Here is a 144,179-nt window from a genome sequence, read left to right on the forward strand (position 1 = left end):
GTGACAGCTGGACTACTGTGTGCAGTTCTGTTAGTATGCTATAAGAAGAATGTGCTTACTCTAGCAACAGTGTGGAGGAGATTCACAATGTCTTTTAAATGTTATAATTGTACCAGCACTACCACTCATCTTGGCAATATGATCAAAAGTGTTCCAAAATATAGACTTTTTAAAATCTGTAAATATATTTTATTTCTATCTTGACCCAATCAGAGTAATTTATTATACTTCAAGAAAATTTAGATAAGTACCTGAATAGGAAAGGTTTAGAGGGATATGGGTACAACACAGGCAAATGGAAGTAGTTTAGTTTGGGAAACTTGGTTGGCATGGACAAACGGACTGAAGAGTCTGTTTTCATGCTAAATAACTCTATGATTATGACTATGACCAGGATGTTTCAGTGATGAAGGAAGACTAGAGAGCCTGTTTTCCTTGATGCAGAGGTAGCTGAGGTGCAAATTGATTGAGGTATACATGATTCTTAAGATAAGGTAAACAGGAAGAAGTTTTCCCCATAGTTAAAGGATCAAGAAGCTGGGAGGCAGAGATGAGGAAGCATTTTTTCTCTCAGACGTTTGTGAGATTTTGGAATTCCCTGCCTCAAAAAGCAGTGGATGCAGAACCTTTAACTATTTTTAAGGTAGAAGGAGCTAAGATTCTTTGTTTCCGAGGATTTGGAGGATCTGGAAGAATGCAATGGTGAGGCTAAAATCAGATCAGACATTTTCTAATGGAATGGCGGAGCAGGCTGGAAATTCCAAGTGTCTACAATTGTTCCTTGTTTGTACGTTTGCATGATCTTATGTTTGTTTGTATTCGAATTAAAGGGCAAGATATTTATAGGGATTTAAGGAAGACATTTTTCACTCAGAGGATGGTGGATATTTGGAGCTCACTGCCTGGAAGTGTGGTAGAGGCATAGAACCCTTACAACACTGAAGGAGCATTAAGATGAACACTTGAAAAGCCATAGCATACAAGGTTATGGGTCAAGAACTGGGAAATGGGACAAGAACAGATAACAGATAATGGGAACTGCAGATGCTGGAGAATCTGAGATAACAAAGTGTGGAGCTGGATGAACACAGCTGCCCATCAGCATTTTCAGAGCACAAAAGCTTCTGAGATAACAAAGTGTGGAGCTGGATGAATACAGCAGGCCAAGCAGCATCTTAGGAGCACAAAAGCTTTTGCGGTCCTGAGATGCTGCTTGGCCTGCTGCATTCATCCAGCTCCACACTTTGTTAACAAGAATAGACTGGCACAGACGCAATGGGCTGAAGGACCGCTTTCTGTGCTGTATGATGACTTGTAGCTGTGGGTGGAATGCAAGAAATAATCTTGAGCAGAAATATAGCAAAATCATGTATCTGGGGCTCAAGTAATTGTCATCCTGCGGACCAACACTGGAAAAGAAATGTCCTGGTAATCATTGCTCCTGTGACCAATTGGTTAAGCATGCTATTATTGTGAAAATTATATTATAGGTCTGGTAGAACAAATGATTAAGCTGCTTGACACTCATTATCGTGACACTCATATTACTGAGATTCATTAACTTTTGGTGGGATATTTATTGATACTGCAAGTGAGACAAACTTCTTAAATGTTTGGTAGATGTTGTCATTTCAGTCCCATGAATAACTCAGTGGTGCATTGGGAGAGGGATGACTGCGCTGGCGTGGCATACGAAAGTAAGTAAGTGCAATATTTCTTTGGGAGGCACTTTAAAGCAGCTCCCCAGAGGATTGTTTCTCATTGAGGTTTGCTGTTGACCATGATGAGGACTCACAAGATCCCAACTCAGCTTTGGTATTTAAAGATCAACCTAAAGATCAAGACATTTGGAGTTGGAATCAACAGAAGCCAAAATATGAGAGTGGATTCAGAGGCTCCAAGACTGCACCTGGTTTAGTTATGGATTCACTGATATACTGTTGGCATAGGGACGCTGTGGTGTAGTAGTGGTGTCCCTATCTCTGGTCTAGGAGGCCTGGGTTAAAACCACACCTGTACTAGAGGTGAGTAATTTCGTTGATCTGGAAATATGTGTAACATTGGGATCACGGTTTCAACCACGATTCCATTGATGTACCGTTGTGATCAGGGAGAAACCAGAGCATGACACTTTACATCCATGGGAAGTCAGACGCAAAACACAACCCCGAGCCCCTGCTCATTTGGATTGCTTCCATCGCAGACAAAGTTTGTATCCTTGCTTTTCCTGGTGAGCCACTCATTGCCTCCCCAAATATTTGTGGTTTCTTGACTGGGAAATCCTGGCTATGTCTCCAGCAAAGCCCTGCTAGAATCAACAAATAAACCTGTTGAATTTAACATGTAACCACCAGGTCCAGCAGATCACAAGTTTTCTTCTCGGTTCCTTTCAACACCTGAAGTGATAAACCGAACCTTCTGAAACACTACTGTTCAGACTTGACAACGAAACATCTCTTCTAAATATTCTGCTCCTTACCTTAAATCTATGCATCTCTCCAAAAAGGGGAAAAAGTCTCTTCCTGTCTACCCTATCTAACAATATTTTAATAATTCATAACTAGCTTGTGGAAATTATAATTTTCAAAAATTTTGAAATCCAGGACCTAAGTGACACTACTGTGACAACCTATGTCAAGCAAAATGGGCAAACCATTTTCCACAGTTAGATTTGATAAAATCAGAACTCTGGAAGTGTTTTTAGCATGCTGTTAAAAATTGTGTTTACTCCAAACACAGTGTCAAGGAGTAAGATTGAGGTGGGATGCTTATATTTTGTGTACAGCAACAAATGGGAACAAATTCACCCATAATATGGCTTCTGCTTACTGTGTAAACAGGAGAAAAATACTGAATCTTTGATGGAATCCTAATGTTGTAAGCCATTGCTAACTTTGCTTTCCCACCAGGCCATTGGAAATAACTGAGGCAAGTGCTGTATGTGAAGTTCAAGCAGCTACAATATGACAGCCCAGCACAGAATGGTGGCTTACTCCTGCTTTTCTTGCTGTCATGATGCACTGGGGAGAAAGTCTGATCAATACGTCTCCATACACAACCTTTGGCTTGGTTCTAATTGATTCCCCCAAACTATTGTGACTTCTCTGAACTTAGTTTCCAATGTTCTGTGACCTATAGCTGATGGTGCTGTTTTATTTAGTTTGGCCAATTTTCTGTCAGGCCCAATTTCTCCAGTTGTGAATCAATTTAGAATGTCCAATTTTGGGCCCGTTGTTACATGACCGCACTGCCTTACCTACAATGGATGTCATACTGGGACTGGTCTTTGGCGGATAACTCAGGAAGAAGTCTACTTGAAGCTAATGTGTCGGCTTCCAATATGGTAGCCCCAACATCCTTTCTATGATCACAACGACAATTGTACTGACCCAGGATCTTTAGCGGCTAGACACATCACATGGCCATAATAAAGAAAAATGTGACAGTAAGCCAAAGGAGGAAATACTTGAGCAAATGACAAAGTGTTTGCACAAAGAGTTGAGTGGCTTGTTAAGGGAGGAAAGTGAAGTAGAGAGGCAGTGGGGGATCAGGGAGATAATTCCAGGTTTAGGGCCCAGGCACAGTCATCAACTGTGGAATGATTCAAACTAGGAATGCTCAGAAATCAGAATTATAGGAACACAAATATCTTGGATGTTGTGTGGCTGAAGGAAGTTACGGATAAAAGGTGTAGAGGAATTCAAAAATGAGGATGGAAAATTTTAAAAGTGAAGAATCGCTTAGTTGGCAGCCAATGTAAGTCGGGAGGCAGAGAGGCAATTCATGAAAGGGATTTGTTGTATGTTGAGGTTCAGGAGCCAGAGTTTCGAATGCCTCACATTGACAGAAGGCAGACATGGGAGACCAGCCAGGATATATCACGAGAGTCTAGAGGTAATTGGGCCAGATGGCTGTTCCATAATTTTTGTAAGTAAATATAATTCACATTCAAAATCCCAAAATCAACTCCAAAAACTGTGCTTAATGAGCCTTGCTGGATGCTGTAGCTGGGGTGTTACGGCCATTCAGTTTCTGGGGCTTGGGAAAGGGACATATCTGCTAGATTCAATTTTGACTAATTTTTTTCAGTGGTACATCAGAGAGTCACAGAGCCGTTGGCAGCACAGGATGCACCCACTTAGTTCCCGTAAACCTCTGCTAGCTCTCTGTAGACTAATCCAGTCAGACTGTTCTCTGTATCATCCATGTAGCTGAGTTTCCATCTAATTTCCTTTTGAAATGATTGATCATTCACTATGGCAGTGAATTTCAGCACATTACCACTCGCTGTGTAAAAACAATTCCCATGCCACTGCTCCATCTCTTGTCCAAAACTTTACATTGATGTTCCCTTAACCTCGTGCCACTTTTTTGCATGAAGAGTTGTATTTAGTCCATCCATCATTGTCTTGTGCATCCCTCTCAAATCTTCCTTTAATCTTTTTTACTCCAAGCATTTGGCAATCCACTTGGCTTTATTCATGAAGAAAAAGCAATTATGTTGAGGTACTAAAAGACAATGGAAGCTTTGTGTGATTCAGATCTTTCTCACAGGAAGAGGGATATAATCAAAGTTGTATACTCTAAAACGTCAAAAATCAAATAACAGCAGGCAACACGTGGGTGTGTAAAAAATGGCCTTGGTGAATTTTCTGGCCTGGTTGATGATATTTCCCAAGACAGTAATCTAAATGAATGTTACATAGTCATGAAACTAAATTATTGAATTTCTACCTGCAGCTTAAAAAAAGCCCTTCTCAAAGTTTAAAAGGTGCAACTATGAAGATTGGAGGGGAGAGACTCCGTTTAATGCTGGCTGCCAAGCAAAAATATCTGAGCTTCTTCCAGTCTACAAAGAGAAATCAATTTACTTCAGTTTATCCTGAAAACCAGCCATGTGGATTGCACTGAAACTCATTTGATTTGGTCCATATAAAAAATGTGCAGGCCAATTTAGACACGTCAAGCACCACAGATGTGAACACTAGCCCTTTAAAATTGGAATTTGAACTCTTTCCAACTCACACTAGACAGTAATATAATCTGCAACAAATTACTGAAAATTGACTGAAAAACTATTATCATGTGGATAAGGATTCAGGCAGTTATTCTTTTTTCCACAGAAACCAGTGAAGGTTGGCTCATGATCTATTCAAGGTTGATTTTTAGACAAATTTTTAATCTCTAACTGAGTCAGGAATTGGGGTGGTCATGGCAAGAAGGTGTGGCAGAGGAGGTTGTGGGCAGGCAAGTAGCATTCAGGGCACAATCAGATCATTCATGATCTTATTGAATGGGACCATTTTTGATGGGTTGAATGGCTTATCCTTCTCCTTTTCGAAATGATCCTATCATTTCTATAGAGAGAAAGAGAGCAGTGAGTGTATATTACCATAATGTCACAATGTGGGATGTTAACTGTACCCGCATATCTTATAAATTAAATTGACAATTGTTCTTTGGGAAAATGAAGATTTTTTTTCCCTTCAGTGTCAGTTTTTTATTAATGTAGTAAGTTAACTGTTTCTTTACTTAGACATGCTTAGTTTTCCTCTGATAATTTGGTAATTTACTTGGCTTTATTCATGAAGAAAAAGCAATTATGTTGAGGCACCAAAAGACAATGTTAACAAGACTGATTTAATTTTGACTATCTTAATCTTACACTGATCTCTCTGATAATGGGAACTGCAGATGCTGGAGAATCCAAGATAACAAAGTGTGGAGCTGGATGAACACAGCAGGCCAAGCAGCATCTCAGCAGCACAAAAGCTGATGTTTCGGGCCTAGACCCTTATCACTGATACAATTTTAACTCCACTGCAAAGCCTCTTCCAGGGATGCCTAACCTGAAGAAGTTACCCTCCTCCATCTGGACCAACCTCAGGGAATCTCTCTCCCACTGCAACTCTCTTGTCCATCTTTGATCTGCCTCCCCCTCTCTCCCTATTTATTCCAGTTCCCTCTCCCCATCCCCCTCTCTGATGAAGGGTCTAGGCCCGAAACGTCAGCTTTTGTGCTCCCGAGATGCTGCTTGGCCTGCTGTGTTCATCCAGCTCCACAATTTGTTATCCTGATCTCTCTGATGTGGTCCTACTGCATTGAAGATCTTCATTAGCTCAAAGAACAGGTCTTCATCTTTCAATGGAGCACTTATGTCCGGGGTAAGGAGTTCAACAATTTTAAATCATGACCTCAACTCCACTTTATCATTTTTCTTTGTTTCATTATTTTGATACTCATCCAGGATTGTTGATCAAATAGGAAGACTGATTACTACCTGAATGGCAATAGATTGGTAAAGGAGAAAGGTACATCGAGACCTGGGCTTCCGTGAACACCAGTCCCTGAAGTTAAGCATGCAGGTGAAGCCGGTGGTAATGTAGGCAAATGGAGGGAGCAGGGATGTCATTCTGCAGCTATACAGGGCCTTGGTGAGACCACACCTGAAGTATTGTGTGCATCTTTGGTATCTTTATCTGAGGAAGGATCTTCTGGCTGTGAAGGGTGTGTAACAAGGATTTACCAGACTGATTCCTGGGATAGAAAGACTGGTGTCAGGGTGGCATGGCGGCTCAGTGGTTTGCACTGCTGCCTCACGCCAGCCAGGGTCATGGTTTCATTCCAGCCTTGAGCACCTGCCTATAAGAAGAAGCATCCTCTCCACATCTATAATGTCAAGATCCCTCAGAATCTTATATGTTTCTAAGAAATCACTTCCTATTCATGTAAAATTAAGCAGATACAAGTGGAGCCTGTTCAATCTTTCCTCATTAGACGACCTGCCTCCTCCAGGGACATTGGGAACTGCAGACGCTGGAGAATCCGAGATAACAAGGTGTAGAGCTGGATGAACCCAGCAGGCCAGGCAGCATCAGAAATTTCTGAAGAAGGGTCCAGACCTGAAATGTCAGTTTTCCTGCTCCACTGATGCTGCTTGGCCTGCTGTGTTCATCCAGCTCTACACCTTGTTATCTCTGTCTCCTCCAGGTACTGGTTAGGTAAATTTTCTCCAAACGTCTGCAGATATAACCTTCCTTAAACAAGATGACCTGTACCATGCACAGTACTTCAGATGTGGTCTCATCTGTGTCCTGTAAAACTGAAGCATACCCTTTCTACTTTTGCTTCCAATTTCCCTTCTAATAAATGATACCATTTGGTCAGCTTTCCTGATTACTTGCTCTACCTGCAATACAATGTTTTCTGATTCTTTCATTAGAACACCCAAATCTCTCCATCTCAGAGCTCTGCAATCTCACCCTTTAGATAAAACACTTCTAAAATTTTGCCAAATTGAACAATTTCACATTTTTCACATCATATTCCATTTGCCAGAACTTTCCCATGCATATAACATATCAATATCTTTTTATAGATTTCTTATGTCTTTTTAGCTACTTACTTTCCTATCAATTATTGTGTCATCGAGAAATTTGGCATCCAAATCTTTTGTCACTTCATCAGTCATTTATTGAAATTTCAAACAGTTGAAGTTCTAGCGTTAAATATTCCTGCTCTCTGCTTCCTATTAGAAAGCCAATTTTCTATCTAGGTGTTACTCTCTGCCACATGGGCTTTTATTTTATGCAATAACCCATGATGTAGCATTTTACCAAATGCTTTCTGGAAATAATGAGGATCTACAGCAGGCTAGAATTAGAAGAGACCAGAAAGCTATCTGTGTAGGCCTGAAAGAGATTCACAGATAGAGATGGGGATGATATGTCAGGGCTTCGGGTCTCTAGAACAAGCTTGTGATGATATCTCAAAACAGCAAATCCTCACATAACATTGCGCAGTATGAGTGGTGTTAGAACCTTTGAGGATAAGAATGTATTAAGAATATATGATCAAAGAAGATAGTTACATCAGTTAAAGACAAAGCTACAAGTCAGAACCTGGTTTATCTATAATTACAACAAATGGCAGTATTTAGTATTTAGTTAATAATTGTGTCTTTTTTAAGTCTAAGCCTGAAAGCAGTTCTTTGCTTTGACTTCCCTTCATCCTGTTTGTCTTGAACTCAAACTCATAATGTGGCATCAAACCATATCATAAGGAGAGGTGAGGCCACAAAGGCAGTGGAATTGAGGTGTTAAAAATGAGGTGTTGCCAGAGCAGTAGGTAATGTAAATCAGTGAGCACTGAGGCGACAAGTAAACAGGATTTGGTACACATTAGGATATGAACAACAGAGTTTTGAATAAGTTCAAGTTTCTCAAAGGTGAGAGATTGGAAACTTTCCAGGACAGCGTTGGAATGGTCAACTAAGGTGTGCTTCATATCAGATAGCTTGCTAATACTTACTGTGTAAGTTGAGTGTGAACGATGATTGTATAACACAGCTGGCATATGTAAACTGGCTTGAGTCAACAGATAAAACATGGAAGGCATCAGGAGATGGGAAGGGGAAGAGAACAGCAGCAAAGCACAACTTGAGAAACTTGTGAAGGATATAGAATAAGATTGAAGGGAAGTGATAAATGGAAAAAAAACTAACAAAAAAAGAACTTACCAGATGAAAAATGCCTACTTTGAGAAAAATTGCCAATATTAAACTCGAGGATACAGTGGCAGAGCAGATGTTCCTGGAGCAGTAATTAAGAGGCCTGGACAAATGATCCAGAGATATGTGTTTGCCAAATCTGGCCAAAACAGTGGGATGAGATAAATTTAGTGAAATAAATAACTCTGGGATCAAAATCTCCTTTCAGTAATAGCAACTGTGAAATAATTGGAAAATTGGTAAAACCTACTGAGCTCACAAATGTACTTCAGGGATGAAATCTGCCATTCTTACTGAGCTGAGAGGACTCCAGACCCACAGCAACCTGGTTGGCTCTTGGCTGATCTCTTGAGTGGTTTTTCTAGCAAACCAGTCAGTCCAATAGGAAGTCAATGAACACTGGTATAACCAGTGATGCCCCATATCCTGGGAATGAATATATGTAACACATACAAAATTGACATTTTTGTCTATAATTCAGTTATACCCATAAATATCGGAGGATATTTAGAGGTTCTTGATTGCAGAGGGAATGCCTTTCTGACTATTCCAATGATGATTCAAATTAGTTGTCATTATTTGAGCAGTTGGATATGCTCCCCCATATTATGGGGATTATTTTCTTCAAAGTAAGTTGTATTTTGCTTAGCTGTCTGTTTTGGAAGACCTTAATTACATGATGAAATGCTACGCATTTTAAATGAAGTTATTATCTCTGAATTGCTGTGAAATATTTGACACTTAATGAATATTAATCCCAAACTATCTGACTGCTAAACCAGAAATTGGATGCTTGAACAATGCCTTTAAAAAAGGCTAGTTAAACTGGTGATGATAGAGTGTATAATGGTTTCAATTTATTGATTAATGTTCATTTACAACTGAATTGCAACTACGACATTCGTAGCTAATTCAATATTCAACTATTTTATGCAAAAATCCTTGAAAAACAGATTACATTATTTACAAATGCATGATCACTTTATTTTGTCAAGCTACTCAATAAAAGAAATAACAATGGTACAGTGAATCTTAGGCTCATCCTATCATTAAATTACATCAATTGAAAGTTGATGTAAACAGACCTTGTAGATTAGTTGAGTCTGGATGGGGATAACAGCACTGGAGTACAGCCACTTTCCTGCCTGAACTTAAATGGCAGTTAAAAGCACTCTAGATGAAGGTACTACACAGAGAGATGTGGTTCCAAGCTCCTACTAGTTTCAACCTCGGAATGGTAACTCTCACTGCACTTCACTATATTAATTGTGCCCACTTCGGATAACATAATAGTTCCTGTGTGTAAAATTGCTAACTTGTGAGCTCTGCTGATTGACAGAAAAATTGAAGCTCATTTTGTACACAAGTGAACAGAGAGGCTTTGAGCCTATCCTGGAACGCACTTGGATCCTGGGTGCAAGTAAAAGTAGGGCTTAGATGTCAGAAACCAAAAGATAGCTCTCAGCCCCAGCACCAATCATTCTCTTGAAAAGTCATTTTTTATAGAAAAAAAAGCCTCACTTCCCATAACAAATGTACAAGCAGTGACAATTGAGATCAACATCTGCAATATGCACAGTGCTACATAATCACTGATTGCTGTGATAATTGAAGCCATTTTCCTTAAGTAGTGCCAGAAAATGATTCTTGCTCAACATAAACTAATGTTATTTTGCTGACCAAATTCTTCATCTCTTTTCCTGAAGGTATATTGATTTATTGCTGAGGCACTGTTCCACAGGTCCTTATTTGTGTGTGTGAGCTTTGACCAAGAGTCGCTGTAGATGGGAGACTTACATCCAATACTTGCACAGGCATAACCAGCAAGAGCCACTGGATAACAAGCAGAGGGAGAAAACTCTCTTCCCTTCACTCTCCCTGCTTCTTAATTCTATGAAGAAGAAGTTTGTGTACTTTGCTACACATGTTCTGGATGAGATTAGCTAATCCAACATAATTCAGGGGTTAAAAACCCAATGCAAGTGGCTCAGCTACTTGATCATGGACCCACTGAGCCATTGTGGGCATTTTCTGAAAAATGCATCAGCAATAAACGCAGCGAGGGTGGTATTGGAAAAGGGTGGGATTGGAGTAAAAGAAATTCATAGCTATTTATGGACTTCTCAGTTGTATGTGGCCGACTGTTCAGCTGCTTGTGAGTTTTACAATTGACAACTGTGTTCCCTGGACAAAATTTGATCCAAGCAGTGAGTTGAGTGTTCAGCCGCCAGATCCGGTAACTTTGGTTTTATATCGGAGTGCTGCCCACTTACTCCTCTCAAGTCCCTGTTGGATCTACTGTCAAATTCTATATAAAACATTCACTACATGTTGGATAAAGATGCTTTGAACAGTTAGTTATTGAAGAAGAAACCACATCATTCAGTGCATCTGCACACTCACTGTGGGTGCTACAGTTGGAGGTTACTGGTGGTTTGTTTTTCATTAATACTCTGTACCGTCATTTATCTGGCTGTCCAGAAAGCAGGAGATAGCTTTCCCAATGCTAGAGTTGGCAAAAACAGAACATAACTGAGCCGTGGCAACACAAGATGCTAGAAACTTTGAATTTCAGTTTGTAGAGTGTTTGCATTTTGGTCTCCCTGCCTAAGAAAGGATACACTTGCCTTAGGAGGAGTGGAGTGGAGTTTACTAGGCTGATACCAGGGATAGCAGGTTGTCCCATTAGGAATCAGAGATAATGGAAACTGCAGATGAACACAGCAGGCCAAGCAGCATCTCAGGAGCACAAAAGCTGACGTTTCGGGCCTAGACCCTTCATCAGAGAGGTGCTCCTGAGATGCTGCTTGGACTGCTGTGTTCATCCAGCCTCACATTTTATTATCTTGGCATTGTCCTATTAGGAATGATTGGTTCTACCAGGCCTGTGCTCACATGCATTTAGAAATATGAGGGAGCACCTGCCTGAAACACATAAAATTCCAACAGGGCTGGAGAGGCTAGATGTGGGGAGAATGTTTTCCTGGTTGACGAGTCTTGAACCAGTGGTCACAGCGTTAGGTAGACCATTTAGGACTGAGGTTGGGAAACATTTCTTCACTTAAAGGGTAGCTAACATGTAGAATTCTCTGCCACAGAATGTTGTGGAGGCCAAGCCACTAATATTCAAGAAAGATACAGATTCCTTTTTGATTTTATCAGAAGCAAAGGGTATGGGGAGAAATTGGGAATAAGGCATTGAGTTAGAGGATCAACTAAGATCACATTGAACAGTAGAGCATGCTGTATGGGCTGAATAGCCTACGCTGGTTCTATTTTCTACATTTACAACAGTATCCTCGAGTAGTAACCCAAACCAGCAGGGAGCTGTATATGGACATGGCTATTCTGGACAGTAAGGCACCCTCAATATCAATTGAACTGCCCACACTCAGTGCCTAAATATATACATGAAGATATGCCAATCTGGGTCTAGTATCATTGAACTGTACCCAGGCAATCGATGCTTTCAGTGGGAGAGCAAAATCAAGGCTGGAAACCTGTGTGTTTTAAACTTGATCCTCGTTTTCCTGTTTTGTTCAAGAATTTCGTGATATACATCCACTCTTTGCTATCAACCTTCAGCCAGAACATCCAGGATAAACTACGAGAGAGCATCATCTAACAGACACATCTGTCAGTGAAACAGTAACTTATAAAAGCTTCAAGTAAAATAAAACACCCATTGCACAGAATACAATGATATTACATTTGTAATGGCAATGTGCAACCTACTTGCTGATCTTGCTGTTTACAGGATGACAGCAAAATAAATGATCACAATCTGGACCTCAAAGCAAATGAAAATTGGTTCAAACACTAATTTTATAAATGCATTTTTAAAGGAAATTTTGAAATTATTGGTTGTCCCAAATTTGCATATTTCAGGTGCAACATGCTTAGAACTTGCCCAAAATGGCAACTTCTGTTGGATAATATGATTCTTTTAACCATGCAATATAAATACCATGCTTCCTTGCAAAGTTCTTATTCCTACAAATATCAGCAGATATGGCTCATGACTACCCTTAAAAGCGTTTGACCACAGTAGATCATTTTTCCTTCAGACTAGCTGAGCGTCTTAAGAAAACAGGGCAAAAGCAACAATTAACCAGCTTAGTTTCAACTAATGTGGTCATTGTGGGACAGGCCAAAAGTGATTAGTACATTTCCACGCATTAAGTAGTGAACCTAAAATACATCATATTTTACCTATCGGTATAGAAATTGGTCAATATGAGAGGTAGCTTTAACTGTTCCTCTGCCACAGAGGCACCTAGTACTCCACATGCAATTTAATCATCACTTCACTGAGATCATGCCACCTCCGTATTAACATGACGAGACTTAAATACCTGTGAGTAAATAAAAGACTTAAACAAGTCCTACTACAGACTCTAAACTGGCTGGCAAGGCATTTATTCCTTATTTTCACTTAATAATACATGGCTGGTGGAGTTTTATTCCTCATAATTTTGTTCCTTACACTAATATCAACTAATTGCATCAGGGGTGCTGTAAATGATCCATTTGTACTCCTCAATTTCATGTTTAGTTTACGTCTACCATGGGGCACATGCTGGAAATACAAGGCTATGACACAGGGAGTGTGATATAAATAATCTGTGAGTAACTCTTCAATGAGTAATATCTCCCAAAACCTGCAGGCACAGGCAGGTGGACAAACTGATTTGGGTTTAAGCCAAAAAAATGCACAACCTGAGCTGGCATGATAGTAATTATCATATCCAAAAATGAATTGGATTGAATGCTGATCAAGGTAAAAGCGTTTAAGAGGAATGAAACATTGTCTGTTCCAACACCCGAGGCAGAATTTTTCCATCTACAGACAAAGCTCAAAAGTGGACAATTTTCCTGGAGAGAAGTCCATGGCAGATCTTGGATAGAATACATGCTTGATTGGGAAACTCATTGATAATCATTGAATTACAAACCCACAGCGAGAGATCTCGGCCCACCAGGCAGACAGGCAACTGCAGGATTACCACTCAAATTTAGGGGCTGCTTGAGAGAGCCTCCTGGAGGTCAAAATCCTACCCTAGGTCTTGCACAAATTAGCACAAACCATCCCCTCCCAAACAAACTGACAGACAGGGATTTACCTTTCTGATAGGCTGACACCTTCACATTCCAAATGCAGCTATGTAATGGCAGCCTATGCCAGATGAGACCCTCGAGTGTTTATTGATTAATTGCCTAAGTGCATGAAGGTTGATCAAAATGTAATTTCTCTGGTAGGAGGAAAGGGACAGGCATCTCTTCGATGCCGCTCAATTATCTGTTTCTCCCACCAGTTCCCTTGCATTCATTGGGAGGGGTATATTCCATACCCACTGCTGGGTCATTGCATGCTTGAGAAAAATTACCTTCAACAATCATTGGGTGCTAATTCTAATTACAGAGAAATGTCATTGTTGTCATTTCTAATCCAGTCAGCTCTCAGAGATTGTTCCCTGGTACAAAATTTTGTGTTGCGAGCATGTGCTCACTGGGAACTAGATATAGAATGCACATATTTCAGAAATGGTTCAGTCAGAATACAGATAGCAAAGTTTAGGTTTTTGTCTAGATTCCACTAATTCCTGGAATGAGAATTTATTTCCCCAACCGATTAATCTGAAGTGTAATTTTCAGTAAATTGACACTTGGATCATTTATTTCCATATCCCAACCTCATGCTTGAGTAATAATAAAATGTCTAAATGTACAGCTATGTGATAATCTCTAATAGAAGTGATAAAGTTACAATCCATGCCCTCTCCACAGATTTGATGTGGATTGTACACTGCTATTACAATTGCCTGATAGTTATACTGCACGCTGCTGGATTCTGAAGCAGGACTATCCCATTTCAAACAGAACTCTTCTCCCCCACTTTAAAAAGGTGTTTTCACGACAAAGATTCGATTCACCTTTTCTGTTTGCAGTGAAGCAAACTAACCACTAGTCAGCTGATTAGTCACAGCATGGACTCGATTCAAGATTAGGTTTGAATATGGAATTGTATCTGAAAGCAAGTGATTTAATGCATTTTATGTTTAGTGTGTTGTGGAACAAAATATTATGCTTGTTTTACAAGTAAATATTGGGTTTTGCAATTCCACTGCCATTTTTTCTGAACTTCTTTGCTACTACTCCTCTATTCAATTTTGCTTAATTCAGATTATTTAACTTTCATTTTACTCATGTGGTGATTTTCTAATTCACATCCAAATTACAACTTTTACCATTTTTTTGTTTACCGCAATAACTATCTTACTGTTATGAGGATCTTCAAAGCAGATCTTCCTTCCCCTTTGAACAATTCGAGAATAAAAATATTCCTCTTTAAAATCTAACTGTTCTAGTGTGAGTCCAAAATCTTAGATTTTTGGGGAACTGTGGTATCTGTTTCCAAGCGAAATCTCTGCTAAACAGAAACACAGTCTACAGTAGGAGACTCCAAATGGCGTTAACCAATGATGATTAAGCACAAAACTTAGAAGTTAAAGAGGCAAGAAAGCAAAGATGTCCCGACTGCAGAGGGAGTGAGAAACAGACTATTGTCAGAAAACAAGGAATATCTATTCATTTAGCAGACATGAGCCTTTGAATGTTGGGTATATTTCTGAAAATGTTCTGGCAGATTTTACAAGAAACTCTTGTAATGAAACTCAATTATAAAAGCACAAAATAGCAGTTTTCAAAAAAAAATTGAGAACAAATAAAATATATGTTTGGGCTTGATCAATTTGATACTTATTGGGGAATAATGAGATTTTTTTGTTTTATAAAGCCCTGCCTCAAACTACAAAAGAGCCTTGTACAATGTGTATATGTATTGGGTGAGACAAATGCAAGAAAAGAAATAGACAAACCAATCCTCTAAAAATCATATACACAATGACTTTATATCCCCAGTTATTTGATATACGTACGTTTAAAGCAACAGATTCTAACTTATAATTTCTACCAGTTTCTAATAGTTGTTGCAGTGCAATTAAGAGAGATTAAAAACCCAACATTCGCCTTGTTGTTGATCAATACATGTATCCTTTGTTATAGTGCTGTGAATTGATGCAGCCCGCATCTGGCATGTAGGCAGTGTTCTCGTCCAGGTGAGACAGGGGAACAGTGTCTTCTTCATTCACGTGCCGATCGAATTCAGACTTCAGCAGTGGCCGCTGATTGTCAGGGAATGCCAAAGAGAAGAGCGCTTCAGGTTCGCAGACAAACTTATACACGTATCGCTCGCCAGCCACCTGCAAACAGCAACAGTCATTGGAGTACACCAGAGGGCACCCAGCTGCTCTATATGCAGAGGATAACAATGGTTCACTTCAGAGCTTGCGTCAGACTTCTTTTCAAGTTCATTCCTCTCCTCCCTTGACAGTTCATGAAGAAATTGACTTTCCATGATTGCCAGAAAATTTTTTTTTCTCATATACAAGCTTTGACATGAATCTTGGCAGGCCATTTGACTATGGAGGGCATCACAGAAAACCCTCTCCTGTCTTCAGCCGACTCCCGCACATCCATGCACTTGCCGAGCATATCAGTGCTCTGTGAACAGAAGTGCAAGTCCGGCTAATTACTTTTCTCTAGCACAGAGAAGTAAAGGCCAATTACTGTGACTCAAATGGGATTAGAAAACCGCACAGAGCAAGGACCTAATGTAGCTCAATGCCACACCAGATTGCCTACTGGAAGGCAAGACTTCAAGCAAGCCTAAAAGTGCCAAGGTACCTTCGCAATAGATTGCAATTTTTTGGCACCTGATCAGTTCCTGGGCCAGAAAACTGTATGGAAAACATGTGGCCATGTTCTCTCCCCATCAAAAGAAATATTAAGGTAAGAAGTAGTTTCAGTCCAGTAGAATAGACTGCATAGTAAACAGAAAATAAAGACTTTCCAACATACTACCAATTTCCCACACTTTCTTCACCACTATTATTTCACCTACTGCTGCCACTTGCTTTTCTGCTCATCATTTTGTAAACTGTTTGGCAAAGAATTCCTAAATGATCAGAAATAAAACTGCAAGGGAGTCTACAGTTTAACCTTATATAGGTTGCGTATCATTCTGGCTCCATAATACAAAGATATCTTAACTCTGGACTTTAATGGGAATGGGGAGGAGACAGAAAGGGAGTGGAAACATATTTGCTCCTTTAAGGATTACGACTAAAGTTGTGGGTTATTTATGGAAAGGTTGATCAGGTCGGATTTATACTCATTGGAGTTTAGAAATTTGAAAGGCAATTTTATTGAAACACAAGATTTAAGAATAGGGTGATATAGTTTGGCAGTCTCCCACTTAAGACTCAGGAGCTATTTCCTCACTCTTCCAAGGGGCAGTTAGTCATCGAATTTCCTTCTTCAGAGAGCAGTGAAAGCTTAGTCATTAAATAATTTTAAGGTTGAGTTAGATAAGATTTTTGAACAATAGGTGACTTAAGGGTTGTGGGAGGCAATGAAGCACAGTTGAAGCCATCATCAAATCAGCCATGATGTTACTACACTATGGAGCAGGCTTGTGGGGCAGAATGGTCTATGCTTGCTCCTGAGTCTTGCATTCTCTCTCCTGGAGGAATTTAGTCTGACTGCTCCCTTGTCTGTTTTGCTCTCTCCCATCACATCCAATCTTGCCAAAGTGGATCAATTGGCAATACTACCCCTATCACAATCTCAGATGACCCATACTGAATTTTACTTCATATGATTTAGGGAGTTGGTTTCAGGCAGCACAGTGGCTCAGTGATTAGCACTGCTACCTCACCGTGCCAGGCACCAGGTTTCAATTCTAGCCTTGGGTGATTGTTTTCCATGGAGTTTGCGTGTTCTACCAGCATCTACATGCAATTTCACCGCGTGCTCTTGTTTCGTCTCACTGTCCAATGATGTGCAGACTAACTGAACTGGGCATGCTAAATTGCCCAGTAGTGTCCAGGATGTGTAGGTTATATGGTTTCGTCATGGGAAACGTAGGGTTACAGAGACAGGGTAGGGAGTTAGTGTAGGAATGGGATGCTCTTCAGAGGGTCAGTGTAGACTCAATGGGCCAAATGGCCTCTTTCCACACTGCAGGGATTCTGAGAGGTTCAACTGTAGAACTGAAACTGAAACTCATGACCCAATCCTCTCTGGATTGGATTGTATCTGTGACATGTCTTTTGGAAGTTGCAGTCTTATCCAATGATGTGCAAAAGGAAGTGTGTTAAAGTCGTAAATGAGGATTGACATCAGGAGATGGCAAAGGTAGAGGGATGGCTGACTGGCAGGGAGCAGAGAAGCTAGTCATGCAATTTATAGAAGGGTTTTGTGGATGGGGCAATTGTGGGGCTAAGTTTTAACCTATGCAATTGTCTGATTTGATGCAGGTGCTAACTACAAAATGCTCACTTTAATAATTACATTGAGCTTACCTTTTGCATGATCCCCTTCTCATAATAGTAGCGAAGTGAACGGCTAAGTTTATCATAGTTCATGGCTGGTCGGTTCTTTTGCATTCCCCACAGTCTTGCCACCTACAGAAGGAAAATCATTTGTTCAACATGTGCACAAAAATAAATGAATGATTCTGGTCTTTTCCATCTTCCAGGGAAGGATATCACCAGTTTTAACCAGTCTGGTCTACAGGTTCTGAGTCCACAGTAATGTTCTCTGAAATGATATAGGAATGTCAATTAACCTGCTATTAGAAAAATGTGCTGTAGTCATATCAACACTTCAGGGATTGCACCATCTCAAGAAGGTGGGTTGTAATTAGGGCCCAGATAGGGGTATATCAGGGCCCAATAACAGAACCACAGGGCCAGAACACCACAGATATCTGCGTTTTCTGTCCTCACTCACAGCTACCTTCTTGAGGGATCTTCGTAATGGGCAATTATCACAGTCTGTGTCAGCAATATTCACATCCCAAAAACAATTTAAAAAAATAAATTATGAACAGTAGCAGAGTTTTCCTAATGTGATGCAGAAAATGATTTAATATTTCATAATAGTCCCCTCATGGTACAACTTTGTGAGTTCAGAGGTCTACATGGATTTACTCAGCAACATTAAAGTGTTACATTAAAGACAATACAGCAGATCATCTGGGGCCCAGAAACAAGTCATCAGAATAAAAGTCTCAGAGTGCGCTCATTTGGTAAGTTAATAGTTCGGATGAATACCTTTTTGTATTTGTTCTGAGTACAAATTAAAATGTAAGTTTTTCTTACAGATGTTGACAAAGCTTCTGTGCTTTTCCAGTACTTCTTAATTCCTTTCAGGTTTCCCATATTTAAATTATTCTTAAAAGATTCACTTGATACTATTGACTTTTGTTTCTCTTTTGCTAAGATTGTAGCCCTCATTTTCACAATGTAAGCACAGTAATACACAGCTGTTACTTCGAAGATGTACTTGCTTGGTGTGTAGCTGATTTAACCTTTCCACATGGCCATAGGCTCATTTACTTTTGGAACATTTTCAACATGGCAGAGATGAATATTCTTGATGTAACATGCAAATGCAAGAATTAGAAGGAGCAGTAGATCATTTTGCCCCCGAACTTGCTCGGTCATTCAATAAGATCATAGCTCATTTAATTTTTTTTATTCATTTACAGGATATAGGCACTGGCCAGGCCAACATTTATTGTCCATTCTTAATTGCTCAGAGGACAGTTAAGAGTCATGATATTATTGTGGGTCTGGAATCACAAGTAGGTCATATGAGGCAGGTGGGGGGGAAGTTTCTTCCATGAAGGACATTGGTGAGCACGGATGGATCTTTCTGACAATTGACAATGGTTTTGTGGTCATTGTTAGATCCTAATGATGGGGCGTACAGGCCTTTAACATCTCATGTCAAGATGGCACCAACAGGCAGCACTCCTATCAGTGCCCAGAAGGTACCAACTGGAATGGGTCTGTGGATTCAGCTGAGTACGAAGTCTCACCAATGGAAGAAAGAGTAGGCACTTGGATAAGATACTGGCTAGTAATGAGTAGCTGTGGAAGCAGAAGCCCAAAGAGCCTTAGAAGCAAGAGAAAATGCTATCATAGAAAAGAATGTTACAACAGAAGAGACTGACCAATTGCTCAATAGTCACTGACAGAAACTAGAATCTAATGCTGCTTCTAAGAAATGGCTAGTCAGGGTAAGCAATTGTGTTTACTCTCATCAAAGAATTGGGTCTTTGTCTGCAAGCTTAAGCTTTCTTCCACATTTTTCCAAAGTTATCATCCCATTTTCAAGGCATCACTTGGAGAACATTGATGGATTCTCACAGTCATCAATAGCTCAGCCACAGGCTCGTTCTCCGGCTGGAACTTTGGACACTGGAAGTGATTGGACGACTATGGCCGCTTTGTACATATTGTAATGTGGTAGGTCACATTATTGGTGTACAGCCAGCGGGGGTTTTGTTTCAACCTCTCGTGAGTAATATTAGCGAAGCAGAGATCAGAATTTCCATTCACCTCAGTGTGCAGCATTATATACACAATAAACTAATTATTATTGTTCCCTCTAAGAGTATAGTCTAAAGGTAGACATCCTAAGGGTTAAATCATTGAACTTCATTAACCAACTGGTCTTTGTTTAACAATGTGCCCTCAAATGTACAATGCTTTCTGCAAGTTCTGCATACCAAGGGAGAGTAACTTTGTTAAATGGAGTCATCAATCACCACTGACACTAATGGGCATGTCACTGATCTCCTTGGTTTATTGCTTTGTCGTAAATGTTGATTTTTTTTAACTGTCAGCACCTAGCCCTGGGCAGAGAATGATGCCATTTCTATGTCAGCAAATCAAAATGATGCATGGCCCAGCAGAAAGCAATAGCTCATTGTGGATGATGCGCGAGTCCCAGGTTGTAGGTATCGAGGCAGACCTTGCAATGTTAACAGATTGTGGGTGCTACTGTATTAGCTTAGAGCATAGGAGTGGCATTGTGCCAAACCATTCCTCAGGGAACATGGTCCAATCACCAAAGATACTCCATCTCAATCGATTTGGGTTAATGAGAGAAGACCTTGAACCAGTGGGAAAAGAAACTCCATTTCTCACTGCTATCCATTGCATAGTGCCACAATGTACATAAACAGTCGAGGTGAGTTTATGATGTACACACAGATTAATAGCCAGTCAATGCCCATAGCCTATGTTCACACAATGGTCATCTTGGTGTGGTATTAGGTGAGCCAATACCTTCAGGAGGTGTAACATGTAAATCACGCAAGTGCTAACATGCCAAACAATATTAATGTCATCGTCACTGAGCAGCGCAGTACAGGTAAAATCTTCTGCTCTGCAGAGTTGCCGTATTGCAACTTGGGTGATCCGGCACAGTGGAGACTGAACGCAACCCCATTGATAAACAGGAGATGCTAATCAAAAAGGAACACGGGGGTGGCACAGTGGTTCAGTGGTTGCACTGCAGCCTCACAGCGCCAGGGACCAGGGTTTGATTCCAGCCTCAGGTGACTTTCTGTGTGCAGTTTGCACATTCTCCCTGTGTCTGTGTGGGTTTCCTCCAGGTGATCCGGTTTCGTCCCTCAGTCCAAAAATGTGCAGAATAGGTGGATTGGCCATGCTAAATTTCCCAGAATGTTCAGGGATGTGTGGGTTATAGGGTGATGGGTCTGGGTGGGATGCTCCAAGGATCAGTATGGACTTGTTGGGCCAAAGGGCCTGTTTCCACACTGTAGGGAATCTATGATCATGAAACCTCTCCTTTATGTTTTTCAGCAGTTACCTTAACAGCGACTTGAGTTGGGTCCTTGGGAGAAGTTGTCTGCTGTTGAATAGCTGTTCTTTCAGCAAACGTCATCTCCTTACTTTCAAAAACAAAACCCAAACCTCTAAAAAACCCAAACCTATGAGTGCCTCTCAAACATGATGTTGGCTAATGTCTACGTACCTGTGTTCGACTGCAAAGAGATCACTCAACAATAATTAGGGGAGAGAATTCTCAATCATTCCTGCCCCTAGTAAGTGCTATAAATTCTTGAGTTATAGATGATCAGAAAATTCTGTTTCCTTGAGTATAATTTACTGAGGAGCACCCAAATAAAAATGGACTAAGATTGTAACCAGAAAGAAACAGAAAATTATATTAATACTTGTGTTCTATGTTTTAAATGGCTACATATGAGTGATATATTGGAAAACTTTAAATATCTGTGGAACTACATACCAAATAAAGAGTGATTAGGGAGAAAGCTTAAAATGGCAGGTTTCGGTGAATTGTGACTAATTAACAGACTTCATATGCCCCTAGGATTTTAGGGGATACTAATGTGAGCAGAACATATCTGAATAAACTACTTAAGTGGAGCCATTTATCAGAATTGAACCATGGATTTTATTTCATGGTCTGAAAGTTCCTGCTCCATAACTCAAATTTATATCCGCAGATTCCATTTAGATATCACTCAAAAGTTGTCCCTTTGTTCTGAAGAAATTTGAAATATTACATTATAATGAGTGTTACAAATCAAGTAAAATGCTAGCTTAACAAATTGAATGCCTTGGCAAGTCTATCTTCCTTAAAGAAACTTTGTAAGAGCAGTGTTCAATTGCAGGGTTTTAACCAGTACACCCAGGTATTAAACAGCACTGCTGGGAAAATGGGCACGACTGCACACAAATTGCAAGATGGCAAAACCAGTTCCTAATGGAAACTGGCAGATTATTAAGTCTCCAAATTGCACTGCTGATTCCTGCCCTGGCTGAATTTTTCACATGTTCCTAAGCACCAGGTTCTGCGCTCCATAACTGGCATTCGGCTTCAGTCTAGCCAGCAAAAATCTGACAGTGCTGCAATAGTTAATTCATCAGCTGATATGACTTCTCCCAGTCCACCCACCAGAAACACTGGCAGATGGAATGTAACAAATGTTCTCCCCCGATATCCCTTCAGCCACGAGCGCTATATCTACAGAAGAAGGGTCATTGGACACAAAACGTTGACTTGTTTTTTCCTTAACAGATGCTGCCAGACCTGCTGAGCTTTTTCAGCAACTTTGTTTTTGTTCCTGATTTACAGCACCAATGGTGCTTTCAGTTTTTATAGAGCTATATCTACATCCATTGTGAAAACACAATGTTTTGTCTTCAATGTCTTTCTATGGTAGTGAATTCCATCAAAGAATCAATCCATAAAGTGCCCCCTGCATTCTAATCTGAGCATGTGAGCTCCCAGATGCACAGAAGTGAGCGTTAACTTAAACATGCATTCATCAAAGTGGCAGATAAAGGATCATCAAAGCAAAAAGATTTCCATTCCAAGTTTCCTGAAATCAAACAAAAGCTGATTGAAGGACAACAAAGAAAATATGAAGAATCAACAGTCTCTATATAAAGTTCTCTGTTTGCAACAGAAATAGTGATGGCTTTAGTGGTGCCTATCTCTGTTCTATCTAGTTCCTATCTCTGGGTCAGGGGGCCTAAGTTCAAGTCCCACTTGGTCCAGGGGTGTGTCGTAATATCCTTGAACAGATTGATTAGAAAATTCTTACAATGTAAATAGAAATATTCATGTTTAGAAAGCTGTAATTTCTTTTCCTTGATTACTGGAAATGCAAATTGGGAATTCAGACATAAATCACAGAAGGAGGCCATTCAGCCCATCATGCTAGCACCAGCTCGTTAAATGAGCATCATAACTGAGTGTTTTTCTGCATAACCTTACACACTATTTCTCTCCAAATAACTATCCAACGCCCTCTTGAATGCTTCAATTGAACCTGCTTCCACCATACCTTTATGCAGTGCGCTTCAGATCCTAACGTGCTGTTGACTGAAAATGTTTTCACTAACTTCACCCTTGCTTCTTTTGGAGATCACTAAATTTAAGCCCACTTTCCCTTGTTCCTTTTTCAAGCAGGAACAGTTTCTCCCAATCTACCCTAACCAGGCTGTTCATGATTTTGAAAACTTTATCAAATTGCCACTCAGCCTTCTTTTAAAGGAGAACAGTCCCAATTTCTTCAATCTTTCCTCATAACTGAAGTTTCCTATAACTGAAACCATTTTTTTAACTGCTTTCGTGCTCTCACCAATGCGCTCACATCTTTTATGTAGTGTGGCTGCCATACTGTACAGAATACACCAATGGAGGTCTAACAAGAGTCTTGTATGAGTTCAACATCACCTCCTTGTTCTTGTACACTATGCTCCTATTAATAACACCAAGGATACTGTATGCTTTATGTACTGCTCCAGCTATTCTGCCACTGTTAGTGATTGATGCACATATACACCCAAGTTGCTCGACTCCTGCACTTACCATAGAATTTTATATTGCCTGACAATGTTCCTTCTACCAAAATGCATCATTTCGCACTTGTCTGTTCTGAAACTCATCTGCCATCTATCTCCCCATTTCATCAACTTGTCTATGTCCTCTGGAGTTGTACGCTGTCCTCTCAGTTTACAATTATTCCATGCTTTTGTACACTGCAAACTTTGAAATTGTTCCCTGTACACCAAGATCTAGATCATTAGCATATTTCAGGGGTACAACAGTCCCAATATCACCTCTTGGGGAATTTCACTACAAACATTCCTCCAGCTCAAAAAATATCCATTGACCGTTAATTTCTCTGTTTCCTGTCACTCAGCTCATTTGGGGAATGCGTAGTGAGATTCCTAAGATCTGTTCTTCCTAAGTGCTATTTTGTAAAATTTCCCTTCAAGATTTTATACAAAGCATTTGGGGGTGGATTCCAATTGATTTTGGATCTGATCCTGTGAAGGGCAACAAGACCACCAACAATAGTTTACCAAGATGCTGCACAGGAACATTATAAACTAAAATTTGACACTGAGCCACCAGAAGATGTATTAAGGCAGATAATCAAAAACATTGGTCAAAGACGGAGGCTTGAAGGAGTGTTGTGAAGAAAGGAAGGAGATGAGAGGTAGAGAGATTTAGAAAGTTTGGATCTCACAAACGAAGGCACAACCATCAGTGGTACAGCAGTTGAAATTGTAGGTGTTGCAGACAAGTGCAAAATTACTTGGTGCTGGAGAAGATTACAGAGGTAGAGAGGGGTAAGGCCACGGTGAGTTTTGAGAACAAGGCTATGAATTTTAAGACATTGCGTAGCTGACAGCATAGAGTGATGGATGAATGGAGCTTGGTGCAAATTAGGATACAGGCAGCAGAGTTTTGGATGAGCTCAAGTTTACAGAGAGAGAAAAGAATTTGGGTGCTGGCCAAAAGTACATTAAAACAGTCACATTCAGATGTAACAACAGATGAATTTCTTCAGCTGATGGACTGAGACAGGGGTGAAATCAGGCAATGATTTGAGGAGGTGGGGAGAAGTACGAGGTCACTGTGGGCAAAAGGGTTGGCTACATATTCAAAGACAGCACCAGAGTAATCAATGATTTAGAATTTGAATCCCAACAAGTCTTTTCACAAAAAAGTTGAATTTCATACATTTTAAACCATATTTAGTTTTACGTCTTACCCCTAAGTAGTTAGGATTATGCTAAAGATTCAGTCCAGTGATAAATGTCAGATTTTGACATTGTCATATTAGCTCAATTGCTATTTCAGCAGATAGTGTAATTGGTCCATTTTTCCCCAAGTTAGAAATGACTGGTTAGAAATGTAATGGCTCCCCCCTCAAATTGGTTTTGGCTCCTACATGGGTGACATCATAACAGCAAAAAAAGCAGTTTGTTTTAAAACAAACTTGAAAATTAAAATCTCTGAAATTCCAACTTCCAAGAGGGTGATGAAAATATTTCCTTGCCCAAAGCAGATCGCCACTTGAAACAGATTCTAAGTGGGTTACAGGAGATTAAAAACTAGAGTAATTTAAGAAACAGCTGGCTGGGATGAGATAGGAAGGGAAATACAATTAGACCATTAATAGATTGATCAACAACAAAAAGCTGAAGAGTCTTCCTGAACTGATTTGCTCCTGTGATTGTACCCTTCTTCAACAACACCTTCCTGAACTAAACCGCATTGTAGCCTAACACTATTCACCACAGACTGTTTTTAAAATGATCTAGCTGTGCATCAAAATATTATCAATGTAATTGATGTATTATGGCTTCTTTAACTGCTCACGTATAGAAAAGCTGTGACAGGAACTGGGCAAGTGAGCTCAGTCAGGCCAATTATAATGGGTATTTTTACTATTTCTTCCAAATGTGTATTTTCTTTTCAATCTACTTTATTTAAAAGTTTTGCCAATGTACACATTTCCTGTCTCATAGGTACCTCCTGTAACTGTGCCTGATGCATCTACCGCTGTCAATTTTTTCCATCTTGTCTCTTCAACATTTTCAATCATATGTAAACCTCTCTAAAAGACTCTGCTCTTTCTTATCAATACAGTTTCTGTAAACATCAAACCCCGCCTCAAGGAATGAGGATTTCATCCAGATACTAAAAGGGGCATTATCAATGCTTGTTTAAAAGCATTGAAAATGCAAACAGTTTTAAACTTGTTCCTGGCAACAGCCAAGAACGTAGCTTCATCAGGTTTTTATGTGAATGGCTTATGCTTTTAAGCTTGAAGTTGAGGATCAACGTCCAGTCAAGGCTAAGAAGATTCTGATCAAAGCAAGAGAGGAATGTGGTGCTGGAAAAGCAGTATGGGTGGAGGAAGAAGGGGTTATTTCAAAGGTTCCCACCTTATCATGTGGTTCGATTCATAGCTTCACCCATGTTCTGGGTGTTTGCTAGCTCAGTTGGCTGGATAGCTATTTTGTGATGTAGTGATGCCAACAGTGTGGGTTCAATTCCTACACTGGTTGAGGTTGCCAAGAAGAACTCTCCTTTCTCTTGCCAGAGGAAAGACGACCCTTAGGTTAAACGGTCACCAGTTGCTTCTGTCTAATGAGAGAGTAGCCTATGGTCTGGTAGGACGATGGCAACTTTATCATTACCTCATCCAAGAGAAAAGAAATCCTGTCTACACCAATAATACATGCCCACATGCCCCAAAACAAACTCAAATCCTCAAATCTTTCAAATCCCAAATTCTTTTGAAATGACCCTCTATTTTCAAACTTTTCTGAATAATATTTCCTCCCAGATGTACTCCTGACAAGAATTCTAATGTTGATCTTCTGGCAGCAGAACCACTCCTCTGCTGTCTTGATACTAACATATTCTGTGCTTGTTTCTGCTTGCTTACATTGCCAATAGCTTTGCCAATTCATCATGGTCTCCTCCCACCTTCAAAGACTTGTGCTGCTGCTTTACCCAGACAGCCTTTCCATTCCTAATGTGGCTCAGTTAGTAGTATCTTTGTTTCTGAAGCACAAGCTTGTGGATTCAAGTCCCACTGGAGTAGACAATTCAAGGCTGACACTCCAGTGCAGCTTGGAAAGCGCTGCACTGTTAGAGGTGTCAACATTCAGATCAACTATTAAATAGCCCCAACATCATCTCTTTTAGCTCAACAGCCATTTTTAACATTAAACTTTAGAGAAGCACTTTTCGGACTTTAAAGACAAATTGCTGATTTTCTGTGCAGCAAACAAATGAAAAGAAAGAAGTAAGCCCTAACTTCTCTGAAGATCTCCTGGAAGCCTATTGCTAACTTCAGCACCAGCTACATTTATTGATCCTACTTCTTTAAGCATTCCACTACTACCCTCTGTTTTTCTAGAATTCCCAAAGTACCATTGCGTGAAGGGGTAGTAGGAAGTACAGATGCTGGAGAATCGGAGATAACAAGGTGTAGAGCTGGATGAACACAGCAGGCCAAGCAGCACGAGAGGAGCAGGAAGGCTGGTGTTTTGGGCCTAAACCCTTCTTCAGAAAATTTTCTGCTGTGTCCATCCAGCTCTACACCTTGTTATCGCTGGGTGAACACTTACTTGCTGCTCATTCCAGACCAACACTTGAAATACACGGGGGCAGTGGGCAACTCTATCCCTGGATGGCCCCGTATCACCTCAGAAAACCTAGTTATGGGTGAATAGTCAGAGAAAAGCTACTACCATAAATTAAATGAGAGGAAATGGCAATGAGCTACGGTTGATTATCAAAGATGTTAATGACTTCTTCTAATTCTGTTTCTGTGTGAGTCAAAATAACCCATGTGTCAAGCTAAATGTGAAAAGCATTGTTACCAACTGACTATCAGTTAATAACGAGCTCATGAGAATGAAAAAGTACCCCTCAAAATAAAAACTGATTCCCCTCATTCCAAACCATATCTCCTTAACCGTTCCCTGTTCTCATGTGACTGTGTAATTGCCAGTCCGTCTCAGATGCTCCCTCTCAACAGTTTTTAGCCATTCATTCTTAGCTTATTTGCAATAGTTATGTAAATATGAAAAGCTGCTTTAAAGAAAGAAGTGGCAAAACTATTTTCTCACCTCTTCTGGTTCAACCAGTTTGAATTCCATCCCTCGACCTGTCCAAGCAATAAAGTTAGAGTTGGATGGGTCATCCAGGAGTGCAACCAGGAACTGCCACAGCTGGAGGGATCCCCGACGCTGATATAAAGGGCCCTCACGATATGTACTGATCTCCTGCTTGATGTCACCTGCCAAATGAAAACAAAAAATTAATTGCACCTAGCTGAGAGAAATATGAAAGAAATTGATTTTGATTATAAGCAATGATATACAAGCAGTCATATTTTCCAAAATGTACTGAGCTTGGTTGTACATTTTCCCTAAGAAAAGACTAGTGAAAAGTTAAGGCCCACGGGGTAGGACAGATTGTGAAAAATACAAAATGAATTGAGTATTTTGATTAGGTAACATCAAGATTGTTTAAAAACACACCCTGCAGAATAAAGGGTGTCATAGGGCTCATTGGATAGCGTCACTGCTTTTGAGTTCCAAGTTTAATTCTCACTCCAGGATTTGATGGCCAGGTGAGATGCATTTATAAAGTGGCCAATAGTTCGATTAGCAAACTGCAAATGCTTCCAATGCTTTCACAGATAATAAAAGGGTTAGAATTTGTTGGTCAGCCACATTGCAGAGGGTAATGGCTAACCTCTGCAGATTCATGGAGAGGGCGAGGGATTCAGCTCAATTCAAGACTGAAAATGAGCCTTCAGGTCTGCCTGAGTCAGTAACCCAGGCAGGAGGGGGCATTAGCCGAAGGGGATGCGAACCAGTTTCGTTTTCCCAAAGTTCAGTTGAAAAAGTTGCAGACACGGAAACACACCTCTTGAAGCAGTTGTAGGCATGGAAAGAGACACCGTTGCTAGAGATATGGCTAGCTGCATTGAAAATGGCAGCAAGGAGCCTCAGAAGGGAGGTCCTAAGGAGTTAGGCAACAGCAGAGGCAGCACAGGCAAGAAGGACACATTACAATAATACTGCGGTCAGACAGGATATGTTTCATGAAAGATAAAAGGACATAGAACAATCAATCAAAATGTAGGGCTTAGGTGATCGTAACTTCGTTTTTAATTAAATGATTATCAGCTTTTGTAAAAATGTAGCGCTGAAGGTGTGGCTTTTCTTCATTTTGATGTTGAGAATATATAGTTTAGTCAGTGTTCAGAAATTTGAAGAATGTGCCAACTATTCAATGCCAAAGTAAACTAACGACCTGTTAATATTAGCAGATGGAGGCTAAAGTATAAATTAAAATATTTGGATTTTAAACATTTTGCTTTTAATATTAATGTCTCAGAGAGTATGAAAATCAGAAGACATATTGGTGGTCTAATCTAATAAACTGACCAATAGAAGCCTGGGGGGAACAGGCAGTTCCTTTATTCGTCACTTAGAGTGTGCTCTCAACAGACTAAATAGCCTTTTAATTTGCTGGGTTTGGGAAGGTTATTGCTTGACTTGAGGGAATTGCATTTGTTAAATGAAAGTTAGGATACAACGTAGTGTTACGGGATCCTAGCTGAAGATTACACGATACGATAACAATGTTCACACTTCATTGTGAGCTCCTGTGCTGGACTGCATTCACCAAGAGGTAATAAACTTCATCCCCACTGGAGTCAGACTGAGCCACTGTTTCCAATGGAAATGCACTTGGGCACATTGAAAGGAAATGTGCCCAGCCAGTAATAACTAGGCACAGCTTGGTTTGTGAAAGAGCTGTATTAACAAAATTACTTGGATCACTCACAAACTCTTGGCATGAACGCTTCAATGTGGAAGTCAATTCACAACTTTCATTCCTTTCTTTTACAAAAAAAGATCATATGTTGTAATTGAGCCAAGTTATTTAATGTTTATATTGTTGTGCATCTCTTGCCTACTCTCCCCGTTTCACAATGGCATGAACTAAAATATCATGGCAACTCACATTTGACATCAGGATGGACAGGATACTTACACCGAGCCAACTAAAGGGTTTGATTGCTTTGGCTGACTTTGCATTGTTTGAACTGGATGAAATCACTACTCTGGGCCATTCATTCATCCCCGCAAATTATATCTGATGTTTCAAAGTTCAGTGTATACGTGGAACACTTTATTGCAGAGCATTCTGGAAGAAGTGGAAAATCCTTGTAATCTCTGTTGCTTGTGGAAGTGATGCAAGTTTCTTACTATCGTCCTCAGGGTTCTATTACTCCAGTTTCCTGTGGGATGTTCCATCTCAGACAAGGGAGGAGGGAAAGTATTGACATCATTGATGTTAATGTTATTCCCTCTTCTTGGGTCATTGTTGAAAACTATTGCAAGTTACTCCTTTTTGGGGGGTTTAAAATAGGGAATGAACCTGCCTGAAAAGTCAGGGACAAATGGCAACTGATTCTGTAATCTATACTCATTTAGATAATAATTCACAAATGATGGTGCAAATTCAATTGGTCTAGCAGACACATGGGGAAGGTACTGTCAATTTTGGCTTCAGATGATGAAGTGGAAAATGGGTCACCTGCCCTTTATTAATGTGTGCTGGTGTCTCTGTATTTCCATCAGTCTGCTATCCATAAAGAACAGAATTACCCAAAAGAGCAAAATGAGAATTGTGTGTGAACTAAATGCACAAGGCAATCAAAGGAAAATCTCCCCATGGAAAAGCTGGTGGTGGTGAGCTGTCTCTGCCCTTAAAACCGTGCTGAAGGAACAGATTAAAACCAAAAGAGAGAGAGCCCCAGGAGCAGGTTTTTTCATTGAAAACCCTCAGGATTTGATTCTAGTTTAATGTCTGCTAATGTTGATGAAGTCAGCTTTGCAGCATATCTGCAAACAGGGTTGGTTCAATCCAGTATTTACGCCACATTGACTGTCGTAGTTTGTGTAAATGAGTTCTATGCTGCAAAGTTTTTGGAGTGGTCTCATAGATTGTGCACCCTTGCATGCAATCCCGGATCCTAAACCAGGGCCAACTCATCAGCTTCCTCTCAGGTAATTGTGCCAGGGTCTGTAAGCACTGGCTGGTGGAGCAACTGAATCAGATCTGCTATAGCTCAAATGGTAAACACTCTTACCCTGATCCACAAGGTCCCCAGTCCTAATCCTACTCCAGTGTCCAAATGTAGAGGGGTCACTGAACCAGCAGAGATGCTGACTTTTAGATGTGGGATTAAATAGAGGTCCCTTCTCCCTGTTCACGAGGATGCGAAAGATCCCAAGACATTACTTAAAGGAGTTAATCCCAGCCCAACAGCCATTTCTCAAATTCGAAAACACCATTTGCCCATTATCATATTTTTAATCACATTCACAGTTAAAAGAAATGCTAATGAATTACAGATGTTTGTTGTCACACCAACAACCAAAACAGCAATAATGCTAGCTCTTGGTCTTCCACCAAGCAGCACAATAGATGGTATAGCCAGGGTTTTTCTGAAGAGTATTCAGGCTAGATAAGCATTCACACCTCATAAATGTGAGCGATCTGCCATTTTAGATTCTTTGGGAAGCTCAGCCTTCATTAACAATGGCATTGACCAACAGGAGGCCATTGCAGCTTGCTTTGCAGATAATTGGGAGACAAGAAGTCTTCTCTTCCAAACTCATCAGTTGGGCGGATCCTAGATAACAAAGTGTGAAGCTGGATGAACACAGCAGGCCAAGCAGCATCTCAGGAGCACAAAAGCTGACGTTTCGGGCCTAGACCCTTCATCAGAGAGGGGGATGGGGAGAGGGTTCTGAAATAAATAGGGAGAGAGGGGGAGGTGGACCGAAGATGGATAGAGGAGGAGATAGGTGGAGAGGAGAGTATAGGTGGGGAGGTGGGGAGGGGAGTTGCTGTTCCTGCAACCTTCGGGTGGCGGGATCCTGACTGATAAATCGTCAGTGCCTACTAAGTCAGTGGGGCAAGACATAATTTGGCAAGTCAAAATATTTGTCCATAAATATATTTACAAAATTCTAAAAGTCAACTGATTGCATGAGGATGCTTCTCTCCACTCTCAGCTCTTTGAAAATCTCCACCTAATCCCCTTCAAAAGAGACCATGCCAGTAGGATCCGAGAAATAAAACAGCAGAATGCCCCAATACTGCTTTTGATTTGGCACTGAACTGAACAGATGAAAATGGATGTTTGACATCGCATGGTAAAGTATACACAAAAACAGAAACATTTCCTGTAATTGAACTGGAATCAACAAGTTTAAAAAAAACCTGTTGAATATTCAGCATTTAGACAAGTAGTTATTGGAGGCACTCATTTACCTTCACTGGAAAACAGTTTACTGCCCCTTATTAAAATCAAACTATTTACTGAATTATCTTACCTCAGATGTGCTTAAAGGCAGTATTTGTCACCCATTCCTAATTGCCTCTGAAACAGCTGGGCTAGTCACTCCATTCAGAGGGTAAATGGGAGTCAACCACTTGGTGTGGGATAGGAGTTACATGTAGGACAAACCCGTTAAATCCTTTTCTTAGTTAACCAGATGGGTTTTGATAATTATGTTACCATGGTTATCGCTACTGACAGTAGTTTTCAATTTCAAATTAATTGACTGAAGTTTTAAATTCCATCAGCTGTCATGGTAGGATCTGAACACAGAGCATCAGCCTGGGTCTCTGCCTATCAGCCCAATGATACTACCATGATACCAAGAAATGCCATTCCACTGAGTTATATGGTTCACTGGTTTCAATTACTCCTCAGTCTCAACCAGATCCAAATTTGTTCCCATTCTATAACTGTTATGGACTTCATATTCTTATCAGTAGAGGAAATTGCATCCAAATACTTTATAGTTAATGCCTGGTTTATGGGTTTGCGAGGAATGCACAAAAATGCTGTGATTTCCAAAAAGCCATCCCAGAAAGCACAGTAATGAAAAAGGAAACTTGGTGCTGCTCATCTTTCCCTTGTCATGTAGCGTTGCCAATCCAAGCTTAATACCATGACATCATTATGGGGCTCAGCAAGAGGCAGCCAAGAACTACCTCACCTGTCTGGGGGATAGATCCCAGTGTTCGCTCTAATCAACGGAGCTAGCAGGCTGCCTGACCCTGCTTATAGTGCACTACTCTGCACATTTTGCATTCTCACAAGAGAACATTGGTTTCAATCAGGCTAGCATGAGTTCTGAATTAGGTGCAAGACCACTTCCAAAAAGAAATGGATACTTGCATTACATCAGTGTCACAGTATAACTGCACAGGGTGTCAAATACTTTCTTCAAATGAAGATCAAAATTAAACAGAATCCAGGAAGTAGTTTAAAATCATCTTCAAAGGGAATTTTCTGTGACCCAAGGCCAGTGACTTGAGCTCTGCACACATCTACATTCTATGTGCTTTACACTGAGTGGAAAATGGTGACTGTGGGAAGGTTAAAATTATGTTGCGATGGCCTAGTGATATTATCGCTGGCCTGTTAACCCAGTGATCCAGATAACATTCTGGTTGACCCAGGTTCGACTCTCACTGTGGCAGATGGTGGAATCTGAATTGAATAAATAACTGGAATTATGAATCTACTGATGACCATGAATCCATTGTTGATTGTCGGAAAAACCCATCTGGTTCACTCATGCCCTTTAGGGAAGGAAACTGCCATCCTCAGCTGGTTGGCCTACATGTGACTCCAGACCCACAGCAATGTGGTTGACTCTTAACTGCCCCCTGGGCAAATAGCAACGGGAAATAAATGCTGCCTAGCCAGAGATGCCCTCGTCCAGTGAATGAATAAAAAAACTGAAAATAACTTGTATTAATTTAGTACATTTTTGTAAGCTGCTTCCTGGGTGTGATTAACAAACAAAATTTAGCATCCAGCTACTTAATAGGTTGGGCAAGACATAATTAGGCAAGTCAAAATATTTGTCCAAAAAAATGGATGAGCCAATGTTTGGCAAGAGGTGGATTTTAAGGAATGCCTCAAAAAGTAGCAGATGGAAGTAGAGAGGTTTAGTAAGGAAATTCTGGAGCCTTATGGCTGTAGAGCTGAAGGGATGAAAACTAACGGAGCAGTGAAAATGGAACCATGTTAAAATCAGACAATGGTGTCCAATCCGACACTTGGAGGATTAGAAGTCAACAGTCAAAAATATGGATGAGGAAGGATTCAGTGTCCATTGACCATGAAAACAGTTAACCTCATGCAAAGTTATGCATTCAACATTGCAGCCCCCAGTTGAATTTTAGCAATCAAGCATGTTACTTTGCTTCTTCACATTCTGCATATATAAAACAAATATTGCATTTAGAAAATTAAAGAAATGCAATTGCAAATGGAATTTGTAAAAACTTATGCATTTCACACCATAAACCAGAGTTTTTTATTTTCAGTTTATTGAAAAATTGATGCACCATTCACCCACTGTGATACAGTTGAAAGTCCTAACCTTCAAGTTTGTCAGGAACCACAGACGCATCGTCACTGTAAGGTCTCAGCTGTTTCTCATAGGAAAAGCCTGGAACGTACAGAAGCAACATTAGCAATTTTATTGTTGCCTGCCTCAATCCAATGCCTTGTCAATCATTTTAATATTAAAAGGTGATAGGAGATAATCAACCCCAGGGGCGGACTGATGTTGGAAGCAATGTGGTGAGGATAGATTCAAAGTATTACAATCGAGGAGTTATTATGTTTGATGTCTCAGGGGTTGAATGGAGCAAGAAGTGCCTTAGCACCATCCACTATGATGTTATGTGGCACAACAGCTTAGAATCTCAAAGGAGCAAGACCTTACAATTGGCAGTCCTCAAAGTATCTGCAACAGTGTCTTTCACTGATGTAACCTGTGACTACCTGCTACTTTACAACAGACTATATCTTATTTGTAAGGAACTCTTCTACCTGAACCCGGAAGTAGTTTCCTCCACCATGTTAGGTCAAACAAGCCTTAGTTTCCTACACTTAAAGAGGATGATAACAACTATCTTCATCATGAATAGCAAATGACGAGGAGTCAATATTAACATTTGAGTTCATGAGTTACATTACCATACAGCAGGATTCAATTGTCGCATAATTATTTTGTAAGAAAATGCAACTCTTAACTTTGATAACTAACCACTTGCTGTGTTCAAAACATTCCCAGGCATGGAAATAGATGGATGTTATGAAGTAGTTCTCAGAATGTTAGTGATGCTCCTCTTGGTATGTTTACATTTTCAAGGGAGAGCAACTTGACTAAAGGGCAAACAGTTCTCTAAAACAAGAGCCTGGATTGCTGAATGGAAGTTGTAAATCGTCTTTATCTTGGTTCAGATCTGATTTGTACTCTCTCTCTCCCTCTTGTTGTCTATTGTTAATGCCATAACTATTTAGTGTGTACTTCAAAATATATTATACATACGTCAAGTATAGATGTTGACTTTGGAAACTATATCCTTTACATTTATTTAATAAGTAGAGGACCTTACACTTCTGATTTGTTTCCTCATTTTCTGATTTCTTTTGAACTTACCATACAGTCACTGCCAGATTATTGGTGATACGCACCTCAACTCTGTTTATCCTTGTTCCATATTTCTTGATACAAGAAACACATTGATCTCAACCTTGAAAATTTCAGTTAACACCAACATCACTTTTTCTAAAGTCATCTAGATTGACACTACACTTTTTGTGTGAAGAAATGCTTTCTGACTTCCCTCCCGAAAAAGGTCTAATTCTAATTTGAGTACATTCTTTGCTCCAAAATCCCCAGTCACCTGTGTTATCAAGATCAATTTAGCAGTTTAGCTATGTAAAGGTCTCTTAAAGAGCAAGGACTGAATATTCTGTTTCCACTGATTGAGAGAACTTCTCTTGTATTAGTGTCAGACGTTTTGTTTAAAACATAGAGTTGAACAGATAGGTTTAGCTTCTCTTTCAGAAGACAGTGCTGCTTGCCATATAAAATAAACAGTCAGTCAAGATTAATAGGTATGGAAAATACGCCAAAGAAACATTTTCCACTGCAATTATAAACTGCTATTAATAAACAAGGCGGTTACCTCAGGAGCTCAGTCATTATAACAAAATTAGCAACTTGCAGTTTTGTAAAATTAATCGTTTAAGTGTAATCAATTACCAAACAAAACCCCAATAATATGATGAGAACAACAGCGCTGAATATTAGAAGTCCACTATATTGGGACGTGATCACGAAACTGGCTGTACTAGTTCTCAGTAAAATTGTAGTCAAGACAGTTAATTGACACAGGATCTTGAATGTCAATAGGTTCTACAAAAGCGCCAAACTTATCTTCCACTTTGCATTTGCAATTATCTTCTGATGAATAGCAACCCACCACTGATGCAAGTAAGAAGTCATTGCATTTAGATAGCAGAAAGACATTTCAGGTAACAAGATAAAAATTTCAGGAGCTGATTAAGGGGCAAGAAACTGAATGAGGTTGCTTGGGAGCAGGTGAGAAATGACTGCAGGTTAAGGAATGTTAGTGTCAGCTTTGGAAGGGATGCAGAAATCCTCTTGGGAGGTTAACTGGCTGGCTGCCATAGAGGTGGAAGTTCAGGGAGAGCAGCATGAGGGGAAAAATGGTAGCTACGGACTAAGGCAGGAAACTGGCTGCTCCCTTGGTATATTAGCAGCATCCTCAGTGAGGCCATTCAGGGTCACACAGACAAAGCTATTTGGAAACCACTTGGAAGAAACTACCCACTGCCTCTCTACCATCAGCCATTTCTTCAATTGTCCAAAAGGTGGTGCAGTACCTTTGTTCAAAGCAACTGCATAGAATGTTGTTCTTTGTTTCTGGCACATTGTATAACATTTTGTGAAGTTATTTAAACTGTAATGATGGCAGGAGGTTCAGGAAGCTGTCAATGCACTGAGACAATTAACAGGTAAATGATGAAATGGTCAAACTTGTAAAACATTTTCTTTTGTGCTGTTAGGCTCAGCAATTTTTCCAATTTGTCCAAATGTGATCATTATATACATGTGCTAGAAATATACAATAAAACCTAAAGAGGAGTAATTCAATAATTCCCCAGTGGAGTTACAACTAGTTTTAAACATTTGGTTTATCCTGTAGTTGATCGAACAAGATTTGCAGAGGTTAAGAGGAGAGAAGAACTTAACACAAGCCCAGAATCATAGCACTGCCAAATGCTGAGTTCACAAGCACCTTGACATTTTCTGTAGCCAATCCTGGTGTCTTAAAAAAGTAATCCTCCCTAATTTCCTAAAATATATGAAAATAAAGAAGTTCTGACAAAAAACTGTCTACTGCTTCAAAACAAAACAACAAAGAATGCCCAGGTATCAATCAAATGTACAGATCATTATTAATCAAATCTGGAAACAAAAACATGTTTGGGTAAATCATTGCAAACCTTGAAGCAACAATGTTTAAATAACTTTGTACACAGTGAGATCTTGATTTGTTAGCTTTTAGTTTTACAATTCACATCTTTTCCAGTCTGAGCCATCTGAGCAATAAAAATGATGACAAATGAATCTCAAATTAAAAGTTAACTCTATTTTGTTTGTAGTCCAGGTGACTTCATTCATAAACCTAGATTTCCCCTTTGCAGTTCGCAGAACTACAGAATTGACATGACACTGAAGGAGGCTATTCAGCCCATCATGCTTGTGCCAGTTCTATTACCTAAGACTTTTACCCCATCCTTTTCCCCATAGCCCCGAACACTACTTCTACCCAAATAATCATCCAATGATCAACTGGGAGCAAAGCTTGTGGATTTTTGATTATTCAACGATGATATTATTAGAGGCATACACTTCGAGGCAGGAGGCTCTGCTCTAATAGTCTCCTTCAAATCCCTGCTGCATTTACTCAGGTGCTGATAGAAAAATTGCAGCATTAGTGCTTAAAATGGTCATGCATTGTTGCTTGTGCATAATTATTCACCTTAAAGCTTTGTCCTTGCCAGGAAATTGACTTTTGACAAAAATGCATGAATAACTTCACACGTACGGGGTGTGAAGAGGGCAGGCTAACTTATAGGCATGCAGACCCAATCAGGTCTGGAGGTGCCTGGTGCTGCTGATAACTCAGCTTCCTGAACGGACACAGGCTCCTGGCATGCTCAATCCTCAGGGGAGTTCAGCGCGATTAAGTTCTCCCTTTTCTTCAAATATTTTGTTATTCAGTGCTAGCAAAAGCCAGCTGCACTGCAGCAGTAAGAGTTTACACACCCCATACTCACATTCTGCAAGCTTGATGATATGGCACCACTTGATACCACACTGGGGTAGCTTTCTGCTGTGGGTGAACTAGCAGGAACAACACTGTGCCCACTCAAGAAGAACCTAAATTTTATTCCAACAGTGACAGCCTGATTTAACTCTGAACTCCAGTGGCAAAAGGCCACTAATTATGCTGGTGATTGTTGTAGGCTGATACTTGTTAAAAAGTGGATTGGCTTGGACTATATAACTTGGTATTCATGTAAACTAAGGACAGCCTTGACATGTGGCATCTTCATAAACCCGTCACAAGCTATGCTGCACCATGTTTTTTGGCAGACTCATTGACATAGTAATGCATAATGCAATAACTGTGAACTCACCCCGGCTAGAAAACACCAGCATCTCAACATGGCAGTTCTGCAAGGACACTTAGATATTCTGCCTACAGAGTCTATCCTCTGCCTTAACATGGTCAAGCGTTAGCTGAGTGTAGAGTGAAGAGTTCAATTGCAAGTTGAGGAAAACTGAGATATGAAAGGTGTACTGAACCTACGATTCAATATTTTAAGACAGGTGATGAGGATTCTCTTCCCTCAAAAGGGTGATCAATCGGTGGAATTCTTTACCGCGACAAGCTGCCAAGGCTATATTGTTAAGTTCATACAGACAGACTTTTTTAATCATTAAGTGAGCCAAGGGTTATGGGCATAAGGCAGGAAACGTGGAGTTGAGGATTATGAGATCAGCCATGAGGGCAGACACGATGGGCAAAATGGCCTTAGGGTCTCCTTTATATGCCTCCCTGAGGTTCAGTTAGTAAATATAGCATTCACAATTGGTTAATTGATCTCTGCTTATGAGGTACTACTGCTCCCATTGACTCTGGGACACAGGGGGGATCTCATAAAGAAACAGTTTCTGTTCCAAATTTCTGATGATTGTGATTTTGCCAGACAAGGAGGAGTCAAGTTTGCCTTTTTAATCACCACTCATCATATAGTGGGCCGATAATCTCTGGAGGTGATGGCCCAGTTGTATTATTGCTGGACTGTTAATCCAGAGACCCAGATAATGTTCTAGGGACCAGTTCAAATCCTGCCATGGCAGATGGTGGAATTTGAATTCAATATGTATCTGGAATTAAGAGTTTAATGATGACCATGAATCCATTGTCAATTACTGGGAAAAATCCATCTGGTTTACTAATGTCCTTTAGGGAAGGAAACTGCCATTCTTACCTGATGAAGGGTCTAGGCCCGAAACGTCAGCTTTTGTGCTCCTGAGATGCTGCTTGGCCTGCTGTGTTCATCCAGCCTCACATTTTATTATCTTGGAATTCTCCAGCATCTGCAGTTCCCATTATCTCTGCCATTCTTACCTAGTCTGGCCTACATGTGACTCTAGACCCACAGCAATGTGGTTGCCTCTTAACTACTGCCCTCTGGGTAATTAGGGATGGGCAATAAACGCTGCCTGGCCAGTGATGCCATCATCCAATGAATAAAAAAAATCACTTTCAAAGTGGTGCTAGAAGATAGTCTGGCCGTTAAACACACTTGGGAACACCTTCAGAATAGGCGGGAAAGAGATTGGAAAATCTCATTTTTTGCACTCAACTTGTAACAGAAACTATTATACTTGTTTAACCAAAGGAACTGACTGCAAACTTTTCAGGAAGAAAAAGCAGTGAAAATAAAACTCATGAGTGAATTGAAAGCTAATCAGAAAATTCATCTCAAATGTTACACAAATATAATTAACACCATCCTTATTCAATTGTATATTTAAACTACTTACTTTAACAATCCACTGTCTTAAAATGTTAGAAAAAAAGTGTAAACATTGCACCAGTAAATGGGAATGTACAGGGCTTGTAAAGTTCTTTGCAGTCCATCTGGCTGATTCCAGCACATATGTATCTATGAGTACAAGACACACCCTGGACATTAAGCACAATTTAAAGACTGGTACAATGTCATTTCACAGAGCAGTGTTCTATATTCGGAGAAGTTAATATCCTTAAAGAACTTGCATTTTACAGATGTTTTACCTTCCAGACTGCTGGACTGAGTTGCATAACCTTCACTGGGCATGTACATAGAAGGACAGCCAGGAATGTCTAGGAGAAAAGGAAAAAGAGCATTCTCAGTTATATAGTGGAATCCTGTCTTTTCACAAGTATATCACAGGCATGAGTAACCTAAAACAGACCTAGTTTAACAGATTGATCAATATGTTGCATCTCTAAGAGGACTCAATTGAAGGGATTTCATTCAAATTAGTCCAAAAACAGAATAAATGTAGCATCATGCATCAAAACAATAATCTAACCATTAAAAAAGTGCAAATTTAAAAAGCAGTAAAAATGTGAGATCTAAATTGCATTTACTCTATATACAATTTCATCCTACTACAATGGTGTGTGATACAAGATAACCAACTTGAGACTTGTAAGCTATAATAAAGGCAATGTGTTCATGGCTATTTGTTTCTCAGGGTGGAGGATGTCCGAAGCTAGAGGACACAGGTTTATGGTGAGTGGGGAAAGATATATAGGAACATAATGGGTAACCTTTTCAAGCAGAGGTTGGTGGGTGTATAGAACAGGCTGCCAGAGGAAGTGATGGAGGCTGGTACAATTATAACATTTAAAAGGCATCTGGATGGGTACATGAATAAGAGGGTTTCAAAAGAATATGGGCCAATACTGGCAAATGGAACTAGATTAATTTAGAATATCTGGTTGGCATGGACAAGTTAGACTGAAGGGTCTGTTTCCCTGCTGTACAACTCTATGACTTTATTTAAAATGCTCAAGCTCAGCTCCGAAGCCGAATCATGTTTCATCATGTATAAACTCACCACAGGACTTAACTGCTCATACTAAGGTAAAAAGAAAGCAGGCCACACTGATTCCCAACCCTCTATCCTGTTGATAGGGGAGAGCAACAGCCACCTAACAATACCACAACTTGCTTGGTTTGGAAGCAGAGGCACATTAATATTACACAACCACAAGGCAGCTGGGCATTGGGATTGTGCTGCAGTCAGAAATCAGTCAAAATGTTCTGGAAAGAGAAGAAAATCGCTCCGAACCCTAATGGAACCACAGCCTCTTTCCAGTCCCTGGATACTAACACCTTCCGTAACCATTTTTGTTTCACATTTGACCATTCCTGCTTATTTATGACGTTTCATTAATGTAAAAATCATACAAGAATCTAATTTGTTGAGTCACCTAGCGATGATAAGAAGCACAAGATGTACTAACCAAAAAAAGTTTTTTCTACTTGAACTGACGTCCATTTGCTGCAGCAGTAGGTGTATTTAGAATGGACTTCAATGTCCTTTGGTTAGGGAATGGGAGAACTAAATCAAGACTTGCCCAGTTATTAGCCAGTGACCTGTACATGCACACATCACGTCAGGCTTTGTGGTTATGCCCCATGAAAATGAGCAGCTTGTAATCACTCTCAATATCTAGTCCCATGTGATGAATTGAAAAGGGCCCTGGCATGAATGGCTTGTAGAATGCTAACCCAACAAAATCAACAGCGCCCTGAGATAGGTGCGTAAATGTTAGTAGAAACAAAATAGGTAGAAGGGAGACAGTGTAATCATATTAAAAAGGTGCCACAGAAACTCAGCAAGTCTGGAATTATCAGAGGAGAAAGAGAGACAAACAATTACTGTTGAGTCTAACATGACTCTTGAGGCTCACATTTTCTGAAAAATTGTCACAGGCTCAAAATGTCAATTGTTATTCTCTCCACTGGTGCTGCCAGATCCGTGGAATTTCTTCAGCCCTTTAGTTTTTATTTCAAATTTTCAGCAGCTGACATATTTTATTTATAAAAATATTTTGTACTTGTTGAGTAAACCAAATAAAAACATCTCTGTCTTTATCATTGAATAAAAACCAAAAGAACTGCGGATGCTGTAAACCAGGAACAAAAACAAAGTTGCTGGAAAAGCCTAGCAGGTCTGGCAGCATCCGTGAAGGAGAAAACAGAGTTAACGTTTTGGGTCCGGTGACCCTTCCTTGGAACTGATGGTGGTTGGGAAAACACCCATTTATATGCAGAGAATAGGGAGTTGGGTGGGGTAGGGAGTAAACAATAAGATAGGACCCAAGACAATTGGACAGACAAAGGAGTTGCGAACAATCAGGCTGGGAGGGTAAATAGTTGTTAATGGGGACTGTTAATGACTAACAACAGGGGGTGTGTAATGGCAGGCTATGTGATAACAAGGCCTGGTGTGTGGGCTGGGGGTGCTGGGGCATGGGAAAGTTTTGGCCCTATAGTTATTTAACACAATATTGAGTCCAGAGGGATGTAGGGTCCCCAAGTGGAAAATGAGGTGTTGCTCCTCCAGCTTGCATTGGGCTTCAGCGGAACAATGCAGCAAGCCAGAGATGGAGATGTTGGCCAGGGACCAGGGTGGTGCGTTGAAGTGGCAGGCAATAGGTAGTTCAAGGGCTTTTTTGCCAGCAGAACATAGATGTTCTGTGAAGTGGTCACAAGTCGACGCTTCGTTTTCCCAGCGTAGAGGGAAACCACATTGTGAGCAGCGAATGCAACAGACAGAGAATCCAAGATAATAAAATGTGAGGCTGGATGAACAGAGCAGGCCCAGCAGCATCTCAGGAGCACAAAAGCTGACGTTTCGGGCCTAGACCCTTCATCAGAGAGGGGGATGGGGTGAGGGTTCTGGAATAAATAGGGAGAGAGGGGGAGGTGGACCGAAGATGGAGAGAAAAGAAGATAGGTGGAGAGGAGAGTATAGGTGGGGAGGTAGGGACCAGGCTTCCTCTACATTGGGGAAACCAAGCGGAGGCTCGGGGACCGCTTTGCAGAACACCTCCGCTCGGATCGGTATAAACAACTGCACCTCCCAGTCGCAAACCATTTCCACTCCCCCTCCCATTCTTTAGATGGCATGTCCATCATGGGCCTCCTGCAGTGCCACAATGATGCCACCCGAAGGTTGCAGGAACAGCAACTCATATTCCGCTTGGGAACCCTGCAGCCCAATGGTATCAATGTGGACTTCACCAGCTTCAAAATCTCTCCTTCCCCCACCACATCCCAAAACCAGCCCAGTTTGTCCCCTCCCCCCTCTGCACCACACAACCAGCCCAGCTCTTCCCCTCCACCCACTGCATCCCAAAACCAGTCCAACCTGTCTCTGCCTCCCTAACCTGTTCTTCCTCTCACCCATCCCTTCCTCCCACCCCAAGCCGCACCTCCATCTCCTACCTACTAACCTTATCCCACCTCCTTGACCTGTCCGTCTTTCCTGGACTGACCTATCCACTCCCTACCTCCCCACCTATACGATCCTCTCCACCTATCTTCTTTTCTCTCCATCTTCGGTCCGCCTCCCCCTCTCTCCCTATTCATTCCAGAACCCTCACCCCATCCCCCTCTCTGATGAAGGGTCTAGGCCCGAAACGTCAGCTTTTGTGCTCCTGAGATGCTGCTTGGCCTGCTGTGTTCATCCAGCCTCACATTTTATTATCTTGGATTCTCCAGCATCTGCAGTTCCCATTATCATAGATTCTGGGAAGTGCAGGTGAAGTGTTGCTTCACCTGGAAGGTATGTTTGGGGTATGTTTGGGTATAGCTAATTTGTTAATGAATTGGTACCATTGTCCTGGTAGTGACCTGTAGATTGCAGCATTCAAGTTGGATAGGCAAGGACAGCACAGTAGAACTTTAGATTCACACACACACACACACACACACACACACACACACACACACACACACACAGCCTTCTTAATGAACTCATACTTGAACATGACGTAGCTAATTAATTCAGTGATGCAGACAGATAATGTGCATTACCCTGCTATTCCTGATTGACATCAGCTTTCTACGTAGCGATCAAACCTCAGATCTTAATAGTCTAGAGACACAGTTACCACTGGTGCTCATGCTTTCCATTTGAGGAATTGGAGTACACAGTGATCAACAAAATAAATCCTTGCAGTCATTAAAAGGTTAATAAAGCTGTGAAAATAAATCCAATCTCTGGCTAAATCAAGTGTATAAACAGTTTATGTATCAAATCAACCCAGACCATAAAAGGGAATCTATTCAATGCAAAAGGTCACACAATAGGAAATTCCCCACAAATAGCTCACCATTCATCATGATTTTTTTTCCACTGAAGGCACAACACTGACCACAAATCAAACAAAAAAAATACCCTGTGCTGGATTGCAGGGAGAATTTGTAGATCATTACAATAAATAACGGGTCCTGAGATATAATTGTAGAACATTGCAGCTTAGTCATCACATAACTAGACCACCAGTCTCTTTCATATACAAGTCAGGGGAGTGTTCCATTTACACAATTCTCTCATTTGATCACAGCAAGGGTCCCAGTACTGGTCACATTACCCCATGACTCAGAAGGTAAAAACTCTTCTGATTGTTTCTTTTTTTGGAAACACAAGAGGGAATGGGAAAGATGGCTGTTTAAAGCATTCTAACTTTTAAAAATATGAAACCATTTTGCAGATGCATTAAACAAAGCATGAGAGTCCAGATTTATCCTGGATACGTGCTCGTTTGCCAGGCCACCACATTAAATGGCACAAATTGACGCACAAGACAAGGTCCCCCACCATCACCACCCACCAAACACTGACAACGATGTGACACATTTTGCAATCGCGCATTCCTACGTGTAGGTCCAACACAGCTACTAGTTGGACAGACTGCAGCATCTGACACATAGTCAAGAAAGGGGAGGTCCAAGGTTATCCAAACACACACACACGCTCACGCACGCTCACACAAACACCTTTCCAGCCCACACCAGATGGATTACACAGTTTAAGACAACAGGTCACCATCAACTTATCAAGGTCAGTTAGAGATGTGCAATAAATGCCTACATTTAAATGATCAAATAAAAGCCAAGCGTGAAAGCATACAAGTGAATAGGTTATTGAGCATCATCAGGTTCAGGCCTACAGGATGCCCTGCTGCCTGCCCAGATCTTATTAGTACTCCATACCATGGATGATCAGTGCAGCCAAGGCCACTGGCTAAATCAGCATTGACACCATGGGACGATGCCCAATCAGTCTCCAGCCCGAAAATTTAGCTGGTAGTTACTGAATCCAAACTGCTGCTCTTCTGGCACCAGTTACATCAACATGGACTAAGAAAGGAGAGGAATTCTTCATCTTTTTGAATTATCTGCTCCTCTCATCCCCAGCCAAGTTCCCCTCCAAACCCTTTAAATGATGATTGCAAAGGGATGCAAAATTTGGCTTCAAACTTCTCTAAACAAAGGAGGAAAAATTATGGTGGGGTTTCCATCCTAACTGCAGGATTCACTGGATGGCACATAAAATGTAACTCCAGTTCAGATACAATGCCTTCTGAGAATGATTAGCCTTTAGCCACCCACCGTCTAGACTCATGCACATCGAATGGTCATTTGCATATAGTGCCTGAGGCAGCTGGCATCTCTGGAATGTATCCCAGCAAAAACAAGCACCCTCGGGAGAGAATAGGAGCAAGTTTTAGTAAAAAAAATCACTTTAAAAAAGTTTAAAAAAAGATCACAGCAAATGCACTGCACCAGACTGTCGCCAAACAAACATCTGGCCAAGTCTTTTAGGAGCTGAGATGTTTAGCACTGTCTCCAGTTTCACTGGGCATGCTCATTTAACGCTGGTGAAGTCATGTGCCCTTACAGAGGAAGTGTCTGGTGAAATACTACACCACACAAATTCCAGCTGGGAATTCTAGTCTTTCAGCCCTCCATTTTATGAATGAAATGCTGCTAACTCCATTCACAGAAAAACAAGCCCCTACTGACTGTTCCCAGAGGAGGGGCAGTCATTGAGGGTAGCGTAACAAAAGAGCTCAGGGGAGTGAATAGGTGCTGCAAACTTCTGTTACTTGAAGGGTAACAACAAACAGGCAGTCATACTGTCTGTTAACAGGCTTTCTAGTTAAAGTGGGCTCGCTAAATTTTGCAGAAAACAGTGCTGTACAAACCCTTTAAAAAAGCAAAAGAATATAAAAGGAACAGGAAATAAAGCCACAACCTGACAACAACCATGAAGTGAGATATGTTTAAACCTAAACTTGGGACGTTTGCTATTAACTATCAACAGATTTGAAGACGGCCACTTCACACTTCAGAATCATATTCTTCAATAAAAGTTAATGCAAAATTTTAAACAGAATTACAGTCTAAAAAGGTGGCTTATAGTGTAATATCTGCCTGGCAAGAGAATATTACAAACAGCAATTCAGCAGGGCCAGGGTAATTACTTCACCATTCAGTTTAAATGCTTTATGTAAGCAAAACCCTCAGATTACAGTATTACCCTGCAGTTTGCTACTGTGTAAACAAAGTAGACCAAGCATATCAGAGCATGAGGCAATGTTGAAGACAGGGTATGACACACTTGCTAATGGAGTGGTGCATCATTAGAAGTCAGCTACATTTGGATCTTATGTTGTGACACAGACACTCAGAAAACTACTAGCCCTAAACTTCCTCCATGTGCCATCTCCGCATGTGTTTTCCAGGATTACATACTGGCAGAATTAGAGCTGCAGTGGCAACAGGATGCTTTGTTTCTACACATACACACTGTTCTGTTTAGATAAACTTGCCTGCACCAAGATCCTGCCCTCCACATTGTCATGATAGCTGGATGATAGCAATATGTAGCTATCTGACCTTTAATGACTGTGTATCCCAGTGATTTGGGTTACATTTAGCACTGCCCTAGATGTAAACCCCTCTCTCACTTCTAGTGGCATAACCAGAATTTTGAGGTTGATCCAGCCATTGACCTTGGCTCAGTAACAGAACCTTCACCACTGCACCCCTCGAACTGTTCATGTTGCTTAAAATAAAAAACTTCCCTTAGAAGTAAATCTATCCAGAGTTATTTTTCTAAGCAACCTCTTCAATTTCTTTCTTACTCTCAACTGTAATAATCCTGTTGTTTGTCATTTCCTGCTTTTGTTCACCAAATCCTAAAGGTTAGAGCCTCAGGAAATGTTATAAAAGTACCTTCAGGCAACAACAGGGTCAACTCCAACAATGCCACTTATTGACAGAGCTCTATTAGGAAGTCAGGCCGTGCACCCTTCAGTTGTATTTACATTTTGCAAATAAAAACAGGGTACAATTTTCTCCAAAGCAGTTTCCTCAAAGAGTTGAGTTTGTATTGCAGTCCTTTTTCTTTAAAAAAAAATGGTTCTCGTCTCTAGTCAAGGCCTCAGCCAACATTAGGGAAGAATCCCAAATACACTGTAGATCAGATGCTGTCAGTGCATAAATGTCCACATGTGCAGAATTTCCAACAGAGCCACTGGATAATAGATGAAGGATGGAATTCTCACGTTCTGAAGGCATGGAAGCCAGCTATAGTGCTCTCCCCACCGTTACGAAAAGGCAGCCAAACACTACATTCAAGTGATCGAACTTGTGAAACTCTTGTTTGAGATGACAGGCAAGAGATGGTACCATGCTGGTAATGCCATTGGAACAGTAATCCAGATGTTAATGCATTGGGGAAATTGGTTCAATTTCCACTATGACAGCTGATTGGATCTTAAATTCCATCCATAAATCTGGAATTGAAACCTAGGGGCAGTTTTGGTGAACATGAAGTAACGATTGATATAAAAACCTATCTGGTTCACTAATGTCCTTTCACTAAGGAAATCTGGCCTCCTTGTGACTCCAGACCTATAGAATTGTGGTCGACTCTTAAATAATCTGGTAGGATAATCAGATAAGATGTGTTTACCCACTACTGAATGCTATACATAAAAGTTGACTAAAGTGTAGTAGTGGGGGCATCACTAAGAACAACCATGCTGAGGGAGATGAAACATTGAAGAGAAGGAAGGGTAACATTAGTAAAGAAAGGTCCTTGGATATCAAGGAGATTATTTTATACATTGAAAAACAAACAGAATATTTAAAGAGCATTCTCTTTAGTTCCTTCCCAAGCAGGATTTACCAGCATCCTCTGGACTGAGGAATAGGAAACACGAGAAGTCATTAACAAGCACCTTATGACAAACTCCATCTGTTGAATGGAAAACTTTGAATGAGCACAATGAGAGTGGCTCTTTCTAGAGGGCTCAGTACAAGCCACTCCCCTTGCAGAGCAACCTGCATCAGTGGGGTCCCAGTACAAACCACTTGTGTGTTTGTGGAGAAACAAACATTGCTTCACATTACCAAGGAGTAACTCCTCTCTGAATTAAGTGGCAGGCTAAATTACCTTGAACTCAGTGACTAAGATGGTGATTTCTTAGCTTCAGGGATTTACAATTGCTAAATACGTTATGTGATACTGCATTGCAGTATCAACCACCAAAATCACTGGAGGTGGTGTTTTCAAACTGATCACTTGGAGGTGCTTTCATGCCAAAGTAACTGGATTTGTACCAATGTAATTGAACAACAAACTAAATGCCAAGTTGTCTCCATTCTGCTTGTAATGCATACAACGGCATTTCTGCAAGATAGATTCTAAAAAAACAGCACTTATACAAATATTGGCCATTAGATGCAAAACAAGCTTGGGACAAAAAAAAGTGTGGAAATATCCCTTTGAGATTGTTTAAATGGCGTTGTAACAAATGTTAAAAGACTAGCTGTAAAGTTATAATACTGGGTTTCTGCACACACTGCAAGAAGCTACAAACAGGGTAGATAGGACTCAGTTTGATTCCCCAGCAGCACTGGTTAAGATGTATTCTCGTAAAACTGGGCAGAGAATGATGTTATCCCTTAATTAAGGGGCAAGTATACTAACAGCCTCCCTCACCAAGTTCACTCCTGCCAATTTGCCAACCCTCAACATTTTGTAAAAACAAAAGCTCATTTGAGGAGACCTCAACTTACTGAGAAAAAGACTTGCATTTACACAGCACCTTTCGCAGCTTCACAATGTTGCAAAGTACTTTACGGTTGATGAAACACTTTTAAAGTGTCACTGTTGTAATGTAGGAAGTCATGAAAAAATCAATTTGATTTGGGGAAATTTGTTGCTTTCCACTGGCACAAGAAATATTTCTATATTCAGTGCTAAACAACATGCAGCTCATTGAGTCTGTGATTACCCCTTGCTTCTTCAGTTCCACCTACAATAAACTGGTCTAATTTTCTCAAAGTCAGAAATCACATGACATCAGGTTATAGTCCAACAGGTTTATATGAAATCATAAGCTTTCAGAACGCTTTTCCTTCATCACCTGACAAAGGGGCAGTGGTCCAGAAGCTTGTGATATCAAATAAACCTGTTGGAATATAACCTGGTGTTGTATGACTTCTGATTTTGTCCACCCCTGTACAACACCAGCATCTCCACATCATAACGTTATCAAAATGTCTCTCTCCCAGATCACTACAGCACAAATCTATAGAAGTCATAGCTTTACCGGGATCATATGCATAATCTGGAGGTTCCTGCTTGATGACCATGGATTGTGAGAAACGATGCATGCTGCCACTGCTGACTGGGTTTCCCTGCTCGTACATTGGGTCATGATATTCCTGCTTGTAACTTTGCTGTGGGTATGGAACACAGGGCTCAGACATTTGCCGCTGGTATGCCAAAGGTGCTTCTCTGTTCATGCCCTGGGAGGAAGGGAAGCGACGACAGAGCTCCAAAGACTGTTGTTGAAACTGAGAGCTGGGGACAAATAACAAATAACAAATAAGAAAGCACAGTGGCCCATTTGAGACTTGTGACCCTTTACTCATACCACCCCAATGAAATGATTTTAGCATCCTTCTTGTTGCTTTCAAAACACTTCCATGGACTCAACTCACCTTCAATTAACAACCTCTTCAGGTCACTCGCCTTTATTCTTTATTCTTTGCTCTAACTGCCCCCAAGTTTGTCTTTTAAATGCAGTAAATATATTTGCTTAATTCATTACTTTGATGTAAGCAAGAATCTAGAAATGCTGCAAAAATGTAAACACCAGGGTAAGGAAAGGCCATTCAACCTGCCAAGCCTTCTCCACCCAGAGTTCACAGGAGTGTGCCTTCATAGACGGTCCAGCTTCAACAACTTCTCAACCTTGTCATGTTTTTTTTTATTTTAGTTATGCATAGGGATTCAGGGTCATAGCAACATTATTTGGAGTCAAGTTATCAACTAGCCATGATCTAATTGAACAGGTCAATAGGTCAAATGAGCTGAATGTCCTCATATTGCTACATTAAAAGGAGCACGTTTTTCATAACTTACCCAAAAAAATATCAAACATCATGAAACTAAGAAATATCGGCTGATGTACTGAACGTGTTCCTTACTGTCATAATGCAGTGTAGCCTTTGCACACTCCAGAGTATGGAATCAGGTCATAATTTGCATGTTATATTCCAATATAACTATAACTGTACAGCAGATAAAAACAAACGTTTTGCATCATCTCAGGATATATAATCAGCAGAAAAATGTTTCTCAGGCCCTCTTTTAAAATGTTGTGATTTTCTGGTACGCCCGTTGTGATCTTATAGGATTTTATTGATGAATTTTTAAGTTCTGTTTCAATTTACAGCTCAGCTACCCAACTTGGAATTGCTGCCATATCAAAGTCAGCATGTGTTAGCATTTCAGCAACATTGATACTTCTGACCTAACAGAGAAATGTGGAATTTTCCTCAAATCAGGACCCCCAGTATTTCTACCTAAAACCAAGCAGTTATACTGGGATCAGACATATTCCATATTAAGCTAACATATTCCAGGCACTCTCAAATTCAACCAAATACAAATCTTTCTCAGTTCAAAACAAACGCTTAGAGACAAATGTTGCAAAAGTGGTAGCATGAAACTTTTTTTAAGATTGGAAATTTGCAAACTTAACTCAAATAGTACTCCCTCTGGTAATTGCTACTGAATTCAAAACAAAATGCTTCAGATAAATTTTATTGTGTCACATTAAATTATGTTAGGCTAGCTATAAATCAGAGGCACAGTAAAGAAACTCCAATCACCAATAACCAATCGTAGGAGGAAGAGAAATTTCATCATAAAAACATTCAAATGATTTTATTGCTTTTTGAATCAAATCTATGAAATACAAAGACAATAGGATATCTTCAAATCTGTACCTGTGTTCCATTGGGAATCTGCCATTGGCTATGGACTGTGTGGGTGCATGGAGATTCACAAAGCTGTGATCCCGTCTGGGATTCACCGTGGACTTATTGCAGGCTTGTTGTAACGGAGTATTTGAAGGCGTCCCTGGAGGTGGGGAGTTGAGACCAACATGTGGCTTTTTCTCATAGGCACTACATAAAATGAAAAAAAAATGACTAGATCAGCCAAATGTTTCCTTTAATATCTCAGCAATGGTTGATTGTATCTATCTTGCAATTAAAGGAAGCATATTTTTATGTTCTGGACATTCCTTCAGCATGCCATGAAAACGATATCATAGCTCATCAAATTATTTCTGTCCAAAGTCATCTCAAAGATTCCATTTTGACTCCTTCCTCATCATTTCAATGTATATCTCAACTACATCATTAAGCATAAATCCTGTATTTACATAGACACAAATGAGAATCAATTCCATCTCTCTGTATTCCCATCTATCAGTCTCAAAGCTGTATGTATACTTTCTAAATCATGTGCCTAGTAGGAAGACCAGGAGGAGCTGCAATTGTATCCAGCTGAATGGTGACCAAATCTATATTCTAGTTATCAAACACATGCTTCTAGCATGGATTTCAAGAGGCTCCCTGGCTGCCAATGCATGCAATTCCAAGCATGTGCTTCTTGCATTCGACTTACTTCAGATCACAAATTCAATTTTAACCACCTCTGCTGTATCATTGACCTTCAGCCTATTATCTATCGATGTTAACTCATATTTCTTTTACACCTTGAGATTTAACTTAGACAGTTTCACAGCCAGATACCCTTTAAGAGATATTATAACTCAGTGTCAGCTCCTCTATTGACATCAACTCCATAACTGCCTTATTTCACTAACCCTGCCATTCGATTTCCTACTCCAGACAAGTTGATGTTAGGACCATTGTTTTTTTTTAATCTTTTTGTGGCACTGGCTCCTTACTTTGGCAATATCCTTCAGTCATAGATCCTTGTTACACATCTGCTCCTCACGGTTTCTCTATTCTTTATGCTTCACCACACTGAATTACTGAAAACTTGTTCTTTGGAACCCTCTCCCCAGATTCTTGTCAATCTCTTCTTTGCTAAAGTCTCCAGGAAATTTTTGGATCATGCACTCCATTTGGCCTAACTCCTCTATGCTCTCCTCTTCTGATTTTTCTTTTTTACACAATCCTGTATAAATTGAGATGAGCGGAGCATGAGAGAGTCAGAGTTATACAGCATGAAAAACAGACCTTTGATCCAACTCGTCCATGCTGACCAGACATTCCAATCTGAACTAGTCGCATCTGCCAATGTTTGGCCCCAATCTCTCTAAACCCTTCCTATTCACAGGCCCATCCAGATGCTTTTAAATGTTATAATTATACCCACCTCCACCACTTCCTCTGGCAGCTCATTCCATACAAGCACCACTCTCTGTGAATAGCTTACCTCTCTTTTTAAATCTTTCCCATTTCACCTTAAACCTATGCCCTCTTGTTTTGGACTCCCCCACCCTGGGGAAAAGACATTGGATAATCACTCTATCCATGCCCCTCATGATTTTATAAACCTCTACAAGGTCCTCACTCAGCCTCCAACACTCCAGGGAAAAAAACAACCCAGTCTATTCAGCCTCTCCCCATAGCTCAAACCCTCCAGTCCTGGCAACGTCTTTGTAAATCTTCTCAGGTTTAACAGTAACTTTCCTTTAGTAACGTGACCAGAATTGTGCACCGTTTTTTAAAAGTGGCCTCACCAATGTCCTGCACAGCCACAGTATGACGGCCAAACTCCTATAGTCAATGCTCTAACCAATTAAGGCAAGTGTGCCAAATGCCTTCTTCACCACCGCGTCTATCTGCGACTCCATTGTTGAGGAACGATGCACCTGCACTCCAAGGTCTCTTTGTTTGGCAAACTCTCCCAGGACCCTGCCCTTAATTGTAAGTCCTGCCCTGATTTGCTTTGCCAAAATGCAACACCCCACATTTACTGAAATTAAACTCCATCTGCCACTCCTCGGCCCATTGGCCGACCTCATCAAGGTCCCATTGTAGTCAAGTTAATTTTCTTCACTGTCCACTACAACACCTATTTTGGTGTCATCTGCAAATTTACCAACTGTGCTTTCTATATGCACATCCAAATAATATATGTAAATAGAAATGTATACTGTTATTTAAGATGCTGTGGGTCTAGGCACCAAAGTTTGGTTCATTAATACAACTTTTACTGTTAGATTGCTGCACTTGAAATACAAAAATCAAAGCCAGCATCACACAGTATCTCAATTTACTTTCCATATCTAGCATACAAGTGTAGTATGCGTTGTTAATACATTGATTACTGCTGGTTTGCCTAATGGCTGCTGAAATTGAAGCGTCACATTAAAATCCTCATTTTAACTTATAAACATATAACATAAACAATTTTGATACAGGGTCCTTCTGTGTATAGAAGCAAGTCTTTGAGATTACTTTGTAGGTGTTGTTGCTTCATGCAACTGCAACGAGTCACCAGGCACACCCCATTACTATTAATAATAGTAATTTCATCCAACAAGCACATACAAAACTGGGACTATGCAATGCCAGCTTCGCCTTCAAGAGGAAATTATTGAGCTTAACGCAAAATTTTTAGCTTGCTTTAATAATGGGTTATAATATGCATGAAAAATTCCTCATTCATCCATTACTAATGTTTCCTGTAGTGGATTGAATCATATTCACATGGAAGGTCTGTCGACAATGACTTCCGGCATTGAGAGTACTAGTAAATGCAAAACAAATTTGACTAGAAGTAAAGATACAATCAACACACAGGAAATAGTGAAGGAATGTCAACCTATAGTGCTGTCTTCTATATTTCTATCAGTGTCATGAATAAAACAGCAAGGATCACAATGCATTCCGTCTGAATATTCAAAAGTAATTAGGACAAAAAGAACCAGTTTCTGTGGCTCAGGAAGGTTTCAATGACATAGATAGTTTGTGGCATGAACTTTGGCTGAATTCAGCTTTAAAAAGGTAAGAAAGATTTAACTTGATGCATTGCTCAAATATCTGTACATTTTACACAGAAGCCTGAACACTAGTCCAAGTCAAAATGTTATTTTGTAAGATAATAAAATGTGAGGCTGGATGAACACAGCAGGCCAAGCAGCATCTCAGGAGCACAAAAGCTGACGTTTCGGGCCTAGACCCTTTTCTTTTTTACACAATCCTGTATAAATTGAGATGAGCGGAGCATGAGAGAGTCAGAGTTATACAGCATGAAAAACAGACCTTTGATCCAACTCGTCCATGCTGACCAGACATTCCAATCTGAACTAGTCGCATCAGAGATGAAGGGTCTAGGCCCGAAACTCAGCTTTTGTGCTCCTGAGATGCTGCTTGGTCTGCTGTGTTCATCCAGCCTCACATTTTATTATCTTGGATTCTCCAGCATCTGCAGTTACCATTATCTCTGATGTTATTTTGTAATGTAGTTTCACCATTTAATGTTTAATACACTGCTTGATGAGGAATGTGATGCACAGCATCTGTCACATGATGCTGGATCTCAATCTCCGCTTTGAGTGAAGTTGTATATGCAGGGGTTGGTTAGCTCAGGTGGCTGGACAGCTGGTTTGCAATGCAGGATGACACCAACAGCATGGTTGAATACCTGCACTAGCTGAGGTTACCATGAAGGATTTTCTTTCTCAACCTCCCCTTTCAACTGAAGCATGGTAACCCTCAAGTTGAACCAGTCATCTCTCTCTAATGCAACAGCATCTCTATTGTCTGATAAGACCGTGGTAACTTTTAACTTTATATTTCATAGTTTTCCATCTGTCAGTTTTCACAGATAACTTTTCCTCTTGCCCATCATCTAGTCCACCATCGCTGGTGTGGAACAAAATATTTTTGGCCCCAGGTATCTCCACAAGTCTGGTCAATGCTATTCTGTGGTCAACCTGTGAGGAAGCAGGTTGAATTGAGCTGACTCCATGCCTCAAATGAAGTTGGAAAACTGTAGATATTGGGAGGCCTATGGTACAAAAGTCAGTTGAGACAAAAAGACTGAATGTGGAGTCTGGAGGAGAACAGTAGGCCAGGCAGCATCAGAAGAGCAGGAAAGCTGATGTTTCAGGTCAGGACCTTTCCTCAGAAATGGGGGAGGGGGGAAGGGAGATCTGAAATAAATAGAAAGAGAAGGGGTGGGGCTGGGATGGTGATAGGTGAGTGCAGGTCGGCAGTGGTGGGGATTGGTCAGTGAGGTGGAAGGAACAGATAGGTGGGAGAGAAGAGGGACAGGTTGTGTCAGGTAAACGAGGTGGGGATGAGAGGGAGGGTTTGTCATGGGAGGAGGCTCGGGGGTGGGGCGATTTTGAAACTGTTAAAGTCCACATTGAGACCATTGGGCTGTAGGCTCCCAAGGCAGAATATGAGGTGCTGCTCTTCCAGTTTCTGGGAGCATCACTGTGACACTGGAGGAGGCCCAGGGTCGACATGTCACCCAGGGAATAGGAGAAGTGGTTGGCGACTGGAAGGTAACAAAGTGTGAAGCTGGATGAACACAGCAGGCCAAGCAGCATCTTTTGAGCACAAAAGCTGACGTTTCGGGCCTTGACCTTTCATCAGAGATGCTGCTTGGCCCGCTGTGTTCATCCAGCCTCACACTTTGTTATCTCGGATCCTCCAGCATCTGCAGTTCCCATTATCTTTGGCGACTGGAAGGTGTGTCATTTCTTGTGTACAGAGCGTAGGTGCTCTACAAAGCAGTCTATGAGCTTCTGCTTGATCTCAATGATGTAGAGGATGCCACATTGGGAGCATTGGATGCAATAGATCACATTAGTGGATGTGGTCGTCCAGGATGTCCAGTCCCTATACACTTGCATTCCCCATGCAGATAGCCTGAAGACCCTCCACTTCTTCCTGTCTCACAGGCCCGACCAGTCCCCTCCACTGAAACCCTCATCCGCTGAGCCAGACTCGTTCTCATCCTTAACAAGAAATTCCCTCTCACTTTCTACAAAGGGGGTGGCCATGGGTACCCGCATGGGCCCAAGCTGTGCATGCCTCTTCGTAGGTTGCTTGGAACAGTCCCTCTTCCGTAGCTACACTGGCCCTAAACCCCACCTCTTCCTCTGTTATATTGAAGACGGTATCGGCGCCGCCTTGTTCTCCCACGAGGAGCTCGAACAGTTCATCCACTTCACCAACACCTTTCAACCCAACCTTAAGTTCACCTGGACCATCTCTAATGCCTCTCTCTCCTTTCTGGGCCCCTCTGTTTCCATCTGTGGCAACCACCTAGAAACCAATATCCAATTCAAGCCCACCGACTCCCACAGCTACCTAGAATACACCTCCTCCCACCCACCTTCCTGCAAAAAATGATATCCCCATTCCCAATTCCTTTGCCTCCACCACATCTGATCCCAAGATGAGGCATTCCACTCCCATACATCTCAGATGTCCTCGCTTTTCAAGGAATGCAACTCCCCCCCCTCCCCCGCCTCAGTGGTTGAGAACGCCCTCGACCGTGTCTCCCGCATACTCATCCCTCATAGCCCCTTCCACAATAACAACCAAAATAGAATCCCCCTTGTCCTCACATGCCACCCCACCAACCTCCAGATCCAATGCATCATCCTCCGACACTTCTGCCATCTGCAATCTGACCCCACCAAAGACATTTTTCCCTCCATACCCTTATCTGCTTTCCGGAGGGACCACTCTCTCCGTGACTCCATTCTCTGCTCCACACTCCCCTCCAGCCCCACCACACCTGGCACTTTTCCCTGCAACCGCAGGAAGTACGACACCTGCCCCCAAGCCTCCATCCAAGAAACCAAACAAACTTTTCACATCAGGCAGACGTTCACCTGCACATCCATTAATGTGCTCTGGTATGTCTGCTGCTCCCGTTGTGGCCTCCTCTACATCGGTGAGACAAAGCGGAGGCTCAGAGGCCACTTTGTATGGCACTTACGCTCTGTTCACGACAAACGACAACACCTCCCAGTCACAAACCATTTCAACTCCCACTCCCCTTCCCCCCCCCCCCACCCCACTCCCTGGGTGACATGTCCGTCCTGGGTCTCCTCCAGTGTTACAATGACGCCCCTGGAAACTGGAGGAGCAGCACCTCATATCCTGCCTTGGGAGCCTACAGCCCAATGGTCTCAATGTGGACTTTACCAATTTCAAAATCTCCCCACCTCCCCCGGCCTCATCCCATGACAAACCCTCCCTCACCTCCCCGCCTCCTTGACCTGACACAACTCATCCGACTTCTCTCCCACCTATCCACTCCTCCCACATCATTGACTAATACCCACCACTGCCTACCTGCAGTCACCTATCACCATCCCACCTACCTTCCCCAGCCCCACGCCTCCTCTCTCTATCTATTTCAGAGCTCCCATTCCCCCCTCCGCCATTTCTAAAGAAGGATCCTGTCCCAAAACGTCAGCATTCCTGCTCCTCTGATGCTACCTGGCCTGCTGTGTTCCCCCTGCTCCACACTGTGTTATCTTTGACTCCAGCATCTGTAGCTCTTACTGTCTCTGAGTGAAGCTGGAATCTCCTAGTCCAATCGAAACATCACTCGCAAAGCTACCAGACCACATTTGTAGATTAAGGCTTTGCATTAAGTACCAGCCATGACAGAATACGAATAACTATATACTTTTATTATGCAGGCATACCCTGATTCATTTCAAAGCAGTGTTTATAGATTAATGTAAATAAAATAGCTGACGTATTAATTGCTAGCTATCTCCAGCAGAATGAAGTTGAAGTTGCCACTAATTAAAAAAAACACAATTCTCCACATGTTCCACTTCCTTGGGAAAAAACAATCCCATTAATATCGGAAATAGCTTCAAATGTTGGAACTGAATTCCTAGGAAATGTTTAAAATTATGCTTGTGCGGATGTGCAAATTAATTTTACATTGAGAGCTTGTGCTAAGGTCACCTATTGTCTTTTAATTTCCTTTATTAAATCCAAATTTCCACACAGCCTGCCTATGTATTTTTATAGGACCAAATACAGGGAGATGAAGCAAATAAAAACAGAAATAGCCCTCATACTACAGTTTACCTCACCTTCTATGTCACTCTTCCTGCTATGTCTCAAACTATAGTCCTTGGCCTTATACTTAGGTCTAACCACAGGAAGAAAACAATAGCAATGGCATAACTTTAATGAATGAATCTTATAAAAATTACAACATGTGATGGCAATAGGGAAATGAAGTCATTTATGAGAGTTTTCTCAAAGAAACAAGAAGATTTGAATTTGGGAGTAATTGGGAATAAAATCAAAACATCACAGCGATCCATACTTGTAATCATACAAATATGGAAAATAGGAACAGGAATAGGCCATTCAGCCCTTTAACCCCGCTCCTCCATTCAATATGATCATGGCTGATCATCCTATTCAGAACCCTGTTCTTACTTTTGCCCCATACCCTTTGATTCCTAATTAAATTCTGGCATGGAAGCCAGCAACATAATTTTCACTAAAATACAAAAACTGTTCTTTTACTTACTCTTTCAGTCTCTGCTCAAAAAAGGACAAAGATCAGTTTAGGAACAGCAGAATGTGCATGACACATTAACTCTTTCTGCCACACAATTACAGTAACTACCTAGAATACTAACCTGGCATAAAGGCACTGTTCCCCATTGTTGTACTGGAATGATTGCTTGTGGCGGCAGGACAAGTTTGGGTTAGAAATGGGGCTCTGCGGCTCCTTTTTAATCTTCAGTGTGGGACTATGAAAAGCCACTGTTGGAAGGAAAATATTAAACTGTGGTTATTAATTGTCTTATAGAATTGAAGAGAATAGAATTCTATTTGTTCAGCAGAACTCTGATCAATGTATCAGCATTACCTTAAATGAAATGACTTTCAGAAGCCACAAGAACCTAATGCTGCCGTTATAGATCTCAAATCAATAAAGCGAAGTTAGGTTCAGTTACCAATAAGCAATTCAGTATACTACTGCTTGTATTGAAAACTAGGATTGCAAAAAAAGTGAACTTACACAGGCACCTCTTTAAGACTGTTGCTTCCTGATCACAGTTCAGATTGAAATTCTACAACTTACATTTGAAAAATAATGCTTTAGTGCTACAGTACATTGAGTGTACATATATGAGGAAAGATAGTTGAAGTGTTAATTGATAGATGATTATAAAGAATTAAATTTTCATTATTGGTTTTTAATGACTATTTTGTCAGCTTCTTTAAGCAGATGCCATGGATTCTGGATGGATATCAATACACATTATTATGCAACACTGCTATTAAGAGCATACAATGACAAAGTATGCATGCCTTGATTATTAGCCAGACAACTGATCCTTGTACAGAATGTAAAATTTCACCTGAAGAATCAGAGTCAGCATAAGACAACAAACATGGACTAAGCATCATGGACAACCAATTAATTTGAATATCTGAATACAATGCTCAGTAAATCCAAATGGGGTGCCAGATGGCACAATGCTACAACTCCCTTCACCTCCACATAGCTCAAGGTGTTAGCTTTAACTGAGTTGGGGGTACTCTTGCCTCCAAGTTGGAAATATTATGCCATCAAGTTCCCCTCCAGAGACTTGAACTTGAGATGGAGACTGACATTTCAGGGCAGTCGTCATAGTCATAGAGTCATAGAGCTGTACAGCCTGAAAACAGACTCTTTAGTTCAACTTGTCCATGCCATTCAGATATCCTAAATTAATGTAGTCACTTTTGCCAGCATTTGGCCCATAGCCCTATAATTGCTTCATAAACATATACCCATCCAGATGTCTTTTAAATGTTGTAATTGTACCTGCCTCCACCACTTCCTTTGAAAGCTTATTCCACTCACACACCAGCCCCTGCGTGAAAAAGTTGCCCATTAAGACCCTTTTAAATCTTTCCCCTCTCACCTTAAACCTATGTCCTCTAGTTTTGGAATCCACTACCCCAGGGAAAAGACCTTGTCTATTCACCATATCCATTTCCACTCATGATTTTATAAACCTCTATAAGGTCACCCTTCAGCCTCTAACGGTCCAGGGAAAATAGCCCCAGCCTATTCAGCTGCTCCCTATAGCTCAAGCCCTCCAATACTGACAACATCTTTGAAAATCTTTTCTGAACCCTTTCAAGTTTCGCAACATTCTTCCCATAGCAGGGAGACCAGAATTGAATGCAGTATTCCAAAAACGGCCTAACCAATGTCCTGTACAGCTGCAACATGACCTCCCAACTTCTATACTCAATGCACTGACCAAGAGAGGCAATCATACCAAAAGCCTTCTTCACAATGCTTTCTGTGGCTCCACATTCAAGGAACTGTGAAGCTGCACTCGAAGGCCTCTTTGTTCAGCAACACTGCCCAGAATCTTACCATTATGTGTATAAGTCCTGTCCTGATTTGCCTTTCCAAAATTGAACACCTCACATTTATCTAAATTACACTTCATTTGCCATTCCTCAGCTCATTGGAGCATTTGATCAAGGTCCCAGTTGTATTCTGAGATAATCTTTGTCACTGTCCACTATTCTGAAGTCATCTACAAACTCAGTAACCATACCTGCTATGTTCACATCCAAACCATTTCTATAAATGATGAAAAGCAGTAGACTCAGCAGCGATCCTTGTGGCGCACCACTGGTCACAGGCCTACAGTCTAAAAAAACAACCTTCCACCACCACCCTGTGTCTTCTATCTTTAAGCTAGTTCTGTATCCAAATGGCTAGTTCTCTCTGTATTCCATGTCATCTCACCTGGCTAACCAGTCTACCATAGGAACCGTGTCGAACATCTTGCTGAAGTCCATATAGATCATGTCCACAGCATTGCCCTCAATCCTCTTTGTTACTTCTTCAAAAAACTCAATTAAGTTAGGGAGATCTGTTGAAAGTGCCTTATTCATATGTTAGTAGGAACTGCAGATGCTGGAGAATCTGAGACAACAAGGTGTAGAGCTGGATGAACACAGCAGGCCAAGCGTTTCTCCCTAATTCAGATGAGATCCTTTTTCCTGCTTCTTCAGATAGATATGAATGGTCAAGGCCAGTGCCTTGTGTCACATTCAGTTTTCAACCAATATAACTGAAACTGCTCACTTGTACATTGCTGTGTAGAAATTGGCTGTCATGATCCTTACATTACCACAGTGACTGTACTGCAAAAGGGCATCACTGACAGTCAAGGTTATCCGAAAGTCAGAAGAGATGCGACACAAACGCAAGTCATTTTCTCAAGAGTCCTGATTAGGCTGAATAAATTTTTCATTGGTAGTAATCGACCCAAAGGAAATAATTAACTGTTCACACTGATAGCTGTGACAAGTCTCACCAGAAGGTAATGATCTGATGCATGCACTGAGTCACCCTGCCAACTGAATGCCAATCAATTACTCATACCAACCTGCTGCTTCGCAGCTGCAGTGATAATTCTGGTAGCTTGTACCATGTGATACAACTAGAATTAGCCCTGTAAAGTTTCTGCTTGGCTGCAATCTTTCAAACAATGTGAACCCAAGAAAAGGTAGCTGGCCACAGTTGGTAGCTAGTCAAATGAGATAATTACGGTTTCAAAATGAATGTTGTTTGACCTCATTGTACCCATTTAATGTGACTTCAAGCTATAACATACTAATAAGGCAATTGCAATTCTACTTGAACACGTTTACGTAAATACTATCCAGTCTTGTAATACCCTAAATTGCTGCTTTTGTCTAATATTTCCTTTTGATATTACAGGTAGATTCTGTAATACTGACAGCAATAGTTTGCCTCAGTCCCATTAAAAGTTTTGATTTAGGACTTGATCTCCTGGATACATCAGTTCCCTCATGAGATCATGTCCACTCTGTCACATCTACAGTCAGCTGAAAGGAAAGCTGTTAAAGCACTCTCCCTTACGAGCCCATGAATGTTAGCCTGCAGGAACATTACAAAGACTTCTCAATACTAAATAGGTAAACCAATGATTTCAAAGTTGTGCCATTTAACTAATTTGGCAGATCTCTTCCAGTGGGTTAGAAGACTGATTTCTATCTCTGCATCTTTTAATCTTTGTCCCTTTGTTTAAGAAAGGTAGCAAGGATAATCCAGGTAATTATAGATCGGTGAGCCTAACGTCAGTAGTGGGGAAGCTGTTGGAGAAGATACTGAGGGATAGGTTCTGTTTACATTTGGAAGAAAATAGGCTTATTAGTGATAGGCAGTATGGTTTTGTGCAGGGAAAGTCATGTCTTACTAACTTGATAGAATTCTTTCAGGAAGGGACAAAGTTATAGATGACAGGAGGGCTGTAGATGTCATATACATGGACTTCAGTAAGGTGTTTGATAAGATTCCGCATGGTAGGCTGATGGAGAAAGTGAAGTTGCATAGGGTCCAGGGTGTACTAACTAGATGGATACAGAACTGGCTGGGCAACAGGAGACAGAGGGTTGTAGTGGGAGATTCTCAAAATGGAGAACTGTGACCAGTGGTGTTCCACAGGGATCCGTGTTGGGACCACTGTTGTTTGTGATATACTTAATTGATCTGGAGGAAGGGATAGATGGTCTGATTAGCAAGTTTGCAGATGACACTAAGATTGGTGGAGTAGCAGATAGTGAAGAGGACGGTCGGAAATGCAGCAGAATATAGATAGGTTGGAGAGTTGGGTGGAGAAATGGCAGATGGAGTTCAATCCAGGAAATGCAAGGTGATGCATTTTGGAAGATCCAATTCAAGAGTGAACTACATGGTAAATGGAAAAGCCTTGGGGGAAATTGATGCATGGAGAGATCTGAGTGTTCAGGTCCATTGTACCCTGAAGGTTGCTACACAGGTCGATAGGGTAGTCAGGAAGGCATACGGCATGCTTTCCTTCATTGGACGGGGTATTGAGTACAAGAGTTGGCAGGTCATGTTACAGTTGTATAGGACTTTGGTTTGACCACATTTGGAATACTGCATACAGTTCTGGTTGCCACATTACCAAAAGGATGTGGATGCTTTGTAGAGGGTGCAGAGGAGGTTCACCAGGATTTTGCCTGGTATGGAGGGTGCTAGCTATGAAGAGAGGTTGAGTAGATTAGGATTATTTACATTAGAAAGACGGAGGTTGAGGGGGACCTGATTGAGGTCTACAAAATCATGAGAGGTATAGTCAGGGTGGATAGCAAGAAGCTTTCTCCCCCAGAGCGGGGGACTCAGTTACTAGGGGTCACAATTTCAAGGTGAGAGGGGAAAAGTTTAAGGGAGATACGTATGGAAAGTTCTTTACGCAGAGGGTGGTGGGTGCCTGGAATGCGTTGCCAGCGGAGGTGGTAGTCGCAGACACGATTGTGTCTTTTAAGATATATCTGGGCAGATACATGAATGCCCAGGGACAAAAGGGATACAGATCCTTGGAAAATAGGCGACAGGTTTAGTCAGAGGATCTGGATCAGCGCAGGCTTGCAGGGCCGAAGCGCGTGCTCCTGTGCTGTAATTCTCTTTGTTCTTTGTATCTAGATGAAGTTCTTCGTCATAAACAGGTACTTTGGTACTGAGGGAATGCTGCACTGTTAGTGGTGCTGTTATATAAGGTAATAGTTCTAAAGGGTTTATGTTGGAGACTGTTCTACCCAATCTTATGTCATTTTGGCTTGGCTAGAGAATCAGGTGTCCAGCTTATGTGCCAAAGTCAGTTGCATCATTCATAGCTCCTGCTAGGTTTAGTTAAGACTCACTAACCAGTCTAACTTGTAACTATTGATATCATGCAATAAACTAAACCTTGTTGTGAAGACTACCTTGTGGTTCATTCTCTACAACTGTTAATCAAATAGGCCCATTGATCCAGGAAAGAAGGACTATTCTTGTTCAACAGGAATGGAAATAGGAGAAGAAATTTCCATAGTTGAAAGATACCAGTGATTGCTAGCTCAGAGTGGAGGAGTATTTTTTAGGAATTAATGCAAAGGCTGTAAGTTCTAACTTTTCATCGCAGGCTGAAATGGGAAGAGGACTGTGTTAAACACCAGGAACTGTGGAATTATTTTAAAAAGCTGTTATCAACACTCACTGCAAATGCTGTTTACACTGCAGTATCGTTAAGCAGTGTAGGAGTAGGGGCAGCTTACTGCCAATGAGTTGCCTCTCCAAACTGAGATTCAGCTGAAGACAGGTAACTGATTGGTCTGTAGTCTGGTGACCAGTTGTCAATGACACAGACCTTCTGCCTGTCAACAATTTTGTGATTGGCTCCCAGGTCACTGAACAGCTTAGGGTTTGAATGAGATAGTAACAAGCTTCTGGACCTTTGGAAACGGAAGTGATGCCTCTTCTCTGCAGTAAAAACAAACGCTTGTAGAGAGACAGTATGCTCTCCACTCACGAGTTTTTAACCAATAAAACTGTACCTAAACAACAGTAACTATATTATTAAGACAAGCCAGAGATATGAGATTAGGAGCTCCTGAAACTAAATGTTACTTTTTCTTGTATATCATATACATCTCAGCAATGTACAGAAGACACCAGTTCAAATATGCAACAGATTTATTTACAAGTGTGTGTTAAAATATCTCTACGATCACAGAATATCTGCATTCATGCTTATAGCTCAGTTCCAAATAGCTTCTGCGGTGCCTATATGTTTTGAATCCACAATCAGATTTAATCAATCACACAGAATAGATTGGTCACCAGACTCAAACCACTGATTAACTGAGTATTATTTTACTGAAAGACATAACCTGCCAATGTTAATGAAGATTAATGGTGGTAATAGAGCTGATCCATTGGCCTCAGGAATACAAAATAGACAGACTGTAATAGTATAGTTAAAGCTGGACAACACCTGTGAAGGTATGACCTATAGCCACTAAACCAGTTAGTTAACTGCTGTCATTGGGAAATTGTTGGAATCAACTAAGGAAGTAGTAACAGGACATTTGGAAAGTCATATGCTATCCATCAGAGACAGCATGGTTTTATGAAAGATAAATCACTGACCAATGTGCTAGAGTTCTTCAAAGATGCAACAAGCAAAGTGAATAGACAGGGATCATGTAGATGTAATATATCTGGACTTACAGAAGGTATTTGATAAGGTGTCTCGTGAAAGGCAAATACACAAAGTATAATCACACAGGGTTAGGAGTAATATGTTAGTTTGGATTCAGGATTTGCTACTGTCAGGATAACTGGGTCTTTTTCTGGTTGGCAAGCTCTAATTAATGGTGTGCTGCAGGGCTCAGCCCTCGGGTCACAACTATTTACAAATGTGTATTAATGTTTTGGATGCAGCTTAGAGTGTACTGGAGCCAAATTTACTAATGATGCTAAAATAGGTGGAAAGGTAAGTTGCAAATGAAGAATAAGAAATTTACAAATGGATATGGATTAATTAGGTGAATGAGCCAAAATTTAGCAGATGGAGTTTAATGCAGATAAGTGTGAGATTATGCATTTTGGGTCAGAAGAATAAAAAGGCTAATTATCTAAATGGAGAGAAACTTTAGAATGCTACAGTCCACCTGATCTGGGTGTCTTCTTTCACGAGTTACAGAAAATTAGTATGCAGGCACAGCAGATAAATAAAGGAGGACAAATGGAATTTTGGCATTTAATTGCTAAGGAAATGAAGAATGGAAGTGGGAAAGAGTTGTTGAAATTGTATGAAGCGTTGGTTAGACCGAGTATGGAACACTCTATACAATTTTAGTCATCTTGAAGAAGGGTGTAATTAGTTTGGAGACAGTTCAGGAAAGATTAATTTCAGAGATGAAAGGCTTGTCTAATGAAGAGAGATTTAAGCAAGTTAGTCCTATACTCATTAGAATTTAGAAGAATGGGAGGGGATCTAATTGAGGTATATAAGATGCTGAAGGGGATTGACAAAAGAAGATGTATAGTGGGTTTCTCCTTGTGGGGTAACTTAGAGTGAGATCACAATTTTAGGCTAAGGACCAACTGATTTAAAATACAAACGAGGAGAAATTGCTTCTTTCAAAGAGTCCAAACCATTTACTACCCCAGAATGCGGCGGATGCCAGGAAATGGAGCAATTTAAGGAGGGGATAAGAAATTTTTTTAAACTAGTAATGGATTAAAGGGTTACAGAAAGGAGGAAGTGGAGTTGAGGCAGAGATGGAAACAGGCATGATAGCATTAAATGCGGGAGCAGACTGAAGGATTGCTGCTCCAAGTTCTTATGTTCTTTCTGTAAGTTAATAATCTAACCACTTGTACAGTTGAAGAAAGGTTGCAAATAGCAGAGGGGAGGCAAGTCATCCAAAAGAAAGACAGGCAAACCTATGTGGAATTGTATAGTACTGATGATACTGGCTCTCATTCCAAATCTAGAAATTTTACAACACTATCTTTCTGGGTACATATTGAGGGATTCAGGCTAGCAGTGTCACAGTGAGTGAGACAATTTCATCTGGAGCAAGTGGTAGGTAGTATAAATGGTTTCAGTACTCCTAGGCTGAAGAGAGGGACTCTAATGCAACATTCTGCTACTAACTCTGGGCCAGCAGCTCCTGGTGGAAAATGTAAGCTGGTGTGGATTTTGAGAGAGAATAGCATGTGATGATTCAAAGTACTTACAGGTTACAGTTTCCCTGCCTCGGCTTATAGATGGAGATTAACTACTCTGACAAAATAAATGGTGCAAAAATTTTCAGGAGAGAAAGGGGAGAAACGCAGTGAAAACACAAACAGAGACAGACATTGTTATTATGCCATGATCCCACCCTTTTCCTTGATAATCTCCCTGTTAGTCAACTTTTAACAGCAGAAAATACTAAAAAAAAATGTCCTTGGGCCAGTTACCTGGTAAAAGCCAACTTAGTGGACACCACAGACTGGCTCACTATTTCAATCTGTTTAATATATTTATGGCTGATGGGTTTGCATCTCCCCATTATCCTGCACAACAAAAAAAAAATGATTTGCCAGCCCAAAAAAACCCATGACTCGAACTATGAGAGTTAATAAAAAGAAATTACACTTCTGTGTGGGAATGATATTGAATAGTTAGATTTATCATTTGGGTTGTTATTAGAGTGGAAAAGGCTTAAAACCAAATGATAAACAGATGGATTTACTTCCTCCCCAGGCTCTGCATTTGGGGTCACACAATAAGCCAGTCAATAAGCCTACTACCATATACCTTGGAGCACAAGGAAAGTCCTGGAGATCATTCACATCCCAACATAAAATTGCTGCTTCTGTAACATGTTTTAGCCAGACTTGGGACTTATTCTCTGTATTAATATGCAGTGAATGTGTAAACTTGGAGATACTCTGAATCGAGTGTGAGAGAGGGCTCTTCCATTGGACTTCCCCAACAAACCAGTGGACGACTGTTAATTTCCCAACTCCCCAATGACAGTGGATCCAGGGAGCAGTATTATGGATGTCACCAAACTTCTTTCTGTGAGAAGCCTACAGTTTTATTTGGGGGTGGTGATGTCAGAAAAGTGGGAAACCACTCTGACCTCCTGGCAAAAATATTAATTTGGTTTCTAAGTATGTGAAGCTTGGGTCAGTAGGTTGTATAAAACAAAATAGGCTTCCTTATCTATAGTTGTCAGAAGTTCTAGGAGCAAAGCAGCATTAATGACAATTCATAATAACCAGATGGACCCAGAATTCCAGAGGATTAGCTAGCAGCTAATATTTTAACCAACTGACACTCTGTTCTTCCATTCATCTCTAAGTGGATTTCAAGTTGTACTTTAGTTACTATAAGTATAGTCATTCATTAATGTTTTTTTAGAATTTTTAGAATTATAGAATCCCTACAGTGTGGAAACAGGCCCTTTGGCCCAACAAATCCACACTGACACTTGGAGCACCCCACCCAGACCCATTCCCCTATCACCCACCTACGCCACACATCCCAGAACACTGTGGCCACTCCACCTAACCTGCTCATCTTTGGACTGTAGGAGAAAACCAGAGTACCTGGAGGAAACCCACTCATAGAATCACAGAATTCCTATGGTGTGGAAACAGGCCCTTCGGCCCAACAGTATCCACGCCGTCCAGAGAACCCACCCAAATCCATCGCCCTATAACCCACCTAATGTACAAATCCCTGAACACTACGGGCAATTGAGTATGACCAATCCACTTGGCCTGCACATCTTTGGATTCTATGACACACAGACATGGGAAGAATGTGCAAACTCCACACAGACAGTCACCCGAGTGTGGAATTGAACCCGGTTCCCTGGCGCTGTGAGGCAGCAGTGCTAACCACTGTGCCACCATGCCACCCCAATGGTTAACTAAAAACTGGTTCAGGTAAAAAGCATCTTTTCACTTTATCCAACCAGAACACGGTAGACAATCCCTTCAGGACTTTCAGCAGATTTGATGAGTCAATTTATCTGCTCAACCAGGTGTTAAAATCCATGGTAGATTACAAAGAACAGCAAGTACTTCTTCCTCAACCAGGAGAAGCAAAACCGGGTGATCTGGTATGTCGGTCTCATGTCGTTTGTGCGTGAAAAGTAGCTATTCCGTCTGCCCATTCAAATGAGATTCAAATGTCTTGGCTGTGAGGTATTTAAAGACATATTATGGATGTGATCTAAGTGCTGAACAGAATCACGGAATAGAATTTGGGGCTGAAGCATTTATTTCAGAGTTGATACATGCAAATTGTCATACAGCATGGAAACAGACCTTTCAGTCCAACCCGTCCATGCTGATGGAATATCTGAACTGATTTAGTCCCATTTACCAGCATTTTGCCCATATCCCTCTAAGCCTATGCATGTACCCATCCAGATGCCTTTTAAATGTTGCAATCACACCAGCCACCACCACTTCCTCAGGCGGATCATTCCATTCATGCACCGCTTTCTACATGAAAAAGTTGCCCCTTAAGTCCTTTTTAAATCTTTCCTATCTCATCCTAAATATATGCCCTCTAGCTTTGGACTTGCCAACCCTGGGAAAAAGACCGTGGTTTTTCACCCTATCTAATATCGTCACGATTTTATAAACATCTAAAAAGGTCACCCCTCAGCCTCTGACACTCCAGGGAAAAAAGCCCCAGCCTGTTCAGCCTCTGCCTATACCTCAAACCCTTCATGCCCGGCAACATTCTTGTCAAGATTTTCTGAATCCTTTCCAGTTTATCAACATCCTTACCATAGAAGGGAGACCAGAATTGAAAGCAGAATTCTAGAAGTGGCCTCACCAATGTCCTATGCAGATGCAAGTTCAACCTTCTTTTTACAAGCTTATCAGTGAAAATCCCAACGTGTTTCTTCTGTCTCTTTAGAAATGAGCTACCTGCTCTTTTCCAAAAGCTCCATCAATGGTTCCCTTTCAAGTGTTTATCCAATTATCGAGGGGTGAATTTATCGAGGTTTAAAAAAAATCGAGAGGGCCACAGAAAAGGTGAATGACAGGTGTCTTTTACCTATGGTTGTGGAGTTCAAAACGAGAAGGTTTTTTTTAAGGTGACAGGAAAAGATTCAAAAAGGACATGAAGGGCAATTTTTTTCTGACATAAGAGTGGTTAGTTAGTGGAATGAATTGCAGGAGGAAGTGAGATGCAGATAGGGTTACATGTTTAGAAGACATTTGGATAAGTATGTGATTGGAAAGGTTTGGAGGAATATGGGCCGAGTGCAGGCAAGTGGGACTGGTTTAGTTTGGGAACACGGTTGAAGCAAAGGGTCTGTTTCCATGCTGTATGACGCTAATTCTCCTTTGCATGTTCTTTTTGAATCTGAATCTAACATCCTTCCAGGCCACAAGCCCCAGGCTATTGTAAATTTATGCATTAGAAATAAAAACCTCTTAGAAAGTCATTCAGGCCATTTTGGTTGCACTGGCTTCCTGAATGGTATCTGGTCACTTGCTTATTCTCCTGCATTCACCCTCCAGCCCAGAACATAGTTCTTTCAATTTCCTTTTCACTGCTTCGATTCAACCTACCTTCGCCACAGGCAGGCAATATATTCCAGGCCTTACTCACACACTGCACCATTCTAACTCAGCTGATTTTTGCCAATTATTTTAAATCTGGGATCATCAGTGGAAGCTGTTTCCTCCCTATCTACTCTATCAAACTCTTCTTACTTAAAGTATCTCCTCTCAGACTTCTCTTCAAAATATAACAATCCCAATTTATCAAATAAGAAATCAACAGAATTCAAAATTCTCAACATCAGGCAGCATCTGTGGAGATCAACAAGTTTAGTGTCTCAGGTGAAAACCCATCAGAACAAGTTCACCAGTTCTCTTGAGTGATCATCAATATGAAACATTGAACGTTCCTTTGCACTGTTGCTGCCTGGCCTGAAGGCTTCAACTTATTTTGGTTCTCATTTAAAGATTTTCAGCTTCCTCAGTACTTTACTTTTGTCATGGCGTACAGTTAATTCAATCTATCTCAAAGTTCCCCCAAACTTGGAGCCATTCCCTTGAATCTTTTGTCTTCTCAATACCTTTTATCTTCCCTAAAATGCTGAACCCAGAACTGGGTAGGGTCCCGGAGGAGTGGAGACTTGCTAATGTTGTCCCCTTGTTTAAGAAGGGCAGCAAGGATAATCCAGGGAAGTATCGACCGGTGAGCCTGACGTCAGTGGTAGGGAAGCTACTGGAGAAGATACTGAGGGATAGGATCTATTCCCATTTGGAAGAAAATGGGCTTATCAGTGATAGGCAACATGGTTTTGTGTAGGTAAGATCATGTCTTACCAACATAATAGAATTCTTTGAGGAAGTGACAAAGTTGATTGATGAGGTAAAGGCTGCAGATGTCATATACATGGTCTTCAGTAAGGCGTTTGATAAGGTTCCCCATGGCAGGCTGATAGAGAAAGTGAAGTCACATGGAGTCCAGGTTGTGCTAGCTAGATGGATAAAAAACTGGCTGGGCAACAGGAGACAGAGAGTACTAGTAGAAGGGAGTTTCTCAAATTGGAAACCTGTGACCAGTGGTGTTCCACAGGGATCTGTGCTGGGACCACTGTTGTTTGTGATGTATGTAAATGATTTGGAGGAAGGTGTAGGTGGTCTGATCAGCAAGTTTGCAGATGACACTAAGATTGGTGGAGTAGCAGATAGTGAGGGGACTGTCAGAGATTACAGCAAAATATAGATAGACTAGAGAGTTGGGCAGCTAAATGGCAGATGGAGTTCAATCCGGGCAAATGCGAGGTGATGCATTTTGGACAATCAAATTCAAGGGTGAACTGTACAGTAAATGGAAAAGTCTTAGGGAAAATTGATGAACAGAGAGATCTGGGTGTTCAGGTCCATTGATCCCTGAAGGTGACAACGCAGGTCAATATGGTGGTCAAGAAGGCATATGGCATGCTTTCCTTCATTGGGCGGGGCATTGAGTACAAGAGTTGGCAGGCCATGTTACAGTTGTATAGGACTTTGGTTTGACCACATTTGGAGTACTGTGTGCAGTTCTGGTCGCCACATTACCAAAAGGATGTGGATGCTTTGGAGACAGTGCAGAGGAGGTTCACCAGGATTTTGCCTGGTATGGAGGGTGCTAGCTATGAAGAGAGGTTGAGTAGATTAGGATTATTTTCATTAGAAAGACGGAGATTGAGGGGGGATCTGATTGAGGTCTACAAAATCATGAGGGGTGTAGACAGGGTGGATAGCAAAAAGCTTTTTCCCAGAGTGGGGGACTCAGTTACTAGGGGTCATGAGTTCAAAGTGAGAGGAGGAAAGTTTAAGGGAGATATGCGTGGAAAGTCCTTCACACAGAGGGTGGTGGGTGCCTGGAACACGTTGCCAGCCGAGGTGGTAGATGCAGAAATGTTAGTGTCTTTTAAGATATATTTGGACAGGTACATGGGTGGGCAGGGAGCAAATGGACACAGACTGTCAGAAAATAGACGACAGGTTAGACAGAGGATCTTGATTGGTGCAGGCTTGGAGGGCCGAAGGGCCTGTTCCTGTGCTGTAATTTTCTTTGTTCTTTGTTCTTTGGATGCCAACCAGTTGAGGCTGAACTTGTGTCTTGAACAAATTGAATTTAACCTCCTTGCTCTTGCATTCCATGTGTTTATTAGTAGAGCCTAGCATACTATAGGCTTTTATTAACTGCTGTCTCAATCTATCCTGCACATCTAATGACTTATACACATCTACAGCCAGGTCGATCTGCTCCTGAAACCCGTTTAAGAGTTGTACCATTTATGTTATATTGTCCCTTCATGTTCTTCCTACCAAAATCAATCATTTCCCATTTCTTTGCAGTGAGCTTCTTTTCATTTTCAATTCACGCAGAGGAAGTGGGCATCATTGGCTGGCCAGCACTTATTATCTTTCCCTAGTTGCCCTTGTGAAGGTGCTAATGATCTGCCTTTTTTAACATTGCATTTGGTCCATTTGGCACCTGTCTGTCCATTCCATCAACTAGTCAACGTACTGTTGAACTTTGAGAGATCATTCACATAGTTCACAAGGTTCACTGTCAAGTTTGAAATAGTGTCCTCTACAGAAAAGGTCCTGGTTATTAATTTGCAACAGGAAAAGCAAGGGTCCCAATACTGACCTCTGGGAAACACCACTCCACTGAAAAACACACATTAACCTCTGCTTTCTGACACTCAGCCAATTTCACAATTGTGTTGCTACTGTTCCATTTATTCCTGGAGCCATAACTTTGCAACCAAGTCTAGTGTACAGCACCAAATCAATTGGCTTTTGAAGTCCATGTACACAAATTGCCCACATCAACACTGATCTTTTCCAGAGAGTCTAGCATTTTTTTTCAAAACTGAAAATCCATGTTGGCTTTCCTTGATTACCTGCAAAATTGCCCACATTACCATTAAATTTTGTCCAAATTAATGTTTCTGGAATTTCCGGCACAACTGAAGTCAAAGTGACTTATCTGTGATTGCTAGGTTATCTGTACACCTTTTTTTTTGAGGAAGGGTGCAACATTCACTGACCTCCTGCCACCAGAAACAGCCGCTCCTAACGTATCCCAGAGTTAGTTAGCAAATACTTCATACAACTAAATTTTATTCAATCTGCACCAGAATAGAATTGATTTACATATTTCTAATTGTATGTGATTTTCAGTGGTCTTTCATCCCCTAGCAATACCCCGCCCCTTCAAAAATACTTACTTGTGCTAGTTGTTGGGTCACGGATGCCAAATATATTCTGATAACAAATATCAAGTGGTCATTAATTACATTGTGAATCTTGACTGGCAGTTGGCTGGGTACTGGATTGGGCAACGCAAAAGACGAGCCTGACCTACCCTCCACACAGGCCACCAGATTTCTAGGAAGACCAAAAACTAATACAGATTGCTTCTTCTCTAAAATTGGAGGCACAATATGCTGACACTGCTAAAGTTGAAATTAGCAGCCAAAGTAAAGACATGAATTAAACTCATCAACTTCCAGGTATTTCCAGCTCAGAGATTCAGGTGCGAATATGCTAGGACCCTGGGGGAGTAAACTGAATGCATTAAAGATATGATGAGAATGACCTAAACCACATACAAACAGAATTAGATTTACAACAAGGTTGTAATTGGATTAAATTACTTGAGTAGAAATACATAACTTAATAAATTCTACACAGGGTAACGTAGCTTCGGATAATTCAAAGGAAAGTTGAAGACATTATATTTTATATTTTAAAAATGTCACAAATGCGCTCAGATTTTAGCCCTCTCCAATGGTTAGTGAGTCAGTGCTTGGTGTAGAAATGATAGGAAGTGGAAACATAAATCTGCAGGGAGTTAATATTGTATTCTGGAGAGGTCTATGGTATCAAATAGCATGTTAGCATAGACTCGCATGTACAGCAAATAGCAACAGTAGGCCATTCAGCCACTCGATATTGCTCTCCTGTTCAATACAATCCATAGCTACTCTGATTGTGACCTCAACTAGATTTTCTTTCATTATGCTCGACTCTCTTGTAGATCAGAAATCTGTCTAATGCAACCTTGCATGCATCGAGAGGCCCACTCAGATAGAGAATTCCTAAGATTAACTGGGATCTATGAAAGAAATCCTTCATAATCTCACTCTTTAAATGAAGACTCCTTTTTTTAAAATGGTGTCCCCAGTACTAATTGACCCATGGGTTTGTGGAGAGGGGTGGGGCGAAGAAAGATTCTATCAGCAAGTACCACGGTGAGCACAGTGGCTCAGCATTTAGTACTGCTGCCTCACAATGCCAGGGACCTGTGTTCAATTCCAGCCTTGGGCAACTGTGCAAACTCCACACAGACATTCTCCCCATGTCTGTGTCAGTTTCCTTCCACAGCCCAAAGATGTGCTGGTTAGGTGGATTGGCCATGCTAAATTGCCCATAGTGTCCTGGGATATGCAGGTTAGGTGGGTTAGCTATGGGAAATGCAAAGTTACAGGGATAGGGTGAGGGGGTGGGCTTGGATGCAATGCTGTTTGAAGGATCAGGTTGGACTCAATAGGACAAATGACTTGCTTTCACAATGTAGAGAGTCTATGGAATACCTTGTCAAATTGCTTCAGAACTTTGTATGCTTCCAGACAACCAGCCAGCATTCTTTTGCACTCGAATGAGTACAAGGCCAACCTGCTCAACGTTTCCCTACAAGACAACCCTTCTACCACATGAATACAAAAAATGGGAAAATGAGAGAAAAAAGTTCTGCTGGATCAGATGAAATTATTCTAGCTTGACTCAGCACCTTCTTAGAAGAAATAAAATATCATATTTTTCAATCGATTTGTATTGCAAATTCCTTTGACAGACAGGTTAAGTGGGCCCTGGAGTGGAGCATTAAATTTTTGTACCGGTTTTATCTGAAAGGAAAACATTTACAAAAGGCATCTGGATAGGCAGGTAACCAGTCAATGAGAGCACTGACATAGATTACATTGACGTTGAAGCTTTGTGTTAAGTACAATGCCATATTAAATGGAAAATTCCTGATTAAAGAGTGATGTTTAAATTCCATATGTGGACACGCAATATGAATTGGAGGGATAATGCTTTCATCATGTTTAATGATTAGCTCCGGCCTTTCTTTCAAATGATTATCCATACCATATTTTATGAGTGGGTGCAGAAACGATACTGTAATAACTGGTTAGCAGCTTGAAAATGACATGATTTATATTTTAAAAAGTGTCTGAGAATATTGGACTTATTTTTAGCAGCTGGGTGCTGTCGAAAATAATTTGCCTCCAGCAAAGAAAGAAAGGAACCTTGTGTTGTAAACTGGTTGTCTCTCTCTCTCTGCTCAGCATCACATATCTCAACCACTCTTTAATCTGTTCCATGTTGAATCTCAAGCTCATGCTATTCTATTCTGTCACTTGCGGATGTAGAGCTAGGTTTCAACACATGCCCAACAAGATCAAACCTGGCCAGTGAACATCTTGCAGGCAATTCTTCTCAATTCTGGATGTAAGACACTACTCTAAATTGATAGTCTGTTGCTCTCATTGCTTCTTTAAAAAGTTGTATTTTCCTTGTACCCAAACCCCATACACAATGCCCCTAGTGCCTCTGCATCTTCTTATAGAGTCATAGAGACGTACAGCACGGAAACAGACTTGTCCATGCTGACCAGATATCCTAAATTAATCTAGTCCCATTTGGCAGCATTTGGCCCATATCCCTCTAAACCCTTCCTATCCATGTTCCCATCTGGATGACTTTTAAATGCGGCCATGGTACCAGCCTCCACCATTTCCTCTGCCAGCTCACTGCATACACGCACCACACTCTGAGTAAAAAGGTTGCCCTTTAGGTTCCTTTTAAATTTTTCCCCTCTGACCTTGGAACGTTTGCCCTCTAGTTTTGGCCTTCCCTATCCTGGCGAAAAGACCTTGGCTATTCACCCTATCCAGCCCGCTCATGATTTTATAAACCTCTATATGGTCACATTTCAGCCTCCAATGTTCCAGGGGAAAAAAAAATACCCCAGCCTCCTCAGTTACTTCCATAGGCTCAAACTCTCTAACCCCAGCAACATCCTTGTAAATCTTTTCTGAACTATTTCAAGTTTAACAAAATCTTTCCTATAGCAGAGAGACCAGAACTGAATGCAGTAGTCCAAAAGTGGCCTAACCAATGTCCTGTACATGACCTCCCAACTCCTATACTCAATGACTGAAAAGTAAAGGCAAGCATATCAAACAGCTTCTTCACTCTCCTGTCTACGTGATTTTTTTTGTGCCAACTTCAAATCTCAATGCTGCTGGCTCAATTACAATTCTTTTCTCCCCCATGCTGGACCTCAACTATGGAGACCTACCCTTTCTTCCTAAAATTAACACTTATTTAAAAGGCAGCAGCTTGGTTTTATTTAAGCATGCTCAATTATGCTCCCTTTTCAAACTTCTCACAATTTATTCCTACCCCCAGGTAAGGCTGAGGACACAAAGTCGCACTCATCCAGCAGTTTTTGCACAGTGACTCTGAAATCCACTCACTGCTGGAAGCAACATTAAGGGTTCTGACTGAAGACATGGTCAAAGAAGGAGGTTTCTGAAGAAGGCTAGCGGGGTTGCAAAGTGAAAGGTCCAAACAGTCTGGGAAAGACAGTCGAATGAGGAGGAGATGCAGAGAAAAAGGTCAAAAGGTAGCCAGAGTGCTGTACCACTGGGACATACGGCTGGAGGACGCCTCAAAAGTAGAAAGAAATTTTATAGCCATAGAAGAGAACTTTTAAAATATATTTGTTCATGGGATGTGGGAGTCATTGGTTTCATCATTTATTGATCATAGGACAAGCAGTAGAAGATTCATTCCACCATTCCAAGAGATCGTGGTTGGTCTAATAATTCTCAAATCTACTTCCCCTCCTTTTCTCCAGGATTCTGATTCCCTGACCAATTTAAAACAAAACAAAAATAATCGGTGTCTCACAGCCTTGAATATATTTGTTGACCCAGCCTTGACAGCCTTCACCAGCAAAATAATTTCACAAATTCACCACCCTCAGAAGAAACGTAATCTATTTTAAATGGGCAATCACTTACTCTGAAGTTGTGCCCTCTGGTCTTAGGCTCCCCCACCTTGGAAACAATCCCTCAGCATCTGCATTGCCAAGTCCGTTAAAAATTTTGTAGGCCTCATTAAAGACACCTCCTATTGTTCTAAACTCCTGTGAGTAGAGGCCCATACTACTCAAACTCTCCTCAAAACAGTTCCACCATACCTGGGATCAATGAAGAGAACCGTCTGCGGACAACCTCTTTTCTTAGGTAAGGGGACTAAAACTGTTCATCCTATTTCAGCTGCGGACTTGCATAGTTTTAGCAAGGCCGCACTATTTTTAGACAAAATACTACATTCCACAAACCTGCCTGCCCTGGTCAACCCATCGTCTCAGCCTGCTCCTGCCCCACCGAACTCATCTCCACCTATCTGGACTCCATTTTCTCCCCTTTGGTCCAGGAACTCCCCACCTACGTCCGTGACACCACCCACGCCCTCTACCTCCTCCAGGACTTCCAATTCCCTGGCCCCCAACACCTCATTTTCACCATGGACATCCAGTCCCTATACACCTGCATTCCACATGCAGATGGCCTCAAGGCCCTCTGCTTCTTCCTGTCCTGCAGGCCCGACCAGTCCCCCTCCAGCGACACCCTCATCCGCCTAGCCGAACTCGTCCTCACCCTCAACAACTTCTCTTTCGATTCCTCCCACTTCCTACAGACTAAGGGGGTGGCCATGGGCACCCGTATGGGCCCCAGCTATGCCTGCCTCTTTGTAGGTTACGTGGAACAGTCCCTCTTCCGCACCTACACAGGCCCCAAACCCCACCTCTTCCTCTGTTACATTGATGACTGTATCGGCGCCGCCTCTTGCTCCCCAGAGGAGCTCGAACAGTTCATCCACTTCACCAACACCTTCCACCCCAACCTTCAGTTCACCTGGGCCATCTCCAACACATCCCTCACCTTCCTGGATCTCTCAGTCTCCATCTCAGGCAACCAGCTTGTAACTGATGTCCATTTCAAGCCCACCGACTCCCACAGCGACCTAGAATACACCTCCTCCCACCCACCCTCCTGCAAAAATTCCATCCCCTATTCCCAATTCCTCCGCCTCCACCGCATCCGCTCCCACCGCATCCGCTCCCACGATGAGGCATTCCACTCCCGCACATCCCAGATGTCCAAGTTCTTCAAGGACCGCAACTTTCCCCCCACAGTGGTCGAGAACGCCCTTGACCGTGTCTCCCGCATTTCCCGCAACACATCCCTCACACCCCGCCCCCGCCACAATCGCCCCAAGAGGGTCCCCCTCGTTCTCACACACCACCCCACCAACCTCCGGATACAATGCATCATCCTCCGACACTTCCGCCATCTACAATCCGACCCCACCACCCAAGATATTTTTCCATCCCCACCCCTGTCTGCTTTCCGGAGAGACCACTCTCTCTGTGACTCCCTTGTTCGTTCCACACTGCCCTCCAACCCCACCACACCCGGCACCTTCCCCTGCAACCGCAGGAAATGCTACACTTGCCCCCACACCTCCTCCCTCAGCCCTATCCCAGGCCCCAAGATGACTTTCCACATTAAGCAGAGGTTCACCTGCACATCTGCCAATGTGGTATACTGTATCCACTGTACCCGGTGTGCCTTCCTCGACATTGGGGAAACCAAGCAGAGGCTTGGGGACCGCTTTGCAGAACACCTCCGCTTGGTTCGCAATAAACAACTGCACCTCCCAGTCGCAAACCATTTCCACTCCCCCTCCCATTCTTTTGATGACATGTCCATCATGGGCCTCCTGCACTGCCACAATGATGCCACCCGAAGTTTGCAGGAACAGCAACTCATATTCAGCTTGGGAACTCTGCAGCCCAATGGTATCAATGTAGACTTCACCAGCTTCAAAATCTCCCCTTCCCCCACCGCATCCCAAAACCAGCCCAGTTCGTCCCCTCCCCCCACTGCACCACACAACCAGCCCAGCTCTTCCCCTCCACCCACTGCATCCCAAAACCAGTCCAACCTGTCTCTGCCTCCCTAACCTGTTCTTCCTCTCACCCATCCCTTCCTCCCACCCCACGCCGCACCTCCATCTCCTACTTACTAACCTCATCCCACCTCCTTGACCTGTCCGTCTTCCCTGGACTGACCTATCCCCTCCCTACCTCCCCAACTATACTCTCCTCTCCACCTATCTTCTTTTCTCTCCATCTTCGGTCCGCCTCCCCCTCTCTCCCTATTTATTCCAGAACCCTCACACCATCCCCCTCTCTGATGAAGGGTCTAGGCCCGAAACGTCAGCTTTTGTGCTCCTGAGATGCTGCTGGGCCTGCTGTGTTCATCCAGCCTCACATTTTATTATCTTGGATTCTCCAGCATCTGCAGTTCCCATTATCACCACAAAATTCCATTTGCCTTCCTCATTTCCCACTGAACTTGGACTCCCAAACCCCTCTGTGCTGTAGCTTTCTGCAGTCTTTCACTACTTGAATAATATTCAAGTCTTCCAGCCAAACTGCATGGACTCCCATTTTAACACATTATGTTCCATCTGCCAAGTTTTTGCTCACTTGCTTAACTTGACTATTTCCCTCAATAGATTCTCAACAAATACCTTCCCATCTTCTATTTACATGTCATCTGCAAACTTGGCTCTGCTTCATTCACTTTCCTCATCTAAGTCATGAATTTGTATTGTAAATTTGTCAATAATGGAGAGTTTAACTGTCAGCAAATTAATGAGTTACACAAATGCAGAGGACTTTAATTTAATGTATGCTGTGCCTCTAAGTCAAATATCAATATTGAAATAGAATAAGTTAGAGACACATACAACATTTTAAGAAATTCAACTATTTTCCAATCAGTCCCTTTGCTCCCACAGTGGAGAGAGAGAGAGAGAGAGCACGAGAGCAACAGCGTTGTCTTTGATATTAATGTTCCACTATCCACTAAGGCACAAGACTTGAAACTTACAATCAATTCATTTAGAATAACACTAGTTTATAATTGCACTAATTAAATTAGTAAGACTACACCTTTGCTCATCTCAAGGACAATTTAAAGTCATGTACTTTTGTTCAGTTGGTTAATGTTTAATACAGTACTAAACTGTACAATTTAGGTGGATAATTATTTGGGCTGCTTGAAGAATGGAACTATTCAATTAATGTGAAAATGTATATGGGTTGCAAAACTGCTCACTTAAACAAGTGGCTCATGGAAGACGTGTGAAAAGTAAATTGAATTCAATAGGATGGTGAGGGGGGACTGACATTTCATCGTTTTTGCAAGTGATTAAGTTTGTCAATTTTATGGTATTTAAGTTTAAAACTGGCAGGGTGAAGTAAAAACAAATACTTCAAATATTTGGGATGCTTAGCATCATTATTAAAAAGAGAAAAACACCACTTTGTGAAGATTGAGAAGATAAAACATAAAATACTAAGTGATTTTGTTTCCCTAAATCACTTTTGCTGTTTACGAAAAGTTACACTGAAAAAAAGAGTTGTTCACAGATATTGAACATCCTGCACCATTGTTTGCAACCATTTTCTCTTCTAGTTATTGGCATTTTAGACTTTTAACTGTACAATTAACACCAGTGATGAGAAAATGAAATTGCAGTTTAATGTAATGTAACTGAAAACCAAAGAAAGCGGCAAGAGAGGCACTTGAGCAAAGTGAACTACATCCACCCCCTTCTCAAAGGCAATAAGGATGTACAAGACTAGTCTTGCGACCAAGCCCACATCTTTTGAATGACTTCAGAAAAAAAATACCTCATGGATAAAGTATACTTACGTTGCTTCCAAAATAAAATTGAACGGATTTATCTGCACTAGTACTCTCCAAAAATAAAGCTCAACTTCCTTGTGAAACTAGTTGCATATGCCAGTTACAGCCCTACACTGATCAAGAGCATGTACTGCCCTGTTGCTTCATTTAAAATTGATGAAAGCAGAGGCCAAGACGTTTAATTTAACAACAAAGCAGCCATTTTAAAAGTCAAAATGCAGCAAGAACCACAATTCTGTAACTCAAACGTAATTAATGTCGAACAGCACAGATGCACGTTTAAACATTATTTAAACAAAAATCATGATTTGAATACTCTCAAATACAATATGTTAAAAAGTATTTCTGAAATCCAAAACAGTATATGTGGGTCAGATTGAACAAGGTTCGGTATTGTATGAATCCTTATTGAGTTGTCTGCTTCTCTGGAGCCACAGGTTGCAGACCACTTGACTAAAAGCTTAAATAAGTTGTCACGTTTGGCTATGTTGATACAATGCAGTGTTTTGACAATAAAAACCAGGATATAGTCAACAAGCTAAATCATAGGGGCTTGCAACTGAATTTAGTGAAAATTAAATGGAATATTGTAAGTACATAGCATCTCCCCAAGTATACATAGTATTAAATCCTAAGTCACGTTTCCTCAGTGCAGAAACAATCATGTGGGGATAATTGAAAATTTTGACAAACCAAGTCCACGGAGGATTGCTAGGAAGGCTTTTGGTATGTGCCTGTAATGAAAGGTATTGACAAGAGCAAAATTAAATTGGAGAAGTCACTTTTGTGGATTCAATGCAAATGAATATAAACATAAATGGCAGGATAAAAGGAACTGGATAGGTCCTGACAATTTGTTTAATGTCTTCCACTTCCTGCTGGTTGAAAGAAATAAGCAAGGAAACTGCAGATGTTTTTATTAGAAATTTTTCGGAGCTGTTTATATTCTGTAATTATGACTTTCTATTGGAAAGTAGTACAACCATGTTTTCAATTTAAGGTTAGAGGGAGAAAGGAACACATAACCACAGACCTATAGGACTCACAACAGTTGTGGGGTAGTTATTGGAATCAGCCATCTGGGTGAGTAGTTAGGCATGTATCAGCTGTTACAAACATGTACAAAACAATAACTTACCTGCCTGAGGCACTCAGAAATTACGAAACACTCTATTAGGTGCTAGCTTGGGAGCGAACACTAAACCAGAGTAGGGCATCAAAACTCAAAATTCAATAATGCAAGGCACTGAATCAGACTTCTGCAGAGAGTAGGGGGAGGAAATGCATGGCTGTGATGCTTAAGGGAGGTTCACAGAAGGAAGGCACTTTGACTAGAGCAGCTGCTGACACTGCATAGGTTCAGTGTTTCAGCCTCCTTTCTTTAAAGTTCAGCGTAGTCACAAATGACCTGGAGAGTAATGAAGGACCAACCTTTTTTAGCCTTCCAGACAAGGAGTTTGAAGAATTACAAGTGAGCTGAAATCACATTAATAAAACTAATTGTATTCATTTTCTGATGTCTTTTCCAACTGTGGGCCATCCTAAAACACCTCATGGCCAATTAAATACATTTTGTAATCAGATTTTATGATGCAGAGAAATGCAATACCAATTTGTGTGTCATTAATGACCAGATAATTTGTATGTGGTGTTGTTCAGAGACAAATATTGCCCAAGATAACAAGAAAATTCCCAATAGCAAAATACTATTGATTCCGGAGATCTGAAATCCACTTCAAAAGACTCAAAACATTAGCTCAGTGATTGACAGACCTCAGTGTTTCTCCAGAATTTGCTTTAAGATTAATAAAACTAAAAGATCTACTACATGCACCTTACAGACATATGCAGAGCAGACTCTGGCTATGCATCTCATCCAAAAGACAGGGACAGTAATATCTGCAGATGCTGGAGTCAAAGATAACACAGTATGGAGCTGAAAGAACACAGCAGGCCAGACTGCATCATCAACTTTCCTGCTTTTCTGATGCTGCCTGCCCTGATGTGTTCCTCCAGCTCCACACTGTGTTAACTCATCCAAAAGACTGCCTCTTTGATAGTGCAGGGCACTCTCAGAACCTCCTGTTTCCACCTAAATCATGCACTATGGTCCATGTGGGATTTCAATTTTTGTCCTTCTAATGGGACAGGCATACCTACCAGTGAGCCACAGATCTAAACAAGCAAGTATGGTCTCATGAAACCAATTTACTTTGCATGATGGTCATTACCATCTTGGAGTGAATGCCTCACATGACACAGATCTATACATTTCTGAAAACCTTCAGTTCAATACCTGGAGATGACCGAGTTAATGGATCTGAGTAAAGGGTGACAATCATACATTACAGTCACTAACTGCTGGCTAAGAAATATAAGAACAGCCAAGTTCTTGTTCCAGCCTCTTTGTAGATATATTCTAATCAAACCTGTTTGGAGATGGAATCTGTACAGTATAGGAAGAGGCCATTTGGCCCATCAAGTCTGCACTGGCCCTTTGACAAGTACCCAGTGGATACCCCACCCCCAACACTCTATCCCTATAACCTTCCATTTGCCATGGATAATCCACTTAGGCTGAACATCCCCGGACAGTGCAGGGCAATTTAGCATGGCCAATCCACCCTAACCTTTGGACTGTGGGAAGAAACCAGAGCACCCAGTGCAAGCAAACCCACAATGACGTGGGCAGAATGTGCAAACAACACACACACACACCTAGACGCACACACACACACACACACACACACACACACACACACACACACACCTACACACACACACACACCTACACACACACAGTTTCCTTTGGCTGGAATCAAATCCATGTCCCTGGTCCTGTGAGGCAGTAACACTAACCACTATGCCACACCTCTAGTATTGGTGGAACTTGAACTTGGGCCTCCTGGCTCCAAGGTAGGGGCATGACAAAATACCATAACAGCCCTTGCAGCTGACCAGTAGTGCAAGGATTGTCAAGTGGGGAAACAATTTGTGTTCACTTAGAGAGGCCTCCATGCAAAGAAATTCACCAATCATCTCTAGGCTGGTATAAAGAACACATTGTAGGGTAAGAAATCAAGTCTGCTGGCATTGATAGGATGATATTTCTCCAGGCACCACAGGAAAGAAGAAATTGGGAAGGTGACAAACCTAAGCAACCCAATGATTGGCTTCAACATTACTCTTAGTATTTAATTGAACATTAAAAGAGTTTTCTACAGAAACTAGACTCCCTTTTTAAACAGACAAATGTAAATGGCTTAATGCTAATTCAGATAATTGATAAACTTGATTTTTACAAAAATAAAATTGGCTGCCAAAATATATGTCATTGCAATGAAGTTTTGCCAGGATTTCTTTTCATTGGAAAAGATCTGGAATTAATTGCAGCAAAAAACTATGCTGGCAAGTTATTGGTGTCCAAATGAAAAGTAGTTTAGGGGAACTGTCCTGATAAAGAATTTTTTTATCAAGTGGGACTTTTTTTTAATAATGTAATCAGCCAACATTAGAGATGGACTCATGTATGACACTCCAAGGAAGTACATAATAAGAAACGGAATTGTATTTTTAAAAGCCTTGTTAGTTTACACCAACAACTTGTCCCTCCTGTCCAAATACTTCCTGTTGTCCCCGACTGAAACAAAGACTCATTGTAACCTGAAACTAGCACTGGTTTTGTTTACCTTTCACCTGTATCAATGGACTTTGCAACATCACACTCCAGATTTAGACATGAGGATGTTGACATAGAATTACAAGTTAGCACTGTAAATAAGTGACCATCATCCATGCATCTGGAAGTCAAGAATTCAAAACTGGAGTTCAAAACACCAGTAACAATTTAAGCTACCTTGACAGTGAGGATATAACATGGAATTAAGATTGCTTCTATTGCACACCATAGAGCCTCAGTCTAGTCAAACGCACCACTTATAATTTGGCAAGTAATTGTGCTTCAGCTTCGAGTAAAATGATGGAACCAAGCCAAACAGACAATGCTTTTCTCTTTACAGGGATCAAGACAACAAAGCTCAATCAAAACTACCAGAGTGTACCATTTTGTTTAGAAGCAGACCAGACTGTAGACAATCTGCAAATGTACTACTGAACAAAGTTTAAAACCAACTCTTTCCCACAACTGCAATGGTTTGAATGCTGAATGTGAATACAAAATGAACGCCATCTACAAGTTAGAGGTAACAAGGTGTAGAGCTGGATGAACACAGCAAGCCAAGCAGCATCTGAGGAGCAGGAAGGCTGACATTTCCAGCCTCGACCCTTCTTCAGAAGATTTCTGTGTTCATCCAGCTCTACACCTTGTTATCTCAGATTCTCCAGCATCTGCAGTTCCTACTAGCTCTGATGCCATCTACAAGTTCACTGATGACACTAATGTAGTGGGACGGATATATAACAATGACGAGTTAAAATACAGAAGGGAGATAGAGGGCTTAAAGACCTGGTACAATGAAAATAATCTCTCTCTCAACATCGACAAAGCTTAAGAACTGATCATTGACATCAGAAAGAAAGGAGGAAAATACCCCCCCATCTACATCAATGGAACTGGGCTTGAGGCTAGAGAGAGTCAAGTTCCTCGGAATGACAGTAACCAACAACCTGGGTGTTTCACGTAGATGTGAGTCAAGAAAGCACAACAACACCTCTTCTTACTCAGGGAGCTCAGGAAAACTGGCATGTCCATAAAGACCCTCACCAACTTCTACAGATGCACCACTGAAAGCATACTGTCTGGGTGCATAACAGCCTGGAATGGCAACTGGTTGGCCCAGGACTGTAAGGAACTGCAGAAGGTGGTTACACAGCCCAGCCCATCATGGAGGCCAACCTTCCATCTGTGAACTCCATTTACATGGCTCACTACTGCAGAAAGGCTGCCAACATCATCAATGACCCATCATACCCGAGTAACAACCTCCTACAAGCTCTTCCATTGGGCAGAAGATACAGAAGCCTGAAGACATGCACGAGCAGGTTCAAGAACAGCTTGTTCCTGGCTGTTATTAGACTGATGATTGGACTCTCTAGCCTCAAATAACACTGATCTTGTGAATGTTGATCTCAGCTAGTGTATACCCTGTGCAATGCAACTTGTGTGCCTCTGTCTCAGTCTTTTTGACCTGTACACCCTTGCTTACTATGACCTGTTTGTACTGCTTGTAAACAAAGCTTTTCACTGTACTTTGGTACATGTGACAATAAATCAAAATCAACATTCACACGATATTGGAAACATTTTACACGAACAGGATGTGGCCAGTTTGGTTTAAATTTGGTTTACCAAATATCAGCTGCGTCATTTCATTCATTACGGACTGAATCAAAGAACACTGAAATTGGCACAGTGGACAACTGCACAAAAGATGTTTTTTGAACATAAATCACAACTGCATCATTCTTCATTGATTACAACTTGAGGACACAGAGAGAAAAATAAAAGCAAAGTCTACAACTTAGCTCCACTTTAGACAGATTGGGTTTTGCATAAAAACCAAAATTAAACCCAGGGCAGCAAGGTTGAACGTCAGTTCCATTTTAAATGCAAAGCATGTAACCTATACCTAAAGAATTTTTAAATCTCATCTATTCTGTTACAACATAATAAGATCCATTCTAAAACACCTCTACTTCCTGCCGTTAATATCAGCTTGCTTATAACTTGGAAGAAAGCTGAATTTGGACTGTTTCTTGTCCTTCATACTGGTCGTGCTAAAATAAAATTCATTTAATTCTTATGTAGTTCATCACATGTCTTAGACATCTGAGGGAGATGTCACCAGCCCAGAATGAGCTTGTGAAGACAGGGCTCTTAGAGGTCTGTATTTAAAAATCTACTATTTACTATTTACAGATAAGAACAAAGAAGTGTTCATTGCAAAAGAAATTGAACAGCCATTTTTTAAAAGAGCAAGTGGCATTATGGTGAAAGTTTGATTGTTTGTGGAGACACTATTCACAGTGCAGGATCTATTCTAGATCAGTATCCCAATGTATAAATAGTAGCACTGGCCTAAAACACAAGGTAAAATACTTGTTACCGCCTTTTTTTTTCTGCAAACTTGCATCTTTAACCATATGTAATGCTTATATGAACAAATCTGAGCAGAAACAATTCTGGTAGATTTGCTAAAATTATAAAGAGACAAGAATTTTAAAAAGAAATTAAAATGAAGGCACAGGCACAAGGTGAAAAGCGTTTAAGTAAGGTCCTCAAATCTGATATCCTCACAGAGTTGAGTCAAGGACAAATGATGGCTTTGATGAAGGGTCTAGGCCCGAAACGTCAGCTTTTGTGCTCCTGAGATGCTGCTTGGCCTGCTGTGTTCATCCAGCCTCACATTTTATTATCTTGGAATTCTCCAGCATCTGCAGTTCCCATTATCTCAAATGATGGCTTACTAGGTTTCTCTAACAAACAACAGAGCCATAAGAGTAGAAAGGCCCAGGTTCAATTCCCAATCTGAACACAATTGACTCATCTTTTTCTCTCCACCACCCCGCACACCTGCCCAACCCAATCCCATTCCAGGTTGCAGCAAAGCTACTAGAATAAGGAGAAACTTAGTGTGAAAAGCCGTCCAACAACCTACTGCTTACATTCTATGTTAGAGGATTAGGGTAGGAACAGGGTCAGCTGCAATACTCCCTGCACTGGAATAACCTATTTACTGTTACTATTAACACTCATGCATACAATTTTGTCCAAAATTTGTGGATAAGTAATTTGCAGTTCCTATTATCTCCTCGGATTGTTCAGTGTTTTGTATACTAATGCGAGGCCAAGCTTGAAGTGGTCAGGCAGTCAAATCAAACTGGACATAAAACTTTCTGGGTTCACCAAGGCTGCCCATCAGTAAAGTCCAATAAAGCGTATCTTGGCATTGTGTATTTTCAGTTCCAGAAAGCCGCGTGGACTTTGAATATTGGGAATTGGTAGTATTAGAATGAGTCTAGCTTGATATTAGAAGAGGTTTTACTGTCAAAAGTTGATCTGGTTATCACACAAGCATGTCTACAGTAATAATCATATTACCGGCCTCAAAATTGAGACAACCCCTTTAAAAAAGAAACAAATCAAGCAGGCAAGTGGTTTTTACACAGCACCAACCATGGAGTTAGGCATAGGCCAAAATTCTGCTTTATTGAAATGCCATCATTATCGACCATGCCACTGTAAAACACTTTGGGAAGACTGGACATTTTTCTTCTGGACTGTGAAAAGCAAGACAGGGTTATATTCTCAGAACAATTTTTGTGAACATTTTGGCTAGTCCAGATTATCATTGATTGTCAGTGCCCTAAGTATATGGTTTTGTTTTATGTCTCAATGCTTTCAGAGACTACATGCGTACAATATCATTATTACAACATAGCATATGTACCAAGAATGTAAAGATACTCCATCTATGTCAGATCACTTGAAGCATGTTACTATTAGCCCAGACATTTACATGCCTGAGGAATACAACTATCGGTACAGAATATTTGCAATAAAATGTTTGTTGGATTTTTCAATACCATGATATCCACACAGAATTTCTTATGTTACAGGAGCTAGAAAGCATTGTCACATCAAGTAAAACATAAAGTTGGAAGCAAACTCAGCAGTACAGCGGCTCAGTGGTTAGCACTGCTGCCTCATAGCACCAGGGACGTGGATTCAATTCTGCCCTGGAGCAATTGTGTGTGGAGCTTGTACGTTCTACCCATGTCTACGTGGGTTTCCTCCATGTGCCTGGGTTTTCTCCCACCATCCAAGGATGTGCAGGCGAGGTGGATTGGAAATACTAAATTGCCTGTAGTGTTCAGGAATCTGTAAATTAGGGGAATGGGCCTGAGTGGGTGCTCTGAGGGTCAGTGTGGGCTTTTTGTGCTGAAGGGCCTGTTTCAACGCTATAGGGATTCTATGAGGATGGCCAGATGGGGATAAGGAGGTGTAAAAGAAAATAGTGACTTTACTTACATTTCTGTTTAGAAAAAAGTAAGTTATTTAAAAATCAAACGGGTAAGAGTATCAAAATGCATTCTTCCTGATTTGACATGGAATTGTGGTAATTGATTAAATTGTTCAAGTCTCTAGTTGAGACTTTGGAGATTTAAAAAACCTACTAGAAAACTAGGCTATCGATACTGAAAACCTCGTGCTGCAAGAAAGAGTTAGCTGTGACCTTAAATGTAATCCATCTGGCTGTGCTTTTCAGTTTTTACTGACAACAAGTTATGTAACAACTCATCTTTGTAGCGAGAGGTACTGGTAAGCCTGTCAACCATTTATCACCAGTAAAACAAACTAATCACCATATATGGAAACACTTCCTGCTTATAATGACCTGTTGCAGCCAGCTCTTAACTGTTACAGATTACAACCAACCCATTCATAAAATGTGAAGGGCTGCCTGCTTTCACTTCATGGGCTAGTCATGAGGGAGGGGCATGTCACATGACAAATACCTCCTGATGAGAGGAAACAACTGATTGAGCAGATGTAGACTGGTTGCAGTTTTATAATTTGTGATGCATTTACATTGCAAGACGGCTGCAGGGTTCAATTGTTCAATGCTTGAAACAACTGTGTGTAGAAACTCATTTACTGATGCATTTTGTTTCTCTATTGTGGGCACATGCTGCCTTGTCTAAAAGCAATGCTCTTGACACAAAAATGTAGGCTCTATTACTTGGAGCAAATTTGGTGAACAGTTAGACTGAGGATAGCATTTTCCCACGATTATTTCTTGTAATGCAAGCTTTGCTGGCAAGACTTCCATTTATTGTCCATTCCTACATTTGAGTAGATAGTGGGAAGTTGTCTGTGACAAAGTGGGTTATGATGCTATTTCAAGGAGCATCTGAGAGTCGCAGGCAGGCCAGATCATGTAAGGACAGCGAATTTCTTCCCCAGTGTTTTTATGGCAACCCAACTATTTCAAGATTAGTAGTAATTTTAGTCCAGATTTATAACAACACAAAGCCCCCAAATGCTGTCGCGAGATTTGAAGTGATGTCCCTGGATCCTTAGTGCAGATCTCTAAGTTTCTGATTTAGTAACGTTGCCTCTGCCATCCTCAATTCTTTGGACATGATTATACTCCCCTGTTGCTTTATTTCCAATCCCCAAATTGTCCTTGATTTTCTCCTACCACCTCCACTATACATGACTATATCATGGGTCTGTTGTTGTGATAAGGGCAGCAGTTCTCAGGAGGAAAATGCAAAGGTTTGTTTTGTTCCCTGTGGGACCCGAATCCCTATTTCCTGAAGAGATGGGTTTCCAAACCACCAAAAGCCAAGGAGCAAGAAGAAAGATACTCACAGCTGTCACAATGATAATCCGGCACAAACTGCTCATCGCTGTCTGGCACCTGAGCTGGAAAAAAAGGAGGCAGATTTGAGAATTGTAAGCATGTTGCTCCTTTGCCCTTCACTCACCCAAATCCTCACCATTCTGCCAATCTAGATGGTGAGTGTATTTTGGAGAATTTCAGTACGATTGAGAGCTGGGCTGATAGTTGCTGTGATTCTTGTGGCTGCTTCTACATGTGTATTTTTCCCCAGTAGCCATTCTAAATTGGAGGCGATGAAAAATTATTTGGATGTGTAGATAACATTAAAACGGGACTCTACTATTTTTATACCCTCACACCTTCCAACAAGGATCATTCGAGATCAGGATGCAGGATGGTTTGTTGACTCACTATTGTGTCTCAGAGCAGATGGTTACAGAATTCTTGGCAGAAGTCAGCCAACAGCACACAGTTGGGTCTGTGCCGGGTTTATCTCATCTCCATGGTTTGGTAGGGCAATAAACGGTGCAGTTACTCACCGAATCATTGACTAAGTGCTGGATGATAGTCTTATAGAACATAGAAAAGTACAGGACAGGAACAGGCCCTTTGGCCCATGGTGTTGTGCTGAACATAACACAAAATTAAATAAATCTGTTCTGCCTGCCCCTGGTCCATATCCCTCCATTCCTTGCATATTCATCTGCTTATCTAAGCGTCCCATAAATGCCCCTATCATATCTGACTCCACCATCACCCCAGCAGCGCGTTCCACACTCCTACCACTCCCTGTTTTAAAAAAAACTTGCCCCACACATCTCCTTTGAACTTTTCCCCCTTCTCACCTTAAATACATGTGCCCTAGTACACGACATTTCAACTCTGGGCAAAAGACTCTGACTGTCAACTCTATCTATACATCTCATGAATTTAGACTTCTATCAAGTCTGCCAACAGTCCCCACCACTCCAGAGAAAACAACCGGAGTTTTTGTAGCCTCTCCCTACAGATCACACTATCTAATCCAGGCAGCGTCCTTAAAAACCTCTTGTGCACACTCTCCAAAGCCTCCCCATCTCCTTGTAACGTGGTGAATAGAATTGAACGCAATATTCTAAGTGTGGTCTAACCAAAGTCTTATAAGGCTCCAACATGACATCCTGACTCTTGTACTCCTTTCTCCAAAAAAAGGTAGGAATGCCAAATGCCTTCTTTTGTTGCTAAAAAAATCAAATTTACATCACAAACTACTGGAAATCATGTATACAGAAAAGCCAGGCTACTAATAAGTTTGCAACTTAAATTGCAGCTTGAGGTCAACTATTAAATGCATGATGCAAGCTCCAGGGCTTTTTTCCCCAGCGTAGAGATACTCCAGTAGGAAGTAGCAGTGATAGGCACACTGCACAGACTTTCTGACCAGGGCATCAGACTGTAAGAAGCTAAACACTTTAGACTCTATGGGATTCAAGAAGCATTTTTTTTAAATTGCGCAGTTGAGTTGAAAATGAATCCACAAACCAAGACTCCATTTCCACCTTCTATGTCATATACTTACATGCAGCCCTGGAATAAATGTTTATGATAAAAGAAAACTTTCTGTCATCCCATCGTGGAACTTTATATCACAAAAAGAGTCACCATTTATTCATACTTGCTGCAAAGTTCCCATTCAAAATGACAAGATACTGATTGCTAGCTGAAGTATGTAACCAATGGCACACATTAATGTTTGGATTCTCTGGCCATATATTGCTTGATCACCGCCACACCTACTCAGCACTGAAACTGCAACCTTTTATTTCCGAAGATTTGCAGATGCTCCTACGGCATGGCATAAAAAGACAGTCTGAAAGAGTGACTGTCTACAAATGGGTGGAGACTCCATTATATTCCACTCATTTTAATTAATATGGAGATCTGCCCTTAGATTTCAAAACATCTTGATATTCACTAAATAGAAATAGGGTGGATGAAATATCTGGACACTTGCATTACTAGTTGGGGTTATATGCAGTGAACAGCTCACCATATTTATGTGTATACACCCTACGATGCTCAGTTGCTGGAGAAGGAAAAAACATCAGCATTTCTGAAATATTGCTATTTTAGATTAACTAAAGCATTCGGTGGGTTTGAGGAAATCTTGTATTCAAAAGGTTGGCATGATTTTTTCTAAAATAAATTACAATGACTATGATATAACACCAAGGCTTGTTCAGCATCACACATTCTAACTTCCTTTTGTGAAGCCATAAGCCCTTTCTAATGGTCAAAACTTTATTCGTTAATGAGTGGAATCATCTATAAAAATTTGTCCACATTATAAATTAACAAAGTGATCTTTACGAAGAGTTTATAATGAAAATAGAGAAATGAAATTGCAATGAAATTGCAATACATTAGCAAATATTTGAACATTAATTGGTTGGTGAAAATATCTATTTAATAATAAAATTCATTCTTCTGTTGCACTTCAGCCAATGTAAAATCATATGTCTGACCAAAGATACACAGAAAACAAAATCTCCAGATGCAAATGAGAAAGATCAATTTTATACTTCACAGTCGCTTATAATTCAATCAATAAATTGAACATTGCGTAAATAAAAATGATTGAAAAAGACTTGGGGTGGAAAAATTTGGTCAGATTAAAGAAACCACACTGACAGTCAGAACTAAAATATTACAAATGTTTAAGTACAGGTCGACAAGCAATGGAGAAAATAAACAGCAGCTGTTTACATTAAGACCCTAGCCTCCAGCTATGGTTTCAAATGCCAAAGAATCCATGTATATCTAGCATTTTCTGTTCTCATATATGAAGGAATTTCCTACGGTATTACAAACAACATAATAAAACAAGATACCGAGATGTACATCTTTAAGTAGAAGCCAAGCACCAAAGGAGCACCACTAGGCAAGAATGGGGATCCAAGTATATACCTTTCTCCCCACTTTGGTGCTAAAAGCACTGACTCTTGTAGAGATGTATTTCCAAAGGTGCTGGCAAAAGGTGCTGGCAATTTCTTTTTTTAAGCGCCTCACCCATTCTGTATCTGGGAGCCAAACCAATGTGTATCCGCAAGCTATTTGACCATGAAGGGCACCAGTACCAAACCTGAACCGGTCTTCACCTGATGGCCGGGGCTGTTTGTCCAGCAGCAGTTCCTGGAAAGACGGACGTTCTCCCTACCTGGACACGAAGGCCGGGTGTCATCAGATTTTACGGCATAGGAGGAGGAGGAAAAGGAGGAGCAGGAGATCATTTGGTTCATTGGGCCCATGCAGACACTTTTGAAAGCCCGACCCACTTCGCCCACTCCCATGGCCTTCCCACACAGACATTTCTTTTAACTTGTCAACTGCAAGGTTGCAACTGGACACAGATTCAGAAGACTGGCTTACTTTATCGTGTCAAGGAGTCCGTCCCTATCCTTTGGCAAAGAGAATCAAAAATACTCAAGCACATGACTGAATGAATACACCACAGTCTTCTTCATCTTTGGCACAAGGTGGGCAAATGGGAGTTAAAAAAACACGTCATTAAACAAATAGCAAATTTATAAGACACCAGCAAAATCCATTGCATTCAACGACAGAATTGCAAAGGCAAAACCTGACCCAGCAACTTACTTTCTCCCCCTTTTCTACAAGTTTGTGATGCATCAAGTTTGGGCAATTCTTCCAGGGCCCAGATATATGGGAATAAACAGAAGGGACACCTCAGCTTGAAGTTATTAGGCCAGGAGTTAAGTTCCTTTTTTTTAAAGCGGGAGATCTCACGGATTGTCTGAACTTGTATTTGCTGTGGCGTTTGATGTTTTTACTTGCCTGACGGTTTCAAATTACAAATCCAGGCAAAGCAACAATAAAGAGGACACTTGTTTCTTCAAAACTCCAGACTGCTCAAGGCCCTTCCTTTAAAATAAAGTGAACTCATCGTTCTCTCACACCGCCACATCCCTCATCTCCCCACATACATTTGATGAACTTGTTTAGATACAAGCGGACACTTGCAGAATTTGTCTGCAGTTCCTGCGCACACAAATCAGAGTGCAGGGGATTTTTTTTTCTTTTAAGCACGCATCAACTTGCATCTTGCAGGAAAGGGACACAGGTTTAATTCACGTGTTTTCCACAAGTGTGACCATCCGTTTATTCAACAGAATCCCCTTCTCAACGCCACCCCCCCCCCCCGTACACCACCCCCCCCCCTTTTCAGTGAAAAAAAATCCTCATATGTTTCCCATTAATCTTCAACAGTGTCGATGTTTTGAAATCGGTGACGTTAAAATCTTGGCATCGTGAAAAGTCATTTAGGAGATGCGAAAAAGATTAAAGTGAAATGAGCTGTCAGTTTCAGAGACCTTTGTGCAATTACTTTTAATTTATTTCAGTCGAGTGCTTCTGTAGCCAAGAGGTTTAATTAATTTTTGAAGTTTTGCTGTGAACTCCCAAAATGTTTTCTGACGGGCGCTCGTAGGAAACACGGCAGCTTTGGGAAAGAAGGAAAAACATTGCACATTGGCAAGTAGAAGAAAGAAAATTTAAAAAGTGAGACATTTAGGCAAAAGAGAACAAAAATGTTCACAAGTGTCAGACTTTAGCTCCACTAGAACTGGGAAGATCTAAAAGTCCCCACTACACCCACCCCCCAAGTATTATTTTAAACTCACCTTCTGCAAGCCAAGTTTCTTGAAGTTGGCTTAAATCCTGGAAGAGATCTGAAACAGGAGAAAAAAAATTAAATAAGGAATTAGCAGGAACATGCTCTAAAGTGCACCTTCTCCCAAATTTGTTATTGGAAGGAACAAAACTCAGTATCTATGCCAAAAGGCAGCGCCTCGGAGATAGCTGTTACCTTCAGAATCCTGAGTTAGTTCTTTGGGAATATATCTTTTCTTTCTGGCAATCACTGCCCGCCCGAAGCTCCCAGCGTCGTGCACTTTCTGCAGATTAAAACAAACACCAAGTGTTTTTAGCCGCTCTCAGAGCCTTTACCTGGCATCCAGCATTTACTGGTACAACTCGCGGATTTAAATAGTTAACATCCTCCCCACACTTCCGTCCTCCGGTCAGCGCCGGTGGACTCGGGTTAGTTACCGACTCTTTGGTTCCATCAATTTACAGCTTTCTATCATTTCGCGATGATTTTACAAACTTAAACCTGCGCCCCCCCGCCCCACCACCCCAGATGCACGCGCGAGCGTACCCACATCCATTCAACAAAGATCGAAAAAGGAAAACACTTCATGTTTAAAAAGAAAAAACAATTCAACTTTCTTAACTCCACTGTTGCGAAAAGTCAATGCAGCACTAAATTTCTCAGAAATCACTACTCACATTTGAAAATGTGTAAGGCACTTGCTGATCTAAGTAACCATCCATCCTGTGTTTCCCTTGTTAACCGTTTATGAGCATTTAGACTGGATTTGACATCAAGCTCGATCAGCCTGCAGAGATTGAGAGTGGGGGTGCAGAGATCATGAATGAACGAGCGAAGCATGCATAAATAATAAGCTTCATTCACAAAAAAGTCCAACACAGACAGCCTGCAGGCAATGAACGGCTGCTCTCTCCCTCAAAAACACACAGTCTCTTAAAGCGAGGATGTGCCCACTTAAAGAGGAAACATTTTCCACCCTTTGCTCGAAAAATACGGCGAAATAACACTGGAGATCTCATCTTAAACCAGACAGGTAAAGCAATCTAATGGAAGTCATCAATTAAAAATTAAAAACACGCTCTTCTAGTGTGTGTTACAGACAATTAAATCCTTGTGAAGTGTCCTTGTTGAGGAATGGAAGTAGCCAGTTTGAACACAGGAAGCTCCGCGATATGATAATAACCAGTTAAATTTGTCTTTTGGAATATTGTGTGATGGATGAATATGGATCTGGACACAAGGGATAAACTCCCTTCCCCTTCTTTGAAACAGTGTATTGGAATCGTTTACATCTACCTGAGAAGGTGGACTCGAATATAACACTATCTCTATTAGATAAATGGTATATCAAGATTAATAATAATTTGCCACTGCTGTATTCCTCAATACTGCGCTTGTATGCCAGTTCCAACTATTGCGCTCGTCACCGGAGTTTGCAGGTGTTGTTAACCTTTCTTTAAAAAAAGTATAAAGGGCACTTTTTTTTACAATTTATAAGGCCATTCAAAGGATCAGAGAATGCTAACAATGTGGAGGCAGGCTGCTCGGCCCATCGCGTTACCACTAACCCCCTGAAGAGCATCCCACCCGGACCCTTTCCCCGTAACCCTGCATTTCCCATGGTCAACCCGCCCAGCCTGCGCATCCCCTGACACTATGGGCAATTCCCCATGGCCAATTCACCTAACCTGCACATGTTTGGGCTGTGGGAGGAAACCGCGGAAGAAACCCAGCAGACAAAGAGAAAATTCAACAGAACGTTTTCTAGGTAGAACATGGAAATATCCACGGATGACGTTACAGTAAAGTCAAAGCAACATACTGCAGCAACTAAATGCAGTGGTAACGCACTTGCTGTTTCAGATCATTGACTCATAGGATGTCCCATCAGGACATCAAATGAAGGACTACTCCCAGTGTCCTGCACAACATGTAACTCTCAACGCGCACTTACAAACATTTTAACTGGCAATTTACTTATTTGCTGTTTATGAGATCATGCTGTATGAAAGTTTGCTATCATTTTCCTGCAAAGCTACAATGGCCACACTTCAAAATTTGAAACACTGGAAGACCGCCTGGTTATGTGAAATGTATGATGTAAATATAAATTAATTAGCTTTTGTTAGCACAGATGCAGACAATGGCTGAAGATGTACTTGAAACATCAACTTGGCTGCTGTCTACATATATATGACGTGGAGATGCTGGTGCTGGACTGGGCTGGACAATGTCAGAAGTCACACGACCCCGGGGACTGGTGGAACGAAGGGACCAAGGAGCGGGTCCTCGAAAGCTTGTGATTTTAAGTAAACACGTCGTGTGACTTCTGACTCAGTCTCTACATGGATACCATCTGATCCGTACAGCACTGGTAGCATTTTCTATTTTGATTTTAGAGCCTGCAGTTGAGTCACTGTTTTAATATTTTAATATCTTAATTTGGCAAATTAACCGCTCCCAAAATGGTTAATCGTGCACTTGAAAATTAATTCTCCTAAAGGCAGTTTATCAAAAAGTTTAAGTTCAATTTTATTTCTGTGAAGAGTGGGTGGAAACATGAAACTCATAATACTAGTATCATGGATTCACTGCATTTGGAGAGATTAATTTAGAGAAATGGAACAATGGCAACAAACATAGACTCAAATTTGCCTCAGTAAGGGTGAAGTGAATTAAGCAGGTGAGAGGGATGACAGCAGTATATATTGATTTGTTCCTGTATGGATAAAATTTCAAGGGTGGACATGTTAACAATAGACCAGTTCATATCAGATGTTTGGATTGAGTATCAGTAGTTTACTTCTGAGAGTTATTTCTGAAACAAGCACTTTCTCTGTCCCAATTGTACAATATTCATGTGACAAAGTATCTACATATTGCCAGTGGGCAATCTTTTTGAAACCAACTTGTCTTGCGATACTTTTTGTCAGTTCTGATTGTGCAATCTTTGACATAGAACATAGAACAGTACAGCACAGAACAGGCCCTTCAGCCCACAATGTTGTGCCGACCATTGATCCTCATGTATGCACCCTCAAATTTCTGTGACCATATACATGTCCAGCAGTCTCTTAAATGACCCCAATGACCTTGCTTCCACAACTGCTGCTGGCAATGCATTCCATGCTCTCACAACTCTCTGCGTAAAGAACCTGCCTCTGACATCCCCTCTATACTTTCCACCAACCAGCTTAAAACTATGACCCCTCGTGCTAGCCATTTCTGCCCTGGGAAATAGTCTCTGGCTATCAACTCTATCTATGCCTCTCATTATCTTGTATACCTCAATTAGGTCCCCTCTCCTCCTCCTTTTCTCCAATGAAAAGAGACCAAGCTCAGTCAACCTCTCTTCATAAGATAAGCCCTCCAGTCCAGGCAGCATCCTGGTAAACCTCCTCTGAACCCTCTCCAAAGCATCCACATCTTTCCTATAATAGGGCGCCCAGAACTGGACGCAGTATTCCAAGTGCGGTCTAACCAAAGTTTTATAGAGCTGCAACAAGATCTCACGACTCTTAAACTCAATCCCCCTGTTAATGAAAGCCAAAACACCATATGCTTTCTTAACAACCCTGTCCACTTGGGTGGCCATTTTAAGGGATCTTACATCATGTCCATTTTTGAAGTTAAATGCAAAATGTGTCCCCCACTTCATCATATTCGTAACAGACAGCTTCCATATTAAACTCACCAAACATTGACAAAGCTGCCACATACTCATGAAAAACTGATTAAGCTCCCATAGAATAAAATTTGTAGTATTAATAAATACACTGCAAAAATCAATGCTTTTCTGAAAAATAAAATTAGCAATGAATATCCCTGCCTTCTGGGTACTTCCTATTTTAATCAATTGCAAAATCCTGTTGTGCATCCTTTATATTCATTCAAGGCAAAATTGTTTTCTGGAATTCATTGCTCCAGAGATTTGTGAAGGATTGATCATAACATTTAAAATGGAGGTTGATAGATTTTTGAACTATCAGGGAGTTGAGGGCTATTATCAGCTGCACAAAAAAGGATTTGAAACCTGCAGGAGATCATTCATGATCTTGTTGAATGGCTTGGGGACACTTGAGGGGCTGAATGGCTTATGCCTGTTTCTAATTCTTATGTTCTTATGTGTAAACAGGGAATAAAGGAGCATCTACTTATTACACAAACAGAACAATCAGAACTTGCGTTTATATAGCACTTTCACAATTTCCAAATGTCCCAAAGAACTCCACGCTCAAATGATAACAAAGTGTAGAGCTGGATGAACACAGCAGGCCGAGCAGCATCAGAGGAGCAGAAAAGCTGATGTTTTGGGCCTAGACTCTTAACCAGAAAAATTTTTCTGAAAAAGGGTCTAGGCCCGAAACATTAACCTTCCTGCTCCTCTGATGCTGCTTGGCCTGCTTTGTTCATCCAGCTCTACACCTTGTTATCTCAGATTCTCCAGCATGTTGAGTTCCTACCATCTCTGACACAACTAATAATGAGATAATGACCAGATAATCTGCTGTGTGATGTTGATCCAGGTATAAAGATTTGCCTGTACAACAGGGAGATCAACCCTGCTGTTTCTATCAAATTATGCCATGGATTCTTCTACATCTGCCTAAGGAGCAGATCCAAAAGATATCTCATCAAAAAGATTGCACCTTCAGTGCTGCACTGCCTAACCTCCAATCAACCTTGATTAGGTGCTCAACTCTCTAAAGTCTGGTAAATACGCAACCTCTTGCATCAAGATGACTGTGTTTCCTACTTGAGCCATAACTGATAAACATACTTATATATAGCATATCACAGAAAGCTGGACATTAGGTCTGATTGTAACAGGGACAGATAATAATAATTTATCATATTACAAATGAATCATTATGGGCATGAAATCATATTTTGTGCCTGGTTATCAAATACTGTATTGATACCACAATTTCAAAGAATTTCATGTGTTTATATTGAATATTAAAAATAGCAATCATTCTGATGCACTTCACAGAGCCAAAGCAAGGCCCCAAGCAATAAGTGTGAAATACCCGGGAAAGCTAGCTTAAACTGGGGAAAAAGCAGAAGGTTTTGAGAAGGTTAGGAATGCGTTTTTTTGGGGGTGGAGCAATCTATGGTTCCGACTGCAGGGCAGTTGAAGTCTGAGTCTGAACATAAAGCAAAGTGATTGGCAGACATCTGAAGTCAGAAGATCAAAAGATGATAGGTAAAGTTGCAGAAATAGGTGGCAGCAACATGGAATTCTGCTTTGCATGGGCTGGGACTTTGTGCAATGTAGAGTGGAAACAAATGAGCAGAAACAGTGAAAGAATAAAATGTAGAAAGTGGAAAAGATCTTGGTTGGGGAGGTACTGTAGGACAAAGAGAGATATTATTGTAGCATAAAAATACATTTTCTGTCGATTTCTACATATTAGTATAGGTTGTTATTACCAATGTGATATTATTTAATTTACTTTCATATTATATGAACTATATTTCAACAACCTTCTGCGGTGATTAACAGCTTTAAATGTCCTTACTGAATGACTCAATGCAGTAGAGTCTACAAGTGGTCTTAAATTGATTGAGTGCTTTTAAAAGCACCTTTTAGTATAAATGAATCTGATCATTGAAGTGAGGTGAACATGGAAACTTTTAGAATTTCTGTTTGAGTGGTTGTCATTTGGCATTACTTGTTGGTAACATTATGTGCCAGCAGAATATTGTTTACCAGAGCATTGCACAACCATTATAGAGTTTTTTTTCAGATCACTGACTTGCTCTGTTCCTACTTGCTATGTGACTCACCTTTATGATGATTTTGGGCTGAAGCATTATGTGAAAAGAACAAAAATCAAGATACAGTAGGAGATGCCACTTTGCTGCTGCAACTAAATCCTTATATTGTGAGAACATTAGAGAAAATAAATTGAAAAGTTCCCATTCCCAGATCATGAATAGAAGCCATGTGGTGTCCAGAGTGTGAAATGCCCACTTACATTTTATTTATTCAGAGATTATTGGAGCAACAACAAATTTAAAAAATGAATAAATGGAGCCAGTAAAGCAGCAATAAAAACAACGGTCTTGAATGTATCAGAGATAGTAGGAACTGCAGATGCTGGAGAACCTGAGATAACAAGGTGCAGAGCTGGATGAGCACAGCAGGCCAAGCAGCATCAGAGGAGCAGGAAGGCTGACGTTTCGGGCTTAGATCCTTCTTCAGAAATCTTGAACACCTTGCTGACATTAATGAATATTAACAATGTTGTAAGATTTGCCTTTTTTTCAAACTGACTTATTTAAAATGAACAAGTTAATCTCATTATTGGAGTAACAGTGTATGGATGCATTAGCATTTATGTTTGGATACTATGTCCAGGATTGCAAATGCTAGATCTGATGATCAATTTGATTCGAGAGTCTTCACTATGGATACTTGGAAGGTACAAGATGACACTTGGAGCCAAATAATCTGCCATAGAGGAAGAAGTGTTTTCTGAAGGATATCCAGATATGGTGGTGTCATTTTCAATTTACCAGTAGAGATTAACGCTGACAGTGCAGAAGAAATACCACTTTTAGAAACCGCCAGAAAGATACATGCTTGTTAGAACACTTGCCTGACCCACAACACTAGTTTTATGCTCTGATGGTAAATTGAAAATTAACCGTAATATGTTTTCTGCAGGAAAAGCTAAACAAGATGTGAAAGCTGAAAATTATTTTAATGGAGGAATTTAATCAACCAAATGTGCGTTGAAATGCCCAAGTGGTTCCCTGTCAGAGGATGGTACATATAATATGTGATTGCATTGTGACCTAGTGTGTCAGAAAAGCCACAAGAGGCAGTGCACATCTTGTCTCGAAGTGATCTAACTAGAATTATATACAGGGAATAGAAATCATGACACCTGTGACACAGAAATGTCAAATTCAAAGTAAAGGAGAACTTCAGAAATAATTTCAAATGAACTGGGGATGTACCTTTTCCACACAGCCGTCTCACTGCAGAATGAAAAAATGCAATTGTAATCCACAAACTACAACAAGTTTAGTCAAAAGGATGAACACTTACATTTATATAGCACCTTTAATGTATTCAAATATGCCAAGGGACTTCACAGAGGCATTACTAAACAACATAGGTTGCTGAGTTGAATAAAGAGATGCTAGGTTAGTTGACCAATAGCTTTGTCAAGAGGAAAGTAACATAGAGATCCAGAGGGAATTCTAGAGCTCTGTACCCAGGCTACAGAAAGAATGATCACTAGCAACTAAAATTTGGGGATTCTCAGGAGACTGGAATGATATGAGTGAAGATTTCTTGGAGGGTGTGCGGCTGGAAGAGATTACAAAATGGTAGGGAGAGGTGAGGCCATTATAGGATCAACAAACCAAGACTTCCACTTTCTATGGTGTTTCAGCAAACCATGGCTTAAAGTTACTCAGCCCAGGGAGAAACATGACATGAGCCATTTCAATCAGTTTTTTTCATTGTTGGATACAAAACCTCCAATTGAGGAGCTTTACACGGGAGAATGGGTTTCTATGACACAATAGGATATATGTTAATTTTCAATGCACAAAATTAAAACCTGCAAACTATACTTGAATGCAGTGAAACCTCAATTGTATGTGTTCTAATTATCTGTTTTTCTAGATATCTGCATGATAGACTCTTTTGTGAGATTTAATCTTATTGTACGTTGCACTAAAATTAATATCCTCCTGTATGATAGCAACCCAATTTGCTTTGAGAGACTAAATTCAGTTGTTCTAATTTATTTTGTACTTGCCTTCATTGCTGTACATGAGATATTTCTGTGTTTCTGTATGACCAAAATCTAATGACATTCAATTATTGATCAGCTTCCATTAATGGAGGGTGGGGCACTTATTTATTATGGGAGATACCTTCAGGTAGCAACGCCAAAGAAACAGTGTCCCAGTATGTTTCCCAAATCCCATGGACCTTCTACAGTAATGGAATCCTATAACTTAGTAATCAGTTTTTTTTTATTATTTAATAGCTTCCCTTGCTGATGGTTTCTTTAATATTGTTATGCTAGCATAAAAGTTCTGAAGTGATTTATTTCAACGAAAGGATGAACAGAAGATCGTGAAATATACTTGTATGAAGAATGACCTTTAACCACTTGACAACATTCTTTGATCACCCACACCTTTAACCCTTCATATTTTCTATCTGTTTCTGAAATTAATCCAGCCTCTGGCTTCAGTCATACTTTCAGTCAACTTGCTGTTAACACCTTCAATGTGAAAGAACATTTCTTGATTGTCTTAAACATTTCCCTTCAATACCTTGAACTTGTGATCTTGCACCATGACACATCTGACAATGTTATTACACATTGATTTCATCCACTTCAGCTATCTATATCCTTTAACAGGATTCCATTTAAACTCAAATTCTTATAATCTATACAGATATTAAAATGCAACATTCACAGCACAATGCTATATCTTACCAATGGATTTTGCTTGAAGCCTAGCAAATCTGGTGATTCTGTTACAATAATTACTTCTGCAGTAAGATATATCAGCGCTGCTCACGTGAATTGTGTGTTAGGGCATTAAGGCACACCAAGACACCATGACCAGCAAAACACAAACACAACATACTGAGCTTCAGCCTCAGTTAACAAAATATATTCCTCATACTTGGAAACGTTGCTAAAGAGTAACTGAAGAGAGTTCACATGACAGTAGTTAGGCAAGGTGAGATTCAATCTCTGATGTCAACTGAAGCCCTCAGTGGGACTGCTGACAGCAATTACTTCCTCATATCCATTATTCTTTACGTTATGGAAAATTACAGAAAGCTCCCAAGCTACCCGATAGTTGCAATTGGTGATATTCTCAAGGGTAGAATGAGGGATAGAACTCTCTGCAAAAAATACTGCGAGACATGATGGGGCCTGATTTTAACTCTGTGTAAGTGAATGGGATTTAAATGAGTGGAACTCATGTCCCATGCTCCCATGTTTGATACCCAGCAAAATGTTCATTTTAATTTTGGTCCTATGTTTACTTCTTGCATTAAAGCCAGCAATGCAGGGATGTTGCATTAAATTCATATCTGATGAAGTACTTGACTGGGTAGAGAGTGAATTTCCATTTTCTGTGAATGATGAGATAATGGTGCCCCTACCCCTGTATTAAACCCACAGGTCTCAGCTGGTTAGTGCATTGAGTAGCTGAACTTTATAAACATGGAAGAACTCAACCCAATCTCACATCTATGTAAGATTGGTTGATCTCAGCACAACAGCAATGTGTGTGTTACAACTGGCTTTAGTGTCACTGTATCAGGAAAAAACATTCCACTACAGTTGGTACTCCTTGTCTCATACCTGTTAGAAGAGCTTATGTGTGGATATTGTGAGACTAAAGGACAAGGCTATGATTTGGTTTTCATGAATGAATAGCTTGCTAATATTGTTCAGGCTGACACTTGGGTGAGGATTGGGAGGACAAGCAAGTAATTGTATCCCAGGATATCAACATCTTCAGGGGGCAGCAAAGACATTTGGTGCAAAATATCAATGATCAGGCTCTTGAAGTTGTCAGCAAAATTACAACTGACTTTTAAATGAGTTTTTTAAGGAATATAGTAAACTGCTGGGGACTAATCTTTGTAAAACTTCTGCCAGCTGTCAGTTATGTCAAAGAATTCTCATTGGGAATAAAATAGCAAGACAAGGCAGAAATAAGAACATTACAGAGATAATGGGAACTGCAGATGCTGGAGAATCCAAGATAGCAAAGTGTGAAGCTGGATGAACACAGCAGGCCAAGCAGCATCTCAGGAGCACAAAAGCTGATGTTTCAGGCCTAGACCCTTCATCAAAGAACATTACAAGTTGTTTGTTGTGGGATCCACAAAATCGTCTAGTGCTGTTTTTCCTGAGTAATTTCATTGGCCTTAAAATAGTTTATTCCTCTCTTTCTAAGAGTTATTCTTCAAAACAAAAACAAAAATAGATTATCTTACAAAAGTTGAAAACATGCAAAGCATTTCAATATGTTTGCAAATTCATATGGTGTACTCATAAAATTTGACTTGATTGCAGAACTATTACCAAGATTGTACTGCAATATTCAAGGAAATCATCTGAAAACTATCTGACTGCTAAAAAATATTTTCATAACTTTTCGTTCTTCATTGCAGTATAGAACATTTGGAAATGTCTGCTTTGAAAATAGTTTACAGTATCAAAAGATAATAAAATGACTCATTAGTAGATAGCACATTAGTACAAAATTTAATCAGGTATACATTAGCAATGCTATATAAATGCAAGTTTCTGTTCCAGTTTAGGCAAAATGTCTTGTATGGATAGTTGAAATGAATACATTTTAAGTTCTTAAATTCTGCATTCTAAAAGAACATGTGAACTGTCTGAAGAATTAAAATATAAATCCATTCATTTCTGCGTAAAATTCAATAGTATCGTTATTATAGTCATAGTATATTCACCTTATGGGCTAATAATGAAATGTTAACCTTTCTTATTGCAAAACAATGTGAATGTGCTTTCAGTGGTTAAGCCTTTTAGATCCTCAAGTTTGCAAATGCTATATCCGAACTCTCTTAAGTATATTCAGAAGCCAAGTTCTGAAATGCTTTTCTGATCTCTTACCCAAACCAGTAACCCCCATCTACTGAGCCTCAAATTACATTGTGCTGCGTAGACAAACACTCACTGGTGACAAAATTTAAAGCCAAATTAAAATGTTAAAATTAAAATGTTCAATTTATTTTACTCCATGTGTGCGTTGCTAACATCTATATTCTCCATGGGATGTAAGTGAAAGCAAAGTTGCTGCGAACACAGTGATATGAGATCTCATGAATCATAGAATGACTACAGCATCTAGTTCAATTTAGGTTTGATGGTATTAATATACTTTCCTCTTCCTGTCCAGTTTTTTCTGTTATAAAATCGTTGAATGACTTGGAATTATCAAGAACTTATTTTGTTTGGATATTTTACATACTGTCTCTTCAAACAGTGAAAACCATCATTATGTGTCATAGGGAACTAGAAATTTGTACAATATTGAACAATGTCTTGCAGTTACATTCTTTAATTCTATCCATCTTACCATTAAAAATACAAACAATGCAGTGCTTTGCAGAAGATAAATATACCAGTGTAAGGCTGGAAAATACAGAGTTCCACTCCCAATCTCAGAAAACAGGCAGAAAACGGTGCATAGTCTGAATACAAAGGCAAATTGCAAGGCTGGATTTCTACTCTTTTCTTGTTAATTAGTTTTAATAAAATACAATGATCCTCGAGATACTAACATTCATCATCAAATGTATCTCTAAATTTCTGACATTTTTCTCATTTGGTTAAATATAATCAATGATAATGAATAGAAACAATTTCAACAACATTTTGGAATAGTCTCATAAAGATGGCTTATTTGGGTAATGTATTTCAAAATAAACAATGGCAAGTAACAATAACTAGATTTTTAACTGGTCCTCATAAATATTATACATTGTTGCATTTGTGCCACTTTTTTGAGCCACTTTTTTCCACATACTTTAGTAGAAGCATATCCACTGAGTAAGTACGTTGAACAGTCACACTCAAAAAACAGAATTTTCAAGCTGAGCCATCTACATCTTAAACAATCCTTTTTTTCAATAAATTTTAAGTTGATAGATACTTAATGGAACTCAGTGTATTGAGATTGTTTCACGTCATGTAAAAATTATACGAATTTATACTGATGTACCTGGACCTTTCACACTCATGGAACAAAAAAAATCGCGGTTGCAAATTTCAGAGTTATCTTTATGTATTTTGTTTCCTTCCGCTGCACAAGTAATGCAATCTCACATCTGTGTGATATTCCATAAGCTTCTACTAGTAAAGTCTGTAGGCAGTTGTTTCTATTAGAAAGTCTGAAAAACATGATGGGGTGATAAGGAACAAAATGTCAAATAGGAGAGTGACTCCACATTGGTGATAATGCTGCACTGTCCTCTAACTTTATCTCTGATTTAAAAGGTACCAGTGAATGAATTAGAGGAGCTGTGGAAACACACCAAAAAATCATGAATGCGCAACTCTCACTAATATGGCCTGGAAAGAAGGAAAATGGCATTACATTAAGAATATACATAACCTGTCAAAAGGATTTTCTAATATATTTATAAAGGACAGAAAGGAGAAATACTGAGTTATCTGCCAACAATGACTTTATATAGACATAATTGAAAAGGAATTTGGGGTATGTACATTGTTGATACAACTTTATATTTCACATTTTACTAGATTAAGTTTCATGAAATTCCCACAGGTCATTTCTAGTAATTTCAATCTTTTAATGTTTTTTTTAAAAATAAGCTCAGTGGTTAAATGCACCAAAGATTGTGATGCTGACCTATACAGATTAAAGGCATCCAAATGTCATTATTGTCTAAAACAGAAATCGTTGAAGAAACTCTGGCAGCATCCCTGGAGAGAAAGCAGAGTTAATGCTTCGAGTCCAGTGATCCCTCTAGTAAATTCATAAGTCTCAGTTGATGCATGAGGCTAAATTGGCTGGAGTGCCCACAGATCGGCGAGTGGGATTTCAGAAGTTCCTGCTCATTATTTAATGATCCTTGCTTGAAAGTACGTCCAAATGGGTATCAGCTAACAATGAGATTGGCCTCCACTGTAACACTATGCACAGTCAATAGCCTTTAAGTACTCATTATCTAGGTTATCATAACAATGATCACTTGTGAAAGGTACCAGAGGGCCTCTGACACCTATAAAACCATCTCTAAGCATAACAACAGTTTCAGGAAAGGAGAATTCAAAGGGGTAGAATGCTCTGATAAAATAACCAGCATTTATAAGATACCTTTAACATAGTAAAAGAACCCACTGCTCTTAAAGCAATATGGTCAATCTTCTCACATCTAGGTGCAGTGATGTGGTCAACGTTACTATAGCTAGGTTTAAATGCTTCTAAATTTTCCTTGCCTTCCACAAGTATTGTATAAATTGGACTGTAATGTCTAATGTTTCAGCAGTGACATCTGGGAAGAACACATGAGAAACTGCAGGATTAAACATTGTCAGCAATTAGTGTTTTGCAGAAAGTGCAATTTGCTTTTATGAACAAAGTAATCGACTAGGGTTGTTGGGTGGTCAGTATTTCTGAAAGGCAGATTGTGGATTTATAGGAACATTCAACACACATCTAAATAAATTGCCATTAAGATCAGGGAGTAAAATTGACCATGGTTATCATTCCTTCTTGTACTCATTATTTATATATTGAAACATCCCCTATCTCAGAGACAACGGAAAGAGAGAGATATGATTGAACAAAAGCCACAAAGTTTCAATGACATATTCATAAAAAGGTTAAAGATTTAAAATTACTTTAAGTTCCAATGATTCTGAACAAAAAAAAATGCAAAGGCATATTTCTCATAATAATCAGTTATATTTTTGCTGTTGAGAAGAACAACCTTTAGGCACAATTTACCAATTCGGACCGAGCTGCTAAATGCGGTACCTAGTCAATGCACAATAATTATTATGCAGTAATGGGCATCTTTTACTGTAAGAGGGAAGTAATTTAAAACGGGTAAAAGCCAAGAGTCCACTTCATGATACCATCAGTGCTTACAACAGCATCAATAAATATGTGAACAAACTATTGCCAGGTTATACAGTCCACTTTTAAGTAGTTTTCAAAATGAATCCTGCTTATTATAACAAAAATTCCTTCTGTTTCACATCATGACAACGCAATTCTCTGACACTTATGAATTTATGACCCATTTTCCCCATTATAAATAGAAAGGCTGTCTATGAAAAAGGCCAACTATCGCTAAGGTCTGATGTTTTTCTTTAGGTGCCTCTTCAGTGAACTATCTGAACCTTAACATTTTCTGTCACTTTGTTCTTTCTGTCTTTTTGAAGTTACTAAGACATCTATATTCGAACAGAAAAAAAAACCTTCTGTCACTCATTATTTATACATTGAAACATCCTGTATCTCAGAGACAACGGAAAGAGAGAGATATGATTGAACAAAAGCTGCAAAGTTGCAATGACGTATTCATAAAAAGGTTAAAGATCTAAAATTACTTTAAGTTCCAATGATGCTGAAAAAAAAATGCAACGGCCTATTTCTCATAATAAACAAAGTTACATTTTTGTTGTTGAGAAGAACAACCTTTAGGCTCCAAATTTTCTCATCAAACTACAGCTGGATAATATTAGTAATTTACATATAAATACAGTCTGCAATCTATATTTTCCATCTGCACAAGTTAAGAACTAAGTGACTAAAAATCAATGAGATATTAATCAAATTTCCCTGAAAATAGGAATGAGCATTGTGGTTGCTAAATTCAAGAAAACAAGCGTCATACTCGACTTCTTCACTCTTAAAATCCGTTTCTGCCTCAACCCTGAATAGCTTTACAATAGCAAAAACCTAAATCATTGAATTAGTATCAGATTGTATTGAAAAATTTAAAGTTCTAATTCTCAAAAACAACTTGAAGAAGATAACTGAATTTTGATTTCATTTGCAGCAAGTTAAGATGTTCTTTTGTAGTCAGGCAGGAGATGAGGTAACTAGTTGTGTCTGCAAACATGAACCTTCCTTTCAAAATACAATTCATTAATTTCCTTCCATGTTCGTTAAAGATGCATTCAATAAAAGCGCAAGCGGAGGGTTAAAATGTTCAATGTTACTTTAAAATAAGTTGAAATGATTGTTGATTTAAGTGCGCCCCCTCTTAGGTTTCTTTCTGGGACAGTGTAGCTTTAAGCGTTTCCACTGTCATTTGCCCAGCGCTTCATGTTTTGTCCGGATCAGACGAACAAACCACAAAGCAGATCATAGTGCGATAAGCACCAAACGTCAGGGGGTGGAAGGGATGAATAAACTGCTGCAACAAGAAATTAAACTTCATCTAAAAGTATGATCTCACCTGATTTATGGAACTGTTTTGGCTGATGCAACATAAATCGCCGGAATCGAAGAGCTGCATATGTAAAGTTTTTTTTAAAATAAATCTGTGCAGGCGACTTCAGTGATGGTTTCAAAAGACTTGTTTTTCTTGCTCCAGTCAGTTGTTTGCCCAAGGGATTCGGCGATTGGTTCATTTCCTCTTTCACGGGCTCAGATTTCTTGTCTTTTTTTTAATGAATGACCTGACTCAGTCAATGACATGACATTAACAAAGATTCCAGCCTATGAGAGGTGAGAATCGAGGTGTTATATTACCTGGAGACGGAACACCCACCCCCCAGCTCGAAAACCAATCAGAATTCAGAAGCTCTGTTCCATTCACAGTTCCTCTGCAATGGCCTCTCATTCACAAAAAAAATTTCAAGGGGTCATTCATAAAATCTGGAAGCAGTGGAAGTGAGTATTTATTCAGACCTATTTTTAAGCTAAGACTGACTGAATTTTGTTAGCATCAAAACTTTCAACGCAGAAATCTTATATATAAGGTTTCTTAACTCAAAAGTTTGCAAAATAAGTTCATTAATTAACAGGTATCCCCAGTTTCTTCAGATCTAGCTCCAGCATGACACACAGTGAAGCACTGTTTACAGAGAAAAGCTGGAGTCAATTTGCATTAAGTCTTGCCTTAAGTTACATAGGATTATGAGGCATCAGGCATTCATAAGAGTTGCATCATTGAAATATTTCTCCAGCTTAGTTTCCACAGACTACTTGATACATATGTGTGACTTAACCCTTTAAATCACACACACCCACTAAACACACACACAAACACAGACAAATATGTGAAGAATATATTTGTGAGAAGTCTTTAGGGCATTTCAAAAATGTGTTTTCAGGGTGACTCAGGGACACCATTACTGAAGCACTGTACTTGACATATCACAATGGCAGTTGTATATTAACAAACATGATTCATGTACAAAGACCTAGTAACACCCGAGAAACATTAAACTCAGTTTAATAGATGATTTATCGGAGGTACAACATTTAGCATTCATAGATGGAAAATATTTTTGTTACTTGTGTTTGAACCAAAACGCTTTTTAGGGAATCAGTTTTAATGGAGTGTCTAGGAAATTCTGAGGATAACATTATTGATTTCTAAGATTATGAATATCCAAAGTATTAACTGTTCATGTGCCAGTTGCAAGAACTGCTTACTTCTATAAAACACTGTAAGAAATTCTCTGAAAACTTTTACAGAAAGGGGCTAATGAAAAACAAGCACTGAAGCTCAAAGACAGCTGAGGAAGCACCAAATAATTGTTAAAGAGTTAAAGGAAAAGATCATTCATTGGGTGAAAGAGAAGTGAAGATGTTTGGAAAGGAAGACTCAGAGCTTAGAATTCTGGCTGCTCAGTGATTCCATTTTAAAGTTGATGTGAAGGGAAAGGAAGACACAAAAGATCAGAATCAGAAGTTGGAGTGTAAGAAAAGAATGCAGGACTGGAGAAGATTGCAGTGATGAAGTGGAACATAACTGTGGAGTGATTTATAAATAGCAGCAGTATTTAAAATGTCATATTTGGGGATAAGTGTCCACTGTGGGTCAGTGAGGACTGGATGAAGGGGAGGCGGAACTCAGTACAGGAGTGGATCAAACCAAGTATACCGCTAATTTGTCAGGGGCAAGAAATGTCTCTTTACTTTTCTTTTGGCACTGCAGGCCCTGTTAGTACTCAAAATGGATGTCAGCTGCATTGGAAAAATGGATTTGACTCAATATTATTACCAGTAATATTTCACAAGAAATGAATGTTAACCCAAAGTATACAGAACAGGAATAAAGCATGATGTCAATTGGGGGGGCCACTCAGATTTGTAGCTCAATAGTCAAAGCAGTTGTGAAATGGCAACATAGTAGAACTAAGAGAAACCATTCCCAGAGATCACTGACCAGTTCTAGATAAGCTAGATTGGAATTTCACAAGGGGGCTGGCTCACAAAGATAGAAAATGGAGAACTGGTGTTGGGAGGAAAATGACTTGGTCAGTTCTTTTAAATGCTGCGGAGAGTTAGAGAGGTTGACACATTTTTTGTGATAACCATAATAAGTTCTTACTTATTCAGCAGGGACAACTGTATTTCAGACAACAGTACTAATGTTACATTGCCAGAAGAACTCCCCTCCAGACAAAACATTAAAAATGAGACCCTACTCAGGTAATGGTCTTGTGTTATTATTCAAAGAAAGTCTATGAAAGCCAACATTTGCCCCAAAACCAGCATCACCAGAAAAAGAAGAGCTGATCGTTTAGATTATTGTTCTCTTTGGGTTCTTGTTGTGTGCAAACTAGTTGCTACATAATATATGATTGTATGTTAGCATGAGGCGCTGCGAAATGTTTCTAAGACTGAATAAGATGATACATAAACACAAGGCTGGCCTTATACCTGCTTGGCATTGACACAAAAGGAAAATAAATTTTGCCCAGGAATACTGAAGCCTTCACCATTTGGCATTCTCACTTCCTTTCATTGGTAAAATTTCAGCATCAGTGGTAAGAAACTTCAGTGTTGTTAAATGGTAGCTTATGGACCTCTGTTGGCCCCAGTGTTGACAGGCTGCCAAGCAACTCTGTCATCCTAACATGCACAAAGTAGGTGGGTAATGGGAATGGCACAGCCACCATGACACCTAATTCTACCCCACCCTCATATGCCATCCCAATTCTGGAAGGGCAATAAAAATCTGCCATGTAAAATTCCTTTTATAGTGCTAGTTATTCAGGCAAGGATTCAGAAGATCAACATTTTTGAACCAACTGTGGGTCTTTGCATCACCAAATCTAATTTCCTTATTCTAGGGGTGACGTCATTGTCCTCAGGAAACCTGGGTGATGTATTTCAATACCGTTGTAAGTGTGTATGGGATTGTAATTACTGTAAGCTGTCACAGAGATGGTGTCCAGAAACCAAACTAAGAAGCACTGCACAAAAGTAACTAAGGAAGAGAATACAGAAATGAAACACTGCTCTTCATATCACCTATCTGAGCCTATACTCTTAGAGAAAAGTGAAGATCTAGTTTCCTGTCAATATATTTCCAAGATTTCCCGCCTGGAGTAGTTAAACCATTCTCTTAATGAAAGCCCCAAAATATATGCTGGTTTGTGGGCGTTTTTAATCAAACTTTGCAGACACATTACAATATATGTTGGGGAAGTTGGGATTTTAAGCCTGACCATCTTGCCCACTGGTATCACTGTACCACAAAACTCTCCAAAATTCAGTGCCACATGTTTTCATTTACTCCAAAGTATTGTTTTCTTGCCATTTCCAAGCCAGGAGTGCACACCAGAACTCCGATGAGCTTTTATGTGCTGCATCCATTATAATATGAAGGAATTGAAGACTACAACAGCTTCTGCATGTTTTACAATCAGCTTATTCCTCCTCTAATCAGTATATTGAAAAATTTCCATTATGCATTGAACTATCAAAGAGCTGCAAGTCATGGAATCTCTTGGACAGGAGGAAACCACAGGTTGTGTCAGCTTCATTAAAGAGACATCTGATTAGGCAAGACAAGCTAATTAGCCACAACCTACAAGGGAATATAGACATCTCACTGTATCAGAGAGAATTAACTGGGTGTATTGCTTGAAGGACACTAACCTCTTCATCAACCCTGGGCCAGACAAGCAGACAGACAGCAATGAACTACCACAGCCTGCTTGGAGATTGAATCCATCTGCACCATACTTTTGCCATCCAAGCAACTGAGCTAACCTATCCCCACATAAGCATGGTGACAGCACTGCAGGAGGCCCATCAAGTTTGCAAGAATACTTCACTGAGTCCCATTTCCCAACCTTTTCTTCTTCAGGTGCAAAGTCAATTTTCTTTTGAAAGCCACAACTGAATCTTCCTCCACCACTCTATCACAGGCAACAATTCATTCCAGAGATAATAGGAACTGCAGATGCTGGAGAATCCGAGATGACAAGGTGTAGAGCTGGGCGAACGGAATGGGCCAAGCAGCATCCTGACCACTCACAGCAAAAAAAGTCTTCTAATTGTTACCATTGCTTCTCATGTCAATTACCTTAAATGCGTCTCCTTAGATTCCTGATTGATACAACAATAGGAATAGTTTCCTTCTATCCACTCCATTCTGAATATGTTTATCAAACGCCTTCTCTGGAGGAGACACCCAGTTTCTCCCTGAAATTGCTAATCCTGAAATCTTTCTCGTGAATCTTTTTTACATTTTCTCTGAAATGTTCTGATCCTTACTAAAGCGAAGAGCCCAGGATTGGAAACAATACTTCAATAAAGGCCAAAACAGTTTCATAAAACTTCACCGCACTGTCCTAATTCATAAGGCAAACAATGTTGTATTTTTTAAGCATTTTATCAACCTGTTCTACTACCTTTGATTGTTCATAGCTATCCCATGATACTTTTATTCCTGCATCCCTTTCCCTGTAATTTATCTTCATCATATTTTTATTCACTCTTTCTATCAAAATATATTAGTTCACATTTCTCTCTGTTAAATTTCTTCTGTCATTTCTTCTTAGACCTTTATATTATCCTCTTCATAATACTTCCGCGTTTTGAGGCACTTGCAAATTTAGAAATTGTGCCCAATTAATCTCACATCCTGTTCTTTCCCCACAGCCATGAAAAACCTCCTTTTCAAATATCCATCAAATCCACTTTTGATGGTCTTACGACCATTGCTGTTCCCTTTCAGTTTTATTCATTTAATCCCTTCTGCTTTTAAATCTATCCACAGACTTCCCCTTTTGATAAAACAAAGAACCACTGATACTGGAGATCTGAAACACACGCAAAAATAAAAGTTGTTGGAGAAATTCAGCAGGTCTAGCAGCATCTGTGGACAGAAAACAGAGTTAACCTTTCAAGTCCAGTGACCATTCTTCAGAACTCAATTTCAGAACTGTGCTTTCCTCTTCTGATTCTCCTTTGCCATGATCTCACTCACTTATTTTCTTGGTTCTGTGAATGTTATATCTGCCACTTTTGCCAGTTCTGATGAAAGGTCACAGACCTGCAAATTTGAGTGGAATAATCTTGTAGCAGCAGGATTGTTGGTGGGGATTATCTGGCAGTCCCGTTTGGGTCATATGTGACCACACACACCATCAATTGACAGCCAACTCCATTCCTGTGTATTTTAGTTGCAAAAGTTGACATTTGTTCTCACATGCAATTAAATGCCCCAGTTACCCAACTCTCTGGATCTTCTCAAGCCTCCATCTGTGAACTAGGATTGTCTCTCAACAGACTCTGTCAAACCTACAGCGCATTTCTAACATTTGTCAGTTACATTTCACCACACCAACAGCTGCAGCACGCTACCTTTCCCTTTTTGATAGTTTGAGTGTATTATTTTCTGAATTTCCTGGTAAATCTCAGGGGTGACAAATGTTTGGGGTGACGGGTGGCTCGGTGTTTAATATTGCAGCTTCACAGCGCCAGAGACTTGGGTTCAATTCTATCTGTGTGGAGTTTACACATTCTGCCCATGTCTGCGTGGGTTTCTTCCCACAGTCCAAAGATGTGCAGGTTAGGTGGATTGGCCATGTGAAATTGCCCCATGGTATCCAGGGATTTTAGGTTAGGGGGGTTAGACATGGGGAAATGCAGGGGTAGGGGAATAAGCTGAGGTGGGATGCTTTTTGGAGGGGCAGTGTGGACTAGTTGGGCTGAATGCCCTGTTTCTACGCTGTAGGGATTCTATGATGTCAGCTAAATAATCTGGTAATTAGTCAGCAAATAAATTATGTTCTGTCATCACATTGCATAATGAAATAACTGATGTACTAGTCAAACTTGTTGAAGGGGAAAGCTCGGCATTAATATTTTGTAACTGCTGAAAACCGTTCATGGGAATAGCAAGGCAAGTAAGCAGTGCTATTATGACTTGTGTTCCGAGTGCAGATCTTTCTGAGAAACTCTATGATGAAAGTTTCACTGTTTCTGAAATCTACTTTCACTGATGGTCAGGGCAGGATGGTGATAGTTACACCGACAGCTCAGTATGTTTACAGAGAGGATTTTTTTGTGTGTTTTTTTGCTTGCTGACAGGACTCAGATTTAAATGACGTTACAAACAACAGGCGCTCAGCAACTTTTTCCTATTTGACGAGCTGCGTTTGCAATTCTTTTTCCATAGTTTAATGCAGCTTCCCCCCAGTGCCCCGTAACGAGTTTTGAGTGGTTGAGAGAAGGTGGTTTTCTTCCCTCGGACAGCCAGGACATATAGCTTTCTCTGAAAAGTTTCTGACTGGCAAATCTGACAGCAGCTTTCTTCATGAACGTAGAGACAGCCCAACTCCAACACAAAACAATGCGTGCAAATATGCATTTGTAAAAATATCAACAGTGAAACCTTCTATGTAATGAAAATGAATTGCATTCAAAATAATTCTGTTACCGCAGAAGTTCTGGCTTGCTCTAAGTGCGAATGCCATTGGAGCTTTACCTGGCGCGACGAATTTTCTTGAAACAAAGTGTACCTACATTATACAATGCTCATACGGTATATGTGACTCAACCCTGTCTTCTTTCAAGCTTGATCTTCTTGTTTCGTTTGAAATATGCAAAGTGGCTTAATTATTCTGATGTAACTTCAGTCGAACCGCCAGACTTCCTCTCCGCATTGTTTGAGCGATCAAGACACAGGCCCTTGTAAGCAGAGCCATGTCTAACTCATCAAGGGTGCACTCTCATAGTTATGAAAATGAACCAACGGGAGCTTGCTGGACACGGAACATGATTAATCTGACGGAGAGTGGATGCCATCAGAGTCTGCATAACCCTTTCTGAAGTGGGGGCAAGCAGGAATGGATGATGATTGATTAGCGGAAAGGGGACTGCGCCAGAAATAACCGTTTTTCAAATAAAACGAAAACAGGAAACAATCGTTTTGTATTTCACTGGTCTCTCAGTAGAGGAATAAATGAATATTTTCCTGGGTATGCTTTCGCGGTAGAGTCGAGAGCTTGTTGAGCAGAATAAATACAATGACCACTAATATTCAAACTCTTAAATATTCTACTCTTGTTTGAAGTTTTGGTTTAGTGTGAAAATGCTGCACTGGCCATTGTGAAACAACAAAGTAATGTCTGATACACAGCATGCTACCACTTCAATTAGATTCTGTAATGGAGTGCCAGTCAGTCTGCTCCAGTGCTCTGACTTCAGGCTGACGCCAGCTTTTGCTTCCTCCCCGGTCAGTTCCCGTTCACTGGTTAGATCTTTAGTCAGATCGCAAGACCTACGACCTCAGCGAGTTTTTCTTCAACATAATTGCTCGATTGTGAGACCAGATCTTTGAAGTTAATAGGCCTTCGTTTTACACTTGAAATCCATAGGTTGCTATATCAAATCTATACGTTGCAGAGAAGTAGCGAGGGTCACACATATTGATTGGTTTGAATTAGCAATGTCACCTTCCAGCTTCGGTTTAATATAGATCAGTAAAGAACCCCATGGAGATGTCAATAAAATGAACCATTTGAAAGACAGCAATTGACTGAAATTTCAATGTGGAATTGTTTCTTTTAAGTGATTTAAGACGTCATTTGTACTTGTGATCATTCTAAATATGGTGTAAATGGTATTAATGACAAATACGGAAATAAATGTCCTGGTAACATTAATAGCCATTCTGTTGCCAGCATAATATTCTGTACTTCTGTGATGTAGTTTGATAAGATTTAGCTTGTTTTTCGATTTTGGCCGTCACCTTTGTTCCTTGTTTGCAAGTTTATTTCTTCAGCTGGTCTACTACACATTCCTTTGGCACTGTATCAGACGCAATATTTGAGACTTTATTCTCTGTTTTAGTCTCATAATACCCTTGGTTTTATTGTACTTTAAATTGACAACCCACCCTTCAATGTTATCGTGTTTCCATTATTGGCTATTGCTATTGTAACTTTGGGGGCTTTCATGCATGTGTGGGTTTCCCCTCAAAAACAAATGGACACAGAAAAACCGGGTAGGAATTTCAACTGACGCACACGTTTTAGTTTTTCCATTGAAAACAAGGATTGGCAGAGGAAAGTTAGTGGGTTAGGTAACCCAGGCAGTCGCATGATTGTTCAAGGCCAACTTGATGCAACTTGCAGGTAGTCCTGTAAGTGTGTGGGCAGCACGCTTGCTTGTTCTAAAAGGGAGACTGTGTTTAAATATGTGAGAGATACCAAGAGCTGCAGACGCTGGAGGCAGAAATAACACAGTTTGGAGCTCGAAGAACGCAGTAGGCCAGGCAGCATCAGAGGAACCAGAAAATTGACGCTTCGGTTCTGGACCCTTCTTCAGAAATTTCTGCGTTCCTCCAACTCCACACCACTTTGCAGAAACGGAGGTTTGGGGACCGCTTGCAGAACACCTCCACTCGTTTCGCACTGAACAACTGCACCTCCCAGTCGCGAACCATTTCTACTCCCTCTCCCAATCCTCAGACGACATGTCCATCATGGGCCTCCTGCAGTCCCATAAGATGCCACCCGAAGGTTGCAGGAACAGCAACTCATATTCTGCTTGGGAACCCAGCAGTCCAATGGTATCAATGTGGACTTCACTAGCTTCAAAATCTCCACTTCCCCCACTGCATCCCAAAACCAGCCCAGCTCCCTCCCTACCTCCCTACTCTGTCCTTCCCTCCGCCTATCTCCTCCTCCCACCTCAAGCCCCACCCCATCTCCTAGCTACTAACCTCATCCTGCCCCCTTGATCTGTCCACCCTTCCTGGACTGACCTATCTCCTCCCTACCTCCTCACCTACGCTCACCTTTTTTTGGCTCCATCTTGCCTCTTTGAAATGTCTGTCTCCTCTCCGCCTATCTTCTCTATCCATCTTCTAGCTGCCTCCCCTTCTCTCCCTATTTATTTCAGAAACCCTTCCCCTCCCCCATTTCTGAAGAAGGGTCTATGCCTGAAACATCAGCCTTCCTGCCCCTCTGATGCTGCTTGGCCTGCTGTGTTCATCCAGCTCTACACCTTGTTATCTCTATTCCACACTGTGTTATCTCTGTTTAAATAGTGACTGTTGTATGTTGCAAAACAAAGCACTCTAGCTGAGTAAAGTGCAGGCTACAAACCTTCTTTCCTTGTTATGTTTGGGGACCTATTTGGTTAGCAGTGCTGGAAGATAAGCCACTGGCTGAGTCTTAAGAACAAGAAGTTAACTTAAAATGTTGTTTACTGCCTACTAGCAGGCAGTACAAGTGCTGGGAACTGGGTTTGGAATAGTTTTGTGGTTTCTTTTTGCCAGCTTGGATGTGATGGGGTGAAGAGCCTTTTTCTGTGCTGTAGGTCCCTATGATTCCAAGACATCGATGTGTTTGACATTATCATTGAAACTAACAGGAGTCAAAGATGACACTTCTGACGCTAACCAATCTACAGCTAGACATTCCCATTCTATGGACAAGGCTGTGTGACATAATCAAATTGGGTGGAGCCAAATGTAATCTCCAGAATTAATCTTTTCAGAACCATCAATTTACTTAACAGTGGTCATGTGTCCTACAAGTACCCTGACCATTATCTTGAAGTACAAATGGGTAGCTTGTGCCTTCAGTAAACAACTGACCCCAAGAGACCACTGGCACTCACTCTACAGGAAGGCCCTAAGTCTCCTTCTCTTTCATTTTTGTGGGGCCAACTGGAGTGGGATTCTAGCTACACAAAAGTACTGTGGTCCCCGTCCCTGAGATATTGGTTATATGGGATCTGAACATGTTTTCACCTTCCCACAGCTGGTGAATCTGAAAATGCTTCAGTTTCTTTCTGCTGTTATTAACTTTACATGCATTTTGGACTGAAGCTCAAAATCCTTCCAGAGAGACACAAACTGTAAAGTCTTATATTCTGAACAGGAGATGATAATTTGAACTAAACATTGAAACACTTTATTGAGTTTAACTTAAGACAGGACTAACATAATGGAGAAAAAGGCAATGATTGAGAAAATTATGACAATAGGAAAATATAACAGGTAGGGAGAAGTGAAAGAGAATCTCTTCTCAGTGACATTTTCTCAATGAGAATCATTATCTACTTTGCATTTCATGGGAAAATATTCTTTGGATTGCTCCCTGTGTAACATTTCCTGTAGAATATTGGTTAAATACACTCTACTATTAATAGCTTCTATTGGCGCCAATGTTTAAGAAGCTAAGGAACTTCTGTCTATCCTTTTATTTTCGTGGCTTGCCAGACCAAAAGACAACAGTTATTTTTCTTTTACATTAAGAATATGATGAACCCGGTTGAACTTGAATGGTTATCTGGAAGATTGGTATGTGAAATATTTTTTAAAAAGTCAAGCTTCATATCTTATAGGTCATCCAAGGCTGGAAATTCCAGTGCATTTTTCTGAATGTAATTTCTTGAATATTTTATTTACTGTCAACATAGTACTCAGTTCCAGTATGTCATAACTATCATTGCGTCTAGTCTGAGTGCACAATCGGTTTAATAATCCAGCAAACTTTTAAATTGGTTTTGTCTGAGGGGACCTGGTCTGATTTATCAGGCTGCAATTAACACTTTCCAAGTAAGACTTACTTAAAATTCACTCCTGATTTCTCTGCTTAATGTATAACCCTGTATAGTTAAAGGCCCCGAGAGCCTGACTTTCAATCTTAAATTGCTCTGACTTATTACTTTATCTACCACAACATTGCTCTGAATTCCATTGAACCCTCCCAACAGAAACTCATTTGTATGTATCATAAAGATGTCTGTTCGTTTCTCTGTGTAATACCAGTAGAGCGCTACTGCTTTATCTTTGGCTGAATGCAATCTAATTTCAGCAAGACAAGCCTAAGAAAATTACCTTCCTTGTTAAATGATGCAACCCAAGAGCATGCTTGTCTGTATTCCAAAGTTTACCATTTTATAACACCGGCTTCCTTTTGTTGTTTCAAAAATCTTTCCCTTTGAAATTCTTTGCCATGCACAAATGAACTTATTATATTAAAATACTTGTGTTCCCAAGAGTATATTACTAAAGCAGCTAAGAAGATCTTAAAGATCACTTTTTTCTCATTGGAGAGATCTATTCTAATGTCTTGATCACCAACTTTCTTTTTGAAACCCTGTGCCACTTGTTTGGTATTAACCTTTCATGGAGCAGAGCACTTCCCATGCATCCCTATCTGTATGATAAACATGGATGGCCTCCACTTTGTACCTCAGTAAATTTTTAAATTTCTTTCCAACTTTCCAAATCTTTTAGTTTGGCATCTTTTATCAACTTATTTTCTAATTTATGTAGGCATTAAATCTTCCTGAACCTAAGGGTTTCTAACTTTGCTTGGTGGACCCAGCCCTTGTGCTGTCAAACTACAATCCCTATTTGCCCTGCTAGCTCATACTGAAGTAATATTCCCCTCCTAAGATCAGAATTCCTTTTGAAAATTTGTCAACTTTTCCTTGGAAAAGCCGTATTAACTTTCAGATTTGTGGTCAGAATTTGAACTGTGTTTTCTGACCTTCAGTATTTTAACTTAATTTTGCCAAAGTGTGGATCTTGCCTATACCCCTTATCCTATACATTAGGCAATGTTTGTCTTTTTCAGCAGCTTTCCCTGTTCTCCCCATATTGGTAATATTTCTCTATTTTTCCTTCTGGCAAACTGTAACTTTGGTGCCTACTTTTGATTGTTGTTCTCTGGGAAAATAGTGTGGTTCTGCATCTCTTTCAGGCTGTTCATCTTCAGCCAACCCATCATGTACCATAATCTGGCCCTCATAACTGACCAACATATATGTATCTGAGGTGCATGGTGCCTTATCACTTTCTATGATTAGTTCAGGTCCTCTCTATGTTAAATAACCTTGAGGAGCTTGGTTGTCATGCTATAAAAGAACAACTGTAACCTTACTGGACTTTTCCACTCTTTCTGACCATCTCTTTTGTATTTTTGTATTTCCTTGACTTGAATTTCAACTCTATATGAACCGTACAATGCCATAAGGCTCTCCAAAGTTTCTTTGAAACATCAACGTTAATGAGTGCTCTTCTCCCTGCATACAGGCTGCTTAAGTGCTCAAAAAAATTGGAGTTAATTGTGGATTGGAGGATGGATGATCATTCTCACTGAAATAATTTTTGTATTTTTGCCAGAAATAATTATTACAGGCTTTGACAGAGGGAACAGTGCACATTAGTTGGCATTATTAAGCTGTTGTCTACATTGGATATTGGGTGAAGTGTAGCCTTAGACAGGATTCTAAGATGGGATGGTACTAATGACAGGTAACCTTGGAGCTTGGTTCATAAATAGCAATACATTTACGAATGCACGCTTATATTTGAAATGAATTATCAGCCATGCCACTCACGTTCTTCTACCTCACTCTTACTGTTATTGTCATTCTTCACCACTCTTATCACCGGACTTATTTGCTCTTTTTTATCTTCATCTTTACAACAGTGTTGTTACACATAATATTGACGAGTGCTGGGTCTGGTGGGATGCTCTTGGGAGTATTGGTGCAGACTCAATGGGCTGAATGACCTCGATATGCACTTTGGTGATTCCCCATTCTTAAAGAAGGTTTTAGCAACTCTAGAATCTGTTTGTGCCATTACTTTACCTCTGGTGATAGACTATACTTAGCCATTGCCCTAGTCACCACACAATATAAAAAAATAAATTGCTGTGTCTCTTTAATCTCTTTCAGCCTTTCCATGATTATATGTCAAGCTATAACCGTTGCTCCAGCCAATTCAGGAGAGATTGGCTCAGTTAGAATCAAATTCATTGGAGTTTAGAAGAATGGTGATTTCATAGAAACTGATAAAACGCTAACAGAAAGAGGTAAGTATAGCTCTTGTGGCTAAGATGATCATGGGATATCGGGAAGGGTAGGATTCGAGTATTGAACTTGATGAACAGCCACAATCATATTGAATAGTGGGGCAGGCTCAAGAGGTCGAATGGCCTACTGTTGCTCCTATTTTCTATGGTTGTCTTAACTAGACGTATATCAACCCCATCTATGGATAATTTCTAAATAACCACTGACTAGCATTGTTCTGGACAACAACTCACATTTGAACTTTGCTTTAAGCAATTGAACTGTGATGTATTTTCCATGTATTCCATTTTCTAATCTTAACTTTGGCTTTTAATTGACTCGAAAGCTCTCTGGAAAAACTGTTTCAGTAGCAATTTATCTCAATACAGTTGTGAGTTTAATGATACCATTTGAATAAAAAAGCGTCAGGCGAATTTGACTCTGACCGACTCAATCTTTTGACGAAAAAATCTTTGGATCTCTCATCTGTCCAGTTCACCTCACCTGCACTTATGGCAATTTTCAACTCTGGTTCCTTGGATGTCGTCAAAGTTAAAATTTGATTTGTGGTAGTTTCTTTTTGAGCTCCTTTTTGGACTTGTTCAGTTGAACCTGAATGATTCCCATGGCTCTCTCTTGCAATTTCCAGTATTTTGAATGGAAGTGTCTCACTTTATTACAATGGAAACACTCACCTTCTATGCTCTCCTTTCTGATCTGATGTGAAATCTTAAGATTCTTAGGATCTTAGGCCATTCTTTCTTCAAATTCTTTCAAATATAGGCTATTTGTCTTCCTTTCTACCATCCTCTACCTTTCTCAAGTTTATGCGGATGGTGGATACAAGATTTAGTTTATGCATCAGCTCGTAATAGTCAATCATTATTGCTGCCTATTTAGCAGTTTTAACTGTCTGACCTTCAACATGCTTTCTCATTACAGAAGATAGTGAGTTTTTAAAATTTTTAAGAGTATGATCTCTCTGAAAGCTCTATATGTTGTCTCAACACCTTACACTTTAATCTACTTGTCAAAATTACTTTGTGTAACTCTTTTACATTCAATATAGGTTTGTCTTGAAATTAGATTTGTTCCCTTTAATTTCAAAAACTTTGCCTGCGTGTTTCAGGATCTCTCTCTTTCTCTCTCTGTCTTTCTCTCTCTCTCTCTCTCTCTCTCTCTCTCTCTCTCTCACTTTCTCTCCCTCACACACTGTCACTCGTCTTTTTTAAAGTGTTATAATACTTGGAAAGCTCCTCTGGCAGAAAAGCACTAATTTCCAGTGTTCTACCTGTCAATTTGCTCTGAATGGACAGTGTCCAGTTTTCTTTTGGCCAGCTAATTTGGTTTGCTCTTTTGTGTCAGCGAGGAGTGTTGCATGTTGGTCGCCGGCAGCAACACTCAGGTGCCCAGGTGGTGAAGGCAGGTTGTGGAGTGTCACTGACAGCTTGGCTCAGCACTGTGCAGCCTCTGACAAATATGGAGTGAAGCGAGACACAGAATTGTATATCCCCAGACCATGTAACTTTCACTTTGTGACATTGAGACAGGGTAGAGTCTGTCTCATTGACTGAGATCAGAAGCTTGGTGAAGCGATAAGGGGTGTTGGAGTAGTTTTTCAGGAGCAGGTGAGGAGTAAGTGGTTGCCCTGCTAACGGACTGGTACCTGGTTTGGGAGGGAGGAGAAGGAAAAAGAGTGACATGGTGGCACAGTGGTTAGCACTGCTGCTTCACAGTGCCAGGGATCCAGATTTGATTCCAGCCTTGGGTTTCTGTCTGTGTGGAGTTTGCTCATTTTCCCCGTATTTGTGCGGGTTTCCTCTCGGTGCTCCGATTTTCTCCCACAGTCCAAAGATGTTCAGGTTAGGTGGATTGGCCATGCTAAATTGGTCATAGTGTCCAGGGATGTGCAGACTATGTGGATTAGCCATGGGAAATGTTGGGTTACAGGGATAGGGAGGGGTGTGTCTGTTTGGGATACTTTTCAGAGGGCCAGGTTTGATGGACGAAATGGCACCTTTCTGCACTGTAGGGATTCTATTATTTTCTCAAATGATAAAAAGAATGCTTTCACATCCTTTTCCTCAAATGTTGGCAGGACCTGTGCAAACTTAAAAATTTCCTTACTGGCCTTTAGATTATGGCTGGTATTTTCCTTGTCACAGCCTTTTTCGGTTTTTGTTGTCTGCTTTTTTAACTGCATTATTTTAAGTTTAACTATTTTATTTTGACACTTTCCCTCCCTTGAATCTCCATTGCCAGGCATCTTGTTTCCGCTTCCATTTCAATTCCAATGCTTTTTCCTTGTCTTTCTCCAGCCCTTGAAATTCCATTTCCTTCTCCTGTTTTTCCATCTCCAACTGCTTCACCTTTTTTCTTCACATTCAAACTGCTCTAACTGTTATTCAGTACTAACTGAATCTGGTGTATCACTACTTGGAGTATCGGACACTCCTGTATTTCTACCCAGCCCAAATAGTGTACTAGCCCTTCCATTGTTTCTGACCTTATAGCTCTGGCAGAAAATGATATGGTCTTTACAGTTTCATTTGATAATTGAGGTAGAAAGCTGTGACTATACAGGTTTGGTTGAAATATTTTTCACTGCTTTCAAAAATGGAAAGAGTTCAGATTCCAAGTTGCAAAAATATTAACAGTGAAGTGCAATCAAAAGGGCAACAAGTGAACTATCTGTCCCACTTCAGTGGATATATATGATAGACAGATAATAGAATCTCTGAAACCAAATTGAGACAGATTGCAATCTTGTAAATGACTAGTTATGACAAACTCAAGTCTGGCGTTAGATGCTGAATGGACAATGTCAAGCAAAATTCCAAAGAAGAATCCCCAGATACCTTAAGGGAGCAAGCAGGAATGAATCTCTCGATAACACAATTGAGGAAGCAAACAAGCTGGTTTCACAAATAATGTAATCACTCAGAATGCAGGAGAAAGGCCAGAATATTCAAGAAGTTGCATTAATAAAGCCAATCCACTTCAACACATCTCTATAAGAAATAAGAACAAAATTTGACTGAAACAATTTGAAGATTTAATGCATACTATTACAGAAGAGGTCAACAAAACCTAAATAATTAAGCCACTGCAAGCAAAATAATTGTTTATAGCATGGTCCTGCTATGACTGACAAAAGATGTACACCACCTTTCACCTATGAAAGAGATCCCAGAGGTTCAAGGGCCTCCAAATCAAGAGAAAAATACAGACCTCGGACTATCAAGAAAGCAGTCCAAGTCAATATTTTACACAACAAGCTACCTTTCTTCTAGCTCTTTGAAGAGAACATGTTAGACGAAGTTGGTGAATCCCCCAGGTCATTTGAATGTTTAAAGTCAAAGAGGAGGAGAAGGCACAGTGATAAGTAAACATATAACAAATGCACAACTATTATTGTTCGAAGGCAAAAAATGCTTTTGAGGAGAAGTTGTTTTTGGTCTCAAAGTGTTAATACTTTATTGTGTGCAATAATCATCAGCCACTGCAATGACATCATGGTGACTTGGTCAGAGTAAAGAAGGAGCTCGTAGGAGAAGGACCTAAGGTTGACATGCTTCTAACAGAGCAGTCATTTAGAGCACATACATATACCCTGTAAATCATTGCAGCAGTGCAACTTCTTATTGTTTACTCAATTGAATTCTTCTGGTTAGATAAGAAACATCCTCTCCTCATCCATTCTAGACCAGTTCAGGCTTGTAGGAACGCACACAGACAATGTGAATGATCTGTATCTAGCATGGAATAATACCCCCCCCGCTGGGTTCGTTATTCAGAGACCCTCATGGACTTGATGCAAGAGCAAGACACTGACCTGGTTACAAAAACACAATCCCTTATTATTAAGCAAGTACAAGCAAGGATTGCTGCACACAACCCAGCACAGAGTGCTGAGCATCATGAGCGATTTTCTCCGAACAGGGGACAGACCTTTATACCCTTGGAATACATAAAACAATTACTACCTCTGAGAACAGGATATAGCTTTGATCGTCATGAAGTGTATGATAATGACAGGATGTGATTTCAAGTGGTGACAACAGCCTGGCTTGATCAAAGATCACTGACCTGGCCATCTCAGCAGAAACAGGGGTAGGTGCAGTGTGGGTAGAGCCAGAAAGATTTTACAGAGTTTAATGCTTCTTGTGTTTGCAGATGTTTCACACCCAATCCTGTTTGGGCAGGAAGTTGAGACAGTGTTCACATACACCTGTATGAGGAGATAAGGAGCATAAAAATTCATGGGATGTTCATCCATTAACATCTCACCCCCACACATCATACCGCTCACTTTAGTGTTCCTTATTTGCCTGAAATTTAGTGATCACATGACTTCTCAGCTTTGCCTTTCAGAAAATCCCAAAAGTCGAATTTTTAATTTCTCGCAAAGGATGAGGATTGGTCTTATTTGTAAGAATCTTCGAGTGTAAAGTGAAAAAATATAATGAGTGGCAATGCTTTGCATAGATTTTAAAATGAATTCCACGCTCAAGTACAAGGAGGAGTGATGGTAAGAAATTAAAGGGCCATAATAACTGATGTTCTGTGATATCAGGATTATTTTATAAAGCTTTTGGATTTTATGTTCTGGTTTTAAAATCAGTCTTAGGTGCCTGCCTGTAATTGACCATTCGGTATTCTTGTGGATAACCTGGTTATCTTGTCTGGTGTCTCTATTAATAGCATTGGCCACAAGAAGATACACTCTTCAGGGTGAACTTGTCCTGACCAACATTCATCCCTCAACCAGTACAACAAGAAAATTAGTACATTGGCTGTTCATCTTATCTGTGAATGTGACATGCATAACTGCTTCCTGCGTTTGCCCTTATAACACCGTTTGTCACACTTTGGAAGTCCTGAGGTTGTAATAACCTGCTATGTATCAACAATTCTTCATTTTTAGCTTGCAATTTGAAATTTGTATGTACATCACTTGTACTATTAGCATTTTGTCTGGATTTGAAACACAGACACCCACCTTCTGGATGTCACTGTAGGTGTACTAAATATTCAACATTCTTGTAGATGTATTGTTTGAATTGAGGGGGTGTTGAAAGACTTCTCTGCTCACTTCCAATTTTCTATATTAAGTGACAGAAGTCAACCTGAAGCAATTCCAATGTGTGCACATAGAATTAATCTTTTGGAAACAGAATGAATGTGATTTTCCAGCTATTCATTTACCCTGTGGTTTTAATAAGGGAAATCTCTGCCCACTGGTTCAGATAGAATGACTCTGCCACTGAGACTTGAAGCTATTCAAGTTCACAAGGTCCTGGTTTAGGCTGTAGGGTTATGCTGACTTCAGTTAGCCACAGTACCACAGGTAGTGATGAGGGATATCAGCCATGACTCCTGGTCCTGTGATTATTTAAACCAATGTATGTGCATGAGCAGATAAGGAGTGAATACAGGATCAATCTTGGTTGCAACATTGTTGGCACAGATAACCGATTGGCAATCCTCACTCATGAATAAAAGAGAACCCCCCCCCACCCAACCAACCCACACTACTTCCACTACCACCACCAGCTTATGTTTGCTGTCCTGCCTTGAATGCCTTTGCTGAACTGTTCCAGTGATGGAATCTGTGGTTCCAGGCATAAAACCCAAGATCCTATGAGTTTTCTTTCCTTCCAATCCTCCCCCACCCCCATCCTGTCTGAGATCAGAAACAGACTGTGTGTGAATAATGCGACAGATGTCTTCAGTGCACAATCTGTAACAAATTTGTCAGCCCAAATAAGTTGGTTTATGATTTTGATGCTCATGAACACAAGAGGAAATCTTATCCCTTCATGTTTCCAAATAGTGTGGTAGTAGGTTGTTTATAATTACTGGATTGAGGCTGTCTCAATAACAACTCCCCCAGTGGCTCAGCTGGTTAAGGCAGCAAACACTGGAGTCATACATGCCAGGAAGTCTCTAATTAGATGTTGGTTTCTGTGTTAACTGATCTCAGCCAAGGGAGCAGCTGGGGTGTTGCAAGTGGCCACTGTGTGCCATGGTTAGGGAAGGTAAGTTGACCAAGATTCTGTTCAATGATCATTATTTCCAGGAATGCTTGTTGGAGATGAACAGATGTCAGGGGAGTTCAGAATGATTAATTGACGTGATACTCTTATGGCTGATTATTCAGCTAGCATGCACTGTCTTGGCACAGTTTGCTATTCTGTGTGGTTTGTTTGGTTTTGTACGTTTGCTCTTGCAGTGTTGTGTTTATCATGTTTCCTTTGCACACAATAATTGTCCGGTTCAAAACCAGGCAGAAATATTATCGAGGTCGCTCATCTAAATTTAACGGAAAGATTGTATTGTCTTGGCCGACAAGATTTGCACTTGGCTAAGCTATTGGAGGCCAACAATTATTCAAGAGACCAGGAAATGGCAGAAAAAGAAAGAGGGGATTGGACTTAATGAAAAATGCAGTGGATCATAATGAGAAATTCACCTTCAAGAACAGAATCCTACTGATTTTTAATGATGGTCTGAACTTGAGCTTAATTTCCCCTGAAATGTCATGGAAATCACTGTGAATTTCTTATGTGGATTGTTGGATTAGTGGCCGTGGTTGTCAGCTCAGTTCGCAACACTCTTGTCTCTGAGTCAGAAGTTGGCGACTTCAAGTCTCACCATAGATTCTTGAAGATAGAGATAAGAATAATATTTTGATGTTATACCATGAATCATCATTTAGATGGAACTTTAAACTGAGGTCCCGCCTACTCTCTCAGTTGTAAGTAGAGCATCCCTATTTTGACAAAGAGCAGTGGTGTTATCATATTGTACTAGCTAATAGTTAACCCTCAACCACCATCTCTGAAACAGGCTATCGGGTTCTATATCTAATTAGTATTTGTGGGACCTTGCTGTGCATAAATTAGATGCCGTACTTCATGTATTACAACAATGGCTCAATTCCAAATGTACTTAATTGGCTGTAAAGTGCTTTGGAATACCCTGAGGTCATAAAAAGCAATATATAAGCAAATGACTCTCATTTGTTCTTTCTTTTGATATTGTTCGTTATCTAAACGAATCCTGAACAATGCCATATCTCACAGAACATGACACAGAACCTAATAGATAAACCAATCTAGCAAAATATTACTTTGAATGCAAAGTTCCTGAGGTATACCTTAGCTCCTTTCTGGTTAGACAGTCACTAGTAGAAATACTCCTTTTAATGTACTGTGCTTAGTTCATTTCTACTCATTAAGCGTATGCTTAGAATTAATTCAACAATAGCTGCAACCAAACATGGATCTGCATGCATTACTTTTTAGGATGTAATTAATCCATTAGTTAAATATGTAAACTATGGTTAACATAGTGCAAACATGGGATAGTGAACACAACTACTAGAATCCTGATAATTTCTTGCTGTAGAAAAACTGTTTGAGTTAAAGGTGAGTGATTGCAACGTCTTGTGCGATATTTAGCTTCACAAAGGCCGGTGATTGAAGCTGAATTGTGATGTGAATGACTCAGTATCGCTCTAGGTGATATAATTATCCGTTAAATGATCAGGTACTAGATAAGCAATATAACATTTTTTGATAGACATTTAATTACATTTTGAACTCAAAATTGTGTGTGGATCACTATACTTTCCTGCTCTGGGTAGACTGTAAACAGAAGAAAATATTTCCCCAGAAAATTGGAGCTTATATCAGGTTTACATTGATCTATTCTGATTTGGTTTTATTGTACATCAATGAGTCAGTTATATTTGTACAGCTGCACTCATTTAAATGCTCAGTTTACAAAGCCTTTTATGAATCCTGCAGTCTGACGTTTAACACATGCAATGGCAAGTCACAAATGATAGTGGGGCAACTCAGCTCACCTCATTTAAACAAGAGCTTTATGAATTCTTAAGAAGAGACATTGCTCCTTCTATGTTACATTGTCCACTGTACAAAGAAACTGAAAATCTGTACTATGCAGTATTGTGAAAGAGCCTAAAGTTGCCAGTGGAAAACAGATGTGCAGCAAATATGGAAATCGTGAGTCAGTGACCAGGATGGTGGTTTCATGCTTCAGTCGGTCACAAAAGTTCTGTTTATAGATGTTTAGATATTCTACCATAATCCTATTAAAATGCACAGTATAAATGATGCCAAAGTGGGAAAGGAGAGATTGAATTTGAAAGGGCAACTGAGGACATGCAAAATGATCAAAAGTGTAGACACACTGATTACTGGCTGATAAAATTTATTGCTAGCAAAGTCTTTCATACAGAGACAGAAGAAAAACAAAGTTGCCTATTACCTGTTGAATAGATTTGAAATATCAAGGATGCAATTGAAAGAGTTGCTTTACTCATCTAGTCATTGATTGCAGCTCTACAACGAGGAAATACATTAGTAAACACACATCATCACCAGTCAGAAATTGTCTGATTGCTCTGATCAGGCCAAACACTAAGCTATTGTGAACTCACACGGCTTCAGGCCCCCTCATACATTGAAATGACTGGGCCAACATTTATTAGTCATTCTTAACTTGAACTGATGGCTTGCTGGGCCATTTCACATTGCTGGGGGGCCTGGAATAACCCACCAGGTAAAGATATTAGATCTCCTTCTCTAAAGGGCATTTATGAACCAATTAGGTCTTTATGAGAATCAACTATAGCTACTACTCGATTAACTTTTTAATTCTGGATTTCTAAAAATTGAATTTAAGTCTCACCATCTGCCATGGTGAGATTCACATGTCCAGAACTTCTGTATGGCACTGTGTATTAGTCGTCCAGTGAAATTACTACAGTACCACCATCTCTGTACATTTTGAGCAATAAACAGTACATAGTGTTTATTATTACGGACCAGAGCAAACCCTCCAAAAATATATTAAGAAGATGGCTTAGAATCTAACATTTTCTCTTTTTAAAAGTAAGTTTAAGGTGTCGTGTTCTAGATGTAACTCGATTTGTCAAACTATTTGACCAAAAACAAGATGCACTTTAATTTTACACCACAATTCAAGTACAGACAAAATAAAAATAAAAGAATGGCTTAACTGTAACTCTATCGAAATGCTTACAAAATAATATATATATTAACTACTACTAATTAACTGTTCCAAGATAGTAACATCCCATAAACACACCCTTGATCAAGGCACATTCGGTCTGACATGTCATTCTAGCAGCTGGAAGAGAATCCCAGCTTTTGGCTATAACAGAGAGACGATTAAAAGCTTCTACATCCACCTTCAAGACCCTAAAGCTAAAACTAAAAAAACTTGGTTCTGTGGGAGCTTGAGCCCACGCATTCAGACTGCTTCTATTGTTCTTACTTTTAAAAAAAAAACAGGGCCTCACGAGTTGTTTGCCTGATTGGCGTTAAGCAGGCGGCTTGTAACCTCTGTCTCATCCCTTCTTCATGGAAAAAAAAATCCAGGACAAAACAGACCTCTTAAAGCCATAGTATTGTCACATGAAGGACTGAATTGAGTGGAGAAAACTGGAGAAACGTGTGATTTTTCAGTCATGAGAAAACATGCAAACACAAGGAATAGGAGCAGGGGTAGACATGACACTTGAAACTTGCTGTATCATTCAACACGATCATTGCTAATCATCAACTTTAACTCTGCTTTCTAACTCTATTTCCATATCCTCAGACTCCTTGAGAGACTAAATTGTTTTCTATCTCAGCCTGAAATATCTTCAACAATGGGGCATCCATTACCCTCTGGAATAGAGAAATCCAAAAATACTACAGCACCTTGAATGAAGAAATTTCTCCTCCTTGGCCCTAAATGATTGACCTCTTATTCTCTGTCTGAGCCTCCATGTTTTAGATTTCCCAGCCAGGTAAACAACTAGGGTGTATCTTGTCAAACCCCTACACAATAGCCAGTATTTCAAGGAATTGCCTTTCATTTTTCAAAATTCCCCAGGGGGGTTAGTCCTGGTTTAGTAAGATAAGTGACTAGAAATGAACCTCTGCCACTGCAGAATACAACAAATGATATATAAAGAGCAAATCTGAAACTTCAAGATAATCGTTGCAGTAGGTCAAAAGGACATTAATGTTTAATTACTTTAATCAAAATACAAAGTAAGAAATTAAATACTTGTCTTTAGCAGCTCTGCTGTTCACTCTTGTTCAATAGACACAAGCGTTATAAATTATTATGCATACTTTTCTGTACCAAAATGTTATAGCCTTTACATTTTAATGGTAACATACCAAAGGATGTATGTACATGAAATTATCCTTCAGAAAAATTGAAAATATTTCCCAAGGTTGTTTGGAAGGCCAGAAGTTTGTGGGAAAACCCAATTGCTAGGAAGATAAATGTTGCGGCAGCAAGTAGAATCTACAAGTAAGTCGTGGAGCCTGAATGCTCTGTTCGCTGGTTTGTAAAGGGTGATGCAGATACTTTCATGTGGTGGAGAGAAGATTACTCAGCTTCATACATCATCTCTGAGGACAGAGTACAGCAGAACTGAGAGAAGCTCATTGTCAGAAGTTGAGATGACAATGACCATGATTGTGAATGGGGTTCCATTGCTATATGCCATGCAGTGCAGCTCTGCAACTAGCTTCATACTGATTGAGAGTTGATGGACTATGCCACCCACACATTAGAGTTAAAGAACACTCCTCTAACTTCTTCATAGTCATTGCATGGTGGATATGTCATGGGATGAAGAGATGCATAAGTGTAGACAGTCTAGAACTGTCCCCTCTAATTTCCCTGGCATAATTTCTCTTCCTCTGTATTCAGGGCATATCCAAGATGATAACTATTAATGACATTAACTTCACTTATCTCAAGATTTTGCAGCTGGCACGTGCACCTACAGACATTGGGACTAGGAAAGACTTGTTTCCACATAGTCTCTTTATTATTCTATTTCTATTAATTGATTTTATTGTCCACTTATACCAAAGCACAGTAAAAAGCCTTGTTTATGAGCAGTACAGGCAGATCACAGTAAACAAGGACGTACAGATCAAACAGACTTAGACCGAGGCATACAGGTTACATTGCACAGGGTGTGGACTAGACAGGATCAAAGTTTGCAAGATCAGCACTATTTGAGGCTAGACAGTCCATTCATCAGTCTAATAATGGCCAGGAAGAAGCTGTTTCTGAACCTGCTTGTGGATGTGTTCAGGCTTCAGTCTCTTCTGCCTGACGGAAGAGGTTGTAGGAGGGTATTACCAGGGTGCGATGGGTCTTTGATGATGTTGGCCGCCTTTCTGCAGCAGCGAGCCATGTAAATAGAGTCCACAGATGGAAGGTTGGCTTCTGTGATGGTCTGGGCTGTGCACACCACCTCCTGTAGTTTCTTATAGTCCTGGGCAGAGCAGTTGGCATACCAGGCCATTATACACCCAGACAGAATGCTTTCAGTGATGCATCTGTAAACGTTAGTGACGGTCCTTATGGACATACCAAATTTTCCGAGCCACCCAAGGAAGAAGAGACATTGTTGTGTCTTCTTGACTTGCATCTATGTGAGATGTCCAGGAGAGTTGTTGGCTACCATCACTCTGAAGAACTTGACGCTCTCCACCCTCTCAGCTCCATTGATGTAGATGGGGAGCATGTTCTCAGGATGTTGGTATGATGAAGTTCTGTAAATGCTTCGCTCTCAGTCTATTTCCAACCATCAAGCCATTTATTTTCTAGTACTCATTCTCCAAGGCAACCCTTTAAAAGGAACCATACTGGGATATAAAAAACACAAAATCAATGTTACAACAATTCAGCAGAATACTGCAGGATTAGTTTTAACATAAGAAAAGTATCAATGTTTATATCTGAAATTCCTTTTGATGTTAAGTTGACATTTAATAAATTTAGGGAAGAAATAATGCTGGCCTTGCGACATGCTTTCCTCTGCAATGTGTTGATGAAAACTATTTAAGCAAATAGATTGTCAAATATAAATTTCATTTAAACAGAAAATTATATATGAAAGGATTTTTACCATAAGTGAGTTATCTCCGATACTTCGTAGAAAATGCGCTGGGGAGAAGGCACCTGAAATGGTTTGACAGTTCTGTAATATTTCAATCAACAGTTACAGCACAGGCAGTCTGTGACTTTATTCCCATGAAGCAAATGAAATGCTGAAGTCCCAGGCTGATTGTATAATGCTCTTCACACAGTTTGGAATAAAAAGTAGTCTCTCTGTAAAGTGGAGTATTCACCAGTGCATTTTCATTGTAATTTATGGAATAAAAACTAAATCTGATGAAAACAATATTTTTTATTGGTCGAAGATTTAATTTACTATCCTGAAGCATTTCCATCCTGAAATTCCTCACCCTGGCCAGGAATTGAAGGAGGTGAGCTGGTTTCGTTTCATTCCCCATGCCACTGGCACAACTGATTTGAAATTTTGACCAGTCTGCTGCTGCTGAATCTTCAAGAGATCAGACCTCTTTTTTTTCCCTGTTGTTGGAATCCCTATCAGACAGTGGGGCTAGGTGATGAATATCAGAACAGTAAGTCTGTTACACACAGCTGCTGATATTTAATTCCATTGGCAACAACAGAGCTCAATATAAGCAATGTGTATGAATGGAAAAGCAACATTTATATAATGCCTTTCACAATCTCTGGATGCCTCGAAGCAAATAAAATGCTTTGCTGAAGTGTAGTCACTGCCGTAATTTATGAAACATGGTGATCAATGCACACAACAGGCTCTGACATACAGCAATAGGATAAAGACCAGATTTTCTGTTTTTGTGTATTGATTGTGGGATAAAGTCATTAAGTACAACACTCCTGCTCTTTTCAGAATTGTAGCAATGGATATGCTCACCTGAGAGAGCTCTGTTGGGCTCCCAGCACACTTCCTTCCAGCCTACCCTTGACCTCCTTCCCACAATATGGCATGGACGACACTGTCTACCTTAGGCTTACTGAGGCCCTTATCCACTCAATTAATTGGCAGTTAAAGGCTCGATTAACCCTCACAGCTGTAAAATGCTGTGTGGAGAAGCTCTTTTACTGCAGTGAGAGTGTATCTACCCCTGAGCCAGGAAACAAGGTTTCAAAACCAGTCTAAGGTGAATGAAAATGCTGAAGACATTGGTACTTCATACATCTAGTTACTTATTACTGCCAATGCAGTGTTCACCAATTTATAAATTAAAATTGCTTATTGGCTTAAAGATTAAAATTTCAGAAGTGATTCAGTTACATCGTATTGTCCCAAATACAATAAAATACTCTTCTGGATACAAGGAAAGAATTACATCTCAAAAATGTTCCCTTGACAGCATTTGCAAAAACATCCTCAAATTCACAATTGTCTGGCTTTTAATGCTGTACTGACTAAAATAACTTTTAAAGCCAATCGACCCAGTTACTTCCTGGCATTGATGCCAGATCGGGACTCAGTTTTATCATCAACATACCAACTATAACTCACATTCTGGTTTCCTAAACAGCTGTTCTTTGTAGAAGTGGATTAAAAAATTACTTAGGGTCCTATATCACACTAAATACTGTATTTGACCTTTAAGTAAATTGGAGGGCTTACCACTTCTAAATGCAAAATATCACTTTTCAATTATGAAAATCATACGTGCAGAACAGTAAATAGTCATCAGCTGATCTATGCCAGGGACAGTCAGCTTTATTTTTCAAAGTTGCTCAAACTGTAGCCCTAAAGAACAGGCCTTGAGTATCAGAGCGATGATGCATGGGACAAACAAATGCAGCAATCCCTGGAGAGAGACCTAATGGACTAACTAATGCCCAACAGAATCAATCAACTCAGCTGCAGCCATTTTAAATTTGTGCTGGTGAGTGAAAGGAGAGACATGGATAGCACTTCTGGGTAAGAAGAAGGAAAAGAAGGTTTATAAAGAAGGTTCTTGTAGCACAGTAATAGTAATCGTACCTCAGAGCCTGGAAGCCCAGGTTCAATCTTCACCTGCTCCAGAGCTGTGTAATAACATCCATGAACAGGCTGATTACAAGATAAAGAAAGGAAAGAGATTGATTGTTCTTTTAATTAGAAACGCAGATGATTTGATGGTGGTTTTAAAAAATTTCAGAGGTGTGTATTAGCATCTCTGGACAGAAAAGATAAAAATGAACAGAGGGACAATGTGGAGGACAACAGGAAAGAGGGCTGGAGATCTGGGTAGTACATTCAAAATGAGAAAGTCACCTGTCATGACAGAGACAATCTGAGAACTTCTCGGAAGTCTCTGCCTACATTGACTGGGTCGGACTTGGGACAATGACCACTGTTTCCAAGGGACAGGTCAGGAGTGTGATGGAGTATTCTCCATTTGCTTGTATGACTTCAGCAACACTCAAGAAGCTCAAAACCATCCATGATAAGGAAGCCTGTTCGACTGGCATCCTATCCACCACCTTAAACAATCATTTCCCCCACGTCAATCCACCATAGCAGCAAGGGGCACTACATGTAATTAAGGTGCATGCAGCAACTTGTTAAGCTTCCTTCAATAGCACCATTTAATACTGTGACTTGTGCCACCCAGAAGGAGAAGAACAGTAGATTCATGGGAAGACTATAACTTCCAGTTTGCTGCTGAAAGTGGAGTTAAACATGAAGTACCCACAGTCTGAGTATTAATATTTTACACATATTATGCACGAGAGCCATCAAACATCTGATGCCATAAAACTAAACAATCCTAATGAATAACAAAAAAACGACTACAAGAATCTCCATGTCACACAGTTTTGAAGCATTGTTTTAACTCGTATTACCTACATGCTTTCACAGACAATGTTGTGGAAAGTAAGTCCACTTTCCGTTACCTGACATCTACATAAATCATAATTAGTGCAAAGATGTAACATTCCTTTTAGAAATGAATTTTTGCATTAACTTTCCAGTTTTTTGTCATATTCATCATTCAAGCCTTCCCTTCATTCTGATTTAAGTTTTGCTTTGCGGAAAGTAGAGTCAGTTTGATAGAATAGTATTATTATAGTGTTTATTTTCTACACAAATTATACTTGGGCTCAGAGTTATACAATTCCTGCAAGTGTTCCACACAATGATACATTCCTCTGTTTGGTCAATGCTAAATGCTGACTTCATCAATGTGCCACTGGCATAGGAGCACAGGTACTGTCATTTTTTCACATGTAAAAGATTTGATGTACAATTGTCTTATGCTTTTTTTATCCTGGTAACTTTATTTTCTTTAATCCCCTAGTCTTATGAATTTGTTGATTTGTGTTGGGTTTGTTGAATAACAGATTAAATGTTGGTTAGAGAGAATCTGCGCATAAAGCTTTTCTAGTCAGAGTTTTATTCCTACTTATACATTAAAAGCCCCAGCTGCACTGATTTCTTGTTTCGTTCACAGCCAGTCAAGTGCTCACCCAATTATCCCTCAATTACCTGTTCCCAAGTTTCAACTGGCTTCAAGTATCCTGACTGGAGACAACTAGATGATAACAGGGTTAGACTTTCTTGGGCATTTGTTGTGTCCTGCTGCCTTGTCCAAATTAGCTTAGATATTCATGGAGCTGATTTGATTATATTGTTACAGACCCAAGCTCAAATGCATCCCCATCTTCGCACATTCTGGTAGCAGTCACTTGATAGCAATTGCAAGTGGAAAACCTGAACGATTTTTGACTCTCTCCTCTCAGGTCACTGAAGGCTCTAATTTGACACTACTGTCTGTTGAAATAATTTAATGTCTGTCAGTGAGTTGCAAACTAAGTGTGAGATAAATTCAGGTCTTTCTGTTTATTTCTGTCAAGCTAACTGGTCTGTTTTCTGCAATTATATTGCCAAAAGCACACACGTTACTCCAACTGTGGTATAAACACTGTATACACACAACATGAGCCTATTTTAAATTGAATTCCCCTGTACCTAATGTTTCATGACATTATAAATCTGAAATATTGCTTTTAAAGAACATAGGAAGCATGAGCAAGAGTAGGCCATTTGCCTCTTGAATCCGCCCATTTAACTAGATCATGGCTGATTGTAAACCTCAATGTCACTGTCCCATACTATACTTACATATTAAATATTGTTAATATCTAGAAATCTGTCAATACAGATCTGTTAGCATCCAGTCCATTGGGATACTGGATTATATTTCCAGTCTCTTTTTTTCCAAAATTGCAATAATTAATTTGGAATACAAACAGAAATTGCTGGAAGAACTGAGCAGGTCTGGCAGCATTTGTGGAGAGAATGCAGAATTAATGTTTTGGATCCAGTAACCCTTCAGAACTTCACCATAAATCATAGCGGGATTCAAACCTATGTCCTCAGAACATTACCCAGGGTTCTGGATAAATAGTCCAGTAATAATATCATTACACCACTTCTAGCCCTATAATATTTCCTTCATATACATGTCTGAATATTGACAACAGGAGACCCAGTTTAGATTCCTGATACATATCATCAAACCCACCTTGCCAATCTGACATAATATTCATTAACTTGCTGTTTTAAAAGACTCCTTTTCTTTGCTGAAAGCCTCAGTTATAATCTTCTACATGTTAGGAAAAATCTTTCATCTTCTTCTGTCTTAAGTCTGAAGTTTGGAAAAGAACCGCTCAGCAAGGAACAGCAGAACATATCAGTAAGCAGCTTGCATGGCATTAATATCAATCAACCTTGCTTAACAGGAAACATCACTGACTTTAAAAGTCAGAACAAGCTCCCTGAAAGCCTTAGTGGATAAATCCAGCCAATAGCCTAGATCTGACATAGGGACTTGTATTGATCACCTCATAAATGGGTTATGTCTCATGAGTCACTGTTCTGCTGACACTCTTTGCACTAACTACCCTTTTGCAGTGTCTGCAACTGACAGCAACTTGCATTCAAGTAGAGCCTTTAGAATAGAAAAACATTTCATGATGTGTCCACGGGTATTAAGCTAGAGGAAAGGACATTAGGATGGGTTACTAAAAGCATGAGATTCAAGAAGGCTAACAAAGGAGGAGACGGAGAGGTAGAGGGAGACTTATGAAGGGAATTTCAAGCATAGGTCCAAGGCAGCTAAAGACACAACTGTCAGTGGTTGGGACCAAAGAAATCTCCCAAAATATGGGGATTGGGGGACTTTGGAGAGAAGGGATTTCAGTAGGTTGGAAATTGTGTGTGTGTGTGTGTGTGTGTGTGTGTGTGTGTGTGTGTGTGTGTGTGTGTGTGTGTGTGTGTGTGTGTGTGTGTGTGTGTGTGTGTGTGTGTGAGAGAGGTTTGGATTCAACAATGCATTCTGAAACCCGTCTGATCTTTTCAAAAACTAACAACTTAGGTAAGCTGCTGGAGGTGTGAGAATCTATAGCACAAAATGTGTTGGTGCATTTAGGAGCAGCTTGGAAACTGCTTTCCCATTTTCTTTTAAAAAAGCATACAGTTAAAGCAAAGCACAAACTTATTATCTTATTTATTTGTGACCCTGGTATACTAACAAGTTGGTGGATCTTGCATAATTTATTAAATGTGGTGGCAGATATAATTCAAAGGACAATGCAGCATTTTTGAGGCAGGGAAGGAACTAGAGACTAGTTTAAGAGTTGAAGCTTGTAACTCAATATCCTTAAATATACCTGGTGGCTACAATTCTAGGCAGTGTTCCCAAATCATGATCACACTTTTCCTGTGGCCTAAAACCCTTTCCCTGTATTTTAAGCCACGTGAAGGGCGAATACATCCCAAGAAAAATATGAAAACAATTAAATGATAATATTATGCTAAATAAGAAAGAAATCTAATAGTTACACAAGGTTAAGGTGCCTGTTCCTTACACACTCACTTCATTCACCCCTTGTTATGTTTCTCAGCCACCACCCACCTCCACCCCCACAAAGGGTAATGTCAGCTTGTTGAAGTTTGGTTAGGTTTTCCGCCTGTTAAAGGGATATCACTCTAAGTTTTTCCTTTGCTTGCAATGCAAACTTTAAGCAATAATCAGGTAAGCCAGGACTGGATTGGACTCCTGCTCACTTTAGCTTGTCCATTTCCATTTCTGGAGGGTGGGGAATGTGCTATCCTGAACTAGGTAGTAATGCCATGAATCCCATTTTCTGAATAAGGTCTAGACTCGAAATGTCAGTTTTCCTGCTCCTCTGATGCTGCCTGGCCTGCTGTGTTCATCCAGCTCTACACCTTGTTATCTTCACTCATTTTGTTCTATTTCAAAAAGCCAATCAGCCAAGGGGAGAACTGGGGCCAATAATACAGCCTTCTTTTCTCTGGAGGTGGATAGAAATAGATAGAAATTTGTTGTTACTTGTAGGTGTGAAAATACAGTAAAATATGTATAAGTCACCACAAAAACAGCTCCATTTAATTACCTAAACTATATAGAAAAAAAGACAAACATCACTTATTTTGTTCATTCCATGGTGTCTTGGTTTCATGAACTGATTGCTGTCATATATCAGGGCCTGCCCAACTATCAAGGATAGGGAAAGTACTCAACTGCTGAGGACTGGGGGCCTCCTGAAATGACCAACAACCATGGAGCTGTCGAATTTGCTGACGACCAGGGCCTTGTTGAAACTATTGAGGACCGGGACCAATCAAAACTGCTGAGGTTAGGGTCCTGCCAAATCTACAGAGGACTTGGAGCTGTTAAGGCCGGGTAAGTATAGTAAGAAATAATAATAAAAAAAGGATGCAGCTGGTCAACAGAAAGGGAGTGGATAGGCTAGGAGCCCAAACGCCAACTAACCTGCCATCTTGTAGGCGGGGGCAGGAAGAACATAGGAATTAGGGATGGAAGTAGGCAATTCAGCCCTTTGTGTCGGCTCTGCTAATTTATATGATTATGACTGGTCTCATCTTGGCCTCAGCTCCACTTCCCTGCCTGCTCTCCATATCCAGTCAATGACCTACTAGTTAAAAACCTGTCTATTGCCTCCTTAAATTTTCTCAATGTTCCAGCATCTACTGCACCCTGGAGTAGTGAATTCCACAGATTCACAACCCTTTGAGAGAAGAAATTTCTCCTCATCTCAGTCTTAAATCTCCTGTTCCATATCCTAAAACTATAGCCTCTTAATCTAGACTGCTCCATGTGAGGAATTACTCTTTTCATATTGACTTTGTTAAACCCTTTTTGCACCTTATGTGTCCTAATTAGATCTTGTCTCATTCTTCTAAACTCCAGACGCGATAGACCTAAACTGTTCAATCTCTCCTCATAACACAAACCCCTCATCTCTGGAATCAGTCCAATGAACCTCCTCTGAACTGCCTCCACTGCAACAACATCATGCTCATCTAAGGGGACCAAAATTGCATGCAGTACTCAGGTGCGGTCACACTAATACCTTGTATTGCGCAGCGACACTTCCCTACTCTCATACCCTATTCCTTTAGCAATAAATGCTAAAATTTCATTTGCTTTCCTCATTACCTGCTACACTTGCATATTAATTTGATAGATTCATGTATGACGTCACCCGTATCCTTCTCCACCAAACACGCTGAAATTTCTCTCCATTCATTTAGTAAGTTGCCTTTCTGTTTCTCCGAAGAGCAAATAATTGGGTGGACTGGACCCAGTGAGATTGTTGTTCCTTCTCATGGCCAAAACAATTAAAATTCTAGGTGACCTTCTTGATCTGTCACCAATTATCTATTTGCACCATCTGGACCCAAAATCTTAACTCTGCTTTCTCTCCACAGACGCAGCCAGACCCGCTGAGGTTTTCAAGCAAATTCTGACTTTGATTCTGATTTCCAGGCTCGCAGTTTTTTAAAAATTTGTTGTTACACACCTCTGGAGCAAGTAAGAATTGAACATAGGTCTCCTGGAGAAGAGGTGAGGATGGTGCCACTGCACCATAAGAGCCTTACATTCTGTTCCAAATGTACCCGTATACCAGTATCTTGTTAATTATTATTCAAAATAATAAAGATCACCTCATTTGTACCCAGTACTCTTCTCACTCATATGAAATCGGACTCTAAGTGTTACTGAAGTATTGGCTGAATATCTGCATTGCAAGGATCCTTTGTGAGCCTTTCTCCATTTTGGCTTGGGTGATATTTCACTTTTGTTTTACTTTTAACAACTGTGAGCCTGTGATTTTCTTAGGAAAGGTACAATGATTTCCCAAGTGGAAATGCCTTTTTTGTCTTTTCCTTTTTAAAAGTGGAGGAGACAGCTTTTTCTCCATTCCTCCCAGCTTTTCTTCCTTCCATTTTATGGCTAAGAACGGGAGAAAAGACAAGCCAAGGAAACATGATGGGGCAAGTGTAATTCGGTTCATTCTTCCCAGGCTGAGACAGGTTTCTTCTGACAGTGGAAGCAATGGCACTGTAAGAAACAAACAAAAAAAATCAGTTGTATCACTCTCTGTCACCTTGTGGGACCAATTAATTGTAAAATGCAGCAAGAGTAGGTGATGACCTTTAATTGCAGAACGCATTGTACAAACCAATGACTTGACATGGCCATCTGGTTGTGGATTGCTGTCAACTAGTTAGGGGCTGAGTGCACTTCATTCCTTCCTTGCCTGCTGTGTGTCTGCATTCTGTGAGTGAGTCTGCAGACACAAAATTGAATTCACAATATTGAACAAGTGAAGCTGCTGTGTCAGGGTGCGCTCGGAGTCATGTGTTCTGGTATATGCATTCTTAATAGAACATTGTAACTGCTGGGAAATCACCCAACTCTTTCTTTTTCATTTTACTTTTTACTTTTGGCACAAAGCAACTAGTAACTACGAACATGAGCCGACCACCTGCATCTGTTGGTTTCTGCCGTTGAAGTGCCTCATGTTAATTGTTTGAAACAGTTTGGCTCTGCCAAACCAAAGCGAGACATTTTCTTCCCTAGCTAAACATTGTGATTTAAGAATCACTTAAGCTGTTTTCTAAGTTGTAGATTCGTGAATGCAGTTTTGCCTAATCTTCCACCATTCAACCACCATGTTGTGCTTGGCTGTGCAAGACTGCACCAACAAAGCACCTCTGACCTCTTTATGCCAGGAATCAAACCAGCTGAAGACATTATTGCTTAGACAATTATCCTGCCTTCTCCCCTTAACCTTTGATGTCCTTACTAATCACAAAGCTATCTTTTCTCAAGTCCGCTTAATGACTTGACTCTATAGGCTTTGGTAGTAATGCGTTCCACAGATTAACCATCTTCTGACTGAAGAAATTCCTCCTCATCTCAGTTGTAGAAGCTTGTCCCTTCACTCTGAGGATGTGCCCTCATGTCATTCTCTCTCCTATTAGTGACAACCTCCACATCCACTCTATTGAGGCCTCTCAGTGTTCTGTAAATTTCAATCAGATATCTTTTTAAACTCTATCGAGTACAGACCCAGAGTCCTCAATCGCTCCTCGTATGACAAACCCTTTATCCCCAGCATCATTCTTGTTAACCTCCTCTACCCATCAGTAGATTATGTGCGTTGGATAATTTCTGATTTAAGTCAAGACCATATTTGTTCTTGATACATCAGATGGTTAAATTGTCAGTAGTG

General features: G+C 40.3%; 1 protein-coding gene across 5 annotated transcripts; it reads right to left on the reverse strand.

The window, feature by feature from the left end:
• Positions 1 to 9,344: 9,344 nt before the first annotated feature.
• Positions 9,345 to 116,577, reverse strand: etv4 (ETS variant transcription factor 4). Of its 5 annotated transcripts, XM_048560846.2 has the most exons (14): positions 109,858 to 110,120; positions 106,644 to 106,812; positions 95,561 to 95,670; positions 95,079 to 95,166; positions 94,894 to 94,941; positions 90,244 to 90,297; positions 58,811 to 58,937; positions 51,132 to 51,311; positions 49,445 to 49,698; positions 40,046 to 40,114; positions 34,231 to 34,299; positions 27,865 to 28,034; positions 17,935 to 18,036; positions 9,345 to 15,771 (listed from the first exon to the last, which is right to left on the reverse strand). In XM_048560846.2, exons 3-14 carry the CDS (start codon positions 95,603 to 95,605, stop codon positions 15,550 to 15,552), a joined length of 1,428 nt encoding a protein of 475 aa, XP_048416803.1. In that variant the 5' UTR covers positions 95,606 to 95,670; positions 106,644 to 106,812; positions 109,858 to 110,120; the 3' UTR covers positions 9,345 to 15,549. The 5 variants fall into 5 exon arrangements, with proteins under 5 accessions (XP_048416803.1, XP_048416804.1, XP_048416805.1 ...); XM_048560847.2 differs by lacking the exons at positions 106,644 to 106,812; positions 109,858 to 110,120 and adding an exon at positions 116,397 to 116,577; XM_048560848.2 differs by lacking the exons at positions 106,644 to 106,812; positions 109,858 to 110,120 and adding an exon at positions 116,311 to 116,414.
• Between the last annotated feature and the right edge of the window lie 27,602 nt (positions 116,578 to 144,179).

Source organism: Stegostoma tigrinum, chromosome 31, assembly GCF_030684315.1.
Source record: "Stegostoma tigrinum isolate sSteTig4 chromosome 31, sSteTig4.hap1, whole genome shotgun sequence".
In the NCBI taxonomy this organism is placed as follows: Eukaryota; Metazoa; Chordata; class Chondrichthyes; order Orectolobiformes; family Stegostomatidae; genus Stegostoma; species Stegostoma tigrinum.

Bases quoted from the DNA above. Each gene is read 5' to 3' on its own strand.
- etv4 (XM_048560847.2), bottom strand. From the start codon at position 95,605: ATGGATGGTTACTTAGATCAGCAAGTGCCTTACACATTTTCAAAT. The intron at 90,298-94,893 runs GTGAGTTTAAAA...CTTTTTTTCCAG, and splicing joins AGAAACTTGGCTTGCAGAAG to CTCAGGTGCCAGACAGCGAT. The intron at 49,699-51,131 runs GTACAGATTTGA...ATTTGTCCCCAG, and splicing joins AGATTCCCAATGGAACACAG to CTCTCAGTTTCAACAACAGT.